Source organism: Sporobolomyces salmoneus (genome assembly GCF_050403485.1).
Source record: "Sporobolomyces salmoneus JCM6883 DNA, S_salmoneus_JCM6883_v1_ctg27, whole genome shotgun sequence".
NCBI lineage: Eukaryota > Fungi > Basidiomycota > Microbotryomycetes > Sporidiobolales > Sporidiobolaceae > Sporobolomyces > Sporobolomyces salmoneus.
The window spans coordinates 1-127,561 of NW_027481136.1; the positions used below are offsets into that span (position 1 = coordinate 1).

Genomic DNA, 127,561 nt, shown 5'->3' on the forward strand with positions numbered 1-127,561 from the left:
GGGGAAAACGAACGCCGTTGAGGTGAACGTTGAGTGTTTGTAGAGAGGAATTGACTGCAGGTTGAGATGCGAAGAGTTGGTGGCGGACGACAAGTTGAATAGTGACGAAGAAGAGAACGAAAAGAGACAGAAGGAGAAGAGAGAAGAGAAAATCAAGGGAGAAATGGGCTCGAGAGAAAGTTTACTGAGGGAATTCCTTGCGTGCCCACTTGGCGACTTCAACCAAGTTCCTGAGCGATTGCTCAGTCTCGGACCAGCCTCGAGTCTTGAGTCCACAGTCGGGGTTGACATACAAGCTGTGAATGTTTCATCGTTAGCAAAGTGAAAATAGATGTTGAGAACAGAAGGAACTCACTGCTTCTGGTTGGGAAGAGTCTTCATGAAGGCCGCGAGACGTTCCTTCATTTCTTCAACGGTAGGAACTCGAGGAGAGTGGATGTCGTACAGACCAGGACCGATCAAGTTCGAGTATCCAAACTTGTGGAAGGCGTCGAGGAGTTTGAGCGACGACTTTGAGGCTTCGATCGAGATGACATCGGCGTCGAGGCGTTGAATAGAGTCGAAGATGACTGAAAACAGGAGAAGGAAGAGGTGTTAGCGAAATGAAAAGAAAAAAAAGTTGAAGTTCGAAAGTTGACGAAGAGCCGAAAACATCGAAGTTCGTAGGAAGAGCAAGGGAAAAGAGCTCACGGTTGAAGTCACTGTAACAGAAGTGGCTGTGCGTTTGAGTCTTATCCTCGACACCAGCAGTTGCCAAACGGAAAGAGTCGACTGAGGAAAGGAAAGGGGGAAGAAAAGGGAAAAACGACGATCGAAAACGGTCGTCAGTGACTGAATCGACGTCAAGGACAGCACAGGAGAGTTGACGTACCAGCCCAGGTGAGGTACTCGTTCCATTCCGATTGCCTCAAAGGAAGACCTTCACGAATCGCGGGTTCGTCGACTTGGATCGCGAAAATTCCAGCCTTTTCGAGGTCGACGACTTCGTCTCGGAGCGCGAGCGCGAGTTGCTTGCATTGAACCTCCTTCGTAACGTCGGCACGAGGGAACGACCAGTTGAGGATCGTGACGGGACCGGTGAGCATTCCCTTCATGGGACGCTTGGTGAGGGATTGAGCGTAGGACGACCATCGAACGGTGATAGGTTCGGGACGGGATACGTCGGAGACGACGATGGGAGGTCGGACGTATCGGGAACCGTAAGATTGAACCCAGGCGTTCTCGGTGAAGACGAATCCGGAGAAGTGTTCTCCAAAGTATTGAGACATGTCGTTTCGTTCAGGCTGTGCGAGAATCCTACCATTAGACTTGCTTCAATACGATCTGAGGAAAGGATGAATCTCACCTCTCCATGGACGAGGACGTCCATGTCGATCTTCTCTTGGAATTCGACGACAGTCTTAATCTCGTTCTTGATGAAGTTTTCGTATTCCTCGGTCGAGAGTTCTCCCTTGGTGTGCTTCGAACGGGCGAGACGGATCTCCTTGGTTTGAGGGAACGAACCGATAGTCGTGGTAGGGAAGGGAGGAAGTTTGTAGACCTTGTCTTGAGCGGCGATACGTTCGGGGAAGGGAGACTTGCGGTTGTACATCTCGGGAGTGACGTTCGCGAGACGTTCACGAACAGCGGCGTCGGAGTTCTTCTCAAAGTCGCGACGAGCCTTGATCGCGGTCGCGTTCTTCTCGAGTTCAGCCTTGACCGATTCGGGGTTTTCGATGGCTTTGGCGATGACGGCAACTTCAACAACCTTTTCAGCGGCGAACGAGAACCAATCCTTCTCCTCGGGCTTGAGACGGGACTCGTTCGCGAGGGTAACGGGAGTGTGAAGGAGGGAAGAAGAAGTGGCGACGATGACACGGTCGGATCCGAGGGTGTCGACGACCTTCTTGGCGAGTTCGATCGAAGCGGCAATGTCGTTCTTCCAGATGTTTCGTCCGGAAACGAGACCGAGAGAGAGGGCGATCTTCGAATCCTTAAGGGCGGCGACGACTTGGTCGAGTTGCTTGGGAGCTCGGTCCAGATCGATGTGAAGAGCGTGGATAGGGAGTTTCGCGACGAATTCAACGTTCGAGTCGAGGCGTCCGAAGTAGGTGGCGAGAGTGATCTTGAGTCCAGGGGCGGCCTTGGCGAGAGCTTCGAAGGTCGATTGGTACTTGTCTCCGAGTTGAGCGGTCGAGTCCATGACGAGCGAAGGTTCATCAATTTGAACTTCAGTCGCACCAGCTTCTTGAAGCTTCTTGAGGAGTTCTCCGTAAACAGGGACGAGCTTGTCGAGGGCTTGGATAGGTTCGAACGAGGAAGAGGTCTCGTCACGTCCAGTCTTGCCGAGGAGGAGAGCGGTGATGGGACCAACGAGGACGGGGCGAGTGACGATACCGGCTTCCTTGGCCTCGAGGAACTCATCGACGGGCTTGGTGTTGTTGAGCTTGAATTCGGTAGAAGACGAAACTTCGGATTTGATGTAGTGGCTAGGGAACGAGGCTGTCAGCTCGAGAGTTTCGCTTCATATCGAGTATGTATGAGACTCACTAGTTCGAGTCGAACCACTTTTGCATCTCTTGCGCTTCGAGGTCGACGTCGCCGACTTGACGACCTCGTCCCATGGCGAAGTATCGGTCCAAGTCAGAGATGTTGGCCTTGGCAAATCGGGAAGGGATGATGTTGAAGGTGTAGTTGAAGTCGAGAACGTGGTCGTAGAGGGTGAAGTCACCGCTAGAGAAGAGGAAGAGAGCAACGTGTCACAAATGTCAGTTTCCTCTTCATTTCTCTCAGTCGGCCTCATGCCCCATTGCAATCTCTTCCATAACCCATGTAATCGAGGCGCAAGCGGTGAAAGGAGGAATCGAGGCGGGAGGGGGGGAGAGGTGGGAGAGAAAATTTTGAGGGGAGGGGAGCGGTAACTCACGAAGGGATAACATCGACACCAGCGTCCTTGATCAATTGCCAACGAGCGATACGTTGTTCCTTGGCAACCTTTTGAAGTTCCTCCGCCGAGATCTTGCCAGCCCAGTAGGCTTCAGTCGCCTTTTTAACTTCACGTTTCGCTCCGATACGGGGGAAACCGAGAACTGCTGAACGGGTCATTACTGTAGAGGGAGAGGATGGTTAGACTGTGTAGAGGAGAGTAGAGCTTTCAAGTAAGCTTACTGGGTAGAAGAAGGAGGGGGGAGAGGGGAAAAGTGAAGAGAAAGGAAGAAAGAGGAGAGAGAGTTTCAAAGTCGTGATTGAAGAGTCTTGAAGCCCACGCCTGAAAATTTTCCTCTGAGTCAAAACGTGCTATCTTTTTTCAGGCTGTGCTCTCTCAATTCGACGTCTCTCGAGTCGAAAGAACGAGAGGAAAGCAAAGAAAAGAGCACGCTGGAGAGTTGACATTGCGACCCGGGGAGGAACAGGTGGAGACGGGAGAACCGTTACTCCGTGACATTCCCCTCCTTCCAGCTGGCAACGCGATTGTACGTGAGTATGCCATTGTTGCTGTTCAGGAGAGCGAGTCCGATGGAGCGGGGTCAGCGAGGAAGGAAGCCTCGTGAGAGGGGAGATTTTACGAGACAATTTCGCCACAGCTTGAATCCCTCGCGAAAAGAACACCGGCCTTTATTGCGTGTACCTCCTGAATCGTCTGCCGAGGAGCTTGTCCATCGCTCTGGAGTGCTCGAGCTCCAGCTGATGCTTCAGCGCGAAGTCTTCAAACTTCAAGCAACCTTCTCTTCTCCTAACTTTCTTCATTGGATGTGCTTCTGCCTGATCCCCTGCACTCCGTTCCCTTCTGGTGGCGTACCTGCGTAATGATCGATTGCGGTTGTCCTATACATCTACGCCAGCTGCTCTCGCCTGCACCAAAATCCCTTGAGCTTGCAAAAGCTATTCGCCGAGCGAAAAGGTCAGCAAACGAAGTGGGAGTGGAGAGAGCGCTGAGACGTACCATAGGAGCATCAATCATTGAAATGCTTCCGTCTGTGTTGGCCAGGCCATACGCACCAGCTCCCGAGGAAGAAAGCGATTCATAATGCGACAAGATGGTCAGCGCTCGTTCGATTTCTATCGTCAGTCGAATCGTGTAATTCATCAGCTCTTGTCGGGGTTTGTTGAGATCTGCGCGTGTAGTGAGAAATGCTCACCAGATTCGCTCGGAGTGAAGGCGGCTTGAATAGGTTCGACTTGCGCCGGGTGAATCGCTTGCTGTAAACTCGATCAATCGTCAAGCGTCTTCCTTGGATCTTTCACCTCGCTCGTGAATGAATACAGCTCACCTTGCCATCGAATCCTAGTTCTCGTCCCTCCCTGCTCTCCTCCATCAAAGCTTGTTCTGCCTTCTCTCCCTTATACTGCACGCACACAAGATCTACCGCTTTGAGACCATACGCCTTCGCGACCGTGACGACTGAAGATCGAGCGAAGAGCATTTCTCGTCGAGAGGGCGTACGAATGAGATTTGACGAGGAGCAATAGTCCTCTGCTGCGAACTGGTCGATCGAGGCGAAAGATAGTGGCAAGTCAGCTTCGTCGCAGCAGAGAGAGATCATATCAGCTGGAAGTACTCACCAGAAGGGAAGAGATACGAGGTGAACTAGTCACAATCTGTTCATCAAAGTCGAGAAACTTGCAGTGTCAGCGCTTGAACACCTGAGGGAAATGTGCGCAAAGGAGAGTGAAACTCACCTCTCGCAGATTCAAGAGCGCCATCGGGCTCTCTATACTGGCGATGATACGGATCCTGTCTTTCGTTTCCGCAAGCCCGTATCGGTCGATGAACTCGTTGACGAGGAGAACGTCTTTTGCCGAGTCCACTTTCGGCAGTACGAGACCTCGTAAATTTGGTGTCTTGAGCTGTGTATCCGAGCGAAGGACTGGTCAAGAGACCGCTTGAAGGAAATAGCTGACAGTACAAAACTTGCGAGAACTTCGAGGTCGTCCAGTCCGGGTCGTCTCGAGTTGATCCTGACAAACTTCTGGCTTGTGCTATCCGAGGGTCTCTGTTCATATCCATGCTCGAATCAGACCGCGCTCAGAGCGTCTAGACGTCAGGAGAACGAACCTGCAAAGCTCTGTTTCGACCATAAATGGTCAATCCTTGCGAGCTCTGACGACCCCGATTTGATTCGACTCACTCAAATACGATCTGTCTCGCTTCTGCCTTTTTCTCAATTCTAACCGAGTCCTCCAAATCGAGAATGAGTACGTCGGGTTGCGACTGTCTGCTTCCTCCGAGTCCACCTCGCAGCGCCTTGTTCAGATGTTTCGGGTTCGATCCAGGAACGTATAGAAGAGCTCTCTGTGCTTTAACTGTCGGCAGCGGAGCGGTAGGTGCAGCAGAGTAGAATCGTGTCGAAGTGGGGAGATTGAACGGGATTGAGGTTCTTGATGGGTGAATCGAATAGCTGACGCGACGCGTGTACTGGATAAGAATACTCTGAGCTGTGGACGACATCGCTGAGGGCTGTAAAAAATGAGGGAAAGAGAAAAGGAGATCAAGCTCGTCGAATCTTTTATCGTCGGACTGTGGCCAGATCGACTGAGTCGTCAGACCACGGCTAGGCCGTAAGTGACCAAGAAGCGAGGGAGCGAGCACCGCGGGCTGAAAAGCGTTTGCATGCTGAGCGGAGCAAAGAAATTTCGCAAGTTGAGCCTCGTCGACTCTCGTTTGGTCTGATTCGCCAAACTCTGTGCCTATGAGTAGGAGGGAAACGGGATATCTGGACAGTACAGTATGCCAGGGAAGCAGGAAGGGGTGACAGATTATATACTATGGGTAACTGGAAGAAGGAACAACTTGAACTCTTGAACAGACAGAGGAGACAACACAGCTTCATCTAGATTCGGGGAGCGGTAGTCGACGAGGAGGGAGCGGTAGTCGAAGAGGAGTGAGTAGCGTTCTGGGGACCAGCGAGGGTGAAGCTCTCGGAATGCCATTCCTTCGAACCGGAGTTCTTCGCAGTGTCTTGGTGCGAGCCAATCTTCTCGACCATCGAATCGCGAGCGGACCAGTTGACAAGCTTTTGATCGGGTTCGAGAGTGAGGGAGAATCGACCAGAAGCTGTGGAAGCGAGAAAAACGAGTCAGTTCAATATGGGCAACGAGGGATAAAGAGAAACGAGGGATAAAGAGAAACGAGACATACGAGCATGCTCCTCAGCCTTGGCCTTCTTCTGTTCACCTTCAGCCTTCTTCTGGTTGAACGAAGCCTTCAAGGAGTCGATCTTCGAAGTTCCCTCTTGAGACTTGGCCTCGTCGAGACGTTCGCGGATGTCGGCAATTTGCATGTCGGCTTGCTCGAGTCCAGAGCGAATCGCAGCTTCGATCGCCTTAGTGAGAGCGGTCTTGATAAGACCGGTGGCAAGAGGGCGGAGAGTGTTGATGAGGAAAGAGTGTTTCGATTCACGAACGGCGAACTTGAGCTTGTCGATCTTGATCTACAGGACCATACAAATGAGTAAGAGTCAACAATCCGGCCGGAGAATCAACGAGAACGAGAGAGGAGAGAGACGAAAAAGAGAAAATGTATTTACCTTGACGTCAACGACCTTGAAAGCGTGATCACGACGACCAGTCGACTCGAGGTGAACCTTTCCGGAGAGACCCTTGCCTCCGAGGAAGACGTCGGCGTAACCACTGTCGGTGAGCTTGGGGAAACCGGTCTTTTTCTTGATGTAGAAAGCGACGTCCTTCAAGTCGGTTTGAACTTGCGAGAACGATACCCAGAACGAGTGTTTCGACACGTCCCCGAGGTTGTCGTAGGGAGAGAGCTTGAAGTAGTTGCGGGCCTCCAATTCGAAGAGATTGGGCAAAAGATTTGCGCTTTCGAGTGTGAGATTTTCCACGACCAAATCTACGTCGGGAGAGGTGTATTCGGCACGGGGAATGGGGATATAGCCTACTTGTTGGAAGAGCTGGGGAAGGATGACGGAGCGGATGTCTTTCCAGAGGTGAGGCTTGTATTCGAGGTTTCCGTCCGAGTTGAAAAGGAGGTCGGAGAAGAGGGTCTTGACGGATTCTCCGAGGCGTTGGTTGAGTCCATCGTCGGCATACGAGGTGAAGAAGTTCTGAGTCTCGTCGAAGAAGCGATCCTTGTGTCCAGCGTATTTTCCTTCCTTGGGATCCCAGAATTTCTTGCTCGAATCGCGGAGTTCTCGGCCTCGTCGGTCGCATTCGTCCTTCATGATGTATCCGGGCTCTTGAAGGCATTGACGGATGTAGGTGTTGAGCTCGTGGAACCAAGATCGAAGTTCGGAGTCGTTCTTCGCATCGGTGTAAAGTTGGTCGACGGCGTCAAAGATACCTTGCATCGAAGCACCGTTGGCGAATCGTTCGAGGAGGGTACGGAGTTCGTTTTGAGCTCGCTGGTAGTTGGTATCGTGGCGAACCGAACCGACGGCTCCTCCAGATTGTTTTCCGGCCTCCTTCGCTTGAACTTGGTAGTGTTCGGCCTTGTCCATGAAGAATTCGATGGCTTGTTGGTAATCCTTGTGACGCTGTTGAGTGTGCGAGAGAGAAAGTCAGATACTGTTGCGAAACAGGAACAGAAAGACGAAATTAAAGCTCACTTGGTTCTCGACGACAACCTTCTTCAAGCGGTAGATGAATCGATCACGGCGTTCTTGAGGGAACTTCTCGTCGAGATAGTCCTGAGAGAGAGAGCAGAAGATCAGCGACTGAACAAGTGGAAGTCCTCGAGAAAAACGGAGAGCTCACCTTGGTTCGGTCGATTTGCTCATTAGCACGGTCCTTGTGCTTGTCGGGGATGGCGTTGAGGATCTTCGCCTTAGCATCCTTCGCCTCAGCCTTGGCTTGAGATTGACCAGCGTCGGCACCAGCTTGAGCGCGTTGTTTCGCCTCTTCTTGTTGAGCGTCAGACATTCCACCAGCGTTCGAGAAACCTCCCGAAGATTGCGAGAGAGATTGACCGGGTTGAGCGACTCCTCCTCCTCCGTAGTAAGGAGGTTGACCGTTCGCGGTACCAGATCCGAAAGTCGAGGGCGAGGTCGAGGAACCTTGAGTGCCGATAGTCGAGGGAGAGGTGGAGGAGCCTTGAGTGCCGAGGTGAGAAGTAGCGGGACCAGCTTGGGATTGTTGAGCGTTGTCGGCGGCGTTCGCGACGTTTTGAGCGCGGTCAGCTCCTTCTTGCTTGATCTCCTCCTTCTTCTGTTGAGCTTGCTCCTTAGCACGCTTAGCTTCGTCACGTTTGGCGGCAAGTCCAGTATCGGGTACGTCAGAAGTGTGATCTCGAGTTTCCCCGTTCGGTCCAACCCACTGAACGAGCCGGGAAGAAAAGGAAAGGAGGGAAGACGAAGGAAAGAGAGAGAGACGAGTCAGTAACCAGCACAGAGAGTAGCGAGGCGAGAAGGAGGAGCTCACTTGGTTCGAAGGAGCGGTTTCGTCGACTTGACGAAGTTGTTCTTCATCGGGACGAGCAGCGTTGGCAGCCTTAGTGGCAGCATCGGCGGCGACGTCACGACCGAGGATACCGACATCCTTCAAGAGTTTGCGGAATTCAGAGTTGGTGAAAATGAGTTTTCCGAGAGTTCGAAGATGTTCGACGGCTTGTTCTCCATCGGCTTGCATGTCTTGTTGCGACGTAGCAGTGTTGATGTTCTTGACTTGGTCGGCAGAGGGAGTTTGCACCTTGGTGGTGTGGTAGCTGAAAACAACCGCGACAGAGAGAGTCAATTTCCGGAGACCTTGAAGAGTAGCGAAGATACAGAAAAGACTCACATGAAGTTTTGGAGGAGCTCATCGTCGTTCTTCTCGACAACGATTTGCTTAGCGGTACGGATGATGTCGCGGAAGTCCTCAACGAGGTTCTTTCCTTCCTTCGAAAGTTTGCTTTCGGTGATGGGAGAGTGTCCGAGGGCGTAGTCAAGGGCTCGGACGCATTGCCTGGAGAGGACGACTGCTCAGCGCCAGTTAAGCTACGGCGTAGAAAGAGTGACTCACTCGTTGTTGGGCATCTTTCCTTGACGGAAAGCTTCGATTACTCCATAAAGCTTGAGCTTTCGGTCAATGTCGACCTGCTTGACCTTGGGATCGGTAGGAGAGGTGACGGCGCTATAGGACGAGCGAACAGAAGGAAAAGAAAGTTGAACAATTTAACGAAAACGTCAGCGAGCGAGATCACGAGAAATAAAAGTGAAGGAGAGAGTTCTCACTTTTTCGAAGGGTTTTCGCTGATCTCACGAACGTGAGTTCCGGTAGAAGGCATATTGTATTAGAGCTAGAGGGTCTGTTACAACGAGAGCGTTGGTTAGATTTGAATTCGACTGACCCCACCTTTTTGTTTGAGGGAAACAACTTACGATGGACTAAAGACAAGGGGTATTCAGGTGAAGGACCGAGAAGGTGAGGTGTGTTGTTGTGCTTTGAGGCAGAAAGAGCTTGTGAAAAAAGGTGAGGGAAAGCGAGAGAGAAGAGAGCGAGTTTCAAGTTGAATTCGAAGAGGGGGGAAAACTAGATGACGTTCACTTTCCGATGTCCCTCCCCTTTCTGAGAAACTCGAGATCGTCATTCGGCCGATCGAATCGACCGTTCGACTCGTCTGGACTCTGATCGTTTTGACTTTATGCTCGTCGAAACCGACTCGAAAGCGACAAAGCTCAATTGCGATTCGTGCGAAACTTGCATCTCGGGGCTTGGTTTGCAGTCGACGCACAAGATACGTATGCAGGCAGCGTTAAGCTCTACCGTCAAGTAAGCCATATCCCGTCGAGCGTCTCGAGCTTTTTCTCAACGGTTAATTCGATCGTAAGCGATCAAACGAAGTTTGCTGCGAGAATGAAAGATGTTCGTCAAGCCACGAAGCACAGCGAACTTTGTTGGCTCGCTCGAGTCTCGAGGTGAGTCGCGAGAAGATAAGGTCGCGAGATCGTCCTTAACTAGTCGAGGAAGCAGCTCGTTTCAATAGCAAAGGAAAGTCACAAACACATGGCGAAGAGTCGAAGAAAGGAGGCAAAGAAGGTGTCGTTGAGCAGCACGATTCTTCCTTGAAGTTTGGGCATTCCCTTCAAAGGAAAGCAGTGACAAGACTTCGCTTCGTACGCAGAGAGGCGGAGCGAGGAGGAGAACTCATAGACGAAATTGAAAACTTCAAACAGAACCAAGTTTCGCATTTAGTTCTATGTCCAGCTCACTAGTCTTATAGTTGCATATAAAACTGCTCAGCGACTCGAGCATAGACGTCGTATCGAAGGCATCTGTCAGGAGACGTCCTGTTGTCATCGTCGACTTAGACGAGAGTATCTAGCTGGAGTTAGGCGACAGGCGATTTCATCTTGATTCCTTCTCGTGGACGACTCATCATACCGGTAGAGCATGTCAAGGATGGTTTGGATTGCGAAACGAGGAAGGCACTGTCGAGACGCCGGCTGAAGAAGGCGGAGAGAGCGTCTTCGCGAAATCGTTGCCGACCCAAATTTCAAGTGATCAGCTCGCACGCGAAACAGCGTATCATTGCCCCTTCTGTGATGCTCTCGCCGCTATATCTCGAGCGCGAACAGGACAGCACAGCGAAGACCAGGACAGCACAGCGAAGAACATGAACCGGAATAGTCTTACAGAGAGGGAATTGAAACAAAGTGGCACTGCTTGCGAAACTGCTTCGAAGGAAGAACGGAAGAGGAACAGCTGCTGAGGAGAGAAGAGTTGTGAGTAGCCACCAGGACTGGAGAATGTGTCTAATGTAGACGAGTGGAAAGATCTAGGGGAGAAAGGATGGCGAGAGCTAGAGAGGTGCAACAACCGACATCCGAAGCACGTCTTGGTCGTCCCCGAATCGGTACTGCTCGTATTCGTCAAAGTTGACCTTGATGCGACGGTAGATCTCTTCGATGAAGAACTTGCGAATGTAGCGAACGATTCGAGGTTTCGTTGAAGCGGGATCAGCGACGACGTAAAAGTTCGGCAGCTGAGCGAGAGTCAGCGCAGGTCAGCATACCAGAGCCGATAACACGAAATGACAACGCGGGCTCACGATATGTGTGACGGCAGTTTCGATTGACTCGTCGATGATTCGAACTTTCTTGTCGAGGTTTGCCGGGTCACTTCGAGCTTCGAGTGCGACGATGCGGTCTCGGAGCGGGTGAACCACGTTCTCGAGCGACTTGATGTCTCGGTATCCGAATCGGATCGTCGCAATGTAAAGTCCAGAGAAAGTTCGGACTCGATCGACGAGGTAACGATCTTCGTGAGCAACGTGAGGTACTCCGACAGTTCGAACGGTGAGGAAGACCTGCGAGACGCGCGTTGAGAGTCAGCTGACGGATGGCAGGGAAGGACAGAGAGTTGCGACTTACGATAACGCTCGGAAGAGACGGGTAGGAGCGAAGGAAAGCCGAGAAAGAATGAGGGACACCATCGTGTTGGATCGCCGACGAGTTGTGGAAGCTGCCGACCAGCGATATCGAACCCGAAGTCAGCTTCGAACCGTCCACTGTCGTGAAAACGTGAATACTCACAAAGCGAAGATTGGTAGTCGAGCGAGAGAAGCCCCGCTTGAAGCCTCGATGCCCCTATCTTTATAGCCACCTTCGATTATGTCTTGCTGAGGTTCGCTGATGCGGAGAGTCGACAAATCACCGAGAGCGACACCCGATTCGAGTGGTTTCGTATCTTCGTTCCGATCGTTCGCGAGTCGCATCACTTCCGTAAGTCGTACCCGGTGTCCTTCGTCGAACTTGTCTTCGAGTTTCTTGACGGCCGTCCAGGATAGCATGAGCATCAAGAGTACGAGACCGAGGGTGAGGGTGAACCAAGCGCCTATCCGAAACGAAGACATCAGCGCTGAAGAACGACGACGGAGCGAACCGAGGCGACTCACCATGAGGAACCTTCTTTAACGTCGCACCCCAGAAGAGACAGTCGAAGAAGCCGAAAAAGAGGAAGAAAGCGATTGCGAGGAGGAAATTGAGGTGTTTAAGCTGAACGACGGCGACCGAGAGCATGATAGTCGTGATGATCATAACACTTGCGACGGAGAAACCACTGCGAGAAAACAACAGACCGAGCGAGTCAGCTCAGCCGGTCTCGCGAGCTCGCATCGAAGAACCGCTTGCAGCAGGAATGGTAGCTTACTAGGCGTTGGCTGTGAGGTGCAAGGGAGGGGAGGTCAGCTCAAATTTCGAATGGAAGCTCAGGGAGGATAAGAACTCACTCAATCCGACGTCAGTTCCGAAACCACAGACGAGCCCGATTGTTCCGATGAGAATGAGGAAGTTGACGACGGGAACGAAGATTCGGTGACTGTTGTTGTCATCGGTGTGAACGATTTTGAGCGGAGGAATCGAACCGAGAGTCGTAAGTTGTTGAATGAGCGAAAAAGCGGCTGTGATCATGGCTTGAGAAGCGATGATCGAAGCGAGAATGGCGAAGATCCAGGTGATCCACCAGTAAGCAGTTCCCGAACCTCCCGGAATGGATTGGAAGAAGACGTTCTTGACGACGTTCTCGGGATCGGCGACGAGTCGAGCTCCTTGTCCAAGATAGGCCAAGAGAAGACAAGGGTAGACGAAGCATGTAAACGAGAAGCGAATTGAGTTCTTGCTGAATTGTCCAAGGTTTCTGTTAACGTCGGACGATATGAGTTCAGTCTTCTGCTTTGGCAAGCAGTGAACGAGAGAGCGACATACGCGAAGAGAGCTTCAGTACCGGTGATACAGAGGATGACTCCGCTGAGAATGTCGTAATTCTTCGTGCGAACAAAGAGGAGAACAGCTCGAGAGGGATCGAAAGCTGTAGAGGCAAAGTCAGTCTCGATTACTCAGACTGAAAGAGCAAAATGGAGACTCACCTCGAAAGATACCCGGGTAATGAGAAACGTTGATCGCTCCAGTAACCAAGTTCAAACAGAACCACATGACCATGATCGGGGCGAAGATGCTACCGATCCTTCGTGTTCCGGCGGTTTGCAGAAGCCACAGGAGAATCAGGAACGCGCACGAGATTCCGACAACTTTGTTCGCAACCGAGGGAAAGGGGACTCCGATTCCTCCAACGGCAGAAGTGACGGAGACGGCAGGAGTCAGCAGGCCATCCGCCATCGTGAGACCGACACCAAAGAGGGCGAGAACGAGGAGAAGGTTCTTCACGAATTTTTGGTGGAAGAAGCTGACTCGGTCGGAGAAGGATTGGTGAACGCTCGCGGTCGTGTAAGTCGTCAATGCTCGATTCTCCCGTTTCGTCTATTCTCGAGATTGTCAGGATTGATCTGTCTGACGACGGAGGATAGCTTGGACTCACCTCTTTCGGAGGGAAGAGCGCGGTGTAGACAGCGAAAGGACCACCTTCGCCTTCGATGGTACCGAATTCGAGAGCGAAGACAGCATACTTGATCAAGACGACGATCGTCAACGCCCAGATGATACTGAGGAGAGCGACTCAATTAGCCGAATAGTCTTCGATAGCGAAGGAGAAGAGACTCACCAACTGACAGCCCCGATGGCATCTTCAGCTGAAGGAGCAGGTCCAGCGGCCGGGAAGATACCGTTCATCGTGTAAAGCGGCGATGTTCCGAGATCTCTGCATGTGAGGACGCGAGATTGTTAGCTCAACACTCGTCAACAGGGAGAACAGAAAGTCAACGTACCCATAGATGACACCCAATGTCACGCAGGACAATCCCAAAAAGCCCCGAGTCTTCTGCATCTTTGTCACTCCCTCCATCTTCGAAGGTGAATGTCCTAATTCGTGTCCCGTTTCAGTTTGAGCTTCGACAGAGGAAGAGAGTCCGTCTTGTTTCGAGTCGTTTGTCGGTAGCATGGCGGAAGGGGACGAAGTAAGGTGTCCTAGGGGTCGAAAGGAAGAAGTGCCGCGATGGGAGCGACGAGGGGAAGTCGATGGTGAACGAGAAACTTCGGAGGTCGCCAGGATTGAGCGCGAAGAGGTGAGAACTGCGATGAAGGAGAGAGAAGGAGAAAGAAAGCAAAGGAGGAAGAGTGGTCAACGAGTTAACGAGTTGGGACATCGCCTCCTTCGAGTCTCCCTTTCGCGCGAGAGGGCATCGAGGAAAAAGTCCTCAAAAGGGAGATTCGAAAAACGACTCACCTTAGATTAGCTCGTTACTCGAAAGGGAATGCGCTCGATCGAGAGGATACCCATCCTCGTGGTGATTTGACAGAATTCGAGGGTTGCGAGGAATTTTGCCTGAGAGGAATTGGCCCTCAATTGGATTTCGAGCGCCTTGTCCGTTCGTTCGCGCATCGCTTCGCTCCTGTCGTGTTCCTCGTAGCTCTGCCTTCTGTGTAGACCGCCTTCCGCCCCGTGCAAGTGAACGAGCGGCTTCGAGCTCACGGATCTAACGAACTCTCTGAGTTTGAAGCATCGACAGTTCAATAACAGAGTCGGCCGCGCCTTGTGGAGTCGACCAAATCGTTCACAGTGCGATGCCGACGAGAGGTCACCGTGGAGCCAGGATGAGCAGGAGAGAGAGCGTTCCGAAGCTTGTTTTCGCTTTCATCTCTCTCGACTCACCATTCACTCCCCTCGACTCACGCGACTCTTTACACGCCATACAAAGTCCGGAAAACAGTCTCGCAAACCGTCCGCGCATCACTCATCCCCTTCTCAGCCTCACTACTCGCCCGGTAACCTTGAACAAAACAACTCGAAATCATGTCGCTCGCCTCTTCTCCTTTCGGTTTCTCCAAGCGTGTTAGGGAAGAGGTAGAGGAAGCATCACCATCCGGCAAACGCTGTAGGGTCAGTAGAAGCTCTTCTCTCTGTTTCTCCGCAACTTTCCAAACTAAGCATTTCCTACTTCTCCCTGCCGGCTAAATAGACTGTTCAACCCGATCAGCAAGTCGAACAACCTCAACAAGCGCCTCCAATCACAAACTTTGCGTCTACTCTCGCTCAACAACGACAGGAAGCATTGGAACGAATGGAAGTCGGAGCGGCCGAGAAAGAGGATGTCGAGATGGATGGGAATATGAGCGATAGTAGTACGGCGTCGAACCCTAGACATCCTTGGAACTTGACTGCTCCAGGAATGAGCCATCAACGTGGGTAACTTCGGCCAACTTTTTCCGAATTCTTTTCGCTGAAACTGTTCTTCCTCCCTGTCTTCTTCCCTTTCCCCTCGATTAGATTCGACGAACAGTCTCTCAACCTCGATCCACTCTTCCGTAGCTTCTTCTATGCCGACGACTCCCCTCGACGGTTCATTCGATTATACGACCAGCCCCATCGCTTACCCTTCCAATTCGAACCCCACCTCTTTCACTGACATGAACGGCACGACTCATACGTTCAACTCTTCTCCTCCCCTCTCTGTCTACCCCGCTCTTCCTTCGACTGACGCTAATGATCCTTTCGGCGGTCAAGCGAAACAACCGATGCACAACTTCACGACCACCTCTGGGGTAGTTCGTATCGAACCTCCTCGATCCCAACTCACTCAGGAAGATTCCTCGTCGATGATGATGGCCGAGGAAGGAGGAGGAGGAGGAGCGGGAATGAAAGAAGCCGCCGAGGAAAAACCTCGAATTCTCGCTCAACCAGCTTACGGCTATGGTTGGGATTATCCTCGACAAAGTAACGCTTTCGCTCTCGGAGGCCACTTAGTTTGAAGCTGTTCGTTCATGGAGAAACGGAAATCCCTGAAACAGTTTGAACTGTTCTCTTTCTCCTAGAACCACCCTCTCTACGATCTACCTCCATCCCCGTTTCTTTCCCTGCATTCGTTCAGTTCTCTCAGTACTTTCACTTCTGATCTTTACCCCCCAAAAACTCGATGTTACCACTCGCTCTTTCACTCTGTTGTTTTAGTCCTTGCTTTTTGACAAAGCCAAAAATGGATCCCGCTCTCTCCTGTTTGTGTAGCGTTTGATCGTCTCTGTTTGCTTCTAGTGTATGAATTATGTTTCTGTGGATGATTTCGCGAAATGAGAGAGCTTCATTCTTCTCGAGCTCTTCCTCACTCCTTGCCCGCTCTCTCCAAGGGTGTCACCGCCTTCAACACAACACCACAGCCTGCGTGTACACGCTCGTTCGAATGGCCCGCCCACCACAACCGGGTTCCGCTGCTCTCAACCTTTCATCTAACATCCATGATCTCCATCCGGCTGCCTTCTCCTTCACCTTCTACGCTCCCTTGGGTACATCTTCGGCTCAGGATTTTCACTCTGACGAACCCACGGTACGAACAACGACGAGTATCATTCGACTTGATCCAGAACTTTGGGGTGAAGAGGAAGGACCGGGGAACAAGCGATTAGGCGCTGGAGATGAACGAGACGCCACACGAAAACTTGATGAAGATCATCGGGCAGAAAGAGAGGCGAAGGCGGATTCAACGGGCTCACAGGAAGACAGGCGAAGCTCGAAACGCACAAGACAGAAGAGGACTTCGTCAGACGGTACTGGAGACGACGAGAACCGCAAGAAACACAAGAGGAAGAGATCATCCTCGAAGGGAAGCTCTGTCTCGAACGTCGAAGAATCTGAGTCTCATCGAATTTCTCCTCCTCCCAACATCTCTTCGCTTCCTCCGCCGAAACCCTTCCCCTGGCCTCGACAGCTGAAAACATCGACCGTAGAACTCATGCGATACCTCTCCTTCGACGACTTTGCCCCGTTCCTCAGCATGACTCGAGTTTCTCCTTCGCTTTCCGACGAGTACGCTTCGACTCTCCTTCGTTTCTGCGCCGATGTTGAACCCCCGTTTATATGGATCGATCCAAATTTCCGGAATAACTACGATGCCAGGGTCATCTCGGATCTCTCTCTCCGCGTAAGAAAGTGGCTGCCAGACTTTGACTGAATCCGCAAAGGACATCCTCTCGGTTATGTCTTACCGAGCGGGGGCGGTTCGATAAGCGGGAATCAGTCTCTGGCATTCAAAACTGTTGCATGGATCTGGGACGGAACGATTTACGCTGAGCATCTGCGATGGGTTGTCGAAGATTCTCCTCTGCCCCTCTTTGCGCTTGGTAAGTCTCCTCTCCCCCCCTCTCTCTCTTACTTTCTTTCTCTCTCTCTCTCTCTTCGAGGGATTCGGTGTAGCGTGATGAACTTTGCTGAAACCTGCCGTCGACAGTCCTCGAGTTCATCATGGTTCGACGCTATCTTCAGGCAGTGCATCACACCGTCGACAGATTCCGACTCTACCTCTCGTCTTCACCAGTCGACTCGTTATCACCCCGAGCGCTTCGAGCGAAGCTCCTTGTGAATTGGTTAGATCAAGGAGGTCAAAGTAGATGGGAGAGGTTCTTCTCTGCGGAACTTCAATCTTCTTCGACCGCCTGGGGAAGAAGGGAAGAGGTATGGGAACCGTGGTTCGCTCATCTAGGATCAGGTGGAACTGGAAAGGAAGCCACCATCGAAGACCTCGACGAATGGGACAGGAAGCTGATCGAGAAGGAAAACGAGTAGGAAAGGAAGTCGCTCCGAGGCATTGGATCTAACATGTCCCCGGCTGGAGCATCGTCGTCGTTCATCCTTGTAGTCTCTATGCCGCTCTTTCATTCCTCGCACTTGTACTCAGTATCCCGAGATTCCCGATTTTATTCCCAAAGTTTTATTCCCTCTGTATTGTCACCTATTTCCTCCTCTTTTGATGAAACAGACATGGATTTGCTGCTGACTGTGCAGCTACGCACACAAACCCTTCGTTCCAGCAAATTCGAACGATTTCGCAAAAACTGAGAAATATCCGCTCGCTCCTTTCTTCCTTCTTCACTCTTCTCCTTCTCTCGCGCATCGCTCACCCCGCGCACGCACTCTCACTCGAATGGCGCACTCAACAAGATCGAACTCGGCGGATCCCCCAATCGGCAAAAGTTCATCTAACATCGACGATCTCCCTCCCTTCGCCTTCTCGTTCACCTTCTACGCTCCGCTAGGTGCATCTCCAGTTCAATATTTCAACTCGGATGAACCGCCGTTGCGAACATCGGTCAGCATCATCAAACTGGATGAAGAAGTTTGGAATGTCTCGAAAGGTTCAGGAAACAAGGGGGCAAGCAGAGTGGTAACAGATTCGTTGGGAGTACTCGACACAGATGTAGGCTCAGGGAAACATGCGCAGGCGAGGCTGAGTGATTTACCGGACGATGGGAAAAACGGAGTTACAGGAGTCAAGAGGAAACCGGAGGTCGATGCTACCAATGATAAGGATGGCGAGACACCCCATAGCAAGAGAACACGTTTAAAGGGGAGTCCCTTCCTGAGTATGCTTCACGATTCTAAGCTTCCAGTTCCTCTAAATCCTCAATTCACCAACTCTCCTCTTCCTCCTCCTTCGACGTTCCCCTTCGAATCCGCTCGAACGCTCAGGATATCACTCGGGGAACTCATGCAGTCGCTCACAATCTCCGACTTCGCGCCATTCCTCAGCACAACCCCAGTTCCTGCTTCCATTTCCGACGAGTACGCTTTGACTCTCCTCCGATTCTTCGCATTCGTCGAGGACCCGACTCGATGGATCGAACCAGAATTCAGAAGTATCTACGCTCCGAGGAATTTTTCGAACCTATCATCCCGCGTCCGACAATTCTTTCCCGACTTCGAACGAATCCGCAAAGAACATCCTCTCGGACAACTCGCGAACGACGACAATGACGAATCCATCGCGGGTAATCGGGCTCTGGCGTACAAAACGGTTGACTGGATCTGGGGCGAAAAGACTTATTCGCGTCATTTGAGATTTGTCGTCAAGCGTTCTCCTTTGCCCCTCTTCGCGCTTGGTCAGTCCATTCCGCGCCGTCCCTTTTCTCCTTGTCAAGGTTAGGAAACAGCTGACCACGAATGATGTATGGCTCGATAGTTCTTGAATTTGTTACGGTCCAACGCTACCTCGAAGCAGTTCGTCATACTCTTGTACAATTCCGCCTCTTCCTCTCGACTCCGACGTCCGGATTGTCACCTCGAGCCTTGAGGGCAAAAGCTCTCGACAGTCGGAAGAAGTGAAGAGATCTGGGATTCTTGGTTCGCTCATCTAGGGCTCGTTGAAGTTGGACGAGAGAAAACGGTCGAAGATCTCGATCAATGGGAGAAGCACCAGATTGCAAGGGAAAGGGAGTAGTCGAAGAGGGGAGAAGTTTGTTACAATTCCCGCTTGAAACGTCGAGGTTTCCGTGTACCGTTCGTGTCCCTCTCTGTTTCACACTCCTCGCTTCACATGCGATCTCCCTCGCGTGAGAGGCTGAATCTTCGAGAGACGCGACTAAGTTTAGATATTGCACGGACCTCTTGAAACGCGCGATTTTCAAGCTATCCTCTGCCTTCCCTTTCTGCTCTCCCTCGTTGCTATCTCATCCTTCTCACCCCTCGCCGCTGTCACGCCCCTCGCTCTCGTTCAAGACCATGTTCACTCGTTCGACTCTCCTCTCGCTTCTCTCCCTCCTCATCGTCGCCTTATCCTCGATCAACCCCGCACAAGCCGCTATGTCTCAAGGCGACATGAATTTCACTCGGGACTACATCATCCAAGTGAGCGCTTGCCTCCTTCAACCCGAGTCGAGCACGAAAGGCTGATCGAAAACGAGGCGTGATTGGAACAGTATGATCGCTCGTCATACAAGGATACTGAGACGTTCTGTAAGAGGTTTAGGAGCGCGTGTGTAGATTACGTGGGACCTTTGAATCAGCATCATCAGCTCGATTGCGTGTTCGATAACGGAAAACAGATTCAGAAAGGCGTGAGTTTCCCGTTTTTGCAAGGTCTTGCTCGGCCTCCAACGCTAGCTAACTGTCGTGTCTCTACCCGGTCGTATAGCCGAAGATTCACGCTTTCTGTGGAGGACTCCCGAAGAATTCTGATGGTTCGTGGACGAACGATAATTCGAAAGTTATCGACCAGGTTTGTCCGTCCTCCTGCTCGATGTGTACGCCTTCCGACTGACTCGACGTCATTGGGTCGAGTAGACCAAGGTAGTCATCGACAAGTACATGAACGCGAAGATTACGGCGCAGCCGATCGGGAAAGCTGCGTGCTTGAAGTTCGCGAAACGTAACAAGGGGTAAGCTCACTCGTCTCTCTCGACTTATCTTCTTCTTTCTCGACCGCAGCAGCGAGTGAACTAGAAGTGACCGTGTTCGGTTTCACAGGATCGTCTGCTAGATTACCTCGACGAACTTTCCTCAACACGGACTCTCATCGTGTCTCGAGCTTCTTCGCCCTCCGTGACACCCTTTTTACTTGCCTTATTGTTGACTCGTTCCTACATAAAGCGGTTTCGATTCGTCCCTGTTCATTTCATCCTCAACTCTCGACTTGAGCTATGACTCCTCGATTTCGTACCCTCTCATCTTGCTCCCTGAACCCTCTAATGCACTTCAATCCTTTCAATCACGATACAATCAATCTTCGTTGGACGAGTGACCGGATCCTCGAGTCGCATTGTTGCGACCATCTCGTTAACGCGACGTTTTCAAACGATCTTGCCTCACCCCATCGGCTAGCCTGATCACCGACGAGTTCCCCTTTGACGACCCTGTTCGATCTCATCCCATTCTTCCTCAGCCCATCCGATGAACTCCTTCAATCTCTCCGTTCTTTTCTTTGCCAACTCCCTCCCTTTCTCCGTCTTCATCATCCCTTCGAGCTTAACGAGCTTATCGTGGAAGTGGGAGATCGCGTCTGCTCCTGGTTCCACTCTTGGCGGGAACTGATCGAGCGTTGTTGAGGAGGAAGAGGACGTCGAGGGAGAGGAAGAAGGAGCGAAAAGAGGTCGATTCGATACCGCCGAATACGCAGCGCATCTCATTATCCCAAACGCACCGATCGCATCCAACTTATCTGCGTCTTGTACGCTACCTCAAGTCAACGGGAATCACATCAGTTCAGTTCGTTCTTCGAGAGTCTCGAAGAATCCAGCGCAGCGAGAAAAGTATATAGACTAACCAATGCAACTCCCTACATTCCCTATGCCACTCCGTGATCCCTCCCAACTCTCCTCTCATCCTCTTGACTTCTTTCGAATAACTAACGTTCTCCACGATCCTTTCCACCAACCTCCTTCGTTCTTGCGAGATTTCCTCTTCTGTGAATTTCGACCAGAAAGGTTCTTCGAGGCGGGATCGAGGGGTGAGATATGAGGAGCCAGGAGCGAGAGGGGGAAGGTATTTCGAGTCGAGGAGGTCGTGAAATAGAGCTGAGAGGTGGATTACGAGGAAATCAAGAGGAGGCGAAGAGGTCGATTCGGACGAGGAAGAAGAGCTCGAGAGGGAGTCGGCGATGAGGAGGGCTAACGAAGTCACTCGGGATACGTGGTGGATGTCGTGAGAAGGATCGTAAGGAGCATGATGAGCTGTTGCGAGATTCTGAGCAGCGAGGATGATTCGATCGTAGGTGCTGGCTGACATGCTGGACCGCGCTCGGTAGTTCTATCTCAGTGTGGTGGATGAGTACTCGGTGGAAGTGAGAGACTAGAAGAAGGAGCATCGTGACTGATAGCGTGAGTCGACGTGACTTGGGAGGATTGCTTCTTGTCGACCCCTCATCCGACTAGAAGATCCGCTCACTCCAATACTCTGCTACCATCTTCTTATCAGCATCGCGCGACCTACCATCCTCCCCCGACGACATCCCCCACTAATCTCCAGATCGCCTTCTTCTTTACAACTTCCCTAGCATCGATCGGCCTCCAGCTCGAGGCGCATGGACACGCTACCGATCTACTACAAGCGTGAATCCACAGCCAGTACTCCGACAAACTCATCAGAAGATACCCCTTCTCGACTGTCGTTCCCTGTTTCAGTGCGCTCCTTCGACTCGAGACAAAGTGTAGTCCCTCCAGTACCACCAAGACCTCAAGAATGGCAGCAAGACGAGTCGGGCAACTCGAATCGAGCGAGTAGAGCCAGTAAGAGAGGGAGTGTAATGCTGTTGAATGGTCCGAACGGGTTGTGGAGCGGGAAAGGAGGGCTTCAGCAGGATTGGATGAAACAGTTTCAACCGACACAAGAGGAGAATGAGGATGAGGAGGCGGAGGAATCGTCAACTAAGACGGAACCTTCGAGCTTGTTCCCCGATTCGACAATGGATCAATCCCAACTCCCTTTAAGGTCTTCCTCCCGTTCTCCGATACTTCAGACGACACCAGATCCTCCTGCGCTTCCTCCTCGACCACCGAAACTCTCGACTCCTACTCCGATTGAACCGCCGACTAAATCTCCAGATCATTCTCATCTCTCCTCATCCCTCCAAGCTTCTTCCTCTTGTCCTCCGACCATGTCCCCTTTCGCAACAATGTCGAACTCGTCATCTTCGTCCCCTTCGAAACCTCTCATGGCTCCTCCTCCACTTCCAGCTCGTTCGAAATCTCCTCGCTTTCGACCTTCAAATTCCTCTATCTCTCGTGACGATTCATCGACGAACTTGCCGAGTTCCTCGTCAGCTTCGTCTCTCAACTTTGGTGGGTCGTCGTTAACTGCCGCGCTAGGTAGAGGCTTGAAGCAAACCGGTGGATTGAAAGATAAATTCGTTGCGGGATATGGCAAAGGGAAAGGGAAACTACAAGAGTTCACACAGTCATCGTCATCGTCGGCATCGAGAGGAGATGGACCACCTCGATCGAGTACTTCATCAGAAAGGATCCCGAACTCAGCTTCCTCACCTCAATTCGAAACTTTCCCTTCCTCAATTTCCCAATCATCCTCCAGCTCATCCACCTCGAACTCTATCCGCCTCCCCTCCGTCATCTTCGATATCCCCGTTCCACGGATCACCGGCATCGCCTTCGGAACTCCCCTCTCTTCTCTAGTTTCGCAAACGCATCTCTCCTCCTCCCTCCCTCCACGTCCTCAATCGACCTCCCCGATAACCGGTGACGCTTCCCTCCTCTATCTCCCTGCAATCGCCTACCGTTGTCTCGAATACCTCTCGGAATGGGGTCTCAAGGAAGAAGGGATCTATCGAATCCCCGGTAGATCAAACATGGTTCAACAGTTGAAAGTTCTGTTCGATGCCGGGTTGGGAAGGGAAGGGAATTGTGATTTGAGGGAATTGCATCCGAGTAGGTTGGATCCGAACGCGGTCGCGAGTTGTTTCAAGAATTGGTTAAGGGAATGTAAGTCACCTACCTCCCTTTAACTTCCAGTGAGGTGAGACTGACACAGTTGACCGAGGATAGTACCCGAGTCGTTGTTATCGACGAAATTGGAGCAAAGGATCGATCAATTGACACTACAACACTTAGGATACACCGCTTCATCCTCGAATTTCCTTTCTTCGTCAAATCCGTCGGCACCGACACCAAGCTCGACGACGACTTCACCGAATCCTGATCCGACGTTGAATAAAAGAGCCGCGCCAATGGACTATCTCGAAGAACTGAGTGAACTATTCTCGAATGAAATGCCAGCCGAGAATTTCTACCTCCTTCGAGCTGTCTCGTGAGTTACTCTTTTCTCTTCAACCGTTCACTCGCCGGTTTGTTTGACTCGAAGTACGCTTGACAGGTACCATCTATCGTTATTGGCATCGCATTCATCGACCAATAAAATGACTTTGACGAATTTGCGGCTGATCCTCAGTCCGACGCTGAGATTGAGTCCTGGATTCTTATTGGTCTTGGTCGAAGAACGGGAGATCATCTTCGGTGGAGTCAATCAAGGTATTTCGTCACTCTTCTCCACTCACTAAACCCGCTCTCTCACTGACCCCAATTCTCAATCAGATGCGAAATCCCGTCAAGCCGCCACCTCTCATCTCGTCACCCCTCCTCTTCTCTCAATTCCAGCTTTCTCAAACCCTTCCACCACAACAGCGTCGTCGTCAAAACCCTCCAGTATCCGTTCAACGAGTCCCCATCCTCCTTCTCCACACGCTGAGGATTCAGAAAGAACGACCCCAATCGCAGACAAGTTTTCGTTCAATCATTCGGCGATTCCGCTTGCTCCTCCACCTACTACTACGACTTCGACTTCGAATGGAACTGAAGATACACCGTTTATTCCGTCGAGGAGGACAGATCAGACTGAAGGATTCTTCTCGAGTCGTTCTGGACACCAACAACCCGCCTCCTCGTCATCATCGACTTCGAAATCCTCTACAGCACCGCAATTACCTCGTCGCAACAAGAACCCGGGGGGTGCGAACCGTCTCGAGGAGGAGGAGGAGGAAGAACGGAAATGGAGAGAAAGGGAGAGGATCAAATCGGCCGATTTGAAACTGTCGTTGCCGGAGGACTCGTTTGGATTGGGATTGGGTCTTGGGGGAGTCGGGCTCTCGGATGAGGAGGGGAAGAAGTAGACTCCCCAGGGCCATGAAGGAGAAGGAGAACGCGACAGAAGGACTGGTCGACTCAAGGTTCGACACTCCTGCTGCGGACCTCTCTCGATCCCTCCTACGCCCTACGGACATCTCACACATTCGCTCGCTCATCATCGGCACTCTCTCTCCCACACCATTCCGGGGGCTCTGTACTCAAGCTCTCTTCTTTTTGCCTAAGGTCTCGAGCATTCGTATTTTGAGTTCTATTCATTCTGCCCGTCAACCCGCATTTTTGTCATAGTATTTGTAGAGCTATAGGATCTTGGTGTTGTTCTCTCTCTCTCTCTGGAGTCTCATGCTGGGAACGAAGTGTTAAATACGGAAGGAGAATCAAAAACCGAGAGAAAATGAGAAAATCGCACGGTTCAAGTTTTCCTCTGCTTTCGCCGTTGCAGCTTTGCGCGTCCGTCTAGTTACTCGACGCTACCTCTCGACGCTCGCTTCACTCTTGTCGAATCCCTCTAACCTCGAAACACGTCATCTCTCATCTCGGCTTCCCTTCAACCCTCTCTCTCTCCTCTCCACCCATCTCAACAACTGCCGAGATCCTTAGTTGGTCTGTGGGTGGTGAAATAACAATCTCCTCCTCCTCCTCCAACGACGATCACCACACGATGACAACAACGCCAAACTCTTCTCAACTACCACCTGCCGACCCTACTTCCGGTTGTACAGTCTTTTGCGGCAGTTCTCCCGGTTCCGACCCGATCTACCTAGAAACTGCCGCTTCAGTCGGTCGAGCGATCGCGAAGAGTGGAAAGACACTTATCTAGTGAGTGACTCTCGCTCTTAGTCGAAGCCGCTCTCGAGAGCTTGTTGACTGAGCACCAAGGCTGCTCACGCAGCGGAGGTGGGACGAAAGGATTGATGGGCCAGGTCGCTAGGTCTGCACTGGAGGCGGGAGGGAAAGTGCATGGAATTATTCCTTCAGCTGTGAGTTCGCGTCATTGAAGAAAAAGGAGAGGAGAATTCTCGATTCTTCGCAGAAGATCGTTTCCCGCCTGCTTACTGACTGTCAAAGTTGGATGTGCTAGTTCCTATCGCATGAAGCACCCGACCGAGCGTCGACCCTCCACCCGAACGAGATCGAAACGGTCTGTGGCTCGATGCACGAAAGGAAGAAAATGTTTGCGGATCGATCAAACGCGTTCATTGGATTACCTGGTGGGTATGGAACGCTCGAAGAAGTGATGGAGATGACTACTTGGTCCCAGTTGGGGATTCATAAGAAACGTGAGCGCTTTGCGAATTCAGTTCGAGAAAATCGAAACTAAATTTGCCACAAGTCGATCACAGCTGTCGTCCTACTGAACGTGAATGATTTCTACTCTCCACTACGACAGTTCATCGAAGGGTATGTCCCCAGTTCTCCACCGATCCTCGCGACCCGGATCTCGTCAGATTGACTTTCGTTTCTCACCTCGCAGAGCCATTTCTTCCGGTTTCATTTCTCCCTCAAATCGAAACTTCCTCATCTTCGTCGACCCTCCATCTGATTCGACGGATCCCGACTTCGACTGGGGAGAAGCAGCGTTGAGTACAGTCGAGGAATGGTTTAAACTCGGAACGGGAGGTGCGAAAGCTTTTCAACTGGATTGGAAAGAGAACGGAGATCGGAAGGATGTCTCGTAGTTCGTTTGAAACAACTTCGTCCTGTCGCGCTCGCTCTCGGACTCTGTTCCGGTGGTCTTGGAACCCAGCGCGAAAGGCTCGTTTGCGAATATCGATATCCCTTTTTTGCAGTCCGTTATTTGTTTTTACCCCAAGCGATAACCTTAGTCTAAGTCTAGTCTACCCATCCAGAGCAATACCCAATACTATGTCTATAAACACCCCGAGAGACCCAGTCAACCGTGTCTATTCTTCCGAGCTCGTGATTTGCTCTTGCTGCTTTAGTTTCCGAGCTTTTCGATTCCTCCACCAATTCGCGATAGCCCATCCACCAAAGACACAGACGAAGATACCTACCACTCCGGCGCCGAGGTATCCCGCTGTGAGTGCAACAAAAACAGGCAAGAAGATCAGTTGAGTTCGCATCGACAGGAGAGGAGAGGAGAGGGGACGAACAGTTATCGTTGATCGCAGCCCAGAATCTCCACCATTGACCAGCTACACGTCGAGAGGCGAGTCAGTAGCGAGCCCATTAGAGGGGAACGGACGAGACTCACAAAGTCCCGGATCGTTTTCCGCCTGTTCTGAACATTTCTTACATTCCTCCAACGCGAGCCTGCATCAAATACGACATCGTCAATTCTTCTTCGGTATATACCGACCGGGTAGACATCATCGAAAGAACTGACCCCATGAATTCCGTTATCGAAATCAATAAAGCCACTACGATCGAAATGACCGTTAAAACTACGCTCATACTCAATAACTTATCCTGATCTTGCGCCATGATCAACCTCATTTCTTTCTCATCGTTCAAGAGTTGAAGTTTATCTTGACGTTTTTCCCAAATTGAGGGAATCCCAAACCGTTTCTTCTTCCACCATCTCGTGCGTGGACCCTCTGACGCGGCTTGAGAACGAGCGTGAGAACGAGCAGGGACAGTGTAGGCGGATAACATGAAGACCGAATCGATCGAGTCGACCGCGGACATTCCTGCGGTGAAGAGGAAAGGGAGGAGAATGATTTGACCGGGAGAAACGTCGTGTCGACCTGAGGCGAGAGCTGAGACTCCGAGTAACGAGCTATACGACCATTCGGACTCAGTGAGCGGAAGGGAAGGGAAGGGAGAGGAGAGAGGGAGAAGACGGACATTTCGGATGCAGTGTCGAATCCCATTCCGAATAAGACTCCAACGGGATACATCTACGTCGTCAACGGCCCGATTCACTCTCGCCCGTAAGCAACGATGAGACGATAGAAGAGAGTGTATGGACGTCCGACGTACCTTCCAAGGTCGATCAATCAGTTTGAAAATCGGTCGACCGATTCGTGCGAAACAAGTTGTCGCGGGTAGTCCTTCGACGATGTTCCCATCTTCTCTTCGGTTCTCGTTGAGTGACATGGACTTCTCGAGATCGGGTAGAGGAGTCGTCGAAGGTTCGTCGGTAGTCGCTTTCTTTTCGGAGAAATCGGGTTCTTCGACGACGACGGAGGAGGCGGCTAGTCGAGCTTGTTTCTAGATCATCTCAAGTTGAGTTTAGTGTGGGACAAAGAGAGATTGAACGGAGAGACTGAAGCTCACCCGTCGTTTTGCCAGTCGAAGAGTTTGCCAAAGCACGATCGAGTTGATCACACCTGTTGGAAGACGGCTCGAACTCAGCCAGACTTCCTACGGCTGCTGATCGAGGGAGAATCTCACCTAGGATGAAGAGGAACGAGGCTGAAACGGAAACGCCTGTTCGAGAAATGACGCCTTTATCAGTTTTTCCGTAGGAAATGTTGCGATTCTGGCGCTCTCGACGAACCGATCAGACCCCCAATCTCACTGATCTGAGGCAGCTTGTCGATTGCCGATACCGCGACGATGATTCTGTCTCACCATGGCGAGGTCAGCCTGGCAAACGAAGGAGAAAGGGAAAAATGAAAACTCACGCGATAGTCATTGCGATAACGATTGTTGAATGACCCAGCGAGAAGAACAAACCGACTGTAACGGGTAATTTACCCATCGAGACCATATTCCTTGTCACTATTGATCCTCGTCCAAGATCAGCTTTGCGAAACAGAGTCGAGAAAGCGAGAGTTTTACCATTATCTATCGCGACGATATGATCTGACGGCCACTTCGCCTTTAGCTTACCCCTAAGGTCTCATAGAGAGTGTAGAGTAGCTCACCGAAATCCAACCCGTGCCTCAAGCCGAACGTCCAAGCGAGCAACGCCAGAGATACCACTCCTCTCTTATCCTTATGCGGAGCGAATGTCGCGACCGTCGCGATCCAGAGTACTACGTTCGCAATGAATTCACCGAGGAGGAGGGCGACGGAACGACCAAAGAGCGTGAGACGATAGGGAAATGAGATCGAGAGGGAAGAAGTGGGGAGATAACGTGAGAAGAGAGAGGGCTTGACGGGTGCCAGGACTGCAGGTGTCACATCATCTTCTGTTGCCATTGATCGGAACTGAGTCGGAAGAGATCGAGGCGAGAGAGAAGGAGAGAGATACTCAATGAACTCTAATCTTTTTTTTTTCATCGCCAAGATTCGTTCGAGGCGGATTTAGCGGACAGGGACTTCTCGCACGAATGAACAGCTGAACAAGAAAGGTATTACAAGCAACAAAGTATTCGAGATCGAGAGCTCTAGCGATTCATGTAACTGATCCAAGCTTTCCTTTCCTCCTGTTCTCTCTTTCTCGTTCTCTCCATTCCTCTCTCTCCTTTCCCTCTGCGATCCCTCTCCGCTCGCTCTGCTTCCCTCCTTTCATCCTCCAGTTCTTTCCGAGTCTTCTTCCAATTCGCTTTCCTCCTATCTTCTAGTCCTAACCCCTTGCGATCGAACTTCTCGATCGCTTTCAACGGAACTTTCAATCCTCCCGAGAGACCCAACGTCTCGCCTTCTTTCCATCCTTGTTTCGAGAGTAATCGATAGCCGAAGTTCGTTTCGGGTAGTGCGTAGTACGTAGGGGGAACGACAAGGGGGGAGGAGGAATCGCCGAGGAGTTCATGGATAAGGAGTGGTTTCAAACGTTTCTTTTTCGATGGTGCTGGGGCTCGAGGGATTGACTCAGGGAGGTTGGTGAGGGGGTCCAAAATGATCACGTCGTCGTCATCGGAAAGAGGTTCGTCGGCGTCGCTGAGGGGTTCTTCTGGTTCAGAATCTGAGGAAAGAACGATATCTGGTTCTCTTCGCGAGCTCGAAGTCGAAAGGGGAGGTATCGTCTTCGGCGGTGGAGTCGATCGAGCACGTTTGAGGATAGGTTTTGACGAAGAGGAAGCTGTACTGGTCGCAGGCTTTGAACGAATCGAGACAATTCCGGCGTAAAGCGATTTTACTTCGTTTCCCGACAACTCCTTCCTCCTGTTTCCCGGCGCTTCCTCCTCCTTGACTTCGTCCTGGTCTAAAGCTCTCTCCTTTCCCTTGTCCTCCCTCTTCACGTCGAGCTCTTCGGTATTGTCTCCTCCTAATAAGCCGCCCCTGACGAATCTCACCGCTCCCTTCCTAAAAGTCGTAGGTCCATACGGTGTAAATTCGTCATCTGCGTATAAACCTCTGGAGGCTGAACCGAGTCCTGCTCGCCGAGAAGTCGAGGAGGAGGAAGGGTTGTGAGTCGAGAGATCTTCTTGGAGGACGGTCGAGAGGGCGCGGATGTCAGAGTCGGTAGAGTTGTACGAGAAGATGAAACCGGTAGGAGGGTTCATAGGCTAGTTTAGGAGAGGCGAGTGAATAGATCGGTGACGAAAGAGAGGTTTGGAGGTTTCTCTCGTTTCCATCTATGTCGAATGGTTGGAATCGCCCTACGAGCGCTCGGAAGGTCTAGAAACAATGTACATCCTGCTCCCACCACACGACATACGTACCCAGGCCGTTCAGCTCCGGCTCAACTCTCGCTCAGACTTGATCTCGACTCGCTCTGCTTCGTCTCCTTCAGCAATAGGAGGCAGCTAACGAGGTACCACAGTCATGAAGAGTCAAGAGTCGAATTGTAGGACGATAATTTAGCATTCCGCGCCAGCCAAAACTCTCCCTTCAACCTCTTTCCTGTCCCGTCCCATCTTCCTCGGCTCTCCCCTTCCCGTTCGACCCTCGACCGCGTGACCGACCGCTAAAGACGCCTCGCACGTCTGTGTACTTCCTCAATTGCTCCATCTGGTGAGATCCCGGTACTCGAAGCCGACTCAGGCGAACTCGAATCCCTCGGGTCTTGATGATGTGCCGCCGAGGGGATCGTGACTGTCGGACGACGGGAAGATCCTCCTCCTCCGATCGAAGAAGTCCTTGAACGGCGTCCAGTTAAGGGAACGAGATCAGAGTTGAGATTGTCGACGCTCTGCGTTTCAGGACGGAAAGTAATCTTTTCAGCGACAGGTTATGGAAAGATCGAGACAATTCGGTTGTACGTACAGATCGAGGGTGTAGAGCTCCGAGAACAGGCTGACGAGCTCGACGTTCAGCGTAGGTCCCGTCGTCAGGCGGTAAAGCTTGCAATTCATGGTCGTCGTTTCGATGCCAGAACTCGTAGCGGTAATCATCAATCCTTGATTGTACGATGAGATTAAACGAGCTGTACAAACTGCTCGTTCGGGGCGGGAACAGGATCCAAGTCAGCAACAGTTGTCACGAGATGAAAGAGAAACGCAGGGCTCACGGACACCGAAGAAGACTGAATAAATGATCAACAGGGTGACTCTCGTTTGTACCGAGAACCTGCTTTCCTTCACTAGACTGAGCGGGTTGCTTCCACTGAGGTCGAAATCGGCGTAACCGAATACCAAGGTCCCTACTCCCAGAGCGCTGTCGCCTCGAACGCATCAAACGGTTTCCCTATCAGTACGTCTCACTATATTTGAATGAGAGGGGAAGCTTACAACAAGGCGAAGAACAGGTCAAATGGGATCGATTGTTTTCGGTCCCATGCGCAGCCGAACCAGACATGGAACGCGGAGACCAGCGTTGGCCCGATGACAGGTACCCACGACAAGATACCTCCCAGGACGACTCGAGTGATAGGGTAACGAGGGTCGAGGAACCGCTTCCAGGACGTTTCACGCTGCCAATAAGGGCGCGAGCTCGAGCTCGTTCCGCTCCGCGAACCTTGTGAACGACGAGGCATGTCGAAGGGCAATCTAGTGCGATCGGTCGACGAAAAAGACCCGAGATGGAAGGAGGAAAGGAAGTGTGGACGAACGACGACTGGAAAAATGAATAAAAAAGCAGACGCCTCGCTCCGGATCCTTCCCGCGGAGAGGGGATCTTTACGCCCACGCGAAGACAACGAGAACGAGAGGCTTAGACTCTGTGGGCCACTGGGTGCAAGCTCGAGTCGCTCGGACAGAGTGGGTAGACAATGACATGGAGGAGAACGAAAATAGAGGTGAGGTTTTTCCAGGGAACTTTGCGCGAGAGTGTCGTTGACAAGCTTGAACAGAAACAAAAAGATTCGGAAGAAAGATCAGGGTAGGACCCGCTAGGCAAGAAGCGACACAAGGGTAACAACGCTGAGTTTGACGAGTCTCGTTTTGCCCTCCTCATTCGTTCGTCCCACCAATTCTATCGCCTTGACCTCGTCCCCGATGGTCCTGCTTCAGAGCTCCCGTACCTTCCATAGTCGCTCGTTCTTCTGTGAACTCTCGGAATTGGCGCTTGTGGTGAAATGGCAGAACTCGATCCCGACGAAGAAGAGTCGTTTGGAGAACCCGTCTGCTGGAACGTTTCAGCTGGAATCGTGATTGGGTCCAGCTGCCTTTGGTGGGATCGGATGGAAGACCTGGAGGAGGCGGAGCGGATGAGATGAGTTTGATCCGGATCTTCTTCCTGTGGAGGAAAAACGGGTTAGCGAAAGAGCGCATGATCAAGGGTGAACACCTTACCTCGCTCGTGACCGTATCATTGCCGTTCTGATTCGAGACTGACCCGATGGAGGCCCTTCTTCGTCTGCCGTAAGCTTCATCGTCGGGAGGAGGAGGTCGATTGGTAGTCGCTCTGTCCGGCAGCTCGATCTGTTGTCCGTTTTGGTCCGACTGTAATTCGTGAAGATATTCTCGACGTCTCTTGTAGAGCCATACCCAGCAGACTGGTCCCACGAAAAGCCAGAATCGTCAGTCAGTCGAGGTTGAAAGAGCTCAAGTCGCGAAAAGATGGAAACCAGATGGGACGAGAACTCACAAGAGGTACTCGTGAGACAGTAGAGCACGACAGCCATTACGAGTGTCCTCGTTTCGATACGACCTCGACTGACGATTTCACCGTTTTCGAACCAAGCTCCTTTGAAGTACATGAAAACGATAGGTCCTACGAAACTGCGAGAGAGCGAGTATGTTGATTAGTTGAATGTATACATGAGTTCGAGAGTCTGTACTCACACAGCTCCTGCTGCAATCGATTGAACGAGTTTCTTTCCTCGAGCAGGTCCAAAGTAGAATCCGAACAAGAAGACCAGGACCGGACCTAGGAATGGTAGCATTGCGATAGCGAGTCCGAGACCGTATCGAGTCGTTGGGTGTCGAGGATCCAAGTAGCGCTTCCAGGTCGTCTCGTGCCTCCAGTACGGAAGAGGAGTTGAGCTTTCTTCGGAAAGTTGAACTCGAGAGCGAATCGAGGGGCGGCGAGGCATGTCGTCCAGCTGAGAAAGACGAGGAGCGATGAAGGGGTAAAGGGAGAGAGAGCGCCGAACGAGGGCGAGATCAGAACTTGATTCCGACTTTGACGATCCGTGCGCGAACGGGAGACGGGATCGCTGTCTCCTCTCCAGTCGTCCGCGGAGGCGAGGATCGAGCAGTGAGCGTGGAGAGAGGGCGAAAAGAACTCATTGTCAATAGGTGGCGAGCCAACGACGAGGAACTTGAGACGAAATCGGAGAACTTTTGCCTCGTTCCAGACGAGCTAAGGAGTGCAAGATAAATTGGAGATACGATAAGTACGGGAGAAGAGTAGAATTGAGAGACGAGAGCGTCTCGAAGCCTGAAGAATGAGGTAAGTCTCGACTACTTTTGTTCCTAATCACCCTATCGTCTCCACGGCCATCTCGAAGATCCAGCTCCGGAGCGCCTATCTCCTCTTCGATGAACCGCTGGGACTTGGTCGTCGAGAGGAGAGATACTAGAATTCGATCCTTCCGAGGAAACTGGCGAATCTTGCGACCGTTGGAACGTCTGCGATGGAATCGTGATTGGTTCTGGCTGACGACTCTGTCGGCGAGATTGACTGCTGGATCTCCTGCTACCGATTGCCAACCCGAAACGAGTCGAAGGAGGTCGTTGTTCTTCCTGTAAGACGGAAGAGGAGCATCAAGTCAGCTTGAAAAGTGGAAGCGAGTAGAGGAAACACCTTACTTCGCTCGTGACGATATCGTCGCCGTCGTGAATCGACGCTGACCTCCTTCGAGTTGCCGTGTCGCATGATCGAGATCTGTTCCTACCAGTCGACGTTCTCGTTGCCAATTCGATCCCTTCTTCACCGTATTGTTCCGGATGTAACTCTTCATTGTGATCATGCCACTTCATCAAGAGCCAGAAACAGCAAACTGTATCGTTGAAGCGAAAGAACCAAGAAATCAATCAGTTCTCGAGACTTTTCACAGAGAGAGAGAGAGAGCAACTTGGGACTCACTCGCAATACTCGCGAGCCAGTAGAAGAAAGTAGCTCCTACGAGGAATTCACTACCGAAGTAACCTCGATTGACGAACCACCACGTCTCTAAACTGAAGTAACCTCCATACAGATTCATGAGAACTAGGGGAACGACGAAACTGCTCAAAAACGAAACAAACCCGCAATCAGCCCATTGATGTAACGTTACAGGTTGATCTGAGGTTCGACTAAGCGACTCACAGTGCTCCAATGATGGTAGGTAAGACGAGTTTCGACCCACGAAGGTAACCGAAATAAAAACCGAACAAGAAGACGATGATTGGACCGAAGAACGGGATACCAGAGATGAGACATCCGGGAGTGAAGCGAGAGTTCCATGGTGGGAAGTGAGGTTCCGAGTGAAGGTTAGGTGCTTCTAAGTGAGGGGCTTCCTCGTCTTCGAGTCGATGGAAACTCCTTGATCGTGTTCGGCGAGGCATGGGCATGATCTTGGCTGTTACTGTTTCGAGTCCGAGAGAGGAGAGAAGAAGGAGAGAGAGAGAGCCGAACGCAAGAAGGGATCAAAACGTTGATCGAATAAGAAGAGGATCGTGCGCGAACAGCTGTGAATAGAGACTTTGAAAGTACGGGCTTCGTGCTTCGTCTTTTCTCCTGTCCGAGATCCCGGCGTCCAGCGATGTCCGAGTCACGACGGAATGGGCGACCACGGTGAGTAGCAAGAGGTTCAATAAAGCGGAGTTACATACAAGTCAGAAAAGTTTGACAAAGGACCAACAAGCTTGAGCTCCAGTTGTTGAAGGAGACACGGAGAGAGTGAGCAAGGTCGAAGAAGAGAAGGAAAAGAAGAATATGTTATGGTAAAGAGTCGAAAAACGAAATGAAAACGAAAAAGTGCGAGTTGTAGAGGTGGGTTTGATCGTCGAGAGAGGAAATCGGTACGACGGCAATCGAGAAAGGTCGTCCAGAAGGTTCTCCTATTGAGCCGAACTAGTCCGTTTCTCATATTTCTTGATCCAAGGATGTACCGCGACATCTTTCAACGGTAATCGATCTTCCGGTTTATACCTCAATAGCTACATCACGCACTCTTCTCATCAGCTCTGTCTTAAAAGATTTCGTGAGGATAAGAAAGAGAGAGTGAATGTACTTTTCGAATCAAATCTGCCGCTTCGGGGGAAACCGTCGCTGGAATCGTGTAATCTAGTTTACAAATCTTTTTATACGTAGCTGCCAACTCATGATCCTTCCACACATCAGCCTTCTACTCAAAAGCGCACAGATGTGGAAGAGGAGCCAAAGACTGACCAGCATGACCACTCAAATCCTCAAACGGAGGACTTCCAACCAAAAACTCATAAGTCAAAACTCCCAAAGCCCACAAATCGACCTTATCCGTATGTTCCTTCGATTCGATCATTTCTGGTGGTAGATAGTCGAGAGTTCCACAGAGGGTGTTTCGACGATTACCAGGGGCGTGAACGGACCATCCGAAATCCCCGATTTTCAGTTCTCCGTTGACTCCGATGAGGAGGTTCTCGGGCTTGATGTCTCGGTGGATTACGTGTTTCGCGTGAAGGTAGATGAGGGCATCGGTCATTTGAGCGATGTACTGCAGGAGCGATCAAGCAAGCGTCGTTTGAGGGAAGAGTCAGCTCGATTCGTCGAAAAGTGACTCAGGGAGGAGGAAAGGAAGGAGATGCAGAGAGAGACTTACACGACTACTCCTCTTCTCACTGAAACGATGAACCCTCGATAATTGTTTATACAATTCTCCCTTTCCAGCGAATTCCAGAATCAAAAAGATCCTTTTCTCATCATGGAAGTACCCATGTAACCTCAAGATGTTCTCATGTCTGTCATCCCTCAACATCCTCATCAGTCACTCGTTCCTTTGTCTCCCCATCCCATCCGAGAGGGAGGGAGGGAGAAAGCGGGGGAGAACTCACGCGAGGTGGGATTGAATCTCAATTTCCCTCCTAACCTGTTTCTCGACCTTATTCTTGACAATCTCCTCCTTGAACAAACACTTCAACGCGACGATATACTTCGGTTCCGTCTTTGTTCTCGCCATGTAAACTCTTCCGAATTTCCCTTTCCCGAGTGGTCGACCGATCTCAAAGGAGGAGAGAGTGAACGGGGAAGTGGCACGATGCCTACTCGCTCGCAAAGTATGAGGTCAGTAGGAAAAGTAGGGAGGTGGGAGGGAGAGGAGAGAGAGAGAGAAGACGTACAGCCCAGCGGAAGAAGAATCGAGCGCGAGAAGTTTCGCGATTTCACCTTTTGGGGCTTCCGCTTTATTCTTTTCGTCCCTTTCGAATCCTCCATCATAAGTACCGATATCGTTTCCCCCTGAAGGAGCTGCTGTTGTTGTTGTTGTTGTTGTGGGAGGTTTGACGGGAGCGCGAAGAGCCGAAGTTGTCGACGAGGAAGAGTTTGAGGCAGCAGAGGAAGGAGGTGGTCGAGAGGAAGTAGAGCCTTGGTATTTCGAAACTAGTCCACCGGTAGTAGAAGGTGCCGAGGTGTTGACGGTAGAAGAGAGTTTGGAAGAATGAATGTTGGATGATGTAGAACTTCTGATCGGGGCGAGCTGGACTCATTCGAAGCGACCACTCATGTCAGTCGAGACCCTCTAGGAGTCTGCGAGTGCGCGTATAGAATGAGTTACCTTTGACGAAGTGGTTTGTTGTTTTCGATTTGTTGAATCATTCTCATTCGTCCCATGCGCGAGCGATAATCGATCGAGTTGGTTCTCGAGTGTAGAGCCTGTATGTAATACTCTAGAAGCCATCCCGGCTTGTACCTAGTCGGAGGTGGATCGAGGAGGAGTGAAGAGTTCGGGAGAGAAAGTTCAAATTCCTCGAAGCTCTCTCTCTGAACTCGATCAAACTTCGGCAATGTGGCCATTCACATCCTCGACTACGACGAATGAAGAAGCGCCCCCATCAGCATGTCCAGTAGATCACGATACACGAACCAAGTGGCTTCAAGATCAAAACTCCTCTCCCTCTTCCTCTCCTTCTCCACGAAGACCAGCTCCACCTGAACACAGGTTATCAGAAGAACGAGAAGTATCCTCCATTCCACGATGGCTACCTCCCTCCTCCGGTTCTTCCTCCAGTCCTCCTTCTCCTGAACCCTCTCCCTCTTCTTCTTCTTCGGTATCCGTTCCACCCTCTTCCTGTCCCGCCCATGATCCTTCCTTCCAGTCCCAATCCCAACCCTCCACACCTCCCCTCAACTCCGCCGAGAAAGCCGCAATTCTCCCCTCCGAATCCAACTGGGTTTACCCCTCCCCTTCTTCGTTCTACCGAGCCCTTTCCGCAAAGAACCGGTCCCCAAATCCTGCCGATATGGACATTGTAGTCCCGATCCATAACGCCGTCAACGAGAGAGTGTGGCAACAAGTTTTGGAGTGGGAGAGGAATGCGATGGGGTTGAAGGAAGGGGAGGAAACGGGGGTTAGGTTGGTTAGTTTCATGGGGAGACCAAAGGAAATGAGTCCGAGGGCGAGATGGAAGAGCTTGATTGGGTAAGCCGAAATCGTCTTGCTTCAATTTCCGCAGACGAAAGGAAAACTGAGACGACAATGCGGGTTTCTGCAGGTATACGGCTCCGTTCGATCGACACGACTGGATCATTGACCGACCAGTGCACCCTCCCTCTACCTCCTCTGCTCCATCTGAAGATCCCTCCTCCTCGTCGACGACATCACCCGAATCGATTCGAGTTCGATACGTAATCGATTTCTATACCGGTCGAGGTGCAAACCTCCTCTCCCAACTTCCTCCAGCTCCTTCTGCCTCCACCTCCTCCGCTTCGTCAGGCTCCTCCCCAACAGCAACCGGAACAACATCAAAGAAGGAAGAGGGACCAGAGTCGGTAATGAAGATGATGCCTAATTTAGCATTCTTTATCGATTGTAGACCTGCTTTGGATGGTTGGGAAGGGGTTAGGATGAGGTTTAAAAAGTACTGGGGGATCGGAGAGGAAGGAGCGACAAGGAGGTCGTAGCGTCGGACTCTCGGGCGCAGGGACGAAAGACAGAGCGAAGGACGGGAGAGGAATCTGATTCCAGGTCAGAGACGGAAACATGGTTCATCTTTCGAGATTCTGGACTGGAGAAGCTGGAATGAGTCACCACTCACGCATTGCATCAACTTCACGGAGGGTGACAAAGAGTGACTTTGTGAGGTGTAAAGCTCGAAATTTTGACGAATTCGAGCTTTCTTTCGCCTTCTAGTCGCAGCGCGACTTCGTCTCTATTTTCGACGGTCGACGCACTCGTAGCTACTGTCACAGCTTCAGCGAGATCGTTGGACTGTTCGAGCATGCGAAGAGAGCACCGAAAATGTCGCGAACTCAGTTTTCGATTTTCGATTCTTCTATCGCTCGCCCTGCTCGATTTATCTCTACACCCTGTACCTCGTTTGAGCGTTTCATAGCTCTGCAGCACTCACTCTTCATCCTCCTCGAATTTCTTTTCACAACACGTGGAACTCCCCTCATCTCTGAATCCTTCTCCCTTTCTCCCTCCCTCTTCCCCACTCAACACACGAACATGGCTATCCCCGGTGCCGGTCCTCTCCCTCAACCTTCGAAGAAAGCCCTCGCAGCTCAAAAGAAAGCGGCCGCGAGTCTTTCTCTCAACAAAAAAGGTCAAGATCCGGCGGCTACTGTTGTCGATGTACCGAAACAAAAGGTACGTCTCCTAGCCTCTGTAGTCAGTGCGATTAGGCTGACTGTACTGGTTGCGACGCGTACAGGATGAGGGATCGAGTGGACGTCCGAATAAAGCGGAGTACGATCAAGGTGCGCTATTTCTCTTCCTCATTAGCTCTCTAGTGCGATTGTGAGAACTGACGAGTGGTGACTGTCCGTATAGAGCAAGATTCCCTTCGTTCCCAGATCGATTCCCTTCAAACCAAACTCGTTCCGTCCTTTCCCCCTCTCTCCGCTCCCTCTCTCGCTAACCCTTTCGAAACGTGTGAGTAGAACGACTTGAAGAACAAGATTCAAAACAGTTCTCTCAAAGGCGGACCGAACCATGAACGCAAGATTGAATTGAGGAAACAATTGGACGAATTGAGGAACGAGCAAGGGAAAGTTCGGGGAGGGAGGGGGAAGACGGTCGAACAATTGGGAACGATGCAAGAAGGATTGAAGAAAAAGGTACGTGTTCTTTCCCACTCGAACGAGAGGAGAGGAAGAAGGGAGGGAGCTGATGAGAGAGAGGGATGGGAGAGTAGATTGCGGAATTACAGACGGCGAAAGCGAAAGTACCTTATAAGACTGTACAGGATGTCGATAACCAAATCAAGTCAGTTGACTTCCGATGCTTCACTCTTTGTCATTCCAATCACTGAGGCGTCGTTGGTGGACCGGCGAGTAGGTCACTCGATCGACAAGTCGAATCAGGAACGATGAAACTCGTCGACGAGAAGAAAGCACTTTCTGAAATCTCTTCCCTTCGCAAATCCCGCAAAACCGTCGAAGGGTTCTCTACCCTCCAAGCCTCGATCGATCAGGAGAAGAAGAAGATTGATGAAGTTCGAGCGTTGTTGGATGATCCGGAACAGAAGCGATTGGATGAGAGGTTCAAGGAGACGAAGAAGGAATTGGACGAGGTTAATAAGAGGATGGATGAACAGAGTAAAGCGAGGGATGGATTGTTTGAGGAGAGGAATGAGAGTAAGTTTCTCTCCCAACTTTCACTTTCATTTTTCAGATTACAGTGGCTCACTCGTCGCTCACTCGTCGGTTTGTGAATAGTCTCTAAAGAACTCGACGAATTGTTTACGAAGAAGAAAGCCTCAGCTCAAGCATTCCGTGAAGCAAACAACAAATACTGTTCCGTCTCCTTTCCTTCTCCCTCTCTCTCCCATTCTCTTCACTGACTCCCCTCTCTCGCTGCAGACGAAAAATTGAATGCCGACCGAGCGAAACGTGACGCCCAACGACGAGAAGAACGTCGCTTACAAGAAGCTTCGAAACGTTCCGAGATCAACGAACGACTGCTCGAAGAAGCCCAAGCTCCCGCATTCGAACGTGAAATCGAGGATTGTAGGAACTTGATCTTGTATTTCCAATCGAGGATCGGTCAAACTCCTACTACTTCCTCAACGGAGAATGCAGCGAATGGAGGAGGATTGGGAGGAAAAAAGGAGGGATTGATGGGAGTACCGAAATTGGAATTGAGGAAAGTTGAGGAAGAATTACCAAAGGGTACTATCGTACGAAAGAAAGGACAGGAAGAAGTCGATGAGACTGGATGGGGAGCTCCGGTCAAGAACAAGAAGAAGCAGAATGGAAACAACAACAAAAATTCTTCCTCTTCTTCGACTTCGACGAACCCCAACCCGACGACTAATGAGGATCAAGTCCTAAACCTCCCCTTCCAGACGTTGGCGGGATTAATGAGTCTCGGAATTACGGCTCCTTTGAAAGTTGGGAATGTGGAAAGGACTATTGAGAATTTGAACCTCAAGAAAAAGTACTTTACCGATAACCAAGTCAGTATCCCTCTCCCTTTCTTTTTATTCCATCCTTCTCTTCGACTCACGGGGAAGGATACTGACTGCGATTTCGAGTGGTTTTAGGATCGAGTAACGAAAGAACGAGTAGCGGCAGTCGAAAAGAAAATCGAACAAGCCGAATCATCCGCCAACGGAGGAGGCTCGAAGTCGAACGGCGCAGCAGCTTCGACGGAAGTTGAAGCGGTCGCTAGTATCGAACCTGGAAAAGTTGAGGAGGAAGTCAAAGCGGGAGCGGAGGAAGTCGCTGTGCCGGAAAAGGAGCAAGAGAACGAGGAGGGAGAGGGAGAGAAGGAAGTTGAGGAGAAGAAGGATGAAGAGTAAGCAAGGATCTGACTGGGGGCTTAGGAGATAAGCAGCAGCAGAGGAGGAGAGAGGAGAGGGGTTTCGCATCAGTTTCATCATCGATTTTTCGGTTTCGGTTTCGTTTTACGTTCATTCCGTTCATTCTTATCAGTTTTTCTCTCTCTCTCTTGGGGATCGTTTTTCGTTAAAATGTCAAGCTCTCTTGCACTTATCCATTCGGTCCTGACAGAACCTGAGGGTAAGCGGAAAGTTGGAAAGTTGAGCGAAGTTTTCGGATTTCCATTTTGCTCGCAAGCAGTCAGACGGTCGTACGCGCATGCTACTACTTACGTAGTGCTATCAGACCGTTCCAACGATACGTCCAGAATTCGAGAGCGACTCTCGATCAAACGCGAATTCACATCTTTTTCTTCCCTCTCCACCTCTCCGTACCGACACTCGCCTCCCTCGGCTTCAGCACAGCCTCAATGAGCTCCTCCTCGTCCGACTTGGAGATCCTCCCCTCGGCACCCGTCGCAAAGAACCCTTCCCCTCCAAAACCTCGCGTCTCTTCCCGCGCCCGACGCCCTCCTCGAGGTAGGGACGAATTAGCCGCTCCTGCTGCTCCAGTAGTCGCTCGATCAACAACAACAACGGGTCCTAGTAAGATTAGTAGGAAACGCAAGGAAGTCGCTGTGACGGACAAGGAGGAGGAGGAGTCGATCAACAAACGCCTGCCGTCAGATCTACCGGCTTTACCTCCTGTAACGGCTGTACCAATTGCGTCGAGCTCGAAACAGTTCGTACCGAATCTTATACCACCACCAACAGCATCAATCCCGAAACTCGCGCCCGTTTCTTCTTCTTCTGCTCCAACTCGGATTCCCTCGAAATCGAAACTTTCCACTAGTCCTCCTCCTCCTCGTCGATCCTCTACGAACCCGACCATCACTACCGCTTCTACTTCGACGAGTCGTCGTTCCTCTACTCCGAAAGTTGCAACGAAGAAACCATACGTCAAGCCAGCGGCGGGAGGAGATTCAAGTGATGAATTGGATGATTTCTTCAATCGATCGAAAGTGAAAACAAACACTACTACTACTAAGGGAAAGGCAAGAATACCGGGAGGAAGAGTACCCGCAATGGGAGTAACAGGAGGAGGAGGAGCGGGAGGAGGGAGGGTACCGAAGATTAGTTCGGGGAGAAGTTCAGTCACTCCAGGAATTCAAGGTGCAACGAGTCCACGTATGTTCTCTGTTCTCTCCCATTATCACTCGTCCCTCACGCGTGCTAATGGATGAAACGTAAACATCGCAGCGAAACCCCCAATTCGGAAATTCGTTCCCTCCTCCTCTTCCTCGTCCTCTTCCTCCGATTCCGATACTTCGAAATCCTCCTCTGCTCCTGCTCACGCGACGACGAATTATTCATCCGACCACGAACCCATGACAAAAGACTTATCACTCCCTGATTGGGCTCGCGGTAACGGAAAAGCGAGAGCAGGGATGTCTGGGGCCGATTGGGCGAAATTGAAGAAAGGTTTTAGGAAGAATCGGAAGAGACGACGATTGAGTCAAGAAACGGACGAGGAAGCCGAGAAAGCGAAGAAGAGGATGGATGAGGAGGATGGAGAGGGAATGGGGGAGGGAGAGGAAACGGACGATAGTTTGGAAATTGAGGTGACGAGTTTCACGAAAGGGAAAGGGAAAGGGAAAGAAATTGAGAGACCGAAAAGACCTGGGTTGAAGATTTCTCTCGCGGATGAGGATGAGGACGAGGAAGATGAGGAAGAGGACTACGAGGGAGGAGGAGGAAAGAAGGGAAGTTTCGTTGTGAGTGAAGATGAGGACGAAACTCCAGGACCGACACCGAGGAAAGGACTCGTTCCTCCTCTGAAAACGAAGACTCCTTCACCACCGAAGAAGTCAGCGGCGCAGCTGTTACTCGAGACTGCAAGGTCAGTCTTTCCACTCTCCCTTCCTCGGCTTAAACCGCGCTGATTCGAGATTTGAGTGAGTGAACAGAGCTTTAAAAGCTGCTTCTCCCTTGAAATCACCTCAACGCTCAACTACCACCACGACAACCTCAACGACAATCACGATCAATTCATCCCCCTCTTCTTCCTCCAACGACGATACTCTCGACCCTGCACTCGCCGCGATTCGTTCCGGATTGAAATCGAAACGATCCCAAACTCGAGCTCGAGCTCGAGCTCAAGATCCGGATCTCGAAATTCTCGAACCTGTAGCTGGAGTCAAGGATCAGGGGAAAGTTACGGTATTGTTGAGAATGAATTATGATCCTACTCTACCTCAGAACGCAACGGTGAAGAGGATCTATGAAAAGGAGGAAAGGTTCGAATTAGGGATCGTTCGTTTCCTCTCTTTCCCTTCTCCCTTTCCCTTCTCAGTGAGCTGATGAGGAGTCAGTTAACGTGGGTGGACGTAGAATCAATCCTTCTCTCATCTATTCGATCAACTCTCGTCGAAACGCTACTTGAATCGAAACGATCTCGTCATCACGTACCAAAAATCCCAATTATACGATTTCGGTACTCCTTCTTCCCTTCGTCTCTCTTCGGGGGATACAGTCGAAATGAAAGCGTTCACGAGGGAAGTTTGGGAGAAAACAAAGAGGATCGAAAAGGAAAAGAGGGAGAAAGGAATGAATGCGGACGAACAGGAGGAGGAAGAATTAGCGGCGCTTGAACGAGCCGTCTCGATGACGAGAGGTGGTTCTTTACAACCTCCCCCTGGAGCTTCTTCTTCGACACTACAGTCTCAATCTCTCGCTCGCTCAAGATCTCCCTCCGCAACTGCAACTGCGACAACGAGTGCTCAACCTCGTTCACCCGATCACAATCTCTTCCGACTAACGATCAGAGGTTCGAAAACTCAATCGATCGATCTCGCCGTCAAACTCTCTACGACGATGCAAAGTCTCGTCAAAGCTTTTTCGAAACAATTCGGGATTACCGATCGAACGAGAATCGAAAAGATGTGGATCGAGGTCGATGGAGATAGGATGGAACCGACTAGAACTGTGTCGAGTGTCAAGGAAGAGTTCGAGTTTGAAGGGGAAGAGACGGTAGATTTGAAAGATCCAGGAGCTTGAAGAGATTGGCTCGAAGTTTGTTGCGTTTTTCTGATTTTGTGGTCTTTCTCTCCGTTTTTCTGTTCTAGCTCTAGCGACTTCAGTGGGTAATACGCAACGAAGTAAGCTGATAGTTGATTGCAAGAAAGTGCTGAGCGATAACGACTGAGAAACAAGAACGAGAGAGAACAAGGAAGAAGAAAAGCGAGAATCGTTTCATCTCCAACCTTCATCGTCCGTACTCAAACTCCCATTCCTCGGTCTCACACTTCCCATACTATACCTCCTCCTCATTCCTGCCCCCCCATCTCTCCTTCCTCCCCTCGCTGCTGTCAAACTTCCAGCGCTTTCTCCTCCACTCTCTGCAGAGAACCCACTCTCTCCTTCATGATCTCCTCCTGCCCATCTTCTTCCGCCACCTCCTCCTCTCTGGTGTTCATCTTGATCATGACCCACTCCCTTCAGTCCCAGTCTCTGTAGGATCGCTTTCCTCCTTTCAGCCGGTCCCCCACCTCCCTCCTCCCCGTTCTCTCTCCCCAAAGTTCCTCTCGTTCGATTCGGTGAATCCGCATAAATCGGGGTTTGATCCCTCTCCCCCCTTCTTCTTTCTCGTTCGACGTCTCGAGCTTGTTCATCCTCCTGAGCCATTTCGATATAATCTTCATCATCTCGAGTCGGTAATAATTGCTCCTCCCTGTCCTCCTCCTCGTCCTCGTTGAATTGATGGTGTCGTAGTTGATGAGGGGAATGAGAACGAGAAACGTTGTGGGAGGAGGACGAAGACGAATTAAGGAAATCGGAGGAACCACGGTGGTGTAGAGGAGGGAGAGGGAGTGAAGCGTCTTTGCTGTTTGAGGAGCGAGAGGATAGGGCGATTCGGAGTTCTTCACGTCCGAGATCGATCTGTCGCTCGACTCTGAAGAAGCGAAGCGAGGGGTTAGTCTCGGTGCGAGGTGGGGGAAAGAGAAAGCAGAACGAACTTGAGTCGATTCTCAATCATTTTAATCTGCGAGTTCACAATGCCGCCCCAGACAGCTTCAGTTGACGCTCAAGGAATGAATAGCTGTTATGGAGGAGGGAAACTCACCTTTGGCCAAGTAACCATTTGACCAACTCGAATCATCCTCTCCAATTCGTTCCGGTCTGGGTCTGTCAAGATTCTGAACCAATCTTTCACTATCAACAACGACGAGCGATGGGCAATCCGTATCAGTTCGATACCACAGAGGGACGGAATGAGGGAGAACTCACGTCTTGATTTAGGCCAAATCGTTACAGAACCTTCGAATTTCTGCAAGAAAACAGCCGACCAATTCTGGCCCCCAAACTCCGGTAGCAACTCTAGATCCCTGATGACCTACTCGTTCCCACCACCCAGCAGCCTCTCATCAGTTTCCTCCACGAGTCTTCAAGTCGTGGTAGGGAGGGAGGGGACAAAGAAGAAAGACTCACCCTGAAATTCTTCATCAATTCAATCTTGAGGTATTGTTCCGCCGCACTCAACAAGAATCCACCCCTCCATCCTTTCCCAGAACGATGCGCGACGGGTCGACCGGGAGCACCTCGAGGAGAGAAGGCGAAGAGGTGGACGTGTGGATTCACTTGAGAGACGAGAGAGAAATTCACGTTGTAGAGTAGGTTCAACGCGTCTAGATCGGAGGAGAATCGTCAGTGAGGGCAGGAGAGACAGGAAGGAGGAAGAAAAGACGTACGGAGAGGGATATCGACTCGAAGGGAACCGTCTTTGTGTCGACCTTGGAATTCCCAGCTGTGCATGACTCGATCGTCAGAAAATCAATTCTAGCAGCGGGATGGAGAGCGAGATTGGACTCACGGGTGTAGCTTTCCCTGTTTATCCTTTCGAAGGAGTACGACCGGGTTGATGATGCCCGGAACGGCGGCCGAAGCGATCACTGTACCAAACAAGGATTTACTCAGCTTTGATAGTACAGCTGAGACGACTCGAGGCGTACCGGCGGTATAAATGACGCAGTCGGGCGCGTTGATGTAATTCAATAATTTCGTCGGAGAATGAGTATCGTAAGGAATAACTATCTCTCTCTCAATCCCTCATCAGTTGCACTCTTTTCACTCAATACGAATAGACGACTTACCTGATACGTTCAAGATCCTGCCCGTCCTCTCAAACGCTTCCTTAAACGTCATACTTCCCAAAGTGAACCAACTCGCCTTTTTCGCCCATTCAATCGTATCGAACCTCGCACCAGTCTTCCAAACCCTCTTCATCCATACCGTTGTCGATTCTGAACATGCCGTGATCCGATCCGCGAGTTCGGGAGTCAAGAGTCGAGAGATTTCTTGATCGGTTCGACAACAGATGAATGCCGCGACTACTCGCATCACGATACGCAGGTCAGTCTCGCTGACAGCGTTTAGATGAGAGAGAGAGGGTAGAACTCACCGAGTGCACCGGCACTAGTACCCGTAACGACTCTAGGTAACAATCCTTGATCCAACAAAGCTCGAATCACTCCGAAATGATAATACCCGAAACTTGCTCCTCCACTCAAACACAACGCTGAACTACCCAAGTTCTTCGAACTAGAACGGAAGAAATCGAGTTTATCGGAAAGAGGGAGGATTGAGGGAGGTAGAGATCGAATGTAGATTAGGCATTCCGTCACTGTTCTCTCGCGAACGAGCGTCAGCGATACTAGAGGGACAGAGGAGAGAAGTAGTACTCACCTTCGTCAACGAACTCTTGTACGAGATCTTTCGTCCCGTAATACGTCTCACTATACAACCTAAAACTCTCGGTCCCTGCGAAATTACTCTTCAACACAGCATGCAACACGGCACAAACTCCCTCTGCGTCCTGTTTCGAACGGAGTTCACGGAGAGCTTTGAGGACTCGTCGGACGAGGGGAGCGTCGTAGTAGGCGTTTGGAGGTGATTGTTTCCAGTGAGTGAGGCCGAGGTGCGAATCGAGGGCGAGCGCTCGTGATTTCCACTAACGTGATTAAGCGACCTGTCTCAGCATCTCTTGTGACCCAAGATTTGGAGCTGAGAGGGACAAAAACTCACCTCGTCGAAAGTTTTCGCATTTCTCAGGGCAACTCGTAATTTCCCTCTTTCGCCTCTCCCTGCGACGATGATCATGGAATCGAAACCATCAACTACTGGGTCACTGATAGATTCTAGACCTGACTCACAAGCTGAGCAGAACTCGATAATGTTGACGATTTGTCGCACGACGAGATAACCCAGGAATTCGAGAAAGATGATTGTAAAAATTAAACCCTGTTACGGCACATGATCCCTCCCAGCACTCGTCAGCTTCGACTCACTGATCAGTGCTTCGAGAGGTAGACACGTACAAGTAGAGGCCACCTCGATAAATGATACGCGAACCCTTCCCTCGTAACATCTTTCCTTCTTCTCCTCGTCGACCCCGATCCCGGTCTCCTCTGAACCCTCTCCTTAATCGGTGCGAAATCCGACACTGAACTAATCTTCTCTATTGGAGGTTCCGTCGAGTTGAGGTCGAGTTCATCCGACAAGGCTTTCTTGAACACTTCGATCCCTTCCTCGTCGATCCAGTCACACGACATGTCACACGCTTTCTCGTTCCATTCGTCCCATTTCCCTGAACCTCCTCGAGTCGCGTCGGGTGTTTGATGAGGGGTCGGAGAATCGGTTGAATTAGATGAAGGGTTCGTTCGATTCGTTCGCTTGGTCGTCGTCCCTGGTGGTGTTCGCTTCATCTACAATGGGAACTTGATACTGCTAGGAGAAGAGGGTAATGATCGCGGCGAAGTTGAGGGAGAAAGGCGAAGAATGTCAATGACGTTGGAGACTTTCTCGATTTCCCGATCTTCCCTCCTCGCGCCCCACACCTTATCTCTTCTCTTCATTTCTCCCATTCACTCTACCCAGCTACAATGTCCCCGAAAGACGATATCCCTACCCCAATCTCCGACACGACAGTTGGAGACCCACATACCCACACGCAAGGATCCGCTGATCGTCCTGGAACTCAAGACGCTCTTCGTGGTCAAGGGAACTCTGCTGCACGATTAGGAATCCCTCGAGATCAAGTCGCTCCCGCGGCGGATCCAGGTCAAGCGAAATCAGAGACGACGCTTTCGAAAGAAGATAGGAGTAACGTAGAGGGACAGAAGGAGAACAACAAAGAGAGGGAGATTCCGAGTTATATTACGACGGGGAAAGATGAGAGTGGTAGTGGACCTACCGAGGGAAAGGTCAGTCGAGCGATTTCCACTGTCAACGTTTGTTCGGTCTTTTTTTGAAGTTCAATGCTCAAAACCTTGCGAAATCCTTTTCTTCTGTAAATTTCAGGTTGCTCAACCTTCTGAAAACAACGATAAGAACCTCGTCGAAGCAGGTACGACCATGTCAGGAGATGCGGATGCTTATGGCGGCGTGAGCTTTCTCTCGCCCTTTTCCTCCCCTGAAATCCGTTTCTAACTGACTCTGTGCGTTTCTTCTGCGATCAACGCTGACACAATCTGGTTAGCTACGTAACACAGCTTGAGGAGAAACACAAGAATGAGCAACAGAGACGCAAGTCACACTTGTGAAGAATCTTCCTCTCCTCCAAACGGAGAATCCCTCGATATCATATCTCTCTGTCTCTCCCATGTGTTGTTTCTTCCTTCTGTATAGCTTTGACAATGAAGAAAGAGAAGTGTGTATCTATGATTGCGAAGGACTATGAACAGCAGTACAACAGCATCCGAATGAAGAGAGTTCCGAGCTTTCTTCCTCACGATCAGACCCTTGTGATCCTCCTCCCCGACAACCACGTCATGAACCAATAGAACGCCAACAGCATCTTATTCCGAATTGACATTGCTTGTGACCAGTAAGCGGACCTCCATAACAGCCCTACGAAATTCGAAACCGGTCAACTTTCGAGCCTCGTTCGAGAGAGAAAGGGAGATAACTTACAGGCAGCACGACCACTGAGTTCTCCTTTCGGACCGTGAGACGCTGAGGAGCGATCGACGAGAGCGGTCCAACCTCCGAGATAAGCCATTGCACCTGTCAAGTGAGAAACGGAATGAGTTAGATTGCGAACGGAGAAAAAGTATGGGCAACTTACCTCGGTTGTTGAACTCGAATCCAGCTTCAGGATCGATCGGGCGGTCTTTAGCGAGACTATTCAAGTGTTTCGATAGGAAAGCGGCTTCTTGACTCGCGACTGTCTCCTCAGTAAAGTCATTATCAGCGATGAAACTCGCTGTTAGAGATAAGTAAGAACTCACCTTGAGCAGTAGCTGGGAGTTTCGCGTCCAGACTCGATGCATCACCAATCACAAATATGTCACGTTTCGTTGTTCCGTCAGTTCCGATCGGATTGAAGAAATTGTCGACTTTGAGGGAATGGGTCTTTTCGTCGTGTTGCAAATCTTGGAGAGATTCGATCAAAGGGTTCGGGGCGAGTCCGGTAGACCATACGAGTAGCCCGAATGGAACTGAACCCGGTGGGATTGTCAGCGAAGGAAACTCGAGAGTGAGTTATAGCTCACCTTTTCCTTCTTCCTCAATAATGAGATGATCCTCTTTCACTTCCTTGACATGATGATTCCCTTTCACCTTGATTCCCTCTCGATCAAACTTCTTCTCGGCGTACTCCTGAAGACTCTTATCGAAACTCCCCAAGATGCCTGGCGCAACATCGTAAATCGTAATCCTAGCCAATGGTGCGAGAGTCGGGAACGCTCGTGTCAAATCCGTCGTGATGAAATCGCTCAATTCTCCCGCGAATTCGGTACCGGTAGGTCCTCCACCGACGATACAGAATGAGAGAATGTTTCGACGTTGAACGTCGGTGAGAGTTGGTTGGGCGGCAAGTTCGAAGCATTCGAGAATACGTGCTCGGATTTTACGTGCGTCCTATCGTGACACGAGTCTTGAGCAGGTGAATATGGGGAGGCAGATGAGAGAGCAGCTCACTTTGGTTTCCTTCAGAAAAGTGCCGAATTCCTTCACTCCCGGAGTTCCAAACGTTTGCGAGTAAGCTCCGACCGCAATGACGAGTTTATCGTACCCAACTTCGAAACTCTTCTCACTCCCAGGCAAGTTCCTCGGTTCCTCTGAAGTAGTGCTACCTCCAATCGCCGGCATACAAGTGATCTTGTTTCGTTTGATATCGATCTGATCTGCCCAGGCTTGATAGTACGAGATATTGTTGTAGGCTCGAACGGGCTCTATAGCACAGTCGTACTCGATCGTTCCGACCGCGGCTCCAGCAAGGAGAGGAGTGAAAGCGAAATGTGAAGACGGTGAAACTGTACTCGCAAAAGGTCAGTGAGATCACCTCGGTGTGAGGAAAAGCAGAATCGACGGGGCGAATGGTTCCTGTCACCTCGTACAGGTCGCTACCTCCTCGAACGAAAGGATCAAACGTACCGACTGTAACGTCGTAACGATTCTTGTCAACCTTTCTCAAAACTTCGTATCCTCCCCAGCCCTATCTCTTCTCGTATCAGCTCGAGCTGACATAATGACAGTAGCTCGGTAGAGACTCACGGATCCTAGAATGACCAGACGTTGTTTCTCCCAAGCTGTTGAGGAAGCGAATCCCCGAGTCGAATGTTGAAGGAGATGCGAGAGGGCGGAAGGTGATCGTTTTGTCGCCCTTGAGAGGGCTCCCGTAGTTGAGCGGAGCATCTTTCGTGCGTGTGGAGCTGCAGAAGGTAGAAGATTGAGGACAAAAGAGGCGGGCAACTCGTCCAAAAAGTCGAAACCGAGTCGGCGTCATTCATCTTGTTTGACTAACGTCGGAGCTTGCGGAGAAAGCGCAAGGGCTTCGAGTGCGAAGTACACACCTAAGGAGTCGAACCCCGTACAGACTCGAATTTCTGGAAATTACAGAAATTCGAGGCGAGAGAGAGAGAGATGGGAGAGTGATTCAACTCTCCTTTCTCCACTTCACCTCAACTCTCGAGTCGGCTCAGGAACTCGTACAGAGTTTCTTTTCCCACCCGCCCACCCTTTCTATATTAGTGAGTCAAACATAAAGACGAAGATCGACGACGAATTCGCCCTCCCACCTCCCCGAGTTGCCTCCCCGCTTCGCTCCCATCTGCCGCGAGCCTTTCCGTCCCCGAGGTTTTCGGCAGAGGGGTTGCGAGACGAGAGACTGACGTCTCTCCACCCCCCAACCAACAAACCGCTAACCGTCCCGTTCGACGACTGACAGAAAAGAACGAAGCATCGAGAAGCCCATCTCCCATTCGACTCTGTACAACGCACATACATGGCAGTTCAGTAGTCCAAACGATTCACAAGGCAGATCGACTCCGCTCAGCGCAGCAACCAGTGATCAGCCCATCTCTCGACCTCTCGACCTCTCGATCTCCTCGGCTACTCGGTCAACTCACACCATCGCTGAGCTGCATAAGAACCTCAAGACTTTCTCCAGACATCCGACACGATCGACTGCCTGGCGTCTCCCTCTCTGTTTGCTTTCATCTAAACTCCACTCTCTCCGCTCTCTCCTACTGTCGCTGAAGCTCTGTTGTGTCTTGAAGGAATGTATGGACTCGCATGTATCGTTTCTGAACCGCTCTGGACTCACTAGCTGCGAGGGATCGACTGAGCTAATTCCATTCGAATCCCGCAATTTCACCTCGCAGTTCTTCGATAGGATGTATGGTATTTCGACAGTAACTGGATCATGGAATGTCGAAAGATTGAATCGTAAGAGGCCATGACTCGCAAAAAAAAGGAGGCGTCGAAACGTCGGTCCGCATCGAAATCTACTTTCAAAAAGCGCGTCTCTCCCACTCCTCTCGAGGAGGCAAGGAGGATCGCCTCTCGCTCTTCTCCTCCCCTTCTTCCCGACGATCACCCACTACTCGCTCAGCCCTCTCCAGCCACAAGTTCCCAACTCTTCCTCAGCGCGCTCCTCTCTTTCCTCCTCTACCCCTGAGACTCGTCCTCAACGATGCGCTCCCTCGCTACTCTCCTGACTTCACTTCTCCTCGTAGCAGCAGCTACTCCCTCTCTCGCTTCTTCCTTCTCTCTACCCGCCGAAGATTCAGGCTCGATCTTTTCCCGTTCGAACGACATCTCGACCTATCACTTTGACGAACGATCCGGAATCCTCACTGAATATGGACACTCTACCTCTCTTACTTCCGACTTGAAGAAACGGTATACGTTCGCCGCAACGTTCGGGTTAATGTTGGAAAGAGATTTGGCGACGGATCCAAAAGCGAATCGATTTCAAAAACGTAAAGTCGGAGATGTCGAGAAACGAGCACGAGATTCTGGATCGAGGGAAGTACACGAAGTAGGATTCACGAAGAGGGGAGAGTTGGTCTTACCTGAAACGGTACTCGAGAAGAGGGCGAGGAGAAGAAAGAACAACAACAAGAAGAAAAAGGGAAAGAAACATTCTACGAAGGGTCATTCGAGGAAGAAGAGTCCAAAGATGAACAGGGTCGCGAAGAAGTCGACGAATAAGGGTAATCTGCAGTCGAGTTCGTCGAATGGGATTCAGAGGTCTTTGGTGAAACTCGCTGCTTCAATTCCGAAAATTTCGGTGAGTTCCTCTTCCCTCATCGTCCGCTAGGGATGACATCTGATATCTCGAGTGCTGTAGGCATACATCACCTGGTACACGGGAGTAGACCTTCAACTACCTTACTGCGCCGACAAGTCGGGTTGGACGCCGAAAGATTCTTCCTTGATCGCTGCCGTCACTCTCGAATGGGGTAAGAACCGACCTGCGTGTGGATCGTTCCTTCAACTACGATCTCGTACGTTCACTCAAGCTCTCTCCTCTAGCTCTTGCGCAACTAACCCGGATTCGCGCTTTGACAGCTAAAAACAATAAATCAGTCATCGTTCGAACTGTCGACATGTGTGGTGGCTGCGCTCCTGGGATCGCACACGTCGATTTATCGAAAGCAGCTTTCACCGCTCTCTATTCTCTCGATGTCGGGTGAGTCGCGCAAAGCTCATCTCCCGCTATCCTGCATTCAACTGACGAAGAAACGTTCTCCGTGAACAGTAAAGTATCGGATATCGAAGTCTCAACTCTAGCAGGTCCTCCTTTCAAGACTTGGACCAAACAACTCGAAGCACTTTACGGTCCACAAGTTCTATAAGACACCTCGATCTCGCGATTCATATCTTTATATCCTTCTCTCTCTTGGGTTTCTCGTCTCCTCTCTTTGATACGGGTCTTCAGCAGTAGTCCATGCTCGAATAGAATTTTGTTGTCTTTTCCTCGAGCGCTCGGACTTGAGACGCTTCCTCGTGCGCGTGTCGCTCTGTGAAAGGGGACACAGCAAGCCACGAGGCGACCAAGAAGCAGAAAAGAGCGAGGCAAGCGCAATACCGATCGAGAAACGACGGCCCGTAAACGCGTTTTTGGAAAAGTTAAGAATGGAAGAATCGACCTTGCAATTGGCTCAAGCCAACCAACAAGCTCTTTGATCCACGTCCGCGAAGCCTGTATATCTACTTCCTCCCTTTCTTATTCCGTTTCTTCGAATTCGACTCAGATCCCGCCTTGGATGATTCACCCATCATTCTCCCCCCTTCCATTCTCCTCACCTCCTTCTCGACATACTCTTTCCCTGCTCCTGATCCTCTTGCCGGAGTTGATCGTTTCTGATCCAACGCTTTCGCACTCATCAACATTTTCCTAATCTCTTCCTCATCATCCTCGCTCTCCTCCTCACTCTCACTGTCCTCTTCATCTTCGTCGTCCTGATCGTCGTCGAGCCCTTCGAGGATTCGTCTATCATCCTCCGAAGACCCAAGTTCGAATTCTTCTCGAGTAGGTTTAGATTGATCCCATTCCCTCGTTGTACCTTTTGCTGCCCATTTATGCTGTTCGAGATCCATCAACCCCTTCCCTTTCCCTTTACTACCCTTCTGAGTCATGGTCTTGGCTCCCTCGAATCCAGCAGGTCTCTTGAACGACGCCGAAGCTTCTTCGCCGCCTTTCCATTTCGAACTCATTTCGATCTTCTCCGCTTCTCCTTCCTCCGAGATCCTTCGCTTCTTGACCGTCGGTTTCTGAGAATTGGCTGAACGCTTAGATGAGGAGGGAGCATCGGTTCGTCTGGTTGAAACTGGTTCTTCTCGTCGTTGTTTCTTCGTTTTCTTGTCCGTCTTTCGAGAATCTTTCTCTTTGTCCTTACTTCCGGCAGGAGGGGTTTGATGCGATGACGGATCGTTTAATCTCTGCTCGTTCACAACTTGGACACATCAGCTCGATTAAACGAACGATGAGACAGAGGAAATGAACGCACTTCAATCTCGATATTGGCGCCTCCAAAGGACCTCCTTCCAGAGATTGCGGTTGACGTTAGAGGCATCGAGTTGTAGTAGAGATTCGAGGATGAGAATGAGGAAGAGGAGGAGGACGAGAGAATGGGAAACGAAAGGAGGGAAGAATCGTGGATGATTTGTCGAGGGGCTGTTCCGCTTGTCGGGTTCTTACTGACTGATTTTGCTGCTTGCGAAGTAGTAGATATGCCGTTCTGAGATTTGGCTTGCGTAGGAGGTGGTTGAGGAGTCGAAGATGAAGATGAAGGAACGGCGGCTGGAGGGGCGGAAGGAGGAACGGTTCGATTCATGAACTTGAGCCCTAGCGTGCCTTTACTTAGAGACTGTTTCGACATGGCTGCTCTTCAATTCGAGTCGAGTGAATGGTGGAAGAAGGAGAGACAGATTGTTTCTCTCTCTCTCTTTCGTTTTGATCTCTCATCGCCTCTAATCGACCCACATCAAGACGCGCGCGAGCAGAAAGCAACAGGAATCAGAGGAGTCAGGGGAGGAGTCGTCGCAAGCTAGTCTGGACGCGTTCTCTCCATTTCCCATTGATCAACGAGTTGAGTTAAATCCCCTCCCCTCCCTCCCTCCCCCTCCCCAGTGCCGCTGACAAGCCAATGATTGCGCAGGGATGTCCACCCCAAGTTCTGCAGCCGCCTCCTCAGCTGAAGCGATCCTCCAACTTCTCGCGGCTGCTCAATCTCAAGCTCATTCGCATTCGCTCTCTTCGCCGGCTGTTGTCAACACTCCTACGACTGTACCCTCTGCCGCTCCAAGAGCTACCCCAATAGCACCTACTCCCGCTGCTGCTGCTGCTGCTGTATCCACTCGCTCCCGCTCCTCCTCGACGACGACTACTTCGAACACTCCTCGAAAACGTTCGAAACCTTCGATCCCTCAATCCTCGCCTTCTACTCGTTCCTCCTCCCCTCAATCTTCCTCCTCGTCAGAACCCGATTCAGATTCGACAGTTCCGCAACCCTCCAAATCGAAAAGAAGAAGACAGAAGAGAACCACGACGACGAGAGAGGAAGCAGAGGAAGAGGAAGATCCCGCGACGTTATTGTTCCAAGATTATTTCGATTTCCCATCTTCGGACGAAGAGGACGATCCAGATTTCGTTTTACCTCCTACTACTTCTATCCCCGTCGAAACATCTATCGATGATGGAGTGACGCCGGCGAGTCAGAGTCAGAGTCAGGGTCGAACTCCCTCAGGAGGAGGAGGAGGAGGTCGTCTTCGAGAGGAGGAAGACACGACGACAACACCTCAACAGCAACCAGCAGCAGCGAGCTCACCCGCTCGTGGAGAAGGAGGACGAGAAGGAGGGGGAGAACCTCATTGGTGGCATTTAATTTTTGGGAACCTGTCAACCCCTCTCGATGGGAACGAAGACGATGAAGAAGAAGATGCCGATTACGTTGCTCCTCAAGACGATCTCGAAGGGAACAGTACCGAAGAAGAAGAAGAAGAGGAAGATGAAGCCCTGGGAGCTGGGGAAGAGTTGGGAATGACGACGGAAGATTTTGTCAAGGAAGTCGAGGCGTTGAATTATGAGTCCATCTTGTCGAGGGAAGGAGGAGGAGGAGGAGGAGGGGTTCAAGGTTTACGAGTAGGAGCGGGAGCGGGAGGGGAAGAGGAGGATGGGGAAATGGTCGATCAGTTGGCGGAGGATTATACAGAGGAGAATGCGATTGGAGGGAGGAAAAGAACTAGAGGTTCTACGGCGAAAGACAACACGACTACGAAGAATCCGTCTTCTTCTTCTTCTACTCGAAAGAAACGCAAGACCACCTCTTCCATTTCCAGTTCGACTTCTATGCCTCCTCCCGACCTCCCGATCCCTCCTGAACAACCCGACGCTTCAACGGAACCCGATCCTGATCAAATTCGAAAACCACGAGCTCTGTACACTCCACTCGAAGCGCGCGAACGTAGGAAGCAACAAGAACGGGAACGACAACGAAACGTTCGAGCACGACAGAAAGAGGAGAAAGCGAGATTGGAACGATTGGAAGTTGAGGTGAGGGAATGGAGGGTACGTGCGGAGAGGGCGGAAGCCAGAGTGGGCGAACTGGAGAGGGAATTGGAGGGAGTGAGAGGGACGAGACAGGAGGAGGAGGAAGAGGTTTCAACGGAGGAATCTTCAGAAGAAGAGGAAGACGAGCTCGAGCAAGACGAACTTGTGCAAGAGGCGAGGGATTTGACGCAAAGAGGAGGAGGAAGGACGACTTCAATAACGACTCCGACAGCATCTGCAAGTACGCCGGGTGGACAACCTCAGATGGATTTGAACTTGTCGAATTTGGGTCAAGATTCGTTGAATCAGTTGTTGTCGATCGTTCATCAAGCCGCCGAGAAACAAGGGATTCGATTACAGGGGAGGTAGTGATGGATCGTCGTTGTGAGAGGAGATCGCGATCGAGTGAGAAGAGGAGGGAAATTTTCAGTTTTCAGTTTTCGTTTTTTTTTTGCCTTGTCGTTTCTTCCGTCTCTCTCGTTCATTCGTTCGCTCGTCTCGAGTATATTCAGTTCCCCTCTGTGTTGTTACTACTTTCTATCGTTTTATCGCAATTGATTTCACCTTCCAGCTTCCAAATAGCTCAATACTTCTAATCGAAATACGAACGAGAGTAATCGGTAGGTGGCGAGATTGAGATTGGAAACTGTGAAAAACAAAGCGAGAGAATCTCGACCCCAAAGATTGCCCCTGTGTTTTTACGAAACTACTCTCCCTCCACCCTCACATCATCTCACTCTCGTCACTCACGCACACTCACTAAACTACACTATGAACTCTGGTACGTTCCCTTGATCCTCCTACGCGTTCCCTCTGTCTTTAGTCCCTGACTCTGTTCTTCGCGCCCCCCTCTCCCTCGTCTCCCAACGATGATAGTCAACCAAGGAGGTAAAGGAGGTAAAGGAGGTAAAGGTAAAGGTGCCGGAGGACTCGATAAGAACCAATCGACTCGTTCCCAAAAGGCTGGACTTCAAGTAAGTTGTCGAACCCGAATCTCTTTCACCCGCGATTATTCGACTCTACACCACAAGGAGAACCGTGGGGATTACATCAGAGGGTAGATGGATAGTTAGAGAGTAGAATGGAACGGGTTTCAGAGCGCTCAGAGCATGGAGTCGCGAGGAGGGGTCGTCGGAAGTTGAGCATTCGACAAACAATAACAACACCTCATTCGACCTCGACGAGGATGGATTTACGCGTCTATATATGTACTCTGAAGGAGTATCTTACGCGCTATCGAGCGAGTAGTCGTTCAATCTCGAGGAAGAGTAGTTTCTCCTCATCTCCCCAAAACAAACAACAACAACTTCTCCCACCGAGTCGACCTATGACGCGTCTTGACTACGATACTGATCAGTCGACTCTTGCTGATTAGTTCCCAGTCGGTCGTATCCATCGTTACTTGAAAGCTCGTACTCAAAACAACATGCGAGTCGGAGCGAAAGCTGCCGTCTACGCCTCTGCGATCCTCGAATATCTCACCGCTGAAGTCCTCGAGTTGGCTGGAAACGCTTCGAAAGATTTGAGGGTCAAACGTATCACGCCGAGGCATTTGCAATTGGCGATTCGTGGAGATGAGGAATTGGATAGTTTGATTAGGGCTACGATCGCTGGAGGAGGAGTCTTGCCTCACATTCACAAGGTAACTACTTATTCCATCCTTCTCTCCCCGTGTTGGCGGCCTCCGAGTGAGACAGAAAACTGACGGGTTCTTTCGTTTTCCGTTTCCTTTTTCTGCGCAGAACTTGATCAAAGCACCTGGAGAAATGCTCGGACTCCCTCCTCAACAACAACCCCAACCCATGTCGATCCCTAAACCCATGCCTCAAGGTCCCAAGTAGAAAAATCTGCTACAGACAACGACAAACTCTCTTTTTGAAACTTTTTTGTTGTAAACCGCTCTCCCTCCCTATCAAGATACCCCTCTCGACTTCTTCTCCTTTCCTCCTCTTCTCTTTTTCTGTGTCTTTCCTTTTCCTCTTCTGCGTCCTTGCTCGCTTTCATTATTTGCTCTCCCTTCTTTGCGATAGTTTTCACTCCTTTTTTGATTACTCCCCTTTTTTTTCTTTTACTTTCGAATCCTTTGTGTTTGTTCACTTTCCTTTCTCTCGATACAATACTACGCGACTCCACTTTCGATTTTCTTCCCACTCACTGCCTCTCTGTCGCCATCGACGTCTCGGGAGAAGGAGAGCAAGTACTAGTCATTTAGAGATCAGCTTTTGCTCGTGTCTCTCAGTATTGCTCTGCTCTTTCTTCCAGCGCCTAGTCCCTACTGAACGGAGCGGGACTCCATCGGTCTCGAGTGGGAAATCATGAAATCCACGGAGAACTTTAGATTTTCGTTTTCTCGATTGCATGCCACCCGTCTCTCTCCCGTGATTTTGTTCTCTCTCCGACGTACCGATTGAGACGTTGAGCGAGTTCAAAAAGCGTACTCTCACGCTCTTGTTGATCCAGCGTAAGCCGGAGGAAGGAAGCGAAAGAGACAAAAAAAAAAACTGAAAATCGATTCGAATTGTCGGTACAAGATGATCAAAAACAGGAACTAAGCACGAATACAGGTTTACTGATACAAGACAGGAAAAGGAAGGACGGGTATATAAGGAGGAGAGAGAGAGAACTAAGGGCGGGGGGTAGATATGATAACGATCTCGTTTTGCTTCTGCGCGCGCGCGAGTAAAATGATCCAGCAAACGATTCAACTCGTTCCTCGTTTTACCAAGCCCAACTCGCCTCGCTTTCCCCTGACGAAGAACCTCCGTACCCAGTAGACCAGAACCCTCCTTCATCCGAGCTCCACAGACTCTCACTCATGACTTCCGAACCGGAGAAACAACAAGAATCTTCCTCCACCTTGATCGACGGCATTGATTCTTCTTGTACGTGATCGAGGTCGAGGTGTTTTTGTTCGGTTATAGGCGAGAGAGGAGGGAGTGCGAGGGTTTGAGAAGCGGTTGAGGCGGAGGACGTGAAGAGGGAGAGGGAGTCGGAGGTCTCGAAGGGGTAGACTGATGTCGTTGGAGGAGAGAAGGAAGAAGATGCCGAGGAGGAAGAGGAATCGTAGGATATTAGGGAAGGAGGAGATGGAGAGAAAGCGGAAAGGAAATCGGATTGCTGAGTTTGGGTATTGACTGAAGAAGTGGGTATCGGTAAAGGAGGGAGTATCGAATAAGGTAACGTCGTAGTAGGTGGTGGAGGTTGAGGTTGAGTAGCAGGAACTGAAATCGATGCGAATGATCAGTTTCGAGATTTTCCTCGTTTTCTCGAAAATGATAGTTTCTAATCGACTCACTCGACATCCACCCAATAGCGGCTTCTCCGAACCTCTGTTTGATCTTCTCCTTCTCGACCGGACAACACAACGGAGCCGGATCCCTCTTTCCGTCTTCCCATCCGATATAAACTGCTCCTACACTCGCCAACGCATTCTCGATCGAAACTCCTCGAGATGTCGACTTCCGTGGTCGTGGAGTCGGTCTCGAGCGTTTAGGGGCACGATCAGGAGTAGGAGAAGGAGAAGGGGAACGTTTCCTTAGCGACGACGTGGGGGCCTCGAGGGAATCGAAAGAGGGTAGAGGTGGTAAAGGAGGTAAAGAGGAGAAGGATAATCGTGATGGGACTTTTGGTTTGTGCGATTGAACTACAGCAGAGGGAGAAAATGGTGTTTAGAAGTTGCCGGAGACCGAACGAAAAACAAAAGACGAGAAGAGGACTCACGTTGATGAGACGAAGCTCGAGGAAGATTTGGTGGACTAGACATGGTGTCGTTGTGGTTGAGCGAGAGTTCAAAGTTGTGAGGTCGTGTCGTGTGAAGGAGCAGAAGACCGGTTAATTGATCAGGCTCAGTCGATTGATCGTCGTTTGACTCGTGAGATTACCGGAGTGAGAGTTTCCGGAAGTCAAACCGTGTTGAAAGCTGTTGTTGTCGCGCGTTGTCAGAGAGTCAGAGGAGTCGAACGAACGCGTTTGTGTCTTCAGGGTGGAGGGCCGAGAAGAAGGAGGAGAGAAAGAGGAGAGAAAAGGTGGTTCCCCGACTTTTTCCGACCACCCTTTGGCTGTCAACAAAATCGAACCGCGATCTCACCAAGTCTCGTGTCCAGAGTCGTCGAGGTACAGGTATCGTCGAAGCTAGCTTACATTGAGGTGGTAGTCGGCTGAGCATGGCAGAGGAGGAATCCCGAGCGGAGGTATGTCGATAAAGTCGTGCGAAGAAAAGCTAGCTCAAGTCAACCGACAGCCTGAGAGCAGTGGTCGAAGAGCAATGTCGCATGAATGACAGACGTGCGTGAATGAGAAGAGGGAGAGAGAGCCTAGTTCAAGTTTGGAAGACGCAGGGTGAAAGCGCGAACTGACTTCGCGGAAACAGTCGGATCTTCGTGCGACTTCGCAAAGCTTTCCTACTGGTCGACTCTTCTACCTGACCACGTTCCCATGAGCTCACTTGTTGTACCTCGATTAGAGAGACTTGCAAAGTCCGTTCTTCCTTTGCAGTAAAAAACACCAACGAGAAAAATCTTCGACCCTCGTTGCTCAATTCCTTCTCTTGACTGGCGCCATCCTAATGACCAATCCCCTCAAACTTTTCCCCCACCCACCATACAACGGAGTCCTACAAACCGGACAATGTTTATTCAATTCGGGATCTCCTCCTCCTCCTTCTCCTCCTGCTTCTTGCCAATCATCATCCTCTTCTTCATCCGATTCCCATTGAGGTCCAACTCCACCTCTGGATCCCGCTCCTCTCGTTGGTAACCCTGGGATACTTCTCGGTCTACCTCTCAGAGATCGTCCTCTCCCACGAGCTCGAGTCGCAGTTCCTCCTCTTCCTCCACCTCTTCCCCTCCCGCGAGTCGGTTCCGGTGGAGGTGGAGTCAATGCCGGACCAGCTACCAACGCCGCATGTAAACAAGGTGCACAGAACGCATGACCGCATGCTGTCAGGGCGAGAGGGGTTGGAGGTCCGAGGCAAATCGGACAAGAGAGAGTCGCGAGAGAGGGGAGTTCGGGAGTTGCTGCGATGAGCTCAGCGGAAGGAGGAGGTTGAGTAGAAGGAGAGGGAGAGGTACCGGGGAGAGAACGAGACTTTGACTGAGAGGGAGAGGGGAGGATGAGAACGTCGGAAGAGGAGGTTTTCTTGGGAGAGAGAAGGCGGCGAGATGTACTTGCTACGATTACTTCGTCGTCTTCGTCGTCGTCTCCTTCGTCGGTGAGATCGAGAACGGCAGGAGAACCTCGCGCTGGAGCAGAGAGTAATCGATTCGTCGCGAGAGGAGGTTGAACGAAAGGAACAGCTCCTCCTCCTCCTCCTTCTGGTTCTGACTCTGGTGGTTCCGTATCTGGTTCCTCCTCCTCCTCCTCATCTCCTGGTAGATCCATCATGAATGCCCCCTCCCTTCTCCCGCTCGTCGTCGTCGTGATTGTTCTCGGTAGATTCTCCTCCTCATCGAGTTCGTCCTCTTCTTCTGTTCTCGGTTCACTCCCTTCCTCTTCCTCTCTTTCCAAGTCTCTGCTACTTCCCACTATTAGTCCGTTCGTACCCTCCGTCGCGCGAGAGCTGATTCTCGGATCCCTTGTCCTTCCTGGAGACTCGCTAGTCCTTCGGCGCTTGACTCCATGTGGTGAAGAGGTTGCTGCTACTGAACTTGACATGCGCAGACGAGTTCAGGTCGGGTTGGTAGAGAGAGAGAGGGAAAGGGAGATGAGAAAGGTGGCGATGCAGTGAGAGGGAAAAAGGGAAGGGGAAGGGCGCCGGATCGTGGGCGTAGAGGGTGGTGTACTGATTGTGTGACTGGTCGAGGAGAATGGGGTAAAGAGGAGCGGGAAGAAACCTTCGCTTCGAGAACAGATCGTGTTTGGGTCCCTACCTCTCACTCGCGATCCTCGCCGACTTGCATTCTCGACGTAGAATGATCCAAGAGCTCCCCTGGAGGCGGTCATACCCTCGCACGTGTGTTCCTCGAGCTGCTCGACCCTCCCTTCGCCTTCATCAAACAAGTCGAATTCGCCACGAAGTTCAGCTCTAGACAGCAAGCGAACGATACCCAGATACTCACGACAGTCTCGGTAATTAGCTGAACCCGTCTCAGCTCTCGTACGTTTCTCTTCCGACCATTCCTGATCCGATTCTCATTTCGTTCAGCTAAAGACCCTCTTCCCCTATTCTCTAGCGAGCTCCTCTCCTGATAAATTCGATCAAGCCTCGACTGTAGCATCATGCCGACTCTGCTCGACGTCCCGTTCGACCTCTTGCTCTCGATATCGCTAGACTACAATCTCGACTACAAAGATCTGAAACGTCTCTCTCGCGTCTGCAGACACCTGCACGAACTGGAACAAGTATGTCCATTTCTCAACTGATGAGAGAAGACACCTCACCAATTTTGTTGGATCAGAGCGCCGACCTCGACGGGAAAATGTTCAGAAAAGGACTCGAGGATAAAGATGTTTGGGTCAAAAAAGGAGACAAAATCGTTCATCACCCCGTATTCGATGAGGTCGACCTACATCAATCAGATTTCGATAACTTCTACGTCTCGCTCGGGTCGGTAAATTGGTGGAATGGACGTGATTGCAAGGTCTCGAGCGACACGCCGGCTCTGGACGAATACGCAACATCCCCGCCTTGTCGTCGAATCACCTTCAAGGGATACCATCACGAAGTCGCTATCGAGAATCCAAGTGGCGTCACTGTAGAGGACTTGATGGGAGAAGTTTTTGAATCGTGGGAATTGGAGACTTCTGACGAATTCCGTGATGAGTTCGTTCAGGAGCTGCTAGATGGCATCAGACAAGACGAACAAGTCCAACAGAAGCTCAAACGACGCGTCAAGTTCTCTCAGATCGCAGCTGAGGACGATTACGGAAGGGTCGGACTCTACCTCTCGCTTGAGAATCAACCTCTCCTTTGGAGATGGGCGCTCCCAGTCTTGACGCGGTTCGAACAACTGAAACCTTCGCAGGCGATCCAAGACGACCATGTTCGAGTTGAATCAGAATGGTTTCATGCTGAGCTGTGAATTGAGGGGTGATTACCTAGGTGAGCTTCGAGCCTTTTCTCTCTCTCGAGCGTTGCTCTCATTACTTACTCGTCGGCATGAGGCAGTACAATCAGGGAGGATCGAGAAGTAAGGAGGAAAAAGAAAGGAAGTCAAAGGATCAAAGGTATTTCGAGTCTGCGTCGCTGTTTGTTCCGGTTCGAGCTGTTTCTTCGCAATGCTAGTGTCCAGTGTTTCATCTCGCAGTGCCCTGGTCATAGCTCGTTGCCTCAAGTCCTTGAATGTTCGCGCGCTTCCGAAAAACGGTTTGGTTCAGTTCAGACGCCAAAGTCGACGAGACCCTGAGATTTGTCTCTTCAAACCTCTCAAAGTGTAGTTGCTCTCGGAAGCAGCCATTTCAGAGTGCTTCCGAGTGTTGAGGGAAAACTCGAGTTGCGAGATTCTCCAGCCTGGCGTGAGGCTCGCTCCTTTCCTTCTCTACTCTCATTCGCGAATCTCGCTTCTTCCGGCTGCGATCATCACGTTAGTTTCATCACCCTTCTGAGTACAGCCATAGCCTCGCTTGCGTCCTCCTCGAGCCGCTCGCCTTTCTTTCCGCCTTCATCAAACAAGCCGAATCTTCGACTCATCTCGACTCTAGGGAGCCAAGGACTCGCTGCCGAACACTAAGAAGAGTCTCAAAAGCGGACAGAGACAGGTCACACACCGGTGAGTCCTCCCTTTGAATGAGTTGGTCCGGTTCTCGATGAGCTCACTGGTCAAAGAGAGGTCGAGGCGCAGACTCCGAAACAGCACCTTCCCTGTTCAGCCTCTGCTTCATAGTTAAGCCTTTCCAACCACTGACTGAGGATAATCCACTCTCTTCTAATCTGATCCAATCTCGACTTGCAGCTTTTCAACGTTTCTCTTCCCTCTCTCGATAGCATGACGTTGGAGTGTGTCGTTTCGTTTCGTTTCGTTTCTGTATCTCAAGGGCTTCGACTTTGTCCTTGTCGCTCTGATGGTGAGTTTCGTGAGAAATTTATGGAGAATCATGGCGAGAGGGCGAAAGAAGAGGAGAAATTGGAGAGTGGAGAGGGATAAGCGAGACGTGAGGGATCGTAGACTACTGTGAGCTATCACACGACGAAAAGGATCAGTCATCAGTGGAACCAAACTCGAAGAGAGACTAACCCAGATTGAATTGCGAGGTGATCGAAGAATTCCGGTTCACCCTTCTGTGGGCTCTCAGGTGATGTAGCAGCAGGGCTTTCTGTAGCTGTACCGTCCCTCCACCGTTCCAGCTCAGTCATTGATGACTGTGTTTCCTCATCATCTGCGACTTTGAGGAAATCTCAAGTTTGCTGAATTCGAAGATCGAGGATAGCGGAGAGGCAGGCGTCAAAGTCGAGAGATATGAAATGAGAACGAGCAAGTGGCATCTGTCGAGAAGAGGGAGTCAGTGGAAACTCGACGAGAGAAACACGAGTTCCAATTCGCGAGAAGAGAACGACGGGGTGGTGCGTGGTAAACTTGCAGGTTCTGCCACGTCTACGCCCAAGGAGTGAGAATCCAAGTTTGTTAAGACCCGTCGCGTCTTCTCCGATGAAGGGAACTCGTGGAGGGAGGAGAAAGTAGATGACAGCTTACAGGAGCAATACCGTTCAATGAAGCCGACTGTGTGATGTGTGATCTTTGGAGCATCATAGAGCTAGGTGGACGTTGTCAATAGTGAGTCGGCTGAATAGAGGGGAAAGGAAGAGGAAGAGAACCAATTGCAGTATTTGAACACCTCATTTCGAGTTCCCAAGCTCACTTGGATCAATGATGAATTCCAACGATGCGAATTGGAGGAGTCGAACAGTCTGAAGACCCAAAGTTTCCGGTCAACTCACATATGCACGTGAAGTCTCGCGAGAGAATATTTCGCAAAGGGCCCGAGTTTTGTGCCTCTCTCGCTGAACAACAAGGCTGAGGAGAGGCAGGATGAAGGAGGTATTGAATACAAACAGTGAGACGTCAGCAAAGCACGAACGGCAGAGTAGAGCGGTTGTACCGATGAAAAGAGAGGAGGGTCAGAGCTTGGGAGCTTACTGCTGAGCGAGTCGTGCATGTTTCACCCGGTCCTTGTGGTACACAAGTAACTCATACATATTAGACCACTGATCTGCCGGGAGAGGCACGCAGTGACGGTAGAACGAAAATGAGATGCTCACATGTGATATCCTGCAAAAGAGGTCCTATCTGCGGTAGCCTGTTGGTAGTCTACTCCGGACTCAAGGAGTAGTATTTTCCGACCTGTTGAAAACGGCCTGCGAAATCTCGAAAGAAACACCAACACGGGTGCTGACTTCTGAAGTAAAGAAATTCTTGCATTTTACAAGCGACTCGGCTGCCACAATCACAGGTGAGGTGAAGACAGAAGAGCTGGACAGGGACTTCTCGACCGTTCTGCGTGCGATTGTGGGTAGTGAGTGTAGGATGGGAAGCGAAACGAAGGCGTCAAGTTCAACTCGAAGGACGGAAAATCTGACAAGCCTCCAAAGCTCACACCTGTTGGCATTCAAGCTGGAACGCTAAAAGACGTCAGAACGGCTCTGTATGAGGTGAGAGCTAGAGCAAAGGCAAAAACGCCAACAGCAGTGGGCTACTAGGTCTCGGGCAAAACTGAGCTTGGGAGCCAATCTCTAGTTCGGAGATTTCTGATAGCTGGGAGAAGTGTCTCGATACAGAAGCAATTTCCAATACAGTACGAGACGCTACGATGGCTTATGGTCTCAAAGAAGCCCGTAAAGCCGGAAACCGAAAGAGACTCATTTTGGGAACTACCTAGTGCAGGACCGAGCTTGGCATTTCTTGAGTTATAAGACGACGACATTCACGGCAAGTGACACCCGGTGATGTGAAGAAATGGGGGGAAACGCCAAGAGGCTGGAGGCGGTATCGCACAAAAAGGTCGAGCTGAGCTATGGTGAATATTGGGTGTTCTTCTGCTTCTCCTCGTGGTTCTTCTGCTGTCCCTTCATCAACTTCTTCCTCACTTGATCAGTCACAAGCACTCATGTCAAGTCAAGCTGAGGGAAGAGCTGAAGATGGCACTGCACTCCTCGGAGAATCGAAGGGGAGTATGGATGATTGCTCATTATAGCTGCCTTTCGCTTGCCACAGTCTGATTGTAAGGGAGGACTGGTTGACCGCAAAAGAACCCTCTACTACGGTGCAAGGAAACGAGGGGGAAAGGGTACGAAATATATCCAGGTGAGCTGTTGAAACTGCATCTAGTGCGCCCCTAAGGCGGCAGGGCGTATATGATGATGTACTCGAGGGATACCAGGTGAAAGGAACTGGTAAAGAGGAAAACGTGTAATTTTCGCCCGAATATTGAGATATCTTTGGCACGTGCAAATAAAAGCAGGACGTTTCGATTCGTCTCATGACTGGCTGGAAGCAGGTAGAGAGCCAAGGTTGGTCTCTCAAGGCTACGAGGACGTTTCAGTATGCAACGCGTACAAAGAGCTCCGTATCTGAATCAATGTTGGTTCGTCTGAGGTGTTCAGTGCTCAAATCAAAGTCGAAACGGATAACCTGTCCTGCGTTCTTTTCGAGCTGTTCTGGCTGAGGGTGGAGGCATAGTTCTAGAACGAGTGTACGATACCCTGGCCCGAGTTTCAGCCCATTGGGCTCTAGTGGGAAGGATTGAAAGTTTCCCATGACAAGAGTTGGCGAGAAAACGACGACAGAAAAGGTATCCGAATGCTCCTCAGACCGACGTCAACGCAACAGGATAGCTACCAGGAATCTATGGTGAGTGTTTCGACGCAGACCACCGGGCGGATGGGATGTTGTCGAGGCGGGAAATCACTAAATTTCTGGAGAGGGTCACGTCGCAGATTCGAGAGTTTGGCGATAGTAAACTGGCAAAGGGACAGAGCTTGGCACGGTACAATGCTGGAGATGAACAACGTCAGCGTATCGCGCCAGGACAGAAGTCTGGGTACGACAAGTTGAAGAGAAGTAGAAAACGAAAACTTGAGGAATAAAGTTCGTGCTCTCGCACAAAGCGACACTTGTCGAGCCTTTTCAAGCCAGTCTCTCATGAGCCATATCCCAACCTCTAATTGCGTAGGAGAGTAAGGATGCGTACAGCGCAGATTCTGTTTGAGAATCCATTCGTATTAAATTCGAAAATTTTTCAATTCAATACGAAACTACAAACTGCGAGGTTTCAATACATTTGACTCGATTCTTCCCTGATGAAGTGGGCATAACACTGCACTGTATTGCACACTCTATCGAGCCGCGGTCTCGGGAGAGAAGAAGAAGAAATTTAGACTATGTTGGAGAGAGAACATTCTCGAAGGATTTTGAGGAGAGGGAAGCGAAGGAGAAATTCCCTCTCTCTTCTCTTCTCTTCTCACTTCTCTCTTCCTCTTTCTCCTCTTCCTTCGGATTTGCTCCCCTCCCTTCCCTCCTCGAGTTGTAAGTCTTCGACTCTTTACTGGTGTCTCTCGTCTTGTCTCGCTGACAAACGGGGTCTCGATCAGATTTTTCTCCCCCTCTTTTCCCCGGCCGGGACTCTCCTCTTCTACATTCGTTTTCGCTTGTCGAGTCCGCAGGAGGATGTTTAAACACCTCGTTCGAACGATCGGCGTCTCAGGTTGAGAGTAGACCGTGTTAGGTGAGTTCTCTCTCGACTCTCTTTCCCTCTCTCCATCTCTTCCAAGTCTTCGTCGCTGACACAAGCCTCTCCGAACTTGCTTCTGTAGGATTTACCGGATGTCGGATTGGCCTAACCCTTCCGTCGAACCTCAACCTGATCGCGGTTGATCGTAAGCGACTCTTTCTCCTTTGCGGCTCATAGGTCTTGAGACTGACGACTCGAAACTATTGTAACAGACACCAAACGAGGACAAGAACACTCTTCTGCAGGATTACCCTCGAGCGCTTTCTCTTTCTGTCTCTTTCTCTCTCTCTCTCGTTTGTTTTTTGTTTTTACTCTCCCTCGCCCTCGTTTGTACTCCCCTCTTCGGAGGGACCCTTGCTCTGCCCGAGCTGTCCTCACAACGACTAGCCGGATCTAGTTTCTCCCCTTCGTCTTTTGGTAGCTCCTGCCTACCATACCCTTCTGAAGGCTCTAGATCCAGTGTAATCGATGAGCTCACTCGCTTTTCACTGCTCAGCTGTACAGACAACCGCTGCCCTCGGGAGAGCGTCACCAAGTACCACAAGAGAATCATGCCGACCCTTATCGATCTCCCACCCGAACTTTTACTCTCAATCGCTCTCAAATCGATTCTCGACTACAAAGACTTGAAGTGTCTCTCTCGCGTTTGCAAACAGTTGAACAAGGTGGAACAGGTGCGTCCAACTCCCCTACTGTGTCTAGAGACACTTGTCGATTATCGTTGTAGCAGAACTCCGACCTTGACGCGAAAATGTTCAGAAAAAGACTCGAGGAGAAAGTCGTTTTGGTCAAAGAAGGAGACAAAGTCTTGCATCATCCGTTACTCGAATACGTCGACCTCGTAGACTCTTCCGATAACAGATTCGCACCTTCGATTATGTCGACGTGCAGCTGGATCGATTACGCGGAAGATCCAGTCTCGCGTAACACTCCCGCTCTGGATGAGTATGCGACGTCTCCGCCTTGTCGCCAAATGACATTCACAGGATATCATCACAAGGTAGTCATCGAGTGTCGCAACGGAGTCAAAGTAAAAGAATTTTTGAAACGAGTTTCCGAATCGTGGGAATCAGCTCCTGAGGACGACATCCAGGAAGAACTACTGGAGCAGCTGGAAGAAGGGATTGGCCAAGACGAAGAGATTCAGGAGAAGCTGGAGGAAGGATTGGACTTTTTCGATATCGCAGCGACCTCCGGCAACGAACGAATCGAGCTTTACCTCTCGCTCGCGTTGGGACAACCCCTCACGAACAGTATGACGATTCCGCCTTACACGAGAATCGAATACACGAAACCGACGAAAGTAATCGCGAACGACCACGTCAAGATCGAACCGGAATGGGGGCCCGATAGTACCGTGAAAGGGTGAGCTCTCGCTTAGTCACGTACCTCGAGGTACCTCACTAACCGACGACTTGATCTGTAGATGTAGTCGCAGTTGACCGAAGTCCCGAAGAGGAGGAGAAAAAGAAGCAAAGACGTCAAGAACGAAAAGCTGTTTCCAAATTTGTGTGTTTTGGTTTCGTTTCAGGTTGTTCGCAATGCTAGTTCAGGTTGCTCTGTCTCTCGAGTAACGTTGTCGAGAACACAGCGATGCCCGTTTCTCAGGCGTCGTGCTGATGGTCTGGCGTGAGCCTCGTTCAGCTCAGACATCAAAGCCAACATAGTCAACTCCTACTTTGCCGGAGAAAGACGCAGTCCGGCAGCATAGAGAATCTCGAACAAACATCGGAGAGCTGGCCGAGATCTGACCCTGGACACCCTGCTCAATAAGCGCTCAATCTCAGTCTCGAGTCTGCTCGAATTTCCCACCCACAAGTCGAGGAAGTGCGTTCTTTATCGCGACGCTGCAGATAGAGTAGCGGTGGACGCAGTTAAGCTGCTGGCTCAACCTTGATGGGTGCCGATGAGAGGTAGACGGAACGACTCGATGCGATGCGATTCGTTTCGACGCTAGCACTCTCCGCGACACGAGCGCAAAGCACTCTTCTCTCTCACTCTGTCGACCTCGTTGAACGCACGACGCCTCTCGACACCCTTCGAGTCCATCAGAGTAAGGAAAGAGGAAAGAGAGGAATCTATTTGAGCTGCTAAGAAAGCTAGTAAAGCTGAAAGGCCGAAAACCCGAGAGAGAGAAAGAGACGCGTAAAGACAAAGACTAAGGAGGAGCAAGCGAAGCACAACTGGAGAGCGAAAGATTATATAAAACTGACTGATGAGACGAAACTGTATGAAGATGGGAGAGATGGCTTTAGATACAAACGAAGAGGGAGTGGATGCTTTGAGTGCAAGGAAGACGGTACTTTTTGGGGTGCGAGAGGAGGAGAGTGAAAAGCGAAAGGAGAGTCGAGCGTTTTGTAGTGGTAGAGGACGAGGGGGAGGAGTCTATAGTTTTAGAGTTCGTCAGGAGAAAGTTCTCCAGTCGATTGATAACCCCAGGCGTCCGAGTTTTCGGCTTCACTCGTTGCTCCAGGGGTCGAAGGGATGTTCTCTCCGAAATACCACGAGGCAGCGCTGCGAGGCGTACGAGGAGTTCGAGGGAGTCGAGCAGTCGATCCGACAGACCAAATGAAGTAGGCGACCAATCTAGCATAGTTTCGAGAGTCAGAGTCAGCTCAGTAAGTAGGAGTATCATGGTACCTAGTGAGACGTACCCAGTCCATCCAGTTTGGTGAGAGGCTCCGAGACCTTTACCCGAATCAGCGTGGAAGAATTCTGTTTTCGGCACGAGCGAAGAAGTCAGTCAATCAGTACATCGGAGTCGCTCCAGACAGTCGTAACATGGGAGGACTTACCGTGGAAAGGAACGAAATCGCGGAAGAACGGATCCTTGTTGAGCATCTCATTTTCGTTCAGTTGAGTATTCCTCGAAGCTTTAGACCTCGGCGAGACATCAGAGCAGCCTGCGGGAGAAGGGCTGACCAACATGCCGCGAGAGCCAGCCACTACCTGTTTCGCACGAATCGGTCGACCGATCTTCAAGCTGATTGATCGACCTCGGGAGGTACGTCGGACGTTCATACACTCTCCTCCGAGATTCTATCGTCCGTAAGCAGAGTGGTTGAATCAACGCGTTCTAGACGTATCCCGTCGGAGTCTTGTTCGGAATGGGATTCGATACTGCATCCGAAATGTTCGTCTCTCTGACTACGATGCCATACCTGTCGGTTCCGTCGTCTCCGTCGTCTCCGTCGTCTCCGTCGTCTCCGTCGTCTCCGTCGTCAAAGAGGTCGACTGCGGCTGGAGAGACTCGCACTGCCGAGGTTAATCGGGTCGTCGCAGAAAGTCGAACGAGATCCGCTCGTCCTCTTCGCCTCGATTTGGCATCTGAAAGCTCCGGGCCTTATTCTACGCCCTCTTCCTCTTGTCCCGTCATGGATTCACCCAGGACCCGGTTACCCTCCGTCCCACCCTTAACTGCTTTTTGCGCGCTTTCGAAGTACTCCTCCTCCAGTCTGACGACGTCTTCCTCTTCCTTCTGTACCCGGTCCACTACCGTTCTCCTCTACCTCTGCGAACCTACTGCTGCACACCACTGATTCGTCGCGCCCTCTGTAGCGTTTCTAGTTGACGAGTCTCGGGTTTCTTGTTGATTCGGGCGGCGGAGAATCGCTATCGTGATCGCTGCCATTGGAAGTTGAAGTTGTCACTGTAGAGTCCGGCATAAGATTCGAGTCGGCTCAGGGTGGTGATTGAGTCGAGGATGGAAAGAGAGATCAAGGGATTTGGAGATGAAGGAGAGAGGCGGACCGGCTCTAGCGCCGTTCAGGGAGCACATGAGGATGTAGCGTTGCTGTGCGTGAGACGAACTGCCATAAGAGTGGAGGAAAACAAGCAAAGAGCTCGAGTTTCGCGAGTTTGAGTTCTGATCCTGCTTCTCCTCTCCACTTATACCTCGAGAGCCTCGCCGACCTCAGACACAAATACGAACCAGCTCAAGAAAGGGTCTGAAGGTCGGTCATATCCCCGTATCGGTCTTCCTCGAGCTTCTCGACCCTCCCCTCGCCTTCATCAAACAAGTCGAATCCCCAACGGACGTCGGCTCTGCAGAACGAGTATACCATACTCAGACACTCAGAACAGTCGCAAAAGGTCATTGGGTTCACCTCAGCGCGCGTACGTCACCATTTCCGCGTAATCCGAAACGATTCTCCTATCGGTGACTGCTGACCCTGTTCCCCTACTCTCGCGAGACTTCCTAGTTTACGGAAACAATCACAAACGTTTGCTGTAGCGTCATGCCGACTCTACTCGATGTGCCGTTCGACCTCTTGCTCTCAATCTCGCTCGACTACAACCTCGATTACTATGATTTGAAGCGTCTCTCCCGTGTCTGCAAGCACCTGCACGCATTTGAGCAAGTACGCATACCATCTTTATCTTTCAAGATGGGAGAAGGGCACCTCACGATCATCATCGGAGCAGAGCTCCGACCTCGATACGAAAATGTTCAGAAAAGGATTCCCGACCTCCACTCGACTCAAAGACAACGTCGTCTTGGTTTAAGCAGGTGACAAAGTCGCTCATCACCCTATACTCGATTTCGTCGACCTCCATCAGTCCTCTTTTGACGACTTCGAATTTTCGCTCACGACGTGGTGGAGTTGGTCCAAAGACCGTGATTACGAGTCGCACCCTCAAGTCTCGCGTGTCACAGCCGCTCTGAACGATTTCGCGACGTGTCCACCCTGCCGTCGTATGACCTACAAAGGATTTCATCACGAAGTTGTTGTCGAGTCTCAAGACGGCGTCAAAGTGAAGGAATTGATGGCACGAGTTTTCGAATCAGGGTACTTGGAACCGTCTAAGGACTTTCGTGACGACTTCTTCGAGCAGCTACGAGACCGCATCAGGCGTGACTACAACGTTCAAGAGAATTTCAGACGGGGTAAAGACATTTCGCAAATCGCCGCCGAGGATGAAGATCGAAGGGTCGAACTCTACCTCACCCTTGGATTGAAACAACCTCTGACGTGGAGACGGGCGCTTCCACCTTTGGTGAGGTACAGACATCTGAGACCTGCGAAAGCGATCCAGGACGACCATGTTCGGGTTGAAGCCAAATGGTTTCACGCCGAGCGTTAAATTCAGAGAAACTACCACGGTGACCTTCGAGTCTCTCCCTGGGTTTGCTTGAGGTACTGATCCGATTGGTCTAACGCATTTTTTTTTTTGGCGAGGATTGGGAAGACAAAAGAAAGAAAAGAAGAACGAAGGAGCACGGAAAGAAATAGAAACCTTTCATGTCTGTCTGTTCCGCCTCAATTCGTTCAATCACGATCACTTTACTGTTTGCGAGAGCGCTTCCAGTGGCCTAGGCGAATCTCGTTTTGCTATCCGAGTCAAAGCCATTGGCGAGAGTTTCGTTCAGCCGAGACGCCAACCTCGACGCTCACAATAGTGTCTTCTCCTCCAGTCCGTCAAGGTCAGGCTGCTCCCGGAAGGAAACCACGATTCCGTCAGTTTGAAGCGAGACTCGGCCTGCGAAATTCTCCTGCTCGCTTACAGAAGACTCTAATCTTTCAGCACCTTCAGTCGTGCTTGTTGGGGAAATCGTTCCTGGTTCTTCTGTCTCTCGATGTTGCTCAAGCTAGCGCCAAGAGAAGTCTGACAAAACTAGATGGAACCTTGCAAAACATCAAGAGTAGACGCGCGAGAGCCAATGATCAAAACAAGCGTCCTCCCAATTCCTCAACAGTCTCTCGATCAATTCGGACCATTTCGTCTGCCGCCTCGTCGCCAAAGCATCGCCTGAACGGTTCCCAGTCCCCCGTTTGCATCCCGTAAGCGCTCGTGCAGTGAAACGCCTCCCTATCCAATTCTTCCCCAACTCCAAAAGCGTCGAGAATACTTCCTTCAACCTTGATACCTGACAGTTTAATACGCGTGACGGTGTCGAAGACGTTGTGTTCTTCGAATCCCTCCGATTCACTCCATTTAGGGAGAACCCAATCGGGACCGAGGTGGCAAGGCTCGTCCTCGTGATCGGGATGAAGTTGGAATCCATCAGAGTCGTCCTCGATCCTCCACCCGATCCTTCCCTCGACCTGATCGAAGACGACCTTTTCGAGCGAACGGAGTCGATTCGGTCCGAGAATCATCTCTTCGAGTCGCGAGCAACTGAGAAACGCTCCTTTCCCGAATCCAAGAGTTTTGAGCTTGGGTAGTTCGCTGAGAGGGTTGATGAGATCTTGAGAGAAGGTTCCTCGGCTCAGGTAGAGATGTTCGAGGTTGACGAACCGAGGGAAGTACGGGTCGCACGGTCTGGAATAGTCGTCGTAGAAACATCGAGTAAGGAGAGTGAGGGAAGTGAGCGAGACGGGGAGGTTCGGGACGAGGTACGAGTAGTTGGGAGTGATGCTGGCAGTGTCGAGAGTGAGAGAGATGAGGTTCGGGAAGTGCTCGACGCAAGAAGAGGTTGACACGTCGTCGACGTGAACTCCTTTGAGGACGATTTCTTTGATCTTGGAGAATCTCCTACCTCCCGTCGAGCTGCGATAAGGGTACCGATCAACGGCAGTCGAGATTTCGAGGCGGTCAAGCGAAGGGAAGTCGTCGAGATGACGGTAAACTTCGAAATCGAAAGGTTCGTTGCATTCGAAGGGAGTTTCCATTCTCAGAGTGCCGAGACGAGGGAGAGTCGATCGACCGACAGGGAGCGAGAGGACGATATCGAGCAGGGAGGTCGTGTTCGACCCGAGTTGGAGTAGCTCGAGGTTGATGAGAGTTGCGAAGAAAGATTTCATTTGACGTTCATCCCATGTCGCTCCTCCTCCGGTATCGACATTCTCCACCTCTAGTACTCTGACCATACTTCCCAGTCTCCCATTGTTTTCGAATGTCTCCATGAGTTGGTCGAGTTGAGAGGGGACGAAATTCGAACTCGACGGAAGAGCGCTTGTTGCTGGAAGGGGAGGAGGGCTCGACTGATCGGGAGGAGAGGGGGTGCAGAGTCCTTGTACGCATACTTGAAGATCTCGGCGAGTAGCTCGGGAGGCAAGTGAGAGGCGAAATCACGCTAATTTGATCAAGCGATTGGAATCACCTGTGAGACTGTCGAGGGCACGCGAGGCTCACCTGAGTGCCTGTAGACATCTCTTGAGTCTCTTCTGTGCCGTGGGAGAGCGAAACGAAAGTGAGCGATGAGATGGCGAAGGCGAAGAGAGCGAACTCGATTGAATCCTCGCTCTCTCAAAGTCACGTGACATCAGAGCTGACATCAAAGCTTTATCGCTGGTTTGCCTGCTCAGTGTACAATCGAGCCCAAGCGCAACAGGAGAGCAACAGAGGAAGGCGTGCGATACATTGGTTTCGGGACAGAAGTTACCAACAGCTCGACAACAAGCAGACTATTCGAGATACAGGGAGGAAGCGAAAAGCGAGTGAAGACACCAATAGGGGAAAAGTACAAAGTTATCGAATAATCGTAACGCGAGAGGGATCGTGGCTCGGAGTAGAATCGTCGGGGAGAGCTTAGGCGTTAAAGAGGAAGTGAATCGAGAAATCGTTTGAGCTTCGAATCGACCTCTCATTCTCGACGCTCAATAAACGCCCACCTCACTCCCGCTCCCCGCTCCTCGTTCCGCATCCTCGATTCCCCATCTCCCCTCATTCACACCCAGTCCCAACGACGAGATTTCCGGTGAAGCAGGCGGAGTGTTCGAAGATCTTGTCAATCTTCTCAAGAACCTTTTCCATACACTCATGGCGAACTCTAGGGAAGAATCGAGTTCTCCTGGACCCCAGGGGGTAGAGGAGCTGAGAGTCGTAGAGGAGGACGAGGGGGAGGAGGGAGAGAGGAGGACTCGTTCTTCATGACTTGGCTGATGAGTTCGTGCGAGAGTGGAGGGTAGCGATCTCGAGTGCGAGTGAGAGTGCGTCGAGGTGAGAGAGACGGAACGAGGTCTGGGGACCGCGAAGGAGGGATTCGGGGAAATGGTCGATCTCGAATGCGAACGGGGTAGCGTCGAAGCAGAAGGAGGAGAACGAGGTGCGAATACTGGAGGGGAAGTCGAGGAGACCCACCCTGAATCCGTTGGGGGGGGAAAGCGAGCGGTCGAGGGGGTTTCGGGTTCAGTTTCAGTGAGATTGCCTTCCTCCACCTCTTCAGCTACACGTTTCGAGCCGAGGTAGGATTGACCGATCGAATCGAAGGATGAGGTAGACAACTCTTGACGAGCGAGTCGGGCGAAAGGAGGTGGTGAAGAAGCACGAGAGGGAGTTGGAGTCGGATCGTCGTTGGTTGTAGAGGCAAGTAGAGGGAAGGTCGAGGGGTCGATCTCCATCATCCTGCACGCGAGATCTCCTGTACGTGACTCCACGCATCAGTCTCGAATGAACCACCCGAAAAATGGAGAGGAAAAGTAATTTTGCACTTGCCCATCAAAACCGCCTTCTTCGCTCTCTCGACCTGATTCTCCCTAACTCTTTCCTCCAAAACACTCTTCATCCTCTCTGCTCTCGCTCTCTCCTCCTCCTCGATCCTCTCAAACCTATCCATTCCCCATCTCCTACTCTTGTGACTCGCGCTCCTCGCTCCTCCATCTTCTGGTTCCCTTCCTGCCGCTTGTCGATGTCTCCTCTTACTCTTATACAACCTTTGACCATTCGACCCGATCGAGAAATGACTATCCGAGGAAGTTTGCGAGAGAGCTGAGGAAGGGTACGGAGAGATTGAACGTCCGACGACCGGGGCAAGAGGTAATCGATTCCTCATTGAAGGAGAGCGAGAAGTACTGAACGTGTTGTTGTCTCCTCTTCGACGTCGGGTCGAGCTGAATCCAGCTGAGAGAGCAGAGAGGGATTGATTCATTTCCGATTCGAATCCGGTTCGACCTTTCCTCCTCACTTCTCTGCCTCCCTCGTCGTTGTTGTCTGATCCAGAAGTGAATCCCGCACTCAACTCTGCTTCTTCTTCGTCATTCGCAGTCGCCCTGTGTCGTTCCGTCGTAGAGATTCTCGATAATGCCGCTTCAGTCAATTCCCATCCTCTCGTAATTCGATTTCCCTCTTCATCGTCTTCCCCAAACGAACTCAACGATTCCGTCGTAGTTGTAGTCGTAGCATGTGAGAACCTCCTTCCTCGATCGTGAGCTCCATCAATGAGGACGATTGAATCGCTCGTTCCTCCTCCTCCTCCTTCTGATGATTCCGATGCCGAAGTTCCTCTGAGTGATTCGACCCGCTCTAAGCTCCTAATAAATACTCCATTCCCATCATGTGAAGGCAAGACTCCTCGATCTGAACTAGTCTCCTGACTCTCACTAGCTGCACTCCTACTCGTTTCTGAACTACTCCCAACTTGCGAGTCGAGTCGCCTAGTCACGTTCGTCCAATCCGATTCTCCCTCATCGAATGAAGCGTGGGCGTGAGGGAACAATAAGACTCCCGAATCAGAAGAAGAGTCGACGCCCCCTGATTCTGATCTAGAGGAATTCGGTTCGAGATCGCGTGAGAGACTGAAGAGGTTATCGTGCGAAGCGTAGACGTGGGTTGTTGGGCGTGTACGGCGTGTTTGAGGGTGTTGGAACGCCATGACTTGAGTGAGAGAGAGAAGAGAATAGAAGAGGTCACGCTATCGCTTCTTCGCTCCTTCTTCTATCGCTCGTTTTGCATACACTCACACGACCTCTCTCGTCCGATAGTGAACAACAATTCTCGTTTCGTAGTTATTGCACATTCTCCCCTTGTAATCTCCTCCTCAATGCCTCATTAACCACTTTCCCGTCCTTCGGTAAAACCTCCAAAACTTTTCTCGAGATTTCTTCACCTCCAGTTGCCCAACTCACTTCAATCAAAGGCAACATAACTTTCGCAACCAATTCCCTCATTATCAATTCATCGAACGTTTCCCCATTCGCTGGTAACTCGATTCCTGCTCCCTCTCCTCCTTGCCCCGTTGCCTCTTCGGAGGAGGAGGAGGAATTTGAGGTTAGAATGGGTAAACGAAGGGATCTCATGAACCTCCTCCACCTCATACAGGAACGAAGAAGCTTCAATTGACGAGAGAGGAAATGTTGACGAGCGAGGAAAGTCGAGGGATCGTAAGAGAGGGAAGGGAGCGATAGTTGAGTCAAATGAGGGAGTAAGAGGAGTTGTGAAGTATGAATCTCGAGTCGAATTCGATGTAGGAACGCTTGGATTAATGACTATCGAACGTTATCGGCTCTCCTTACGGTCAGTCATGTCTATGTTGACCGTGGAAGGGAGACTAAGACGTACCTCGAATTTTGGAGAATCCCGTTCGACGCAATAACTAATCTCATCGACTAATTTCACGGCCGCTACCGTTTGATGCGAGCTATAAGGGTCGTAGGATTCTCGTGCGAGCTCGGAAAGTCGAGGAATCACGACGGATGTGACTAGGGCATTGATCACTTCGGTTGATTCGTCTTGAGGTTCTTCCTCTTCTTGCTCTTCCGTTGAGGGTGAATGTTCGCGGTGACCGTACGAAGATAAAGCTTGATGCCAAGCGTATTGAGATAGATCTGATGGAGTCTTCGGTAACTGCTCAATCTGCAAGTCCCGAATCCTTCAGTTTCCTGTTCTCCCCGAGCTTGAAACTGTAGGAGGTAGCAGTGACTCACCTCAAAAGGGTTCCATCTCCCCATCTCTACCCTTGCCCAAAACTCCCAAACCCCTACCAACCCCAACGATCCAAACAACATCCCATACTCCTCGTTCCACAATTCTCTCCATTCCTCAAACTTCTTCCGGATCCCGAGGTTCGGGTCTCGAAAATCGTCGTTCTTGACGTCGGAGAAGAGAGTGGAGAGGGATTGATCAAGGGAGGCGAGAGCAGTGGCGAGATCGGAAGTCTCGGTTGGCGAGAGGGAAGAGTCGGAAGAGTAACTGGGATCAAGGAGAGGGTCGGGATAAGCAGAGGTAGAAGAAGAGGAAGGGGTCTCTTGGAAACGTCGTTGACGTTCGGCTCGTCGGGTCGTGCGTAGAATCGAACGTGGTTCGAGATCGGTTGTTTCGTCTTCTGATTGCATCGTCACGTCTTCTTCCCGGTCGACTCGTTGAGATTTGAGCAGCCTTGTCCGTGTATCTGGAATAGAAGAACCAGTGAAGAGTGCGACGCCATCTGAATCGTCGGCTAATCGTCGTCGCGAGATGATTTCGAATCGTTCTTTCTGAATGTTGAGGTATTCTTTCTCGATCCTTTCCAGCTGCGGGAACTGTGGAATCGCGACAGTCACGTAGTCAGCTCATCAGAACGAATGACTGTCTGAAAGGTACTGGGCGAATTCACCTTTTCATCCAAAAACGCGGCCCAATCCTCAACCGTTTCCTTAAACTCTTCGAACCATCGACTCTTCTTCTCCGTCTTTTCGACCTCGACTCGAAGCTCTCGTTCTTGCTTGTCGAGATCTTCGCGTTCGTGAGTAAAGTGGGAGAGAGAGGCTTGATCGAGCGTGTGGGAGGATTGAAGCGTTGATAGGGAAAGGGAGAGTCGGGATGTCACGGCAGAGAGTGAGGGCAGTGTTGTTAATTGAGGGACTGTCATCCATGATTTGAACGTGAGTGGTTGCTCGTAATGGAAGGAGCGAACGAAAAGACGTACTAGGCATTGGTCGATAAGTTTTCTTTACGTTGTTCTGGGCAAAACCAGCTTGTCAGCCACTGTCACCTTCTTCACAGAGAAACGAAGATGAGTGCCCTGACATTCGTCTCCCCCCTCGCTCTACCCTCTTCCGCTCCTCTCCGAATCTGCGCCTCTTCCCATCTCTTCATTTCCTCATCCTCTTCCTCACTTTTCTCCTCCTCAACTTCCTCAATCATTTCCCCAATCTCTCCTTTCAATTTGATCGCCGCTTCTCGATTCGCCTTTCTCCCTAACGGGATCTTCTCGAACGAACCAGTGAAATCGGCGAGATCTTCGTCACCGTCTCCTAGTTCGTCGTCCTCTCTGACGAGACGGGAGTCTCCACCTTTCGAAGCGAATCCGACGGTCGAGATGGACCCCGAACCGGAGAGGGAGATGTAGTCGGACGAAGTAGAGCCGCCGGTTTTGCGAAGTTCTTCACGACGTGCTTTCGCTTGAGCTATGGCGTTCGTAGTCGGTATCGTCGACGCAACATCTAGCCATCGAATGTAAGCGGTTCAGCATGAGAGTTTTAGTCGGAGGTCGCGAGCAAGTAGGAGAGAACGAGAATCAAACTAACCATCCACGATATCCGTCCCCGATCCAAACTTGCTCATCGTCAACTCGTCGTACTCCTGTTCATTCCCTGTTGTTGTCGATGTTGCAGTAGGTCTCGGTGCGCTCAACTGGGAGCTCTTGAGTTGATCCAAATACTCTTTCGAGTAAATCCCTCCTCCTGCTCCACCACTAGCCGTCGATGTTGACGCGCTCGGCGTTGCCGGCTGCGGATTTGATGTAATTACTGCTGATAGAGTCGTCCGTAGTAGTCCTCGTTTAGGTGTCGAAGCAGCGGAGGAGATAGATCGTTTAACGAAACTCGAATCATCAGCATCAAGTTGCATTTCCTGTGTGCGATTATTCCCGAACTCTAGCTGATCAGATTACTTGTCACAGCTCAAAGGCTTCGGAGACACTCACATTTGAGGCAGTCGATGATGATCCGAAACTCAACTTCCCTTTCTCCCTCTCCTTGATCCTACCCGCAGGAGTCTTCTTCCCCCGATTCCTAATCACCACTGCTGAACCTTCGTCCTCGTCTGCGCCGTTCTGAGCTGTAGTGGAGGAAGCGGAGGAAGGTTCATCAAGTTGTTTGATCTCTGATCCGAAGGAAAGCTTCGAGGTGGATGCTTTTGGGCCTTTGCGCTTCTTGATTGTGAAAGTTGGAGAATCGGCTGACATCGAAGAGGAGGGAGGAGGCGGAAAAGTGAGATGTGGTGAGAGAGAGAGAGAGAGAAAGCTGAAGTGACTTTCGCGGTCGAAGCGAAGAACAGAATCTAGTTGCATGAGCGTCTAGCGGTGAGAGTGTATATAAGAGTGACAACAACAATACTACTGGTTCGGAAGCAATGAGACAAAAAGCGGGAATTCGAACCGAACAAAACTCGAAAACCAAATCAATCTCCTTTTTCTCCTCCTCGCCCCACCATTTCCATCCTTTAAGACAGTTTGAACCGACTCAACATTTCCCTCGCTCCCCCAGTCCCACTCCCAGTACTCGGGAAATACTCGCTCAACTCACTCGGAGCCCTACTGCTACTTCCCATCACTCCGACTCCCAATCCTCCTCCTCCAGAACGATTCACCGATAAACTCGGCATTTTCCTATGACTCATCGGGATCGATCCTCCTCCTCCTTGACGGCTTCGAGAGGTCGAGTCCATTCGGGGCGAGTAGACGGAAGATGGAGCGACGGAACTCGTTCCTCCTCTTCGTGCGGACGACTCGTTTGATGCGCTCACACTCGTTGCCGCGCCTGGAGGTGTAGGTTTCGCGGATCCGATCCGATGTAAACGTTTTCTCGTTGCTTTGACCGGAGGCATCGGAGTCGAACCCGAATTTCCTCGATTCTCCGAATTCCCCAGCACGACTCTTCCTCCCTCCCTCGCCAATGGTGCCGTCGGAGCCAATCTCCCTCCACTCGCTGCCATTGTCGAGGGGGTTACCGGTCTCGGTGAGCTTCTCGCCATGACCAATTCGTTCTCCCTCGTGAACGGCGACAACGTTTGATTCGTCGTCGAAAGCGTTTTCAGGTGAGCACAGGAATCGTTTGAACCGGGGTTTAGGGTGATCGGTAGATGTTCTTCGTCGAGGAAGGAAGTGTTTAGTACGGAAGAAGGGGAACGGGAGAGTAGATCGACGGGAGATGGACGAGTGAACGACAAAGGCTCGCCGGAGGAAGAAGGGAGAGGTTTGAGAGCTTTCGAAGGTGACGAGAGAGGCGTAGAGAGTGAGCGTTGGTCGAGAGCTGGGGAGGTGTATTGAGGTGGGAATCGGGAGGAGGCAGCTTCGTTTGAGGTTGAAGAAGCGGAGAGTTGCCAAGAAAGGTTCGAACGATGGATGGTGTTGCTCGTTTGTCGTCGAGAAAAGGAAGGCATCGATTGGTTTCGAGTGAGAGAAGGAGCTGAGATCGATCCACCCGCAGCGGAATACGCGGGAGGCGGAACATGGGGATAGCGAGGGAAGGGGAATCGAGGAGTTGAAGCGACTGAAGGAGTCGTGACGTCTTCGGGTCGACCGGTAGTGGGTATCCGACTGAGAGAAGCAGATCTCGCGAACGTCGCGGCTCGACCTAGTCCGACGGTCGAAGCTGAAGATCCTCCTCCTACGCTTCGAGCCGTCACGGATGAAGGACTTCCGTGAGCTGAAGCGGAACCCGTCGATTCTGTCCTCATTCGTATTTGAGACTGAGTGTGGAAGACTCGAGGCCGAGTGATTGTGCCTCCTCCTACGGCGGGGATCGTTTCGTAAAAAGCGGGAGTTGTTTCGGCTGAGTCGAGGGACGAACGAGGAGGTATTGAGGACGCATTCTCATCGTCTTCGACGAGATCCCTCAATCCAATCATATCGAAATCGAATGAACCGTCACCAACTCTCTGCGGGTGACCCTGCATTCCTTCTTCCTCATTGTCTGCTTCATCTCGACCGTCCTCATTCGTTTCCAACACGTCCCCTAAGCCTCGTTTCGAAGATCCAGCACGAACGAGTTTTCGATATTCGGCGAATCCAGCATGATGAGGGATTGAATCGGGTCGTAATCCATAAGTTGGGTCGTAAGCTTCGATCGATTCGGGGACAGATTCGAGTTGATCGTGACGGAGGGCGGGGGAGGAAGAGGAAGATTGAGAACGAGACATTGATCTAATCGAAGGAGACATTCGTGCTGATCGAATCGAAGGAGTTGGAGGTTGAGCGTCGGTGCCGAAAGTCGACCAAGTCGAATCGAGTTCGACACTTTCTCCCATCTCGCTCATTGGTGCATCCATCCTTCTCGTGAAACCTCGTCCTCCTCCGTTCTTCCCATTCATTCCTTGACTCGTGACTCCTTCTTCCCCTCCGACATATGCCGTCCTCGTTTCGATCTTCGCATCCCTCTCAAATCCGCCTCTTGCCTTCATTCCACCGGCTGCTGCTCCTTCTCCACCTCCAGTGGCACTCTTGATTTCCCCACTCAACCATTTCTGACTCAATCGATGAATGACACTCGGTAAATCGCTCCTGAAAGCTTCTCTCAACTGCGCTTCAATCTCCCTCTGAATGAATCCAGCGACGGATTCGACCCCATCGAAAGAGGAGGAAACGTCGACTGATTCCAACGGGTCGTTTTTGAAGACTAGCGTGATACCCTTTTGGCGGGAAACGACGAGGACGACGATCGCGCGAAGTTGGAGAGAGGAAAGACGGAGAGTCATGGGAACTACGAGAGGGGCGGCGGCGAAGAGGATACGGGGGGAACCGAGAATGTCGAGAGATGGTCGAGGGACATTCAATGGATTCGCCTGGCAGAGAACGGCTAAGCTCGAGGAGTAGGAAAGAGGGCTAATAAGAGACTCACTTGGACTTTGGTTTGTAGTACGATGTAAGCATCTCCCGAGTAAGTGAGCCTGAAAATCCCCCGAAACCGATCTGTCGATAAATCTCCAATTTCGAGAATCTCCAACTCCGGAGGCTGCAAGGGTTTGGCCAATCAGTCGACCATTAATTCAGGAGTAGCTGACTCGTGCCAAAAACGTACGATAGTGCCCATATTGAGTTCCTTGACTTCAATCCGGTCTGCGATAATCGGAGGTTTCTGCCCTTTGTTCAATGCCTGTGATTCGGACACGAACCCACTCTCTCTGTCAGCTCTCACGCTCCTCGAGTGAGTACGAGCGAGGGACTCACTTGAGCCAACATTTCTCGAGCATCTTGATAGAAACTTTCACTGAACTCTGGCCATTCGAAATTGAACGACATCCTGGCTGTTCACTACACCAGTTCCTGGTGATCGAGAGACCGAGCGGCCTCGGTTGAATGAGGGAACGTCCAGTCGGAGGGGAAGGGTTGATGATGAAAACCTTCTGGTGGTTTGGTAGAGCTGAAACGGCGAATGATGAGCCTCGTGGGTATATCTGAGCTGCTATGCTAGTGTCGGGCTGTCGGAAGTCGTGATGACGATGAGGTGAGAGAAACAAAAGTCTTTCCGAACAAAAGTCGTCGGTCGCGCCGGTCAATTACGAGTCTCGCCGAGCTACGAGAAGATGCTGTCGTCGTGTTCTCAGCAGGTTCAGCTGGGAAAGATCGTTGAGGTCTCTCGTCGGAAATGAGTGAATGATTTCGCAAGAAAACCTTTTTCGGTTCACAAAGTTCTTTCATTGCAAGCTTGAATATCTCGGGACCAGGAGGACTCGCAGAGGATCGAATGTCTGAGGATAGACCGTATATCGTCGGAAGACGAATAGGCGGGCTTCGTGCTTTTCTCCGTTGAATGCCTCAAGAGTCAACTCAAGTTAAATCTTTGTCTTCTCCACCTGCTGACTCGTTTTCCCGGTCTCGGCAGTATCTCGTTCGCGCTTAGATCTGTTTGGAACCGTCCCTAGATTGCCGAGGGAAGAAGAGGGGGCCATGGAGAGGCCGGACAGTGCGAACAAGACTGAAAATGTTAAAGTCAGTTTTGCTTTTCCTCAAGGAGGAGACGAAAACACAGTACTCACTCTCGGCCGCTACAAGCGGATATCCACAGTGTTCGACCAAACTCCTCCGCGAAGAGCTCAAGCGTGCTGATAGCTGTGCTCCGAAGAAGGGAGGAAATGAATCGTAGATTCGGATTCGAAACTGCTCGGCGAGAAAAGCTCGACAACGAGTCAGGGGTTCCTATTGACTGCTGGCTTCGACGTCCTTGCTGGGTAGATCATAAAAAACCGGTCCTTCTCACTGCAGAGCAGCTGTCCGATGAGGGAGAGTGGTTCCACAGAGGCGAGCGCTTTCCAGTTGTTCCGAGCGGTTTGAAGCGATTCCGATCAGTGTAGGCCCTTGTCCGTTCCGTTATAGGCCTCGGAGAGCGTCTCCACGGTCTCCTGTGGTAGTTGAAGTGGTGACAAACCTGTCGTAAGGTCGAACTTGAGATTGACGGTGTCGTTCTGGAAGCTTCGAAGGTGGACTAGAGAGCCGCATCGAGTAGTGCCTGGAGCATATCGGTGCGAAGACCGCCGTGTGTCTAGGAGGGTTGAAGGGAACAGCCAGCGACAGGCGACACTTGTCTCAGTGAGAGAATCTCCGTTTCTCGAAAGATTCTCGAAGTCCCCCCTCACCCATTCTCATCTACCGAAACACTTCACAACACACGACACCACCAGCGACTTTCAGCCTTCTGTCACTCGTGAAGAGTAGCTGAGATGGCAGGTCCACCTTCTGCAGCCTCTTCAGGTCGGAGGACTTCAACAGGACATCCTTCCTCTTCATCATCAGCTGTTCCGATTCCAGGTACATTCGGACATGGATCGGCATTGGCAGGTCAAGATTTCCAGTCGATCGCGGACAAACTCAAGTCGAATGAGACTGGTACGCATCTCCCTCTCTCATCTCTCTCGGCTCGAGGTTGATCCACAGACTGACCGATAACGAGACGCGTTCGTAGATTTCAAAGCAAAGAATGGCCTAGCGACAGAGTTGAGGGACACGATCGAAATGCATCAGAAGGACCTCGACTTGCCGAAATTGTTTGAAGTTCTCGTACCGACCGTGATCTCGACGTTGAAGGAAGGGAAACCTTCAATGATTGGCAATTCAGGAGAGAACGTGAGTTGATCCCGTCTCCAGCTATCCGGCGACCGAAGTTGATCGACTCTCGTTAAATTCTAGAAATTCCGAAAACTCTTGATTGAAGTTCTGTTGCGACTACCACACGCCGAATCCCTTCGACAATACGCACCGAGTCTTATCAATCTTCTCCTCCACCTCCTGCGAATCGAAAACGAAGAAAACGCGATCCTCTGTATGAAAACTTTCATCGACCTTCATCGAACCTACTCTCGACCTCCCCCTCCTCCTCCTCCGAACCCCGATGGAACTCCAGCCGCACCAACTCCAGATCAAAAAATCCAACAAATGACGGCTAGTGTCGATGAATTCCTAGAGATCGTTGCGGATTTGTTCAAAAACATCGCAAGTGTCGTCGAAGAGACTTTCAACGACACTACTTCTTCTGCTGTGTCGAGAACGACGAGAAGTGCAACAACAGGAGGAGGAGGAGGAGATAGTCAATCACCGGCGTCGGTGGGACCTCCAGCACTCGACGCGGATGGAAGTCAAGTGACGGGTCAAGTCGTTCATCAACCCGCGATGAAGAGTTTCAAGTTTCTCGAGGAATGTCCTGCTTCGATCGTGTTCATCTTTCAGACTTATCGACCAATGGTCAATAAAGCGATTGCGACTTTCGTTCCTCTCGTTTTCGACGTAAGTCCACTTTCCCTCTCGCGCGCATCAGTCCTTAACAGTTGATTGACGTTCCCTCGTTCAGTTCCTTCAACTTCAAGCCGCACCTCAAGCTAGGAAACACGCTTCGATGGAACCTGGACAATCTTGGATCGGTATCTGTCCCGAAATTCCGAAAGAGAAACGAGCCGCATTCGAAAGCATGTTCATGGCTCAAACAAAGGTTCATCTTCTCTCTCCCTTGTACTCTTACCCGCCGAGCTGATCCCCTTGTACATGTGTGCTAGACTATGTCATTCTTAGCCTACGTTCATCGAGCTTCGAATACGGCACTTTCTCCTTACTTGACGATTCTCCCCGAAATTGCGATTCGTTTAATGAAGGATTGTCCCTCGGAAGCAGTCGCTATGAAAAAGGTGAGAAAGTATCGGACAATGAGCTCGAAATGAACGCTGATTTCCTGCTCTTCACTAGGATCTCTTCATCGCGACTCGACACATTCTTCAATCCGAATTAAGAATGGCCTTCCTCTCCCAAATCGATACTCTCCTCGACGAATTCGTTCTCACCGGCAACTCGATCACTGGTCACGAACACCTTCGACCTCTCGCCTACTCGATGGTCGCCGATCTGATCCATCATTGTCGAGCCGATCTCACTCTTTCCCAACTTTCCCGAGTCGTTCACACCTACTGCGCAAACATCCACGATCCGACTCTCGCTTCGGCGATTCACACGATGTGCTCGAAGTTGTTGTTGAACTTGATTGATCCGATCGCGAGTAAAGAACCGGCGGAAGCGATCAAGATCCTTCAGAGGATCTTGTTGTGTTTCGTTAGTCGGATCGAAGCGATGGCGGAAGTGAGGGACGATTGGAGTAAGTTTAGCAAACCGAGGGAAAGTTTGGGAGTGACGGTCGAGAAAGTTAAAAAGAGTGAGGAGGAGAGAATCGAGTGGGAGAAGAGGAGGAAAGAGAAAGGGAAGGGAAAAGCGGTCGAGGGTGAGGAGGAGGATAAGATGGACGTCGAGGATTCAGAGGAGAAGAAGAAGGATGCGGGAGAGAACAACAAGATGGAAACGGACGAAGATGCGGCCGACAAATCGAAGGAGAAAGTGGAAGCGGACAAGGAACCTTCCCTACTCGAGTTGGACGATGTCGATATCGAACGAGCGAAACCTCTGAGGAAAGCAGTAGTGATGGTTGATCCAGGTCCAGATCCGGTCAAGGGTGAGCGCTCGTTTCACTACTTCTCGACCGGCGCTCGATTGCTGACTCGCTCGAATGATTGTAGACGCTCGCTTCCTATTCCGCAATCTCTTGTTCGGGTTCAAGACTCTCAGTATGGCGCTCACTCGAATGGGAGGACAAGGGCCCGACGCGGAGTTGATGTGTCGGTTCTTCGATGCCGCCGTCAAATGCATGATCGTCTTCGACTCGTCTCGAGATGGAGGAAGGGAGCAGAAAGAGGTGATGGAGGTCCTGAGCTCGACGCTAGTTGGAACGGAATTGGTCATCTTCCAAGAAGTTCTCGAGAATCGAATGGGTTTCTTTTTCGATGAACTCATCAGGGTACGTGGAAGCCCATCTTCACTCCTTCGTATACACGTACTCACCCTATGCCTTTATCAGAATCACGAACTACTCGTCATTCCCCAATCGTTACTCTCGAACGAACAAGTTTCACAACACTTCGTCGCGATCCTCTTCCGCTTCCTCTCGGATCGACTTCCGGAACTCGGTAACAGCAATAAGGAGAATACTTCCGTCATGCTTCGTCTATACAAGATGTCGTTCATGGCCGTCACGATCTTCCCGGAAAAGAACGAACCTGTCCTCCTCCCTCACTTGACGAATTTAATCATGAACTCTCTCAAATTCGCTCAACAAGCCGCCGAACCGAATTCCTACTACCTCCTCCTTCGTGCTCTCTTCCGTTCGATCGGAGGTGGTCGCTTCGAAATCCTCTACAACGAAGTTCTCCCCTCGCTGCAAGTCCTCCTCGAACAGTTGAACGCTCTCCTCAAATCTGCCGACAAATCGAGGAAAGATCTCTTCGCTGAGCTCATCCTCACCGTCCCCGTTCGACTCTCCGTCCTCCTTCCTTACCTCTCCTACCTCATGCGACCTCTCGTTCACGCTCTTCAAGCGGGAACCGACCTCATCAGTCAAGGTCTTCGAACCCTCGAGCTCTGCGTGGACAACCTCACTCAGGAGTTCCTTGGACCTCTCATGGCTCCCGTGATCGACGAAGTCATGGTTGGACTCTGGAAACTCCTTCGACCTCTTCCCTTCAACCACCAGCACGCTCACACGACGATGCGGATCCTCGGAAAGATTGGAGGAAGGAATCGAAAAGGGTTCGATCCACCGAAACTCGAATGGAAACCTTCAGAGACGGAAGCTCTTCTCGAGTTCAAGTTTGATGGGAAAGATGCCGCGATCCGGATCGGTCCTCTCGTCGATGTCGCGCTCAAGATTATCAAACGAGGAGATCTTCACTATCGTCGAGTCGCTTACCAGTTCCTCAAGTACTCGATTGCCATCTTCATTCGAGAGGTCAGTCCTCTCTTTCTCCGTTTCTCCCGTCGCCGAGTACTGACTCATTTCGCTCGCTTGCAGGGTCTTCCTTCTGGAGAACCGGCAGCCGCTTTCGGAAACATCCTTCGCGGGTTGTACGAAGCGACTCGAGTCGAAGAATTCGCCGAGGAATCGAACAAGTACATCGTCGACATCGCTCGACTTATCTTCGATCTCGAAACTGGTCGTGACCTCCCGAAAGATCCGAACGCAGCAACGACGGCTCTCCTCCTCAGTTCAGCACTCATCGACGGAATCACGGAGAACCTCTGCAGCGTCGACGCTCCCGATCTCGTCAAGGCTTCGGAACAAACTCAACAAGTTCTCGAAATTCTCGTTTCGAGGGTACGACACGATTCGGAGGCGGATTCAGCGGCAGCCCTCGTCAGCAAACTCATGTCTCGACTCGCTTGTATCTGTTACGACTCTTCGTGGCAACGCAAGACTGGAGCGGCGATGGGAATCAACCTGTTGACGTCGAAAGTCGACCTATCGAAACGAACGATTGCGAAACACTCTGTCGAAATCGTTCGAGGACTCGTCTACGCGATCAAGGACATGCCTGGGGAAGCTCCTTCGAACTCACAAATGGTCATCGACACTCTCTATCACGTCGTTCGAGTTTGCAACGAGGCGGAACTTCGAAAGGAACTCGAAAACAACGCACCTTCCCTCCATTACCTTTGCGGTCTCCTCCTTCTCGAAACCTGTTCCCAAATCGCTACCGTCCGAGAAGTATCGAAACGAGCACTCGACATCATTTCCGAAGTTACTCGAATCCCTCTCGCCGAACTCCTCCTTCCCGTTCGAGATCGACTCCTCCAACCGATTTGGTCGAAACCTCTCCGCGCCCTCGAGTTCACGATGCAAATTGGTCACATCGACGCCGTCACTTACTGTGTTACTCGAAACCCTCCTCTGATCGAAATCGACGAAAAACTGATTCGAATCCTTCACGAAGCTCTCGGAATCGCCGACGCAGAAGATAGCGCTCTACTCGGGGGTAAAGCGACTCACAAGACGATGGCGCCACTCACTCACCTTCGAGTCGTCAGTGTGCAACTCCTCTCGGCGACTCTCTCGATGCCTCAATTCAATGGACCGAATTACGCTCAATATCGAATTCGAGCTCTCTCAATCTACTTCAAACTCCTCTACGCGAAGGCCCCTGAAGTCGTCGATGCCGCTTACGAAAGTCTCGCTCAAGTGATGCAATCGCAAGGGAAATTACCGAAAGATCTCCTTCAAACTGGACTCAAACCCGTTCTGATGAACCTCGCCGACCACAAAAAGCTATCAGTTGCGAGTTTGCAGGTGATTTTGATCATCTCCTTTCGCCGTGAGCGAGAGTGAACTGACTCGATTTCGTTTTACAGGGTCTCGCTCGTCTCCTCGAGTTGTTGCCAAATTACTTCAAGGTCGAGATCGGAGTCAAATTAGTCGAACATTACCGAAAGCTCGCCGTTCCCGCCGATATCCTTCGAGCGTCAGCGAAACAACCTTCGGAGGATGGAGAACTCGAAGTCATGGCCGCGATCGTCAACGTTTTCCACCTTCTTCCTTCTCCCGCCGCCGGTCAGTACCTCGAGGATGTGATCAAGATGGTCGTCGACGTCGAAAGATTACTCAAGAAGCTCAAGACGAGTATCTTCACCGCTCCTCTCTCGAAATTCGTTCGACTTCACCCGATGGAAACGGTCAACTTCTTCTTCTCTCGACTCGGTGACGAACGATTCGTTCCGACCTTCCGAGCGATCGTCTTCTGCGAACAAGCCCAACCGATTCGCGATCACATCGCGGCGAACCTCTCCGAGTTATTCGAGCCTTGTTTCGAAGCTGGAGGAGACCTCGGATATCACGCGGCGCTCGTCATCAAGGAACTCATCCTGTTCGACAAGGAATGGATCGTGAAGAATGATCAAGTTCTCGCTCGATTGATTCAACGTTGGGTCTCGGACGTTCGAAGACAACGACTCGCGATGCAAGGGCTCCCTCACGTTCAACAACTCAAGGAGGACGCCGTCGTCGTCGAAATCTTCATCTCGTTCCTCGAACAAGCCGAACACATCGATCTTCTATTCCACGTCGTCGACTCTTACACTTATTCGACTTCAGCCGATCACACCGTTCTCTCGAGGTTCCTCAATCGTCACGTCGCTCTCAGCTCGAATACCGCCTTCAAACGAGCAGTCCTCGATCGATTCATCGATATCTTCGAAAACTCGGGAGTTACGAACGCTCACAAATCCGCCGCTCTTCGTCTCCTCGTCAACCCGATCCTTCTCGTTTCGTTCTCTCGAGGCAAACGAGAAAGTGGACTTATCGACGTCGAATGGATCAGCAAGGTTCACAAGAAGATTTGGCAACCTCTACTCTCGGGAGCTCCCGATGTCGGAACTCTCGACGAAGAAGAATTGCGAGTCGAACTCTGTCACATGTCGACTCAACTCGTACGCAATCTACCCGAACTCATCAACGCGAGCGATTCGAAGAAGGACGTGATCAAATTCGGCTGGGTCAGTATCCGATTCGACGACATTACGGCTTCGCAATCCGCCTACCTCCTCATCGCGAGTTTCCTTTCCCAATTCGACTCTCCGACGAAGATCATCCTTCAGATCTACCTCGCTCTCCTTCGAGCTCATCAAACCGAAGCTCGCAAGATCGTCTGTGAAGCTCTCGACATCCTCGCTCCCGCTCTTCCGAAACGAATTCAGAGTACGGCTACAGGAGGAGGAGGAGCGATGACTTCGCCTGTCAACGAACCGATTTGGGCGAAATGGACTCGAAAAGTTCTCGTCGACGATGGATCTCAAGTCGCTCTCCTGATCAACGTCTATCAACTCATCGTTCGCCATCCCGACCTCTTCTTCAGTACTCGAGAACTCTTCATCCCTCACATGGTCGCTTCTCTCGGCAAACTCACTCTCAACACTGCGATCACGGCCGACACTCGAGTTCTCACTCTCGACGTTATCGAGCTCATACTCAAGTGGGAGAAGAAACGACTCGAGATCGCGAAGCAAGAACAGTCGAAGATGGATACGGAGGGAACTGGAGAAGGAAACGAATCGACCGTGGCGACTTCATCACCGAAACGGGAGAAGACGACGACGACGACGAAGAGCGATCGTGCCGGTTCGATCGCACCTTCGACGACGAGCAACGGTCCTTCCTCTTCTTACATTCCTCCTGCAAACTTGCGAGATCAAGTCGTCAACAACCTCCTTCGCTTCATCTCGAACACGACCGAACCTCTGCAACGCAACAACCTCGTCTACCGCGCTCTCGCTCTCCTTCGTGAACTCATCGGACCGAACGTATGGGGAGAAAGCAACGTCAAGCTCTCGTTCTTCCAACGAACTTTCGCGAACGACGTTACGGAGGAACTCTTGAATCAACTCTGCAACTCGGCTGAGGTCCTCAACGTCGTCAGTTCGTACAAACCGGCAGATTGGCACCTCTCGAATATCGCGATTCTCCATTCAATCGTCGAGAAGGGATTCCTCAGCGGTGAACCTCGACTCGCTGGAGCACTTCGACCCGTCATTGAACGACTATTCGAGCATCTACCGAAATCGACTCCCGTTACCGACACAAGCAACCTCTCTCCTCCCGCCAAGGCGTTTGTCGATTGGGCTCGAACGACGGTCGATGAAGGTCTCCGCTCGATGAACAACCTCGCATCGATTATGCTGATTCTCCAGTCGTGGGGGAAAGTCGATCCTGAACAAATCGACGCCTTCATCCCTTCGCTCATTCGAGTCTTCTCTCGTCTCACAAAAGATCACGCCGCTTCTCCGACCGTCGTCGCCTCGACCGATCCTCAGCTTCGACTCCTCGTCAGCAGTGTCGAAATTCTTCGTCAACGAGTCTCGTACCTCAACATGGATCGACGGTGGTTCCTCAGCGGCATCGTCAATCTCGTCGAGAAATCTTCGAACATCGACGTCTGTCGCTTCCTTCTTCAGATGACGAGGAAATGGGTGTTCGACCACGACGAAGCTTACCCAACGCCGAAGGAGAAAGCTGGGATCTTGAACAAGATGATGTCGTTCGAAACTCGAAACAGCGAAGCTCTTCAAAAAGAGTACCTCAACTTGATTCTCGACATCTACACCGACGCTACCCTCGCTCGATCCGAACTCACCTTCCGACTCGAATCGGCGTTCCTCATGGGTTGCAAGATTCGAGATCCCGTCATTCGTTCGAAATTCCTCGCCGTTTTCGACAAGAGTCTTCCGACCGGTCTCTTCAGTCGATTACACTACATCATCGGGATACAGAGCTGGGAAACCTTGAGTGAGACGTACTGGATGCATCAAGCTCTCGACTTACTCCTCGGCGCCGTCGACACTCAAGATCGCCTCTTCGTTCGTCCCTCTCTCGCCTCTCTCGACCCTCTCTCGGACTCGTTCGTCAAACAACTTGAATCGTACGACACTGGAGGACTCGTTGGAGCCGCTCGCAAACTTCTCTACGCCGATCCGAGTGCGACTCACCAGACTTGGATCAATACTTTCAAAGCTGGATGGTCTTGTCTCGCTCGTTCCGAACAACGTCACGTTACCGAGTTCCTCGTCACTCTTCTCATGAGGGAGTACCACCTTCGAAGTGTCGATCGTCGTCCGAATGTCGTTCAAACTCTCCTTCAAGCCGCTCTCGCTTGCTCTCCGACAATCTCTCTCCCTCCTCACGTCGTCCGATATCACGCTCGAACCTTCAACGCCTGGCACACCGGTATCGAATTGCTACAAAACACTCTCGAACTCCCGCGTGAACCGGAATCAGTTAGAGAAACGGCGATGGATGCTCTCACGGAATTGTACGCCGAGTTGAGCGAAGAGGATCTTGTCTACGGGTTATGGAGACGTCGAGCTGCGTTTAACGAAACGAATGCTGCTATCAGGTGAGTTTGTCTCTCGTTCGTCGAAAGAATCGAAAAGCTGACTTTCGCTCTCTTTTACGATAGTTGGGAACAAATCGGAGAATGGAATCAAGCTCAAGTCTTGTACGAATCTGCTCAGATCACGGCTCGAACTGGAGTGCTTCCGTTCACCGAAAGTGAGCTCGCGTTGTGGGAGGATCACTGGATCGTTTCGGCTCAAAAACTGCAACAGGTACGTCTCTTCTTCTTCTCGACTTCTCAATGCTCTCGATACTGATCGATCTCGATTCGGCTACAGTGGGATGTTCTCTCCGAGTAAGCTTCGCCAATCAATTGTCACATTTCTTCCTCGAGAATCGAGGATCGAGTCGCTGACCTGTCGTTCTCTCCTCTCCCCGAAACAGCATGGCGAAGAACGAAGATAACAAAGAACTCTTACTCGAATGCGCATGGAGGTTGGCGGACTGGAATACGGAACGACCGATGATCGAAGCCGCGATTGAATCGATGAACCCCGTTCCAACTCCTCGTCGTCGAATCTTCGAGGCCTACCTCGCTCTACTCTCGACTTACACCCCTGGCAAGACTCCCGACGAGATGACGGTCGCGAAGAAGGCGTTCAACAAACTCTGCGACGAAGGAATTCAACTCTCCCTTCGAAAATGGTATTACCTCCCCGAGACGGTCACTCAAGCTCACGTCCCGCTTCTCCAAGTCTTCCAACAATTCGTCGAACTTCAAGAGACTCAAGCGATCTTCCAATCCCTCATTCAAACGACCGCAGCGAATCTCGACACTCGTTCCAGCGAACTCAAGAGTATCCTCGGAACCTGGCGAGATCGACTTCCGAACCTCTGGGACGACGTCAATATCTGGAGTGATCTCGTCGCATGGCGTCAACACGTCTTCTCGGCGATCAACAAGCACTACCTCCCTCTCGTTCCACCTCCGAATGCCCCTGGAGGAGCTCAGAACGCGAGTTCGTTCGCCTATCGAGGTTTCCACGAAACGGCATGGATCATCAATCGATTCGCTCACGTCGCTCGCAAACACCACCTCAACGAAGTCTGCATCACGTCTCTCACGAAGATTTACACCCTCCCGAACATCGAGATTCAAGAAGCGTTCCTCAAACTTCGAGAACAGGCGAAATCTCACTACCACAACCCGTCAGAACTCGCCTCGGGACTCGAGGTCATCAACAACACGAACTTGATGTACTTCAACGGACCTCAAAAAGCCGAATTCTTCACGCTCAAAGGAATGTTCCTCGCGAAACTTCACCTTCACGACGAAGCGAATCAAACGTTCAACCTCGCCGTTTCGATGGATATGACGTTCGCGAAAGCGTGGGCAGAATGGGGAGAATACCAGGATCGCATGTTCAAAGAAAACCCGACCGAACTCACGATCGCCGCGAACGCCGTCAGTTGTTACCTTCAAGCCGCCGGACTCTACAAGAACGCCAAGGTCCGCAAGATGCTCGTTAGAGTCCTATGGCTACTCAATCTCGACGACGCAAACGATACGATCGCGAAAGCTTTCGAGAATTACAAGGGAGAAGTTCCTTCGTGGTATTGGATCACGTTTGTTCCTCAACTCCTCCTCGCTCTCTCTGGACAACGAGAAGCTCGTTACTTCCGAGTCATCCTCGTCAAAATCGCGAAAGCTTATCCTCAAGTGAGTCGCCTCTTCTCCCTGTCCCTTCGTCCTCTCCTCTTTGCTGATCTCTTTCTCGCGGACCTTTCAGGCTGTGTTCTATCACCTCCGAACGACTCGAGACGAATTTACGATCGCGAGGAGGCAACTCATGTATCAACAACGAGCAGCTGCTGCCGCGAATGGCGATACCAACTCGAACCCGAACGAACTTCCTCCTGGTGTTCAAGATCGTTACCCCGTCGAATACATTCAAGAGATCCTCAACATTCTCAAGACTGCTTTCCCCCTTCTCGCCCTCTCGTTGGAAATGGTCACCGATCAATTCGTCAATCGATTCCGACCTCCTCCCGAGGAAGATATCTATCGACTCGTCACGAACCTGCTCAATGACGCTCTACAGGTGAGCTACCTCTCTCTCGTCGTGCATTTTTGCCTGCACGCTGACTAGTCGTCGTCGATAGAAATACAATGCTCGAGCTCTCCAACCGGAATACGACGGTCAACTCGCACCTTATCAAGTCGCGAACGTCACGGGATTCGCAGAGAACATACAGGTCGACAAGGTGAGTCTGCATTCCTCTGCGATTGTCGCCTTCGCGAGCTAACCTTTTCGCTATGATAGGAACGATTCAAACAAGACTTTGTCACTTCGAAACCGACAATGCTCGAATTCATTGAACGTCTCCGAAACTGGCGAGACCGATACGAAACGGTCCTCAAACGAACTGCGAACCTCGGTCAACTCGCGAACTCGAGTCACTGGCTCGTCGAATTCCAGTATCAAAAGTTCGACGAGATCGAGATGTTTGGTCAATACCACCAAGTGAGTCGTCCGTTCTCTTGCTTGGTAGTGAGCATAGTAACTGATCCGATATATCGGTAGCACGAGGACAACAACAACAATTTCGTTCGAATCAATTACGTCAACAACGAATACAAAGTCATCTACTCGCACGGAACGTTCTTCCGTCGCCTTTCCTTCTTCGGCACCGACGGTAGTGTTCATCAATTCTCGATCCAAATTCCCGCCGGTCGCAACGCGAGACGCGAAGAACGAATCATGCAACTCTTGCGATTGCTCAACTGGTGCGCTCTCTTTCTCTCTCTTTGCTTGAGATTGAGCTCGGCTTATTTATTCTCTCTCGTGCAGTCCTCTCGCTTCTCGGAAAGAGTCTCGCAAGCGAAACCTTCAATTCAACGTGCCCGCGATCGTTCCCTTCAGCGCTGGAGTGCGAATTATCGAAAACGACGACTCGATCACTTCTCTACAAGACGTCTACGAGCAGCACTGTCGTTCTCTTGGGATCTCTCGAGAAGATCCTATCCTTGCTTTCACCGAACGCATGCAAGCTCTTTACAAGCAGAGTCCGACCCCCGATGTACGTTTCTCTCACTTTCTTTGCTTGCGAGTTGGCGTACTGAACTTACTCTTGTGATACAGCGATCAACCCTCGCGATCGGTCGTCAAGAGATCTACGAGGAGATTTCGAGCAAGATGGTTCCCGATACGATCCTACAGAAGGTGAATTACAATCGCTTTCACATTGCTTTCTTCTCAGGCTGACCTTCGTCGCCTTCTCAGTACTTGACTCGCACGATGTCGACGCCGAGTGATCTTTGGCACTTCCGCAAACGAATGACCATGTCGATGGCTTCTTTCATCTTTGCATCCTACGTTCTCTCGACCTCGGGCCGAACTCCCGCACGAATGCATATGTCGCGTTCGACTGGAAAACTCTACAGCTCGGAGATGGTACCCTGTCAGTTCTTCTCAATCGTCGAGGGAAGTGAGTTGTAGCTGACTTTGAACTCGCTCTTTTAGCTCTCGCCGCCGATCGTCCCGAGTTCTTCAACCCCGAATCCGTTCCTTTCCGCTTTACTCCCAACTTGCAACGCTTCATCGGTCCTCACGGCACCGAAGGACTCTTGATGAGTTCCTTGATGGCGATTGCGAGATGTTTGACGGAGGCCGAGGTGAGTTCTTCTTAACTCGCTTGAAGCTTGAGGGAAGCTCGGAGACTGATTCTTGAACCGTGTGACTCGCTATACAGCACGATCTCGAGCACCGCCTAAGCATCTTCGTTCGCGAAGAAACCGTTTCAAGGCTCACATCGTACAAGATTGAATCGAGGAACGGTATCCGCTCGGACGTCAACGAGGCAGTCGATGCGATCTGTCGCAGAGCGAAAGTTATGGCCTGCAAGTTTGAACGTGAAAAGGTGAGTCTCCCTTTCTCGATTGTTTCGACCTTGCGCTGATTGCGGGTTCCCCCTTCTTCAGGCTCCGAGTGCTTCGACTCCAGTCAATCAATCTCTCATCGAGTTGTTCCTTCAAGCGACTTCTCCGGCGATGCTTTCGAGACTCGACCCTCTATCGCTTCCCGCCCTCTAAGAGAATCATTCCCTATTCGATAACCCTCCTGCTCTTCTCGTAAGACGTACCTTTGTTGTACTCTCGCTGTGTCCTTCCTCTGTTCTTGCTCTCTGTTTCTCGTGATACCACCGAAAAATGAAAATTAGTTTGTTCACCCTTCAGAGTCAGGCTCAGCGACATATCACGCTGCAGCTCATGCTACATGGAAGGCTGTCTAGTAGAGAGGCCATGCAGAGCTTCGAGATGAGATTGAATGGACAGTATGAGCCTGAAGCGCAGAGGTTGTCGGCGCTCGGGCAGAATGTCTCCGTGACTGCGGACAGGTTTCCCGCTCAGTATGCTTCCGTAGTGATGGATGTGCTCTTGCGCGAGAGTTATCGTGAAAAGTACTCGTCAAGTGTGAATTGCGGAGGTTTCGTTGGCGAAACGGTAAAACGACGGTCTGGTACAGGAGTCATGCAGTGACGAGGAGGAGCCAAGCGTACGTCGGGTTGTAAAGATCGAAAGTAACCCGCAGTGAACAGAAGAGCACAAAAGGCTAGTGAGGAGGCAATACGAGTTGCAGTCATTTGTCGATTTTGTCGACTCGCTTTGCTCTGTTTCTCACCCTGTCCGAGGGGCACATTCGCTCAGATGACAGTGCTTGTAGCTTAGAGCTAGTAATCTCGACAACAGGTAGAAGGAAAAGAGAGGTAACGGAGGGTTCTGGGTCAGTCGGACCAGTTAGCGAGTCGTCTGCTTTGACCGTTTCTGATATATATGCTGTTTTGCTCTCCTTTGCAAGGCCGCTTGGCCCAGTGGTAAGGCGCTAGACTTCGAATCTAGAGATCGTGGGTTCGACCCCCACAGTGGTCATATCTAAAGACTCTCTCATCTGGAGACTCTCTCGAACCTTTTTTTTCGCTGAGCAGCGAACTCGAAACAGGGAGGAATTTCCTTTCCTCCCCTACGAAGCACTGTATCTCACTCCTGTGCGTTCGGAACTTGCTGTTTTGAACTACAGTACTGTACCGTAAGAGATTGCAAAGAAAAAGAATAGCTACAGTAAAAGAACCGAACTTGACCAAAAGAACAAAATGAGAACAGAGTTGCGGATTGTCAGAGAGAGGCAAAGGTGTCCTAGTCCGTGGCTTGAGTAAACGTGAATTCAAACTTGAGAGAACAGGTGATCCCCTAACTAGAGATAAGGTGAGAGGGAAGGTGATGGTGACCCGCAACGTCCAATTTTCCTTCTGATTGAGGCAACAGCTGTTCAGTACCCGCAATGGAGCTGGCCAGAGGTGTTCCTTTCCCGTTGACGGAGCGTTAAGCGATTGTCAATGGTGATAGCCCGGTCGACGAGGGCGGAGAGGGAGTTGGGGGCTTCGATTCGAGCGAGTTCGTCCTTAACTGCTGAATTGAGTCCGTTTCGGAAGGCAAAGATGAGAGCGGCTTCATTCCATCCAAGGTTGAGAGAGAGATGACGGAACTTTGCGGCGTAGAGGGCAGCTGAGGTCTCCTGGCAGAGGGAATAGAGCTTGTGGGCATCCAGCATTTTTTTGTCTGGGTTTCTGAGGGTGAAGCTGGCGCTGTATTTCATCTCGTTCCGGTCTTAAGGGGGGAGGGGAGAGTGAGGAGCGGAAGACCTGATTGGACGCAAGAGGGGGGAAGGGACGAGCAACGCGGGGTCGTCTGAGCGTAGATCCGAAGACGACGAGAGCGGAATAATGTGCAATGCGGAGATGGTTCTTGCAGGCGAGGAAGTGAGAGGGAGGACGAGGCGAAAACGCGGTGGTTAGCAAAAGTAGGAAATCAAGAAGAAAGCGGCTGAGAAACTCACGGGTTTACAACCTTTCATACAGTAGGTGAGCCACCAAAGGGCTCTCAGAGCCGAGTAGGTGAATAGAACCAGATAGAACCGGATGGAACAAAGTGTAGCGTGATAAATAAGCAGATGATATAAGCACGATGAGCTTTGACACTTCAAGGTTGAATATCAAATCCAGAGACGGAGCGTAGGAGAGTGGAAATTGGAAAAAGTCATAGAAGAGCAAAGCCTGAGCAAGGACACTAGAGGAAGTCAGTGAGCTGAGACAAGTTCTTATCAAAACGAGAGACAAGAGATCGCAAACTGCCACTCTGAGCTGCTTACGACGGATTCTGATCCTATATGGTGTAAGAGTACCACAGAGACTGTCCCCCGGGCAAGAGGGCAAAAAAGAAAGCGGAGAGAGCTGCTCGAAAGTAAAATTCTTGGACGAGGTCAAATTGTTAGCTCATTTCGATCCTCTAAGCTGGTGAGTTCGACAGCGGAGACTGCTCCTGTAATCAAATCTATGTGTGCCGTGAATAGCTCTGAAAAGCGAGTCTGAAAGCAAGTCAAGACGGCAGATTCACGGAGACAAAGCTTAAAGAATTCGACCCAATCTTCTTTGTTTCTGCTGACGGCTTTTGCTCCCGGACTTGAACACAGCGTATCAGCTCAGTGCGCGCTCGAGAGGCTGTCATTCTTGCAGCTCGACCGTCTGAGAGGCCCCTCTCCAAACCACTCTCAAAACTTGTCCCGCAAAGCTGTTGGAGCGGACCTAGTCTCGCACGCTCAGTCTTATCGAGAGCATGATCGGCATCGAATCGGGTAGTGGCGGGCGTGTCAGAGGAGCCGAGGGACTTCGCTCTCGCGAGAGCGCAGAAGATGAATCAACTCGCTTGCTCTCACTCTCTCTCACTTCGTCACAGATCGTCTTCCTGCCAACCTCATCAAGCTCGTCAATATGGATGTAGCTGACAGACTTACCAGTTCAGAGATCGCTCGGTCTTGCGAAGACAAGAAACCCGTTCTTTGATCAAGAAAGTGAGCTCCTTTTTCTCTGCTCTTATCGCTTTTGCGACCAGGAAACGACGCAGGGGATGTCTGGTAAAGTATAAGGGTACATGTTGACCACATCAAACGCTGTCCGCAGCAGTGAAGTGGGAGGAACATGGAAACTCGCTCGAACAGCGCTTCGCCAACGCGGTTAATAGCGATAAGATCACGCTCTGCGGTCTGCGCTGAGGGAGCAAGCGAGAATAAGCGAGGTGGAGTCCGGGGTAGTCGAGCTGGAAATCGAGGGAACGAAGTTGACTGTGAGCATGCGCCAACCGGGTTCCCTTGCTTCACAGTGAGTCATGTCTCCCTCCATTGGTTCTCAATGATATCGGACTGCCCCTCGATAGACACTCATTTCGCGATCTCGTTCGTGACAGTGTCTGAAATCTTGAATCAAAAAACGAAACACGGAAGGACTGACGTTGCTAGCTTGCTGTGAGCCTGATACATAAGTCCAATGTGTCTATGAGATAATTGGAGGTAGTCCGCTCTCGTTGATATAGCAGGAGGAGGAGGAGGAGATGTTGCGACGGAAATTTTTGTCAGACTGAAAATGCCCGCCTTGAGCCAGTCCACCTGGAGAGCCCGGTACGTCCACTCCCGCCCCTCATCATCTCCCTTGATTGTGTTCTCGCCCGGACGGGGGAGTTAATCTCCTTCCTTGCTGTCACAAACTTGCATCTCCTCAAATTCGGACTTCCTACCCCCTCTGTCGCCCTGTTCCCTCCATAAATCTCGCTCGGGTTGCGGGATCGGTATCAATGAGTATGAAGTAGTTGAGGGGAGTAAGAGAGGGGCGGGCGAGCGACATGAAGAGCCTGAGAGAACAAACCCGAGAGCAAGAGAGGGATTTCGAAGCCCTCGTTCCCGCTCGAAATTGGTGTAGGTTGAATGCAATATATGTCTAAGGTTGCCGGGAGCACATTCGAGTGAGATACAGTGCTTCGTAGGGGAGGAAAGGAAATTCCTCCCTGTTTCGAGTTCGCTGCTCAGCGAAAAAAAAGGTTCGAGAGAGTCTCCAGATGAGAGAGTCTTTAGATATGACCACTGTGGGGGTCGAACCCACGATCTCTAGATTCGAAGTCTAGCGCCTTACCACTGGGCCAAGCGGCCTTGCAAAGGAGAGCAAAACAGCATATATATCAGAAACGGTCAAAGCAGACGACTCGCTAACTGGTCCGACTGACCCAGAACCCTCCGTTACCTCTCTTTTCCTTCTACCTGTTGTCGAGATTACTAGCTCTAAGCTACAAGCACTGTCATCTGAGCGAATGTGCCCCTCGGACAGGGTGAGAAACAGAGCAAAGCGAGTCGACAAAATCGACAAATGACTGCAACTCGTATTGCCTCCTCACTAAGACCTCTGGTGTTCTCGACTGCCGTCTAGCTTGCACTTGATAGCAAGGGTCTAACTGCACGACACGATTCCCGCTTCAACAGAGCGCAATTCGACGATCGGAGCGAAACTTGAACTTGAAAAAGAGCCCGGCCCTCGGGCTGAGCAACGATACTTTGTCCCAGCCTCAAGGGCTCGCCCAAGGAAGCCGTCCATGCAGTCCAGGCTCAGATCTGCGATCTCGGCTTGTCCACAGGTGAGACGCAGGCGAACGATTGAGCTTTGAGATTGTCCAGTTCTCCTTGAAAAAATCGCGGATCACCCGGCTTCCATTGAGGTAAACCTCGTACGAAACTGCCTACATTATCTATGAGAGAATCGAGGAAATGATCTGCCGAAGATTGCGAAAGGCTGTGCAAGAGAAGTGCAAGACCCTTTGAACGTCAAGATTTTGCTTCTCTTTCTTCTTCCTCGCCATACCTATTCGCCACCAACTACTTGACAAACAGACAATGGTATCAATAAAGTATCTGTTAGAGAAACGCCGAGGAGGTAAGCCTACGATCCTCACCCTCCATCTGACCTCATCTCTGAACCGAGCTAACGTCGCACTCACGCTCCCACTAGCTGGCGGAAGAGGCGGAGGAGGTTCAATAGGAGGTGGATCATCATCAGGAGGAAGTAGTCGAGGTGGCTCATCATCAGGCGGATCTTCGAGTGGCTCAAATCGAGGAGGGTCTCCTCCTCCACCGTATTCGAGCGTGGGAGGGTCGAGCAGCGGTTGTGAGTGAACACAGTCATGCAGAATCGGGTGAATGCAGCTGACGGGTTGTCCTTCTGTGAGCAGATTCGAGATCCGGAAGTTACGGCTCGCAATCGACCCTTTCTTCAGGTCCTTCTTCGTTTGGGTCCCGATCGACGTTTCCGATTCCGGCATCACAACCTTTCGCAGGTAGATTAGTCGGAGGAGGGGTACGAAGCGGGATTTACTCGAGAGGAGGGTACGGAAGCGGACTCCCACTCGTCGCCGGTGGGGCGATCGGAGCAGGAATTGGCTATTACGGCGTCAGCGGTGTCGGCTTCCCCTATGGGTGAGTTTACAGCAATCTTGCTTCTGCTCACTCTCTTCGACTTTGAGCGAAATTTGCTGAAACTTGTCTGTTTCCATAGATACTGGCCTCTATACTATCACCCTCATTACTATGGCAACGACGAATACGGACGCTACGCCAATTCGTCCCGCCCTGGAGGTGTCCTCGTATCGTCATCATTCTCTCCACCTTCTCTCACTTCCTCCAACCCTCCTCAATACATGGTGTACGGTGATGTCGACTCCGTCTCAAACGTTACCGAAGCTCTCACGACCGACTGTTCAGCGACAATAGTGGTCGGATCGACTCCGATACAGGAGAACGGCGAATACGATTCTTCAGTGAACATGACTCTACTCCCCTCGATCTCGCCTGAGAACTACCTCTCATTCTATCGAGGTTCCTCCTTCGCTCTCTACGCCTTCTTCGACAACAACGCGAACGATTCGCAGCGACTCGTCAATTACACGGAACCCGAGCCAACTTCACCAGTTTTCTATTACCCTGGCGATCAGAGGAATCAATCGTTCGAAAGCTGCGTCAACGACACGATCAATACTTGGCTACCGATTCAAGAAGCAGCGTCCGCAACTGCTGGTTCGACGAGTGGAAGTAGTCAACTGGAACTCAGGGCGAGAACAGGAGGGTTGGCTGCGTTGGTTGGAATCCTGTTGTTGAGTGGGATGAGGTGGCAATCCCTCGTGATGCTGTTCGCATTCTTATCTTTGATCTTCTTGCAGTAGTCTCTCGATAACTCTTTATATCATATCATATCCGATACCCTCCTTTGCTCCCTTATTCCTTTGCCGATTACCGCTTCCCGTCGATCTGACGAGTTTGCGATCGGTACTTTCTTGCAACATAGTTTTGACACTCTACTGTAGACGATGATAAGCTAGCGATTAAGTATTAAGAACAGTGATATCTTGCGTCTTGCGAAATTGCGTTTCTCCCTCTAGAAAGCAGCGGGAACTCTAGATGTGAAAGCAGCTGAGTCAGTAAGCAGCCGTCGAAGAAAGGATCTTGCCGAGACGTACCCATTCTTGCGAGAATCCGAACTAGCAAAGAACTTGCCGTCCTTGTCGCGCATGACGGCTTGAACTTCGGAGATTCCGACATTGACATCGAAGAGACTGACAGAAGTCGGGGGTCTACATCAGCTGCATGCTCGTTTCGAAGGGTCATTGTGAGTAAAGGAAACTCACGTGAGATTGTGACCCCGAGATCTGAGTTCCTCGAGGAGATCGGGTCGATATCCAGATTCAACCGAAACCTTCGAAAGGAGAGCACGTCAGAAAGATCCTAACAAGCTAAGTCAACAAAGGAAGACTCACATAGTCAGGTAACAATTGATGGTGAACTCTCGCTTGTTCGATCGAATTCGCGATATCGTAACCCCAATCGAGGTTCAACAAGACTTGCGCGACTGAGCCAAAGATTCTCGATCCACCTGAGCCTCCGAGTGCGAGATAGACGCCATGAGGATCCAGAGGGGAGAGAGAGAAGGGGTGATCCATGATGAGAGGTGCGGTTGAGGAGAGGGGTCGTTTTCCAGGTGCTGGGTAATTGAATGGCGAAGCTGAAGAACGCAACCCAGTCAGATCTACGGCCGAACAGGACGTAGAGTAGAGAGGACCGTACGAGCTAGACCGAAAGCGTCTGGAATCCCTGGAGTCGCGAAATCGTCTTGTTCGTCGTTGAGAATCACACCCGTTTCCTTGTCCATCACGCGAGAGCCGAACAACAGGTTGACGGTCGTAGTGAGAGAAACTGCCCCTCCGTATCGATCAATGACGGAGAGGTGAGTCGTGCCGTGAGTGTCTTTGATGTCGAATCGAGGGTTGTAATAAGCGAGGGGATGAGTTCGATCCTGATAATCTCGACGGGTCAGCAGAGTCGAAGCACGGGAGAGACGATATGGGGCTCACATCGGTGATGTTGGCTCGAACTCGTTTCGCGTATTCGAGCGTAGGGATTTCGGCGAGTCGTTCCTCGTTGTCGATGAAGGCTGGATCTCCGACTTGAGTTCGCGCGGCGAATGCGACTACGAGCGAGCGAGGTGAGTACCTTCATGAGGATAAGGAAGAGAGCGATTGAGACGTACATTTGAGAGCTTCAATGAATCGATGTTGACCTAATCCAGTTTTTCCTTCATCGACGTAACCTTTGTAGCCATCGAGAGTGTTGAGTAAGAGCTGAATGATGGGTCCTCCACTTGGGTAATGGCCCGTGTAGTACTTCCTCCCTCGGTATTCGGCTTCGAGAGCAGGTTGAACGATAGCTCGGTAAGATTCGAGATCGCGGGACGTCAAGATTCCTCCCGCTTTCTTGATGCTCTTGACGAGATTGTCGGCGATTCTCGACCCCTTCTTGTAGAAAACGTCGGCTCCTTCTTTCGCGATCGTTTCGAGCGTGCGAGCGTATGCTTCTCGATGAACGAATTCTCCCTCTTTCAAGAATTCCCCATCGTTCATGAACATCTCTGCCCAATCTCTCTCATCCTTCATCCATTCGCTGATTGTCGGTCCTTCATTCGTTCCGGACCATCGAGCGTTCAATCGCCTCGAAAGTTCTTTCCCTACTTTGAATTCCCTCGCGAGGTCGACCGACGGTTGAAAGATCCTTTCCCAGCTAACTCCTCCTCCGCAAGCTTTGTACGCCGCCTCGAATCCTCGAATCTCGCCAGGAACTCCGACTGCCAATCCACCGATTTTCGATGCTCTCGCTCCGTCCCATTCGTTGTCGTCGGGTCGAGCTCCTGCAGTGTACATATCGGCCGTAGCTCCAGTCGGTGCTGTCTCACGGAAGTCGATCGAGAGGGGTCGAGAGCAAGTTTTGGCGAGGGAAGAATAGGGAGAATCGGAAGTTGCTTCGAGGGGAAGTCGAGACGTCGGTGGTCGAATGACCATGAATCCTCCTCCTCCGAGACCAGATGAGAACGAGTTGACAACACCGATGCAGAGGGCTGTTGCGATGGCCGAGTCGACCGCGGTACCATTGTCTCGAAGAACTGTCAAAATTCGCATGGGATTGGTCAGCTCTCAATTGCACTAGCTGTAGAACCGTGAAACTTAAGGCCGTGACGAGTCCTCGTTTGACATAGCCTCGAGGAAGCGCTGCAGACCGCCGGAAGAGAGAGGATAGAAGCGGAAGAGGAAAATGAAAACTGACCTTCTACTCCGATTTTACTGCATCGCTCTTCCTCACTCGCGACTGCTCCATTCCATCCATTCACCAAGTAGTTCGGATTCCTCAACCCAGCTTTCGGAGGCGGTAACATCGTAAAATCGGGAGTATCTTTCCCTCCGTCCCTCTCGTTATGTTTCCCTTTTCCCCTTCTTCCAATCGTGAGCGGTAACACGATCGCCAGCACGATACCACTGAGTAGTAAGAAGCCCAAGACAGCAATGATCCCAATCTTTGTTCTTCTCCGCCTCAAATACATCCCTCTCTCGATTTCTGCCGCTTCTTGTTCCGCTGCTGATACTGTATACGACGGTTCGACTGCTATAGGGTTGCCCGAGGCGCGAGAGAGAGCTCGTTGTCGATAACTCGGTCGAGTGAGAAGTGGAGAACGCTCATTGTCCGAAGTCGAGGGGGAGTCGGGGAGGCTTGCGTGGGTAGTCGGGGGAGTCAAGGACTCGACTTTGCCGTTGGTTGAAGCCATACGGCGAGGTGAGGGAGCGAGGTGAAGGGAAAGAGAGCAAGGAAGGATCCGAATCGCCGATTACACTCGCAAACTTCGGACAACTGCAAAACCGAGTGTGCCTCGTGATGATGTGCGACAGCGATCGTGCGCCGACGGAGAGGCTGCGAGGTTCGAAGAAAAAAGGCGAGATTCTTCGCGAACGACTTGCGAAATTTCACTGTTTTTGCAGCGAGTCGAGCGCTGTCTTCGACAGTACATTTGGGACGATGTCCACTTTCCTTGTCTGACTGAGCATTCGACGAGCCTGATCCTTCTGAGCGTGGAGCCTCGGAAGGCCGGGCCATGAGAAGAGAAGGAGAAAATGTATTGGACGCCAAAGCGCAAATAGTCTAATGCGGGTAAAAGTACGGGTGAAAGCGGTGAATGTAGGCAGACAGGTTGGAATACGAATATATGAGAGGTCTAGCTACAAGGGCGCGCTAGACCAAAGCCTGTGTGAGCACGGCGAGGCTGAACGAAATTTGCGAGACTATGTATACGAGCTTTGTTCGGAAATACACGGCGTGACATGTGATACCTAGCGTTGTTGAAGAAATCCAGTCTCTATCAACACAGGAGTGAGCGAGCTGCAAGGGCCATACGAGCTGACGAGTCAGCAAGAAACAAGCGTCGATTTGAAAGGATGAACTTACTTTGCATTTCTACAGCTCCCGACCAGAGACCCGCGCTCTCGGCAACACATCGAGAAGGCTCTTGTGTCGCGTAGTTTTGAAGGAGGAGCCGAGTGCAGGAGATGGGTAGGAGGGAGGATGTTTCGTCGAGACCTTGCGACGTTGCCGCTTCGAGGTGGTTCATATTTGGTGTCGGGACGGAGCTTAAGTCGAGCAAGCACTATCGCCTGTCGTCGGATCTCTGATGTGAGGTAAGAGGTCGACATTGTCGTCAGGGAATAGGTTCGGATTGATGTGGAGTTTTGAAAGGTGGCTAAGGAGTTGCGAGTCGGAACCTCGAATGAGAAAGAGATGAAAGAGAAGCAAACCAGCACTGAAGTAGAGCAACATTGTACGTTGACGTTGCGGCCGCAGACGAGCACAAGGAAAGCGAACACCTGCGAAGTTGAATCGGACAAAGGTCATCGCGCCTGAGCTTTGAATGGAAAAGGTTGACTTCACTCGAATCTCCGTTCGCAGTTCGCTGACGTAGATCCCAAGAGCAACGACCGCGGATTCCTGAAACGGCGAAAGTGGGTCCTTCGAGAGGTCTGACGAGGAAAAGCGAGCTGAGCGTTCTAGTCGGAACAACGGCGGTGAAACTGTCGCCAGAGAGACTCGGCTCGATAGAAGAGCTCAAGCTGATTTACAGGGTCGGGATGGAAGTCGAAAGAGACACGCAGAAGCAAGAGAGAAAGACGACGAGGTCCGGCTCGACTTGTCCCCGACCAACACCTCGGCTCACGCAAGGACAACTGATAGAGCACTAGTACACCTGATCGATCCTCAGCAAGTGTACCCGGACCTGCAGAAATCGCTCTAATCCGATCCGAAGTCTTCCCGACCTTCCACGATTTTCTGTCGCTCTCGTCCGACTCACGCAGCGATTCCGAAGTCTCTTCAAGCTATCGGAACATTCCAGTAGTATCAAGAATCCAGTACAGGCGAACTACTCCAGCTCTCGACCGATCACTCGGAACTTCGCTTGATCAACCCAAACAAATCGCTCTACGACTCTCCCTCTCCATTCTTGAAGGATGTACGCATCCGGTAAAGGCAGATCAACAAACTCCTACGACATCTCCCTCCCAGCCGAAGGTTATTCCTCCGCTTCCGCCGAACCCGAAGCTGGACCGTCGACTCGAGGAGGAAGCGCTGGAGTAGGAGGCGAAGCGAATGGATCAGGAGATGGTGAAGGAGGAGCACCAGGCGAAGAACCCAAGAAGAAGAGCACGAGGGGAAGCAGGGCTTGCACGGTGTGTCGAAAATTGAAGATGCGATGTGTTGGAGCGGAAGAAGGACCCCCTTGCAAACGATGCAAGAACGGTGGTCACGTATGTCAGTTCGAGGAGTCGATGCGCGGAAAACGATCGAATCGCAAGACGGACGCCATGGCGAAATCGCTCAAATCGATGGAAGCGAAACTCGAATCGGTTCTCGCATCGATTTCCGCCCCCGGTTTGATGGCCGGTTCAGGAGGACTCGTTACCGACCCTTCACTCACGCAAGCTCCCGTTTACCCTCTCGATTCTGGACCTGGAGGAGCCGAAGGAAGGGGAGATTTGCATGTCGGAGTTTCAATGGACGCTGGAATGGTCGCTTCAGCTCTCGAAGCGATTCGAACTGGCAGAGACGGAGGAATCGGGGCAGTCAGTGCAGGAATCGCAGGAGGAATCCCTCCTGGGAGCGGTATGAGACCTCCTCAACAACCGACGAGACCCGGAAGACCCGTTCGAGTCGACAGCGAAAGCGCGATTCGACGTCGAGATCCAATCACCCTCCCTTCGATCAACGGCTCGACTGAACTTCAATCTTCTGTCAGATTCGAAGGGATCGGTGGAGGGATCGGGCTCGAATCGAATCGTCAACAACATTTCTACCCTCAAACTTCTCACCATCAACCTCTCCCTTCTCTCCATGCGGCACACCCTCCGCCTTCTCACCATCATCATCATTCGCACAGTAACGGTTTTCCGAGACCTCCTAGTTTAGGCGGAAGTAGTCAAAGCGCCGGGAAGAGTCCGATGGAATGGAGCGGAGTCGGGAGTGACAAGACGGGTCAAACTGAAGGAAGTCCTCGCTTGCACTCTCTTCCTGACAACACTCTCAATCCGTGAGTCTCTACTCGTTTCTACATCAGTAGCAAGGTCACTGACTGTTCCTCTTCTCGCTTTCCCAGTCTCGGACTTCTCGCCGAAGCTTCTCTACGCAACACTCGCAAACGGCCAGTCGAACTCACTGATGTATACGAAGTTGCCTCTGACGCCCACGCCGACGAAGCTCCAACTGGAAAGAACAAAGGAAAGGGGAAAGCGAACGGAAAGAGAGCGGCCGAAGGAGAAGCTGGAGCAGGAGACAAAGAGGATGGAGAACGAGATGGGAAGAAGAAGAAAGTTGAACTCGGAATGGCGAATAGGAACTATTTTGCTCCCGGCCCGATGAACAGTGAGTTCTGGTTCCGGCGTTCGATCGCTAGATTCCCTCGAGACTAACCACCTTGCATGTCAGTTCTTCCTCTACGTCGCATCGTTATCGAACAGCGAATGCCCCCAGCTCTACTCGAGGAAAAGATCCTCTCGGTCGAAGAAGTCGTCGAGCTTTTCGAGATCTTCTTCACCCACTGTCATCGACATGTAAGTCGAACTGAACCGTCGAGGTTCAGTGCAGGGTCGCTGATCTCTTCTACTCACCGCTAGGCTCCTTTCCTCGATCCCGAAATTCATACTCCCGCCGCGACTGGTTCTCGTTCTCCTTTCCTCTTCACTTGTAGTAAGTCGAGACACTGACCGACTCGTCTCTTTCTCGAAGCTCACGAAACGTCTTTTCTACAGTCTGTACCGTCGCAGCTCGATACTATACGAAACGAACCGACGATTTATATCGCAAATGTCTTCGAACGGCGAAACGAGTCGCATTCGACGTGATGACGAAAGGTTACAAGAGTACCGAGATTTGTCAAGGGTTCTTACTCTTGTGTTGTTGGAACCAACCGGCGGAACGTTTCGAGGAGGAGAGGACTTGTGAGTCTCGATCTACTTCAGATTCCAATCTATGGAAGTTCGCTCCTAACGCTCAATCATCTCGGATAGATCAATTCAGCGGCATCGCGATTCGAATGGCTACCGATCTCAACTTGCATCGAAAGACGATTGCCCAACTCCCGGCAGAGATCAACGAAGAAACGAAGATGCTTTACGACCGTGAACTTTTGAACCGAGAACGAGCTTGGTTGTACTCTTTCATCTGCGATCGATCGTGAGTGCTGTCTTCTGATCGTCGTGCCAGGGATTGTGCTGATTGTTTCTCGTTGTGCAGCGTTTCGACTCAAATGGGAAAACCCTACTCGATCCCTCGCGAAGACTACATCATTCGCTCAGCCTCGACTTGGTATACTCAACCTGGATCAATCCCTTCCGATGTCGGACTCTCCGCCATGGTCGAAATGCATCGAATTATCGGAAGGATGATCGATGTTCTCTATTCCGATACTCGTTCCGTTTCTGGCTTGAACGCTCACCTCGACTACCCTCTCTTGATGAGAGCGTTTTTGCAACAACTCGATCAATGGAGGAGCGATTGGACTGAGAACGAAGACCTCGTAAGGGAACAAGATGGACAAAGTTTGTCGAATCTTCATCTGATGCGAGGTGAGTCGATTCTACCTCGTTTAGCCCTAGTACGTTCGCTAACGGGTTCGGTGATACAGATTACTACCACGCGTACTATCGACTCTTCCTTCTCTCGTTCGCGGTCCAACACGCTCTCGAAGATCGAGCAGCTTCAATCGATCTCCCTCGATACTGCGTTTTGTGTTACGAAGCTGCCGAACGAATCATCTCGATCCTTCGTGATCATCTCGGACCTTCAGGAAACCTTCGATACGCAATGGTGAGTTCGACGACTTTTCTCTGGATCGAATCGAATAGCTGACTCCCGTTACTTTAAACGTCGTCTTCAGGACAGCACTTTCGTCTACGCGAGTTATGCCGCCGTCTTCCTCCTCAAACTCGTGTCGCCGACATTCGCGTCTTTCATCGATGAAGAAGCTGCGATGAAACTCGTGCGAGATACTGCCGACGTTCTCGAACAATCAGCAGTCGATGAGCAGCACACTCCCGCACTTTGTCAGTTGTCTCCTCACCTGTCTCTTTCAACCGGTATACTGACGATACTCGCGTGTCGATAGACGGTTCATTCCTTCGCGCCCTCATCGACAACAAATTGAACGGATCTCGCACGGCAGCAAACTCTCGCGCTCCGACTCGACCTGGCTCGCCGAATCAGAACGCTGGACCTTTCTCGCAACCAGTCAACAGCAACGGCCTCGACTCTTACCTCCGCTCTCGAGCGAACTCAGTCGGACCCGAAGGACTCTCTCCCGTCGCGCCAAATTTCGTTGGAGATCTTCCGACGTTCACTCCAGGAGGAAGCTTCAACTTCAATGGTCACGGGGACGGTGTCGTTGAAGAAGGCGCTGCTCACGATGCGTTCACCGTCGATACGATGCTGCAAGAAGGTGGATTCTGGTCACAAATGCTCATGCCTGGATTCGGGGAAGGATTCGCCGAATTCAAGCTCAGCGGTGGAACCGGAACGTGAGTTACTTCTCCTGACTATTCTGTACGAGTTCTGAGCTCATTGTCTCAAATTGTTCAGGGTTTTCTCAAACACTGGAGGTGACCCGTGGTCTGTCACTCCTCTTCACTCTCGACCAGGTTCTCCGAATCATTCTCAACCCATGTTCCCACCATCTTTCGATTTCGGACTCCCTTCCTCTTCGACTGCTGCAACTTCTCTCCCTCCTTCAAATTCCTCCGCTCCCGTCGATGCCTCTACTCAACTTCCTGTTCCTCCTCCTCCGGCTCCCGCATCCATTCCTACATCCGCTCCAATTGCCAAGGAAGAGTCCTCCGCACCTCACACGGAAGGAGAGCAAGAAACTGTAAACGGAACAGCGAACTGAATCTGAGAACAGACGCATTCCATTTCGCTTTCTTTCGTAGGACTTCATCGCATCCCTCATTCTGATATTGTACGTTCCTTCATTTGCGTGTTGTCCAAGCAGAGTCTAGAGAGAGTGGAAAAACAAGCGTTGCGAAGGTAGCAGAAAAGTACCAATCTCCTGCACAGAGAATGGCTTCAGCTCTCCATCGATTACGAAAAGCGATTCTGAGCTTGAGAGGACGTCGAATGCTTTCATTGTATGCCAAAGTCGAAGCGAGACATCAAAGCTCGAGAGCGAAGCAAGGACGAAGCTGGAGGGAAGAGTGTTGAAGAGAAGAGAGCGGGAGAGAGCTCAAGAGATACTTTATCGATTTTTACCCCGGTCCGATGCAACGTCAGAGGAGCCTCCGCGATGGAAAATCGACCGACTTGGGATTCCCCTCGCGAGCGCGCGATTTCAGAGTGATTCATTTCCAAAGTTTTTGACCCTCTCTCGAACGGTTCCATCGCGAATCAGACGGGTTTCTGACCTCTGTCTCACCCTATCGATAGACAAATGCCTTCTCGCAAGGCTCCGACCAAGGGGAAATCTCCATCTCCTTCTTCAGCTACCCCAACCTCCGCGTCAACTCCTCCTCCTCCAGTTTCCTCCTCCTCGGTCGACCCCGCTTCGACTGCCACGTCTTCACTCACGGCGAGGCGAATGAGCAATCAAACTTCAACTACTCCTCCCATGTCGCTATCGTTAAACATGCCGGAGAAGCAGATCCCCTTGAAATCTTCCCTCTCGATTCGTGACGCCCAGGCTCCTTCCCTCAACGCTACGGCTTCACCTCTCTCGAGTGATCAGAGTAACGGCAACACTCCTCCTCCTTTGACTACCAGCGGTGCCCCTCGTCTAGGTCGATCCGGTACGGTCAAGAAGTCGGGAGGAAAGAGGAGTTCGAGCAAGCAACCCCCCACGTCTGCGAATCGAAGAGATTCCGAAGGAGGATACGAAGCAGGTCCTGAACGACATGGTCAAGCGAACGACTTCGTAGACCCTGAGGATTCAGACGACGGCGCTTCCTCTTCGGTCAAGAAGAATGGAGAAGGAGGAGGAGGAGCAGTCGCAGGAAACGAAAAAAAGGAAACGAACGGATCTCACTCGTCTGAAAAAGCTTCTTCTACCCCGAACGATGTCAAGGCGACTGATTACGTCAAGGCACCCGAGAAGCAAAACTTGTCTGCCGCTCAAAAGCACGAAGCGATCAAAAAATCCCTTCCTCCCAACTTCCCCGATCCCGAATCGATGGCTCGCTCGATGCTTCGCAACCGCAACCCGAGCACTTCTTCGCACCAACACCCTTCGAGACTTCCTTACGGTCGCGCCCCGAAGAGTCAAAACTCGAAACAGCGTTCTCCTTCGATGTCGAGCATGCGAAGTGTCGAAGCGACTTCTCACCCTTTCCCGACTCCCGGTCTCAAGCAAGCGAACCAAGAGTTCGTTTTCGACGACTTCAAATCGATCGAAGAACGACGACTCGAGGAGGACGAACGCAAGGAGAAGCACTGGAAGAGATGGGGACCTTACCTTTCAGAGCGTCAATGGGTACGCCAAAACCCGAGTCTCTTCCCTCTCGTTCGACTGTTCTGAACTCCCCTCTCGTGATGCAGGCTACTGTTCGTGAAGATTACTCGGCAAACGGAGACGCTTGGACTCATTTCCCTCACGACCAAGCTCGTTCGCGCGCTTACCGTTGGGGAGAAGACGGAATCGCTGGTATCTCGGACAACCACGGGAGGATGTGTTTCTCTGTTGCCATGTGGAACGGTGTCGATTCCATCTTGAAGGAGCGTTTGTTCGGTGTCACCGGTCATCAAGGTCAGTTCTCAAGCGACGATTCTTTCTCCGCTAGATATTCGAGCTGATTCGTTCGTGCTATCACTCAGGTAACCACGGAGAGGACGTCAAGGAGCTCTACTACTACCTCGACTCGACTCCTACTCATTCGTACATGAAGATGGCGTACAAATACCCTCAACGATCTTACCCTTACGAACAACTCGTTCGCGAGAGTCAAAACCGTGGACGAGACGTCGGAGAATTCGAAATCACCGACACTGACGCGTTCGAAGATAACCGATACTGGGACGTCTTTGTCGAGTACGCGAAGGACGAAGATTGTGCTGAAGGAGTTTCGGTTCGAATCACGGCCTACAATCGAGGTCCCGACGCCGCTACTCTCCACCTCGTTCCTCAACTCTGGTTCCGAAACACGTGGTCCTGGCCCAAGGAGAAACCTACCGGCGCAGACATGCCCGAACTTCACCAAACTGGAGAAGGAGTCATCGAAGCGAACGAGAAGAACCTCGGCAAATACTACCTCTACGCGAACTCTTCCCCTGCTCCGATCGGTCCTCGAGGCAAGAAGGATGCTCAAGAAGCGATCTTCGTCGACGAAGTCGTCACTCCCGAACTCCTCTTCACCGATAACGACACGAACTTCTCTCGAATCTGGGGAGGTGACAACAAAGTTCCCTACGTCAAAGACGCCTTCCACAATCACATCATTCCCGGTCACCGACCTCCTCTCCCTCGCAAGGAAGGTCAACAGCACGGACAAGAGCAAAACGAAAACGGTTACGAGTCCGACTCGACGATCCGAGAGGAAGAACAACAAGACACTCGTCAATTCGTCAACCCGGAGAAGAAGGGAACGAAAGCTGCCGCTCACTACACTTTCCGCAACGTTCCTGGAAACGGAGGATGTGCCGTCGTTCGTCTCAAGCTCACTCCCCGAACTCCCGAGGAAGACCCTTCGATTCAAGACGACGAGAACTTCGATACCGTCGTCGAAGAGAGGAGGATGGATTCAGACGAGTTCTACTCGAGGTTCAACTCGGGAGCTTTGTCTGACGATCTCCGAAACATTATGCGTCAAGCTCTCTCCGGTATGCTTTGGTGAGTCACGAACATCTCTAGACTAGACTCTCACAGCGGAGAACTGACTCTAGAGATATATTGTTCCTTTCAGGACGAAACAATTCTACATGTTCATTCAGAAAGAGTGGATCGAAGGAGATCCTGGTCAACCTGCTCCTCCTCCCGAACGCAAATACATTCGTAACATGGTTAGTCGCTCTCTCGTTTCAAGTTATTTGTGCTCGACCACTGATCCCTTCTCGCTCGTTCAAAAGGATTGGAGGCATTTCCACGTAGAAGATATTCTCTCGATGCCCGACAAGTGGGAGTGAGTCAGATTTGCTTCGAATCTTTCTTACATTTGAGCTTTGTCTGACTCTCGTTCCTTCGCAGGTACCCCTTCTTCGCGATTTGGGATTCTGCTTTCCATTGTATTCCTCTCGCCATGGTCGATCCCGCTTACGCCAAGAAACAACTCGACATCATGACTCGTGAATGGTACATGAAACCCGATGGAGCTCTTCCTGCTTACGAATGGAACTTCGGCGATGTCAATCCTCCCGTTCACGCTTGGTGCGCCTTCCCGTTTCTATCTTCTTGTGAGATCGTAACTGACGTAGCTCGTTCTCGTGTAGGGCTACGTTCCGAGTCTTCAAGATTGAACGAAAGATGCACGGTCGCGAAGATATCAAATTCCTCGAACGAGTCTTCCAAAAACTCCTCCTCAACTTCACGTGGTGGGTCAACCGCAAGGATCAAGATGGGCTCAACGTCTTCGAAGGAGGTTTCCTCGGTCTCGACAATATCTCTCCTTTCAACCGTTCCGAACAACTTCCGACTGGAGGAACGATGCGCCAAGCCGACGGAACCGGATGGATGGGATTCTACTGTCTCTCGATGCTCAACATTGCTCTCGAGTTGGCTAAACACAACGACATTTACGAGGACATCGCGAGTAAGTTCTTTGAACACTTCGTGTTCATCGCCGATGCGATGACCTTCCACAACGGCGAGAAAATGGAAATGTCTCTTTGGAACGACGAAGAAGGATTCTACTTTGATGCGGTACCTAACCCTTTCTCTCTTTCTTTATCAAGAACCCTCTTACTGACTTTGACCTTTCTCGATAGATTTCGTGGGGACCCGAAAACAACAAACCCATTCCCGTTCGCAGTTTGGTCGGACTCATTCCTCTCTACGCAACGCTCACCCTTGAACCCTCGGTCATCAAGAAGTTCCCCGGGTTCAAGAAGCGCATGGAATGGTTCATCTCGAACCGCTCGGATCTCTCGAAACGCAACATCGCCAACATGTCGCTCGGAGGAAAGGGTGATCGTCGACTTCTCGCGCTCGCGAGTGAGGACCGTCTCCGTCGCATCTTGCACCGAATGCTCGATGAGAACGAATTCTTGAGTGATTACGGTATTCGATCGTGAGTCTATCTCAGTCTTGCTTCTTTTGAGATTCGCTCTGACTGACCTCTGTCGATCTACCCTAGACTCTCTCGCGACCACAAAGATCACCCATGGTCGATGGACGTCAACGGAGAAGAGTTCAGCGTTCACTACTGGCCTGGGGATTCTCACTCTGCGATGTTTGGAGGAAACTCGAATTGGCGAGGACCGATCTGGTTGGCAACAACTTTCTTGCTCATCGAGTCTCTTCAACGTTTCTATCAATACTACGGATCAAACTTCACCATGTGAGTCTCCACTCTCTGCTTCATCTCGAATCCGTTCGAAGCTAACTTCTCGTCTCTCTCGCTCGAAAGTGAATGCCCGACTGGAAGTGGAGACGAAATGAACCTCGCAAACGTCGCCGAAGATATTCAACACCGAATCATCAACTTGTTCGCGCGAGACAACGAAGGAAACCGAGCTTGTAACGGAGGAAGTGAACTGCTCAACAAGGATCCTTTCTTCCGCGATTTCGTTCCTTTCCACGGTAAGTCCTCCCACGTTACGACTGTCTCGAACGACTCCGCTGTACTGATTAACTGACTCCTTCGCTCGTGCCGAAAACAGAATTCTTCCACGCTGATTCGGGTAAGGGACTCGGAGCTTCTCACCAAACTGGATGGACTGGGTACGTCTTTCACACTCCCTTCTACCCAATTGCCATCTAACAGGTGAGCTGACTCTGACTCTCGAAACTATGCTAGATTGGTCGCCTACTTCATTTGGTCTGTCGGATCGACTGCTCGACTTCCTAGAACTCCTCGTACGCCTCGAAGCGCCGCCTCTTGGTATTTCGGAGAGAACATCCCCTCGACTCCTGGCGCGACGAGTGAAGCCGAAAACTCGGACGCCTGGGGTTATCAATCGACTGGAGAATTGTCTCCCGACGAACTCTAATCAAAATCATAGAACTCTCTCTCTTTCCTCGGTCTACCAATCGCTCAACACTCTCCTTTCGCTTTTCTCTCTCCTCCTCTCTCACCTCAAAAAGTATCGTCTTCCTTGCACTCAAAATCATCCATCTACTCCCAGCTCCTCGCACTCCTCGTTTGTATCTAAAGTCATCTCTCCCATCCTTACACAGTTTCATCTCGTCAGTCCCTTTTATACAATCTTTCGCTCTCCAGTTGTGCTTCGCTTCCTCCTTCTTAGTCTTTGTCTTTACGCGTCTCTTTCTCTCTCTCAGGTTTTTCGGCCTTTCAGCTTTCAGTAGCTTTTCTCAGCAGCTCAAATAGATTCTCTTTCTCTCTCTCTTTATTACTCTGATCGACTCGATCGGTGTAGAGAGTCGTTGTGCGTCCAACGCGGTCGAGAGAGTGATAGGGAGAGGTTCTTTGCGCTCGTCTTGCGGAAAGTGCGAGAGTCGAATCGCTTCGCATCGCATCGAATCGCTCCGTTTATCTCTCCTCGGCGTCCATCAAGGTTGAGCCTATAGCTTGATCGCGTCCGTGGCTACTCTATCTTCAGCGTCGAGAGACAGAGAGAGCAGTTCTACGACTTGTGGGTGCGAAATCCGAGCAGACTCGAGCCTGAGATTGAGCGCTTATTGAGCAGCGTGTTGAGGTTCAGATCTGGGCCAGCTCTCCGATGTCTGTTTGATGTCCGCTATGCTGCCGAATTCGTTTTTCCTTGGGTCGAGCAAGAGGTGACTCTGTTGGACCTGAGAGAATTGAGCTGAACGAAGCTCTAGCCAGTATCGGCTCAAACGTAACGAGGGAATCGCTAGAACTCTCGACGGCATCATTGGCGAGAGTTAGAGCAAGCTGAACTAGCATTGCGAACGAACTAAGCTGAACTGAAACAAACAGACCTCAAAAGAGCTTTTCGTTTCCTGACCTTGTTTCCCAAATTTCTTCTCTCTTCTGGAAGTCTATCGAGTACAACTGCACAACATGTCAGGTATCCAAATCCAAGGACTAAGAGATGCAGGAGCTCACCTTTCTTCACTGACAGATCGAACTCCATACTGATTCGATCTTGACATGGTCGTTTCGAATCACTCTCGAAGCTTTCAAACGTTCAATCCTGGCCCAGGGAGGGAGTACCATCCTCCAAGTGAGTGGTTGTCCCGATTCAAGTGCGACGTAAAGTTTGACACGGTTGTCGTCCTTGCCAGCCGTAAGGTCGCAATAGTTTAAACGTTGTTCAAGCTTTTCCTGAAACTCTTCATCGTCGGCTAGCTCTTCTTCTAGCCTCTCGAGGAGATCGAGACAGAATTCGTCGGGAGCTTCCAAATCCCACGACTCGAACACTTCTCGCAAAAAGTCTTTGACCTTGACGCCATGACGAGACTCGATGACTACGTCGTGTTGATACCCTTTGAACGATAGCCGACGACATGGCGGAGACATTGCGTTTTCGTTCAATACTGCCGCGAAAGTAGAGGTCCTGCGTTGGGACCTGGTTCATCCCGAGGGGAGACTGTCGAGAAAGAAGATTCGAGCTTGTCGAGAGAGGATCCCGCGAGGTTGACGTAGTCGAGCACCGGATGTCGTAGAACTTTGTCTCCCTTCTTGACCAAAACGACGCTGTCCTCGACTCGAGTAGAGGTTGGTAATCCTTTTCTGAACATCTCCTCGTCAAGGTCGGCACTCTACTCGAACAAGGTCGTGAGGTGCCTCTCATCTCTCGAACGTTTGAGAGATCTGAAGTACTTGTTCAAACTCGTGCAGGTGCTTGCAGACGCGCGAGAGACGTCTCAAGTCTTTGTAGTCGAGGTCGTATTTGAGCGAGATTGACAGTAGGAGTTCGTGAGGGAGGTCGGTCAGAGTGCACATAGCGGGCTAGCAGAGGCTTGCGATGATCTGCAGAGGGTAGTAGTCGTCTAGAGACTCGGAGAGTGGGGACATCAGTTGCCAGCTGAAAGGAGAAGTGAATACCTCGCTCGGCTGGAAGGGAAACACATACAAGCAGGAAGACAAGCGCGGTAGATCTCTGTAGATGTTCCGGTAAGCTAAGGATCGGTCGTTGTCTTTGCAGCGTCGAGGTGCGTCGAGGTTTCGGCTTGTTTGATGAAGGTGAAGAACGGGTCGGGCAGGTCGTGAGCGGTGTGCGGAGGAGTATGGCTATTCTCGAGAAAGTTCTTGAAGTTCTTGCTGATCGTGGCCGCAAGAGGCGAGGTTTGGGAGTGAGAAGTAGAGGAGAAAACGAGCGTAAACGGGAAATCTCGCAACTCGAGTTTCGCCTACGGCCTCAACACTCGGAAGCACTCTGAACTGTACTGCTTCCGAGAGCAACTACACTTTGAGAGGTTTGAAGAGACAAATCTCAGGGTTTGTGTGGGTTTGGCGTCGGGACTGAACGAAACCTTCGCAAGGGAGATTTGAATGTCAAACCGGGAGTCGTACACGCTGGGAGTCGCGCAGCGCGAGATAGAGCACTCTGGGCTAGTATTGCGCACAGACAATTCGAACCGGAACAAACGGCGACGCAGACTCGAAATAGCCTCATCCCTTCACTTCTTCTTTGTTTCCTCCTTGCTTCTCGATCCTATCTACCAGAACTGCCGCAGACCGTTTGAGTAAGCAGTGAGAGCAAAACTTGAGAAAGAAAAGACCAGGAGCTTACCTGCGTCATGCGACGGGTCTGAAGTCACTCCTCGGAGTGGAACCATTGTGATTCAACCCGAACATGGTCGTCCTTGATGGTTTGCGAGCGTCTCAATCGTTCGAACCACGTCCAAGGTGGAAGCGCCCACATCCACGTCAGAGGGTACCCAGTTTCGAGCAGCATGAAGAGTCCGACCCTTCCGGATTCGTCCTCCTCCGCGATTCCGGCAAGGTCTTCGCCTCGCCTGAGTTTCTGTTTGATTTCTCCGTCTTGCGTGATCTCGTCTAGAAGATTTCCGATAAAATTGTCGCAGAACTCGTCATCCGGTTCCAACTCCCACGATTCGAAGACTTGTTCCATCAATTCCTCCACAGTGATGCCGTCGGGACTCTCGATGACTACTTCGTGGTGATAGCCCTTGAAGGTGATTCGACGACAAGGTGGAGAGGTCGCATATTCTTCCAGAGCCGGCGTGTCGTTCGAGACCTTACAACCACGCCCTGTCCACCAATTGACCGACCCGAGCGAAACGTAGAACTTATCGAAATCTGATTGATGTAGGTCGACCTCATCGAATACGGGGTGATGAACGACTTTGTCTCCTTCCCTGACCAAGATGACTTTATTCTCTAGACCTTTCCTGAACATTTTCGCATCGAGGTCGGAGCTCTGCTTTAACGAGAGCGTGAGATGCCTCTTTCGTTATCAAAACAGAGTGACGTACTTGTTCGAGTTCGTGCAGGTGTCTGCAGACGCGAGAGAGACGTTTCAGATCTTTGTAATCGAGATTGTAGTCAAGCGAGATTGAGAGAAGGAGGTCGAACGGGACATCAAGCAGAGTCGGCATGACACTTCAGTGGACGTTTGAAGATGTAACCTGAAGTTAGTAGTTCCCTCGAGAGTCGGGGCAGAGGGTCATCAGCTGAACTAAGAGAGAATCGCCTCGAATCATTAGCGAGAGGGAACGTACGAGATCTGAGACAAGGTCAGTAGCCTTTCGTATCTGTTCTGAGTATCTGGGTAGCAGTCCCTCGTTCTGCAGAGCTGAGATGCGGCGGGAATTCGACTTGTTTGATGAAGGCGAGGAACGGGTCGAAGAGCTCGAGGACGACGGCCGCAAGGAGATCACTGTTCTCGGAGGGTTTCTTTCGATGTTTGATTGACGAGGCTGAAGCAGGCAAGATTTGCGAGTGAGGGGTAGGGGAGGAACGAACGAGGACGGGAAATTCGCAAAGCAACGCTCGCTCGACACGACTAAATTGTGTAACTTTGCGAGCTTCTGCTACTCAGACAATCTTGACGACTTCTCTATAATCATGTGACAACTTCGAATTGGCACGAGCGGGTTTGAACTCTCTCGCAAGCTCAATGATCCGCATTTCGTTTGACAATCGCTGTCTTCGCCCTGCAAGGCCTGCGCTCTCCCGGTCGAGCACGAAACAGCTACAAGCAACAGACTATTCACAATTCCAGAATCCAACAAACAGACAGTACAGAAACTTTCAAGCGATCTTCAAACCTTTTCTTTTCCTCCTCGAAAACGACGATTCACCATTTGGGCAAGTTACCCATCCTCGAAGAAGCTTCAGCTTTCGCTTGTTCCGACGCTTGGGGCTAGATCGATTTCGGAGAAAGGCGGGCGGTGAGAAAGTAACGGTGATCAGCTCGAGTATTGCCGAGTCGGAGGAGAAGAAACGAGCTTACGTTGTGCTCCGTGCCACGATAGCCATGATAGGCGTCGTGAGCAGCGTGTTCAAATTGAATCATCAAAGAGTGGGCCTCCTGTTGAGCAGACAACCGAAGAGTGAGCTCAAGACTAGAGAAGAAGCAGCGAATCGATTTGCTCACGGCTTTGCTTTCGGGAGAGGTTTGAGGGTTCATGATAGTTCCACGAGCTCCATGGTAGACGTCCTATTCATGCAAAATGAGTACCAGTCAGTAGAATGTTGCAAAAGCAAGAAAGAGACGGAGAAGGTAGCACGAGGGAAAAGAAGTGGCGAGTGAACGAGGTCGGAAGAGGACTTACGTTGGCGTCTTTGCCTTGGTAGGTTCCATGAGGACCAGAGCCAAAGTGAACGCCAGAAGAACCGTGGGAGGAGTGCTGAGGGAGAGCAAGGAAGACGAAGGAATGTCAAGCTCTGGAGACGAGGGGAAGGAAGGACGAGAGGAACTCACGCCTTTAGTCATGTTTGGGAAGTAGATGATTTGCGATAGCGATAGAAGGTTGATCAAAGGGGAAGTGATGATGTGAGGGTGAGGAGGAAGAGAGAGAAAAGAGAAAGAGAGAGAAGCGAGGAGGCGAATTTGACCTCGTTGAAAATTGGATCAGAGCTCAGCTCGTTCTGCGCGCCTCGAACGACGCAGCTGGCAGACTCGCAAGCTGTGTGTGAACACGCACCAAGTTCAGCCGCTCCGAGTCGGAAAACTCGTAGGAGCCAAGCATCCCTTCATCCGCTCATTCCCCGAGTCGTTATTGCATCTCCGTCCCTCTTGTAGTTGGCCTTATCCTCGTCGAGACCACCCAAGACCGGAAATAAGCCAACAGATCAAAGGTGAGCGCTTCGACTCTATCGGGTTCGAGTCAGTTTCTGCTCTCTGAGTTGATTCCGTCGAACTCGAAGATAGAACGGAATCGGATAAAGCTTGATAGTACAATACAGGTGTATTCATGGTAGGTAAAGTAGACAGGAAAGCGAGACGAGAGAAGGTAGGAAGAGTTGTCGAACAGCGAAGAGGAATTCTCGCAAGAGACGAGCGAGTTTTAGGGGTGAGGGGGCATATTTTCGGTCCACACTATTCGATAACCCTATTGACGACCATCGATGATGTCTGAGGGGCGAAGAGTGGGTGAAAACGGAGGACGGTTCTAACTGGTGGTAATCTGAGGTTTTTGGCGGCGGATAGAGGTGGATAGGAGAGGAAGAGGTACTGTATCGTCGAGGTGATGATAGAAACTCTTAGTAGTTGGGAATAGTAGCTTCCTGTAAACGCAAAACCGGATCAGCGAATACTCAAGATGAAGACGTCAGATCGAGATCTTACCAGAGCCTCTACCTCCTTCTTGACCTCCTCGTAACTCGATTGGAACTCTTCCTCGAGTTCCTTGTCCTTGTCCTCTTTGCTTTCCTTTCCGTCCTTCTTTGCCTTTCGTTTCGCTCCAACTTTCGCAACCATTACGCAAGAAGTTGGTCGTTTCGTCGACGACGCTGCTCCTAATCCTTCTTTCGAGGTAACCCACTAGATCGTAAGAGAACGCTTGTGTCAGTCTAGAGTGGGAGAACAAGGTAAGAGAAGGAGAACGAACGATGTAAGGGCAAGCGGATTCTTCAGCGAGTAAAGGTAAATGAGTGAGAATGTCGAGGGGGGAGATATCGGCAGCGAGAACGACGATTCCCTTCTCTCCTTTTCGGAGGGACTTGACGACTTCCTTGACTCCTCGCTTGAGGTGTCGAGATTTCGAGGCTGTTCACCGAAACGAGAGGGATCAGTTCTCTGTATCTTTACCGACTCGCTATCGCTTCTACCCGCCTGAACAGCTTCATAGATCACTCTACGTAGCTAGCCAGGCCAGGCAGGAGGAGCACAGGAGCAGGAGTAGTTGAGACTGGGGGACTAACCTTTCTTTACGAGCTTCAACACATGTTTCCCCGTCTTCTTGACCGCCAAAGGTTTCGCGATCTCACAGACTTGACTCAAATCATCCTCTGCGTCTTCTCCTCCCTCGGTCTTCTCCTTCTTGTCCTTTTTCGACTTCTTGGGTTTCGAAGGAGTATCGACTGCCATTGAGACGTCTCCTCCTGCTGCGGGAGCGTCCGAAGCGGGCGCAGTAGCTTCTTCGAGAGTACGTTTGCTGGATTTGCCCATTGTCGAAAGGTCTAGGAGAGTCGGGAGAGGTGGAGAAACGAGCAGGCAGAAACCGAGAAAATTCTCTCGAAGATTTCGGAATTTCGCTGCGACTCACAAGACTACATTCCGCACATTCCGCGCTACCGAGAAAGTCCAAAGGCATTCCACTAGCTTGACAAAGCTCTCCAGCTGAAAAGTGGAACACTCGAAAATCGCTTCGGAAATTGGCTTAAATCCGGTGCTCGAGTCCCGTGACTGAGAGCCCTTACCTCAGAATAGCTTCGAGCTTACGCTGTTGAAGAACGCATGGGACAAGGAAAGAAAAAAGGGAATCTATGACGCGGTAGCACACGCGACGAAGTGGAACCTTTTTTTTTGGTCTTCTGCTCTTCCTTCCACTTTACTCGACCTTGCTGTGCTCTGTACACATCGAATCTACTACAGTCAAGATGCGCCCCCCGACGGCGCTCCTCCTACTCCTCTCTACCCTCACTTTCAGTTCGGCTTCTCCTTCAACTTCCGACTCTCTCCTGCAAGTCTACCCTCGCTCGACTAGCCTGACAAACTGCCTCAACAATGCCAATATCAGCACCGTCACGTCGAGCTCATCGGACTACCAAGCAGACATTGGTTAGTGTCTTTTTTCGGCTCTCACTCTCTTTCCGGAATTCCCGAACTTCTGCCAACTAACTCCCGGTTGTCCTGACGTAGCTGCGTACAATCAGCGAGTCCAACCGAAACCAGTCGCCGTGATTTACCCAACCTCTCCTGCCCAAATTTCCTCGGCGCTCAAATGCGCCGCATCAGCTCAAGTTCCCGTTTCGTCTCGCGGAGGAGGACATTCGTACGCTTCGTTCGGATTGGGCGGTACGGATGGAGCTCTCGTGATCGATATGAGCAAGTTCAAGTCGATTAAGGTCGATAGTACGGGAAAGGCGTCGATTGGAGCGGGATCGAGGTTGGGAGATATCGCACTCGCGCTCAATAAGAAAGGATGGGCGCTGAGTCATGGGACTTGTCCCTTTGTCGGCATTGGCGGGCATGCTAGTTTCGGAGGTGAGTCTTTCAGAACTGAAATTTGAGTCGAAAGCTCAGGGCTCACCAGTTCGTTGGATCAGGTTTCGGTCTAGCTGCTCGTCAGTGGGGTCTCATGTTGGACTCTATCACCTCGTGAGCATCTTGCTTTGAAAACCTGTTTTCTCCGAAACGAGACCAGTGCTGATACGATCTTGCATTTCCGTTTAGCTACGACGTCGTTCTCGCGAACGGAACTATTCTCAATGGCGTCACCAAGTCAAACAACTCTGACCTCTTCTTCGTAAGCTCCGAATGATTCCCTCCATTCAGTTGAATTCCACTCATCCATTTTCCCTCAGGCGTTGAACGGAGCTGCCCCTTCTTTCGCAATCATTACAACCTTCCACCACCAAGCACAACACGCACCTCCAAACGCCGTCATCTGGAGTTACTCGTATCAGGGGATCGACTCTTCCGAAGCGGCCGAAATCTTCGACAACTTCCAGAAATACGGAAATTTGACGGCCCCTGCGAACCTGGGAATGCAACTTACGATTGGAACTGGAGGAAGTGTTACTGTGAGCGGTGTGTGGTACGGTCCCGAAGGAGAACTCGGGACGTAAGTCGATTCCTCTACCTGCTTTCCGATTCCTCGAGCTGATCCTCGTTTCTTCCCCCGACTGAACAGTATTCTCTCTCCTCTCACTTCCGCTCTTCCATCCGGATACACCTCCTCGATTGAATCCTACTCCTGGATCGACTCACTGCAGCAACTCGCCGGCTCGCAGAAACTCAACACGACGGGTCAAAAGAACAATCGAGATGATTTCTATGCGAAATCTCTCCTGACTCCTGCTATTGCACCTCTCACGACTGAGGTCATGACGAAGTTCTTTGACTACTTGTGGGATACGGACACTAACAACAATTGGTTCGGTCAGTCTTCTTTTCCTCATCCTTTACCCTTTCGTACTGTCTCGCGGCGCAGGGGAGCTGACTCTTCGTCGCTTGATTGATCATGCAGTCCAATGGGACGTCTACGGCGGGCAATACTCCGAAATCAACACGATTCAAACCACTTCCGAATCTTCTTTCGCTCAACGTGGTAAACTTCTTTCGTCCCAAATGTACGTCAGTAGTCCGACGTACGGTCAGCCATACTACCAGTCCGGCTTCGATTTCGCCGATGGGTAAGTCTTTTCCTCCCTTTCCGAAAGGGTTGACCTTGCAAACTCAGACTTGGTGCGTTCGTTTCAGGATGTATAAGGTTATCACGGAAGGCATGACCGCGACTGGAGCTTGGTCTCCTACCTCGAGTGACAAGAATGGATACGCAGCTTACATCAACTACGGTCAGTTCTCACAATCTCCTTACCTCTTTCAGACACTCGTAACTGACGTTTGTCCGCGCAGTCGACCCTCGACTCTCCGGAGCTCAAGTCGAGAACCTTTACTGGGGTTCGCTCTATCCCCGTCTTCAATCTATCAAAGCTAAATACGACTCCAACAACCTACTGAGAAATCCTCAATCTATCACTCTCCCCTCCTAAGCTCAACTTGTCCTAATCTCTCTCTTCGTCTTTCTCTCTTCACGTATCGATGATCGACTAGCTCGGTCCCGGTGCGTGAGCCTGTTCATAGTTTACTTTATTCGCTTTTCACAATTTTGTCGGAACCCCCCTTTTCTATTCTATTTCCTCGATCCTGCCACTTTCCCATGGACGATGCGCTCAGCAGCTAGCATAACAGACACTGTATCCTTCCCTCATCCTATGTACCCTCTTTATTGTATCCTCTCTCGGAACGGTTTCTCGTTTTGACTGGAAGAAAACCGGATGTCTCGCGCCTTCCTTTACTGTGTCGGCTGCCGCTCTTATCAGTCCACTAGTCAGATATTGCCGACGCCTCTGAACCAGATTCCGAATCGAGCGCAGCGAGATCTGAACGAGAGACTCTGCGAAACTTTCACGCTGCTACCAGTCACTCGCCGTCATCGTCATGACTCCCAGCACGCTCACAACGACGACAACTACTCAACAATGGATCTTGACCAAGTACTCTCGTTCGCGAACCATCTCTGAGCCCGTCCCGAAGCGACAGAAGCTTACAGAGATGAAGAAGCAGCCTCGTCCAAAGGAAGAGTTTGATCACTTGTGAGTCCGTTCATAGTACTCTTTAGAGCTCTAGCTATACCCTCCCGCTCTTTCAGTGCCCAGCCTCAATTGCTGCTTCGTCTCGACACGACTCGATCTTCTTCTCCTGCTTCTTCTTCCTCTGATCTTCCAATTACTCACTCGATGACCCTGAACGTCTACTACGATCCACACTACGCGTCGTCTCAAAAGAGATCGGGAGATCAAATCCTGACTCTCGATTCTCTCGACTTGATGTCGTTCTCTTCTCCTCTCATTCGTACTCATTGTCCTCCAGACGAGTTACCCCTCAAAGGAGTATACAAAGAAGAAGTTCTCGGATTGAGGTATCTCTACGTCGATTCGACGGCTCAGTTCAAGAGGGTTCAATTCAAATTTAGCTCGACGGAAGAAAGGGAAAGATTCATGGCCACGGTTCAAGGGATCATTCCGTTCAAACCGGCTGAATCTACTACGAAGATCACTTCTTCTACTGCGACGACGACGAACGCTCGGGTTCCTGCTCAGAAGTCAACGCAGAGGAGAATGGGGGATTCTATTTCGTCGAGTCAAGGTCACCGAGGATCTTCTACCCCTTCTTTCACAATGGGCCCACCTCTCACAACTCTTCCTTCTCTCGGCTCGAGTCAACACCCAGTTCTCCCCGCTATTTCCACTTCTTTCCTGCCTCAGCCATCGCAGAATTTCCCTCGTCCTCTTTCTACTTCTCCCTCTCCCTCGTACCTTCTCTCAACGCGACTCTCCACTCTTCTCCCCAAGTTGAACCTCAGTACTCATCAAGAAGCGCAAGAGGAGGACCAGGAGGCCGTCGAAGAGACTCAACAAGCGACCGAATCGGAACGACTCCTGAGGATGGAATCGGAAGAATTTGAGAAATTGTTTGAGCAGATCCTATTCGAAGATGGGTTTGAGGAGTTGGTCGAACGTGTACAAGGGGTGGTACAAAGAGAGAT

At 51.1% G+C, this 127,561-nt stretch overlaps 45 protein-coding genes across 45 annotated transcripts in view; 20 read left to right on the top strand and 25 right to left on the bottom strand.

The window, feature by feature from the left end:
* Positions 1 to 181: 181 nt before the first annotated feature.
* MET6 (5-methyltetrahydropteroyltriglutamate-homocysteine S-methyltransferase) lies at positions 182 to 3,084 on the bottom strand (the record flags this gene model as incomplete). Its single annotated transcript, XM_076632477.1, has 7 exons — positions 182 to 296; positions 356 to 569; positions 691 to 771; positions 872 to 1,283; positions 1,346 to 2,468; positions 2,530 to 2,712; positions 2,906 to 3,084. 7 exons carry the CDS (start codon positions 3,082 to 3,084, stop codon positions 182 to 184), a joined length of 2,307 nt encoding a protein of 768 aa, XP_076487449.1.
* A 720-nt stretch (positions 3,085 to 3,804) lies between these two features.
* JCM6883_004475 (HpcH/HpaI aldolase/citrate lyase family protein) lies at positions 3,805 to 5,428 on the bottom strand (the record flags this gene model as incomplete). The annotated part of the gene is made up of 9 exons (XM_076632478.1): positions 3,805 to 3,861; positions 3,923 to 4,038; positions 4,119 to 4,179; positions 4,251 to 4,463; positions 4,543 to 4,578; positions 4,660 to 4,827; positions 4,896 to 4,973; positions 5,036 to 5,045; positions 5,109 to 5,428. 9 exons carry the CDS (start codon positions 5,426 to 5,428, stop codon positions 3,805 to 3,807), a joined length of 1,059 nt encoding a protein of 352 aa, XP_076487450.1.
* Positions 5,429 to 5,810: 382 nt separating this feature from the next.
* JCM6883_004476 (uncharacterized protein) lies at positions 5,811 to 9,196 on the bottom strand (the record flags this gene model as incomplete). Its single annotated transcript, XM_076632479.1, has 9 exons — positions 5,811 to 6,034; positions 6,119 to 6,410; positions 6,507 to 7,469; positions 7,542 to 7,622; positions 7,690 to 8,247; positions 8,353 to 8,635; positions 8,710 to 8,874; positions 8,932 to 9,042; positions 9,144 to 9,196. The coding sequence occupies 9 exons, from the start codon at positions 9,194 to 9,196 to the stop codon at positions 5,811 to 5,813; spliced, it is 2,730 nt and encodes a 909-aa protein (XP_076487451.1).
* A 1,515-nt stretch (positions 9,197 to 10,711) lies between these two features.
* On the bottom strand, positions 10,712 to 13,743 carry JCM6883_004477 (uncharacterized protein; the record flags this gene model as incomplete). The annotated part of the gene is made up of 12 exons (XM_076632480.1): positions 10,712 to 10,894; positions 10,961 to 11,218; positions 11,283 to 11,373; positions 11,445 to 11,745; positions 11,807 to 11,970; positions 12,061 to 12,070; positions 12,140 to 12,546; positions 12,615 to 12,717; positions 12,776 to 13,166; positions 13,225 to 13,348; positions 13,408 to 13,503; positions 13,571 to 13,743. The coding sequence occupies 12 exons, from the start codon at positions 13,741 to 13,743 to the stop codon at positions 10,712 to 10,714; spliced, it is 2,301 nt and encodes a 766-aa protein (XP_076487452.1).
* An 852-nt stretch (positions 13,744 to 14,595) lies between these two features.
* JCM6883_004478 (uncharacterized protein) lies at positions 14,596 to 15,551 on the top strand (the record flags this gene model as incomplete). The annotated part of the gene is made up of 3 exons (XM_076632481.1): positions 14,596 to 14,682; positions 14,762 to 14,984; positions 15,070 to 15,551. The coding sequence occupies 3 exons, from the start codon at positions 14,596 to 14,598 to the stop codon at positions 15,549 to 15,551; spliced, it is 792 nt and encodes a 263-aa protein (XP_076487453.1).
* A 425-nt stretch (positions 15,552 to 15,976) lies between these two features.
* Positions 15,977 to 17,355, top strand: JCM6883_004479 (uncharacterized protein; the record flags this gene model as incomplete). The annotated part of the gene is made up of 2 exons (XM_076632482.1): positions 15,977 to 16,714; positions 17,056 to 17,355. 2 exons carry the CDS (start codon positions 15,977 to 15,979, stop codon positions 17,353 to 17,355), a joined length of 1,038 nt encoding a protein of 345 aa, XP_076487454.1.
* Positions 17,356 to 17,713: 358 nt separating this feature from the next.
* JCM6883_004480 (uncharacterized protein) lies at positions 17,714 to 18,891 on the top strand (the record flags this gene model as incomplete). The annotated part of the gene is made up of 2 exons (XM_076632483.1): positions 17,714 to 18,668; positions 18,749 to 18,891. The coding sequence occupies 2 exons, from the start codon at positions 17,714 to 17,716 to the stop codon at positions 18,889 to 18,891; spliced, it is 1,098 nt and encodes a 365-aa protein (XP_076487455.1).
* A 396-nt stretch (positions 18,892 to 19,287) lies between these two features.
* JCM6883_004481 (uncharacterized protein) lies at positions 19,288 to 19,947 on the top strand (the record flags this gene model as incomplete). The annotated part of the gene is made up of 4 exons (XM_076632484.1): positions 19,288 to 19,413; positions 19,485 to 19,622; positions 19,700 to 19,783; positions 19,849 to 19,947. The coding sequence occupies 4 exons, from the start codon at positions 19,288 to 19,290 to the stop codon at positions 19,945 to 19,947; spliced, it is 447 nt and encodes a 148-aa protein (XP_076487456.1).
* A 443-nt stretch (positions 19,948 to 20,390) lies between these two features.
* On the bottom strand, positions 20,391 to 21,288 carry JCM6883_004482 (HD domain-containing protein; the record flags this gene model as incomplete). The annotated part of the gene is made up of 2 exons (XM_076632485.1): positions 20,391 to 20,736; positions 20,828 to 21,288. The coding sequence occupies 2 exons, from the start codon at positions 21,286 to 21,288 to the stop codon at positions 20,391 to 20,393; spliced, it is 807 nt and encodes a 268-aa protein (XP_076487457.1).
* Positions 21,289 to 21,583: 295 nt separating this feature from the next.
* JCM6883_004483 (Rho GTPase-activating protein) lies at positions 21,584 to 24,178 on the top strand (the record flags this gene model as incomplete). Its single annotated transcript, XM_076632486.1, has 4 exons — positions 21,584 to 22,994; positions 23,058 to 23,319; positions 23,386 to 23,540; positions 23,604 to 24,178. 4 exons carry the CDS (start codon positions 21,584 to 21,586, stop codon positions 24,176 to 24,178), a joined length of 2,403 nt encoding a protein of 800 aa, XP_076487458.1.
* Positions 24,179 to 24,813: 635 nt separating this feature from the next.
* On the top strand, positions 24,814 to 25,831 carry LOG1 (Log1p; the record flags this gene model as incomplete). The annotated part of the gene is made up of 5 exons (XM_076632487.1): positions 24,814 to 24,971; positions 25,045 to 25,132; positions 25,234 to 25,432; positions 25,496 to 25,553; positions 25,627 to 25,831. 5 exons carry the CDS (start codon positions 24,814 to 24,816, stop codon positions 25,829 to 25,831), a joined length of 708 nt encoding a protein of 235 aa, XP_076487459.1.
* Positions 25,832 to 26,056: 225 nt separating this feature from the next.
* On the bottom strand, positions 26,057 to 28,262 carry JCM6883_004485 (HoxN/HupN/NixA family nickel/cobalt transporter; the record flags this gene model as incomplete). The annotated part of the gene is made up of 12 exons (XM_076632488.1): positions 26,057 to 26,190; positions 26,267 to 26,308; positions 26,368 to 26,426; positions 26,500 to 26,892; positions 26,961 to 27,013; positions 27,096 to 27,326; positions 27,393 to 27,445; positions 27,510 to 27,545; positions 27,616 to 27,680; positions 27,743 to 27,839; positions 27,900 to 27,923; positions 27,986 to 28,262. 12 exons carry the CDS (start codon positions 28,260 to 28,262, stop codon positions 26,057 to 26,059), a joined length of 1,464 nt encoding a protein of 487 aa, XP_076487460.1.
* Positions 28,263 to 28,450: 188 nt separating this feature from the next.
* JCM6883_004486 (uncharacterized protein) lies at positions 28,451 to 29,509 on the bottom strand (the record flags this gene model as incomplete). The annotated part of the gene is made up of 1 exon (XM_076632489.1): positions 28,451 to 29,509. One exon carries the CDS (start codon positions 29,507 to 29,509, stop codon positions 28,451 to 28,453), a length of 1,059 nt encoding a protein of 352 aa, XP_076487461.1.
* A 404-nt stretch (positions 29,510 to 29,913) lies between these two features.
* JCM6883_004487 (uncharacterized protein) lies at positions 29,914 to 32,421 on the bottom strand (the record flags this gene model as incomplete). The annotated part of the gene is made up of 5 exons (XM_076632490.1): positions 29,914 to 30,138; positions 30,213 to 30,345; positions 31,722 to 31,881; positions 31,974 to 32,107; positions 32,171 to 32,421. 5 exons carry the CDS (start codon positions 32,419 to 32,421, stop codon positions 29,914 to 29,916), a joined length of 903 nt encoding a protein of 300 aa, XP_076487462.1.
* A 391-nt stretch (positions 32,422 to 32,812) lies between these two features.
* On the bottom strand, positions 32,813 to 33,883 carry JCM6883_004488 (uncharacterized protein; the record flags this gene model as incomplete). The annotated part of the gene is made up of 4 exons (XM_076632491.1): positions 32,813 to 33,073; positions 33,140 to 33,330; positions 33,417 to 33,556; positions 33,639 to 33,883. 4 exons carry the CDS (start codon positions 33,881 to 33,883, stop codon positions 32,813 to 32,815), a joined length of 837 nt encoding a protein of 278 aa, XP_076487463.1.
* A 489-nt stretch (positions 33,884 to 34,372) lies between these two features.
* On the bottom strand, positions 34,373 to 36,186 carry JCM6883_004489 (aurora family serine/threonine-protein kinase; the record flags this gene model as incomplete). Its single annotated transcript, XM_076632492.1, has 7 exons — positions 34,373 to 34,471; positions 34,546 to 34,625; positions 34,704 to 35,007; positions 35,113 to 35,251; positions 35,345 to 35,551; positions 35,630 to 35,985; positions 36,064 to 36,186. The coding sequence occupies 7 exons, from the start codon at positions 36,184 to 36,186 to the stop codon at positions 34,373 to 34,375; spliced, it is 1,308 nt and encodes a 435-aa protein (XP_076487464.1).
* A 106-nt stretch (positions 36,187 to 36,292) lies between these two features.
* Positions 36,293 to 37,409, top strand: JCM6883_004490 (uncharacterized protein; the record flags this gene model as incomplete). Its single annotated transcript, XM_076632493.1, has 2 exons — positions 36,293 to 36,927; positions 37,001 to 37,409. The coding sequence occupies 2 exons, from the start codon at positions 36,293 to 36,295 to the stop codon at positions 37,407 to 37,409; spliced, it is 1,044 nt and encodes a 347-aa protein (XP_076487465.1).
* Positions 37,410 to 37,956: 547 nt separating this feature from the next.
* BFR1 (Bfr1p) lies at positions 37,957 to 43,327 on the top strand (the record flags this gene model as incomplete). The annotated part of the gene is made up of 13 exons (XM_076632494.1): positions 37,957 to 38,097; positions 38,162 to 38,207; positions 38,281 to 38,327; positions 38,391 to 38,567; positions 38,645 to 38,715; positions 38,788 to 39,086; positions 39,168 to 39,245; positions 39,312 to 39,907; positions 39,995 to 40,248; positions 40,578 to 41,458; positions 41,531 to 42,170; positions 42,238 to 42,583; positions 42,662 to 43,327. The coding sequence occupies 13 exons, from the start codon at positions 37,957 to 37,959 to the stop codon at positions 43,325 to 43,327; spliced, it is 4,242 nt and encodes a 1,413-aa protein (XP_076487466.1).
* Positions 43,328 to 43,522: 195 nt separating this feature from the next.
* On the bottom strand, positions 43,523 to 47,031 carry JCM6883_004492 (patatin-like phospholipase domain-containing protein; the record flags this gene model as incomplete). Its single annotated transcript, XM_076632495.1, has 14 exons — positions 43,523 to 44,222; positions 44,287 to 44,312; positions 44,394 to 44,482; positions 44,558 to 44,663; positions 44,759 to 44,955; positions 45,019 to 45,074; positions 45,141 to 45,219; positions 45,280 to 45,357; positions 45,421 to 45,657; positions 45,729 to 45,950; positions 46,013 to 46,277; positions 46,352 to 46,410; positions 46,480 to 46,567; positions 46,645 to 47,031. 14 exons carry the CDS (start codon positions 47,029 to 47,031, stop codon positions 43,523 to 43,525), a joined length of 2,589 nt encoding a protein of 862 aa, XP_076487467.1.
* Positions 47,032 to 47,208: 177 nt separating this feature from the next.
* On the top strand, positions 47,209 to 47,868 carry JCM6883_004493 (uncharacterized protein; the record flags this gene model as incomplete). Its single annotated transcript, XM_076632496.1, has 3 exons — positions 47,209 to 47,529; positions 47,627 to 47,710; positions 47,818 to 47,868. The coding sequence occupies 3 exons, from the start codon at positions 47,209 to 47,211 to the stop codon at positions 47,866 to 47,868; spliced, it is 456 nt and encodes a 151-aa protein (XP_076487468.1).
* A 191-nt stretch (positions 47,869 to 48,059) lies between these two features.
* JCM6883_004494 (uncharacterized protein) lies at positions 48,060 to 49,963 on the bottom strand (the record flags this gene model as incomplete). The annotated part of the gene is made up of 8 exons (XM_076632497.1): positions 48,060 to 48,175; positions 48,239 to 48,331; positions 48,393 to 48,491; positions 48,556 to 48,765; positions 48,820 to 49,186; positions 49,247 to 49,581; positions 49,703 to 49,763; positions 49,823 to 49,963. 8 exons carry the CDS (start codon positions 49,961 to 49,963, stop codon positions 48,060 to 48,062), a joined length of 1,422 nt encoding a protein of 473 aa, XP_076487469.1.
* Positions 49,964 to 51,242: 1,279 nt separating this feature from the next.
* GFD1 (Gfd1p) lies at positions 51,243 to 52,410 on the top strand (the record flags this gene model as incomplete). The annotated part of the gene is made up of 4 exons (XM_076632498.1): positions 51,243 to 51,842; positions 51,903 to 52,059; positions 52,124 to 52,244; positions 52,314 to 52,410. 4 exons carry the CDS (start codon positions 51,243 to 51,245, stop codon positions 52,408 to 52,410), a joined length of 975 nt encoding a protein of 324 aa, XP_076487470.1.
* A 355-nt stretch (positions 52,411 to 52,765) lies between these two features.
* Positions 52,766 to 53,937, bottom strand: JCM6883_004496 (uncharacterized protein; the record flags this gene model as incomplete). Its single annotated transcript, XM_076632499.1, has 2 exons — positions 52,766 to 53,497; positions 53,566 to 53,937. The coding sequence occupies 2 exons, from the start codon at positions 53,935 to 53,937 to the stop codon at positions 52,766 to 52,768; spliced, it is 1,104 nt and encodes a 367-aa protein (XP_076487471.1).
* A 281-nt stretch (positions 53,938 to 54,218) lies between these two features.
* JCM6883_004497 (bZIP transcription factor) lies at positions 54,219 to 55,976 on the top strand (the record flags this gene model as incomplete). The annotated part of the gene is made up of 1 exon (XM_076632500.1): positions 54,219 to 55,976. One exon carries the CDS (start codon positions 54,219 to 54,221, stop codon positions 55,974 to 55,976), a length of 1,758 nt encoding a protein of 585 aa, XP_076487472.1.
* Positions 55,977 to 56,476: 500 nt separating this feature from the next.
* On the top strand, positions 56,477 to 57,448 carry JCM6883_004498 (uncharacterized protein; the record flags this gene model as incomplete). The annotated part of the gene is made up of 3 exons (XM_076632501.1): positions 56,477 to 56,581; positions 56,983 to 57,249; positions 57,350 to 57,448. The coding sequence occupies 3 exons, from the start codon at positions 56,477 to 56,479 to the stop codon at positions 57,446 to 57,448; spliced, it is 471 nt and encodes a 156-aa protein (XP_076487473.1).
* An 877-nt stretch (positions 57,449 to 58,325) lies between these two features.
* Positions 58,326 to 59,370, bottom strand: JCM6883_004499 (uncharacterized protein; the record flags this gene model as incomplete). The annotated part of the gene is made up of 3 exons (XM_076632502.1): positions 58,326 to 58,828; positions 58,903 to 59,250; positions 59,328 to 59,370. The coding sequence occupies 3 exons, from the start codon at positions 59,368 to 59,370 to the stop codon at positions 58,326 to 58,328; spliced, it is 894 nt and encodes a 297-aa protein (XP_076487474.1).
* A 770-nt stretch (positions 59,371 to 60,140) lies between these two features.
* JCM6883_004500 (uncharacterized protein) lies at positions 60,141 to 61,259 on the bottom strand (the record flags this gene model as incomplete). Its single annotated transcript, XM_076632503.1, has 1 exon — positions 60,141 to 61,259. The coding sequence occupies one exon, from the start codon at positions 61,257 to 61,259 to the stop codon at positions 60,141 to 60,143; it is 1,119 nt and encodes a 372-aa protein (XP_076487475.1).
* A 764-nt stretch (positions 61,260 to 62,023) lies between these two features.
* JCM6883_004501 (uncharacterized protein) lies at positions 62,024 to 62,626 on the top strand (the record flags this gene model as incomplete). Its single annotated transcript, XM_076632504.1, has 1 exon — positions 62,024 to 62,626. One exon carries the CDS (start codon positions 62,024 to 62,026, stop codon positions 62,624 to 62,626), a length of 603 nt encoding a protein of 200 aa, XP_076487476.1.
* Positions 62,627 to 68,019: 5,393 nt separating this feature from the next.
* Positions 68,020 to 68,637, top strand: JCM6883_004502 (uncharacterized protein; the record flags this gene model as incomplete). Its single annotated transcript, XM_076632505.1, has 1 exon — positions 68,020 to 68,637. The coding sequence occupies one exon, from the start codon at positions 68,020 to 68,022 to the stop codon at positions 68,635 to 68,637; it is 618 nt and encodes a 205-aa protein (XP_076487477.1).
* A 1,024-nt stretch (positions 68,638 to 69,661) lies between these two features.
* Positions 69,662 to 70,196, bottom strand: JCM6883_004503 (uncharacterized protein; the record flags this gene model as incomplete). The annotated part of the gene is made up of 3 exons (XM_076632506.1): positions 69,662 to 69,854; positions 69,923 to 69,983; positions 70,064 to 70,196. 3 exons carry the CDS (start codon positions 70,194 to 70,196, stop codon positions 69,662 to 69,664), a joined length of 387 nt encoding a protein of 128 aa, XP_076487478.1.
* Positions 70,197 to 72,934: 2,738 nt separating this feature from the next.
* On the bottom strand, positions 72,935 to 74,116 carry JCM6883_004504 (uncharacterized protein; the record flags this gene model as incomplete). Its single annotated transcript, XM_076632507.1, has 1 exon — positions 72,935 to 74,116. The coding sequence occupies one exon, from the start codon at positions 74,114 to 74,116 to the stop codon at positions 72,935 to 72,937; it is 1,182 nt and encodes a 393-aa protein (XP_076487479.1).
* A 693-nt stretch (positions 74,117 to 74,809) lies between these two features.
* On the bottom strand, positions 74,810 to 76,803 carry JCM6883_004505 (uncharacterized protein; the record flags this gene model as incomplete). Its single annotated transcript, XM_076632508.1, has 2 exons — positions 74,810 to 75,557; positions 75,644 to 76,803. The coding sequence occupies 2 exons, from the start codon at positions 76,801 to 76,803 to the stop codon at positions 74,810 to 74,812; spliced, it is 1,908 nt and encodes a 635-aa protein (XP_076487480.1).
* A 133-nt stretch (positions 76,804 to 76,936) lies between these two features.
* Positions 76,937 to 80,094, bottom strand: JCM6883_004506 (uncharacterized protein; the record flags this gene model as incomplete). Its single annotated transcript, XM_076632509.1, has 8 exons — positions 76,937 to 77,416; positions 77,490 to 77,783; positions 77,855 to 78,448; positions 78,523 to 78,770; positions 78,835 to 78,868; positions 78,936 to 79,351; positions 79,436 to 79,760; positions 79,834 to 80,094. 8 exons carry the CDS (start codon positions 80,092 to 80,094, stop codon positions 76,937 to 76,939), a joined length of 2,652 nt encoding a protein of 883 aa, XP_076487481.1.
* Positions 80,095 to 80,351: 257 nt separating this feature from the next.
* MDM34 (ERMES complex subunit MDM34) lies at positions 80,352 to 83,148 on the bottom strand (the record flags this gene model as incomplete). The annotated part of the gene is made up of 4 exons (XM_076632510.1): positions 80,352 to 82,691; positions 82,748 to 82,861; positions 82,928 to 83,002; positions 83,077 to 83,148. The coding sequence occupies 4 exons, from the start codon at positions 83,146 to 83,148 to the stop codon at positions 80,352 to 80,354; spliced, it is 2,601 nt and encodes an 866-aa protein (XP_076487482.1).
* Positions 83,149 to 84,566: 1,418 nt separating this feature from the next.
* Positions 84,567 to 97,124, top strand: TRA1 (histone acetyltransferase TRA1; the record flags this gene model as incomplete). The annotated part of the gene is made up of 23 exons (XM_076632511.1): positions 84,567 to 84,732; positions 84,809 to 84,969; positions 85,033 to 85,626; positions 85,691 to 85,828; positions 85,893 to 86,021; positions 86,080 to 86,833; positions 86,898 to 87,175; positions 87,236 to 88,162; positions 88,226 to 89,497; positions 89,560 to 93,092; positions 93,156 to 93,303; positions 93,370 to 93,386; positions 93,476 to 94,751; positions 94,822 to 95,133; positions 95,195 to 95,296; positions 95,356 to 95,556; positions 95,617 to 95,819; positions 95,884 to 96,112; positions 96,175 to 96,255; positions 96,316 to 96,493; positions 96,556 to 96,707; positions 96,785 to 96,952; positions 97,014 to 97,124. 23 exons carry the CDS (start codon positions 84,567 to 84,569, stop codon positions 97,122 to 97,124), a joined length of 11,130 nt encoding a protein of 3,709 aa, XP_076487483.1.
* A 4,675-nt stretch (positions 97,125 to 101,799) lies between these two features.
* Positions 101,800 to 103,121, top strand: JCM6883_004509 (uncharacterized protein; the record flags this gene model as incomplete). Its single annotated transcript, XM_076632512.1, has 4 exons — positions 101,800 to 101,839; positions 101,915 to 102,070; positions 102,135 to 102,378; positions 102,458 to 103,121. The coding sequence occupies 4 exons, from the start codon at positions 101,800 to 101,802 to the stop codon at positions 103,119 to 103,121; spliced, it is 1,104 nt and encodes a 367-aa protein (XP_076487484.1).
* A 212-nt stretch (positions 103,122 to 103,333) lies between these two features.
* On the bottom strand, positions 103,334 to 106,045 carry JCM6883_004510 (gamma-glutamyltransferase family protein; the record flags this gene model as incomplete). The annotated part of the gene is made up of 8 exons (XM_076632513.1): positions 103,334 to 103,352; positions 103,416 to 103,511; positions 103,584 to 103,651; positions 103,713 to 103,957; positions 104,020 to 104,248; positions 104,307 to 104,422; positions 104,483 to 105,388; positions 105,550 to 106,045. 8 exons carry the CDS (start codon positions 106,043 to 106,045, stop codon positions 103,334 to 103,336), a joined length of 2,175 nt encoding a protein of 724 aa, XP_076487485.1.
* A 1,729-nt stretch (positions 106,046 to 107,774) lies between these two features.
* Positions 107,775 to 111,700, top strand: JCM6883_004511 (Zn(II)2Cys6 transcription factor; the record flags this gene model as incomplete). Its single annotated transcript, XM_076632514.1, has 11 exons — positions 107,775 to 108,850; positions 108,917 to 109,182; positions 109,246 to 109,370; positions 109,434 to 109,506; positions 109,569 to 109,757; positions 109,827 to 109,992; positions 110,053 to 110,384; positions 110,444 to 110,625; positions 110,696 to 110,861; positions 110,924 to 111,332; positions 111,394 to 111,700. The coding sequence occupies 11 exons, from the start codon at positions 107,775 to 107,777 to the stop codon at positions 111,698 to 111,700; spliced, it is 3,291 nt and encodes a 1,096-aa protein (XP_076487486.1).
* A 537-nt stretch (positions 111,701 to 112,237) lies between these two features.
* On the top strand, positions 112,238 to 116,940 carry JCM6883_004512 (uncharacterized protein; the record flags this gene model as incomplete). Its single annotated transcript, XM_076632515.1, has 12 exons — positions 112,238 to 113,272; positions 113,338 to 113,545; positions 113,614 to 114,625; positions 114,699 to 114,795; positions 114,862 to 114,914; positions 114,980 to 115,159; positions 115,222 to 115,651; positions 115,717 to 116,018; positions 116,085 to 116,288; positions 116,358 to 116,530; positions 116,611 to 116,671; positions 116,748 to 116,940. 12 exons carry the CDS (start codon positions 112,238 to 112,240, stop codon positions 116,938 to 116,940), a joined length of 3,948 nt encoding a protein of 1,315 aa, XP_076487487.1.
* Positions 116,941 to 117,986: 1,046 nt separating this feature from the next.
* On the bottom strand, positions 117,987 to 118,394 carry JCM6883_004513 (uncharacterized protein; the record flags this gene model as incomplete). The annotated part of the gene is made up of 1 exon (XM_076632516.1): positions 117,987 to 118,394. One exon carries the CDS (start codon positions 118,392 to 118,394, stop codon positions 117,987 to 117,989), a length of 408 nt encoding a protein of 135 aa, XP_076487488.1.
* Positions 118,395 to 119,634: 1,240 nt separating this feature from the next.
* JCM6883_004514 (uncharacterized protein) lies at positions 119,635 to 120,240 on the bottom strand (the record flags this gene model as incomplete). Its single annotated transcript, XM_076632517.1, has 1 exon — positions 119,635 to 120,240. One exon carries the CDS (start codon positions 120,238 to 120,240, stop codon positions 119,635 to 119,637), a length of 606 nt encoding a protein of 201 aa, XP_076487489.1.
* Positions 120,241 to 121,140: 900 nt separating this feature from the next.
* JCM6883_004515 (uncharacterized protein) lies at positions 121,141 to 121,779 on the bottom strand (the record flags this gene model as incomplete). Its single annotated transcript, XM_076632518.1, has 5 exons — positions 121,141 to 121,206; positions 121,297 to 121,374; positions 121,441 to 121,503; positions 121,619 to 121,693; positions 121,768 to 121,779. The coding sequence occupies 5 exons, from the start codon at positions 121,777 to 121,779 to the stop codon at positions 121,141 to 121,143; spliced, it is 294 nt and encodes a 97-aa protein (XP_076487490.1).
* Positions 121,780 to 122,549: 770 nt separating this feature from the next.
* On the bottom strand, positions 122,550 to 123,456 carry NHP2 (snoRNA-binding protein NHP2; the record flags this gene model as incomplete). Its single annotated transcript, XM_076632519.1, has 4 exons — positions 122,550 to 122,573; positions 122,635 to 122,829; positions 122,897 to 123,054; positions 123,210 to 123,456. The coding sequence occupies 4 exons, from the start codon at positions 123,454 to 123,456 to the stop codon at positions 122,550 to 122,552; spliced, it is 624 nt and encodes a 207-aa protein (XP_076487491.1).
* A 431-nt stretch (positions 123,457 to 123,887) lies between these two features.
* JCM6883_004517 (FAD-dependent oxidoreductase) lies at positions 123,888 to 126,005 on the top strand (the record flags this gene model as incomplete). Its single annotated transcript, XM_076632520.1, has 9 exons — positions 123,888 to 124,068; positions 124,150 to 124,494; positions 124,557 to 124,608; positions 124,684 to 124,756; positions 124,815 to 125,074; positions 125,144 to 125,391; positions 125,480 to 125,645; positions 125,713 to 125,807; positions 125,869 to 126,005. The coding sequence occupies 9 exons, from the start codon at positions 123,888 to 123,890 to the stop codon at positions 126,003 to 126,005; spliced, it is 1,557 nt and encodes a 518-aa protein (XP_076487492.1).
* Positions 126,006 to 126,453: 448 nt separating this feature from the next.
* JCM6883_004518 (uncharacterized protein) overlaps positions 126,454 to 127,561 on the top strand; it is a gene marked incomplete at both ends in the record, with an annotated part of 1,118 nt that continues 10 nt past the window's right edge. Inside the window, 2 exons of the mRNA XM_076632521.1 lie at positions 126,454 to 126,608; positions 126,665 to 127,561. The exon at positions 126,665 to 127,561 is cut by the window's right edge and continues 10 nt beyond it. Of these exons, the coding sequence (XP_076487493.1) occupies positions 126,454 to 126,608; positions 126,665 to 127,561 (1,052 nt within the window). The remainder of the gene's footprint in view (positions 126,609 to 126,664) is intronic.